Source organism: Magnolia sinica, chromosome 5 (assembly GCF_029962835.1).
Source record: "Magnolia sinica isolate HGM2019 chromosome 5, MsV1, whole genome shotgun sequence".
Taxonomy (NCBI): domain Eukaryota; kingdom Viridiplantae; phylum Streptophyta; class Magnoliopsida; order Magnoliales; family Magnoliaceae; genus Magnolia; species Magnolia sinica.
In genome coordinates, this window is record NC_080577.1 from 98,917,634 (window position 1) to 99,020,894 (window position 103,261).

Consider the following 103,261-nt stretch of genomic DNA (forward strand, 5'->3'; position numbering starts at 1 on the left):
GCAAATAGAGAGGGAGGAAACTATTTCATTTTGCCATGTCCCACCAAAATTTTGGATCAAGGCAAAAGTTGGGCCCTTATGGTTTCATCGGGTGCTGCATCACATGGATGGTTCTGATTTTAGGCTGGTGAGATGAGTTCTCAAAAAAGTTATCTGCACACCTTCGCTCACTAGTCTTGGGCACAAAATCTGATCGGTCCATGTGATGTGGCACCCCATGAGACCCAGGGACCAACTTTCAACTTGATTATAAAAAAAAAAAAAACTCTGGTGGGCTATAACAAACAGAAACAGTTTCCTCTCTTGATTTGCCTCTATCTTTGTTAAGGCCCTGCAAGTCAAAAGTTGCTCCATGAAGGTTTCAAGGGGTGCTGCATCACATGGACCTTTCAGATTTTGTACCCATGACCGTGCTACTTAACTGACCATATATATATATATATATATATATAGGCATGCTCACCTGGGCATTGGCACATGTGTCATGGTTGTCTAATCTGAACGGTCAATGTGATGCGGAATCCTATGAAGCCCTAAGAGAACAATTTTAACCGGATCTAAAACTCTAGTATGCCGTAGCAAAGAGAGATGCAAATCAAGGGAGAAAACTATTTTCTTTTTTCATGTCCCACCAAAGTTTTGGATTAAAGTAAAAATTGGGCCCTAGGGTTTTCATGGGGTGTTGCATCACATGGACCGTTTAGATTTTGGACTCACATCACGTATGATGAGTTCTCAAAAAGTTCGCAAGAGTTCCGTGCGAACTAGTGCGCAGCTTAGCATTTGGCTACATAGGTTGACCCATGGCAAGCTTCCCATGAGGTCGAGCTCTATGGGTCCACTATGATTAATATCGGACATCCACCCATCAATTAGATGCACCCTTTCATGGCGGGCCATGGGTTTAAAATTCATGCCAATCAATAACTTAGGTGGATCATATCATAAACAACAATTAAGAGTAGATACCTACCATTAAAATCTTCATGAATGTTTATAAGGCCCACAAAGATGTGGTTTAGACATCCAACTAGAGGTGGGCATCGAGTCGAGTCGAATCAGATTAGGTCCAACTCAACTCGATCCAATTTTTGCAAGTACCTGACCCCAACTCGATCTGATTCGGGATCGAGTCCAGCAGGGCTAACTCGATCCGAACTGATTCCTTGCTGGCCTGACCCGAACCAAGTCCGACTCGGTTAGGGAAACCGAGTTGGATCGAGTTGGCTACGGTTCGAATTGAGTCTTCTGTTTTTTTTTTTTTTTTTTGATATATATATATATATATATATATATAAATTCTAAAAAATTGTTTAAAAAAAGAAGAAATTAAGGGTAACTTTCCTAAGTTAATAAATAACTAATTTTACATATATTTAAAATATATTTGAGAGAAATAAAATTAATTAAACAATGAATTAAATAACCAGTGCTTGAATCTTTAACTTTCAACTTCCAAGAGAGAGAATGTAGGGGGGGGGGGGGGGGGGGGGAGATAGGTAGAGAGAGAGAGAGAGAGAGAGAGAGAGGACGAGACCCACCATGAAGTGCGGTCCACCAGCAAGCCAGGGCGTGACCCACCGTCGTGTTCAGCAGCTAATCCGCATTTGTCTCGATCGAGGGCGGGCCACGACCGATGTCCCGAGCCAGGGCTGGCCACCAGCGGCTTGCACGGCTACACTCGATGTCCCGAGCCAGGGCGGGAGCTCAAAAATACACTGAAAAAACATATAAATGGAACCTACCTGATCAATGGATGAGGATGAACTGTGAAGATGGGGTGCTGGGCTGCTGAGTGGCCTGGATTTTGATTGAGTTCGGTGCGGCGCCGGCTCGGGTAGGGTTAGGGTTCGGGTAAAAGTAAAAAAAAAAAAAAGTAAAATCTGACTTTATACTACCCTGGTCTAGATCGGATCGGATCGAGTTGCTACATGACCCGAACTCGACTCGGTTTGGCGTCAGATCTTAGTGGGTCTACTCGATCTGACCCGACCCGACCTTGGTTTTCGGTTTGGTTTGGGTTGGATCAGATCCGACCAGTTCGGTCGGATCCTACCCACCTCTACATCCAACCCAAGTCAGATCACACTAAGTTTCCATCGTATTAAAAACTTAGGCCTAACCAAGTAGTTTTAGAGTATTTTAAACACAATTTCACATGATTTTGAGACACCATGGTCCACTTGAGTTCCAAATGCAATTGATTTTTGAGACATCCCATAACTTAGAGGGGTCCCACCAAATGCATTATGTGGATGTATGATGTAAATCATGGTGGGCCCACATAGCTCAACTTCATGGGAAGCTCCCATAAATTCGGCGTCAATTACTCCATATTGAGGAATGTATATATGATGAAAAGAAAATAAAAATTGTTTGCGTTGTTCAAAGATTATAAAACATAGTTGAGAAACAATTATGTATGAATATAAAAGTAAAAAAGACCGAGGAATTAAGTACACATCAGAAATATTTTGGAAACTATTGTAAAGCATATAATATTATACATTAATCAACAATGAGTATATACCTTAATAAAATAAGTTAGTATAGAAAAGAAATATAACACCTCTAGATATACTTAGATAAATGGCAGCACACTCAACTTTAGAAATGTTTTATTGGAGTGGCTTTGTTTACAATTGCCTATGTGTTAATTAAAATCCCAAAATAAAGTTACAAATGCATGTTATATATGTTTATATCTAGCTTGACATAGCCCTTATCAATGAGTGAGAAGTCGCTACGTATCAACATACTTGTACCGAAACAAAAGAGCAAACATACTCAATATTGTTGGAAAATACCGCAAATACTTATATGCTGAGGACACGTATCCTACTAGGAAGGCTAGATGCTTAGAGATATACGTACGGCCAAAACTCTAAAAGGCATTCGTTTATCTTATGACACGTGACTAGCAAGCACAAAGCACGCTTGATTAACAACGGGTAGAGGAAGTTTTGCTAAAGACATGCCATTGTTGGACTCTTGCTTAACTAATCACTCCTCGATATGGCCTTTGCCAAAAAAATTGTCGTTCTAGGACTTTAATTCTGAGAGAGAAATACACCCGAATAACATATGAGACCCTTCTAGCTACAAAAATCAAATGTAAAGAGCTGGAAGCCATATGAAGATATATATATTTTTGCTCATAGTGACATAATGCCTGAATGAATCTTGAACTAAATAAAAAGCGTTACTAGAAAGGCTGTTATATAATTACGAAAGTTATGGAATCTTATGCATGGCCATCGTGTGCCTCTTCAAACCTATAAAAGTAGCACAGAAAGAAGAGCTCAGGGCCTCACGCTAATACAATCACATATAATCCTTTTTAACTCTACATTGCGTATCTTATCTTTCGTCCCTCATAGTACTAATTCCAATTACTTTTAAATCTAGTTTTCTTCACTTTTGTCGAGCACCATGTTGCATTAAGCTTAGATGTTTTAGCCTAGTTTGTTAGCTTAGTTTCCACTTCTATCCAACACACTGCTTTAATAAGTTGACTAATTAGTTTAAATATTCATGGCCTTGTCATCGGATCCCTCAAATTGCTGAGTTCTTAGTTGGTATATTTTTTGCACGACTTGTTATCCATACACCGCAACTGTTTGGTTTTTCCCATGACTGTCTCACGAGTCACGACTGTCCATGTCAGGAGTAATTTCAAGACCAGGTCTATTCTACCAGCGTAAACTGATGTTAGTAATTCTTCTACTTACTTTTCTTTTACTAATTATATGCATTCATATTTGAATTAATAAAATTAGCATCAATATATATATATATATATATATATATATATATATATATATATAAAGTTTTTATGCTTTTATTTATTATTTAGAAATACGACCAAAGCTATCACCACTGTAAGAAAAGTTTTTATTTCCAAGGTAAAAAGAAGCCATCAGGACTAACCCTCCCCTTTATAAACCGTCTGATTGTTTTAACAATCGGCGGTTAAATAGTTAGGCCAATCATCACAGATGTGGTCCTAGTCTGACTAATTTGGCACCTGGGGTTACAAAGCGATCAGTTTGATTTGAGTCAATCATGACTTTGGCATGCCTGACACTTAACATACTCAGACACGTTTAATCAAAATCGGGTGATTCGTTATTCGTGTGGCCGTGCATTCAGATTCAACAACAACAATATAAATAATATTCTAATAGAAAGCCATACCTTATTAAATATTTTTGTAAACAATGAGTTTTTGGTTTGAACTTTGCCAAATTCAAAAGGTTAGTTCGACTAGGAGAGATCTTCTAATATGACAATCCTCTATTCTTAGTGGGAATCATTAGCCCAAATATGGTTCCTTATTAGAATTGAGAAAATCTAAACATGATGAAGTCCATAAAATTTACCTATATTGGATCTGCAAAAAATTCCACACGATATAAATTTATCATACATTATAGTAATGTGAGTTTCAATGCACTATACTCGAAAACAAATATACTTGATTTCTAGAAGAAAAAATATATTAAAAGATTCATAAGAAACTATTAAAATGGTTTGCAATTGGAAAAGAGTAGGAAATAAATTTAATGAATATTTATTTGGAGAATATAATAGAAAAGCCTAGGCGAACAATCTGCGGACAATTTAAAGAGAGATGCCCTTCACATATTAAAGATAAGTAGATGGTTCAATTAAAATAAATTCACTAAAATATGATAATAAGTGAAAAATGCAATGGGAGAAAAAATAAAATTAATAATAAAAAATCAAGTATGTGAATTAGTAGAACTTTCAAAATATAGGAAGCTCATTAGATGTAAATAGATACTTAAAAGAATATAAAATCTATTTAATTAAAAAACATATATAAAGTCAAACTAGCCGCTAAGGGTTTTGCCATATAAAGGAGACCTTTGTAGAACTCATCTCATATTATGTGTGTACAAAATTTGAACCATCAACTAGATGAGTCACCTTCTTAAATCCCCAGGGCCTAAAATTAGCCTGATTTAAAAGTTAGGTGAGCCATAGCAAAGTGGAAGGGAATTCCCGCCCTTGATTTTTACCCATTTCAATTATAAAACAACATGATTTTTTACCAAACCCTTCATTTAAGCTAGATGAAAGACCTATATAGCCTAAATTGTATATACACATCATGTGAAATATGTGAAATGAGTTCTCACAGGTTCTCATGAGGACCGATTCCTAAGAGAAAACTTCTCTCTTTTTACGTGTGTAGGTGTGTAGATATTATATATGAAATTTTATATTAAAAAAATTACCTAATTAATATGAAATTTACATTCCAATACCTTTTAAAAAATGTTTTAAAAAAACTACCTTATCAGGCGATATAATTATCATTCCACTACCTTCCATCACGATCTCATGAGAGCAAATGGGCGGGTTGCTTAGGTGGGCCCCACCATGGTGTTTATGTAACATCTACCCCGACCAATAGGTGCATCACCCCATATTAGGTCAAGAGCCCAAAAATCAGCTCCATCCGTGATTCAGGTGGACCACATGATTCAAAATAGTGTACAGGGCAATGCTTGCTCTCTAAACTATTTCCATTAGTGTGGCCCGCATGAATCACAAATGGATATGATCTTTGAGATACAAGCTTAAATATTTGTATTGAATTTAATGATTGGAGTGGATTTCATATAATTATAATGGTGGGTCTTGTAAAAATCCTGGGTGGCATCTCTCTCCCAACTATTTCCTTTGGTGTGGCCCACCAAAGTCAAAGGACAACCTAGTTTTTCTCTGAAGGCCTATTGTACTAAATATGTAATGGTTGGAGTGGATCTTACATAAACATTACCATGAGCCCTATCAAAATTAAGAGTGTCATCCCATACCATTTTCTTTTTTCTCTCGTTACCCTCTCTATAGTAGAGAGAGGGATGCTAGGCTTTTTTGTTGGGCCCACCATGATTTCTACATAAGATCTACTCCAATAATTAGATGCGTAATCTCAGTTCAGGCCCCAAGCCAAAAAATCAAGCTGACTTGTGATTCAAGTGGGACACACCAAAGAAAATAGTTGGGAGAAACACATTCACCCTTGAATTTCGCAGAGCCTAGTAGGATGATTATATGACATCCACTCCAACCATTAGATGCCACCCAAAAATTTAGGCCCAGGGCCTTAAAATTCAGGCTCATCCGTGATTCAAGTGGGCCATACTAAGGGAAATATTTTGAAAGGTGAGTGCTTCTTGTAACAGTATTTCCATTCATGTGGTTCTCCTGAATCATGGATTAGGGATGATTTTTGGGCTCTTGGCTTAACATGAGGTGACCCACCACTGGTCAAGATAGTTGTTACATAAATATCATGGTGTGGCCCTTAAAGTAGCCGACTCATTTGCTCACATACCTATCCAACTGACTGTTAAAAATGTGTTACTTGAAGTCATGGATTGATAATAATATAGACTAATGAGGAAGTTATTTGAAAACCTTTTTGACTAAAATGTAAACTCCATATTAATTAGGTAGTTATTTGTATAATTCTCTATTATATCTCTTAATCTCTCTATGAACACATGCAGAGAGAGAGAGAGAGAGAGAGAGAGAGAGAGAGAGAGAGAGAGAGAGAGAGAGAGAGAGAGAGAGAGAGAGAGATTGGTTCTCTTCGGAATCAAATCTCATGAGACCTGGTAAGAACCTTTAAGAACTCATTTCATATGATGTGTATATGTAATCTAGGCCATATGGGCCCTTCATTTAGCATAAATATGAAGGGTTGGACAAAAATCACATTACTTTGCAACTTGGGTGGGCCCTGCCCAAAATCAAGGATAGGAATTCCCTCCACCTTGTTATGAATCACATGATTTTTGGATCAAGTTGACTTTTAGGCTTAGGAGATTCATTAGGTGACTCATCTAGTAGACGGTTTAGATTTTGTGCACATATCACATGATCAGATGAGTTATCAAAGCGTTTGTATGTGTGTTCTATGAGGTAGACCTGATGAGATGCTCCCATGAGATTGAGCTTTGTGGGCCTCACTGTGAGTGTGTTGGGCATCCATATTGTGTATTTGGTGGGACCTCTTTAGGTTATGGGATGTCCTAAAAATGAGACGTATCTGAAACTCAGGTGGGCCACACATTTTGAAAGTATGTAAAATCATACATAAAGCATCTAAAAGCAGTTGGTGGGGCCCACCTAAGTTTTGGGATGATATGAAATTTGATTTGACTCATCATCCAAGTGAGACACACATAATGCATGGGTTACATGTCGGTAAGTGATAATGTTTTAAACACACTAGTAAATTGTCAAACTTCATAGATAAAATATATGGTGTATGGAACTTCAGCTGATCACTTCAATATTCCAAGAGTAGAGCGTGACTCAACATCTCAATATTAGAAGGCTCATAAGAATTTTAAGAGAATAATCAACTGTATGCCAACCTATAGGTTAAGAAGACCTTAGGAAAGATCCTATGTTAAAGTATATCTTAGTGATTTTCTAAGTTGCAACTTATTTCATTTTTATATTAAAACTTAGGGGTTTTTAGCTAGCCCAACTCTATCTTTGGCCAGCCGAACCATCTCGAGTTAGTTTGAGATCAACCTAAGTCAAGTTTCCGGCAATGCATGATTTTAAATTCCAAGAATCTTAGGCCAACTCAACCTTGTCTAAGGCTAGCCGAAGGAATCTCAAGGTAATCGAATTCTATCTCGGCCTAGCCTAAGTTTGGTTTAAATCAAATCTCGCAAAATCTGCTAACCATTGAAATAGAATCGTGGAAATCCAGCTTGTCGAAGGGATTCTTCGGCTAACCAAAGCTCTTATCTTTTAGCTATAAGTGAGCTCATTTCTCATTATTTTAAGAAAAGAAAATAGATAGAAAAATACAAGGAAACAAAAATGAGAAATTTTTTTCTTAAAAAAAATAAATAAATACTATTTGTATTGTCTTTTCTATATTATTTTTAGCTTATTCAATTCTCTTCTTAAGTCTTATTAAATTCAAATAGAGAGTGACCGTACTCAACTTGAGAATAGATGATTGAATCTGCAACTTTTAAGATTTTGTTCTCTGAAAAATCATATATCCCTAGATCCTTTTTGGTTTTACATACATTAGTTCATCTTCATCTGAGAAAAGAATGGATCGCTGTATTCACTAAGATTTTATCTTCAAATGCTTGATCGATATCTTCCCTTCGACTCACGTCTTTAAGAAGATAAATTTTCATCTAGTAAATTACTTTTACTTTCAGTTGATTGATATTCTCCGGAAAAATCTCATCGAGTTGAGAAGTGATAAGCCCATAAAAATCACTTGAGGTTTGTTGCGATAAGCTTGTGAAAATCACAAATTATAATAGATTGTTGAGGTTAGCCTATGAAAACCTTGAATATAGTGGAAAGCCACAATTACGTGAATAAGTAATTTTGGGAGTGGATTAGGTGTGTTAAACATCGAACCACTATAACTCTGTTTGTCTTGTGGTGATTGATAATCTTTTCCTTATATTTATTATCATGAAATACTGAAATCAATGAAATCATGAAATAAAGTTGTCCTACCTAAGGATTATGTGAAAGTTGTGTTGCGACTCAATTAAAATCAATATTTCTATTCTAAATTTATTTTCTGAGATTGATTATATATATATATATATATTATATCCTATTCACCTCTCCTTGAGGACATTAATAGCTCAACTTACAATATCCGAGTTACATCTTCATGGGCTACCTAAGTCATGGATTGGGTTTAGGGTACCATGGAAGGGTGCATCTAAGTGATGGTGTGGATGTCTAACACACATTATAATGGGGTCCATTTGGCTCAACCTCATAGGGTCTCATGAGGTTGACCTCATAGAACCTTCACACACACATTTATTATTATTTTTGATACACATGCTCACACCCCACATACATCGTCATGGACACTTGAACCCATGATCTCAGTGTTGAAACTTAAGAGTCTACTACACACAAACACAAGAATAAATGCTCGCACGCAAATTGTTGTAATATTCAACTAATTGGCATGTGGGGCCTACCATAGTGTTTTCATGACATCACATGCAACATTGTCCCACCGAGAAAATAAGATGCCCTAAAATTCAGGTACATCCAACCATAAAAGTGTGATGCCTCAAGTGATTGTGGAGTTTTTTTTGTAGTGGTTGTTCATTAATACTATGTGGCATGTCTCACATGATTATTGGGGCATCCCATTTTCACGATGGGACAACCTTGCAAGATGGGGGAGATGTCATACAAACATCTTGGCTGTAGGAATGGTTGTCATCAATGTCTTTCAACCCTAAATATGTGGCCATTGGTGCTAGCGTATTTTGATATAGTTCTGGTGGTGATCTATCACACACATGGAACGATTATACAGTGATCAAGACCGTTGAAATTGTTGATCCAACTTTGAACTTTAGATTGAGAACAAAAAATCACATTGACCATATCATCATAACCATCTAATTTTTAAAATTGAATTTAGACCACTAACTATTTCACTTCTAACTAGTTGAGATGGTTATAGGATTGCTCAATCAAAGTGATTCTTGAGCCATGCTCTATCAACCATGGCCCCAACAAGTTTGAAGAATTATATGGACAGCCCTCCATCCATCCATCCACATGCAAGGAGGATGAGTCACCACCAATTTGAAGATGATGGGCGAACCACCATTGGTGTATTAGCAAAGAGGAATTATGGGATGGGAAATGAGGCGTGGGTAGTGTGGCCCACATCCTTACACATCATACATAGTTTTTCAATTGACAAGTAGCCCATGGTTCGGCAATCAACACCATTGGTCTATTATTTCCCACGAAAGATTAATTGATTATGACCCATAAATCTCATTGATATGACAATATTAACTTTTGATTTATGGCCCACATATAGAATGTTTAGAAGAGAAATACAAAAATGGTACACATTCAACTAAAAAAGTCCCAACAATGGTTGCTGGGATCTTCTAATCTAGGAGATTTTTGGAGCATTCCCCATCCATGGTGGGACTTAAAGAGACCAAAGGTCTGGATTATTGAACCAATATGGGTCCCATTAGCAAAATTACAAAACCTAATACAGTGTACAAAGATGTCGGCCACATGTTATGTAATTACTCCTTAATAAGTTATTATAAAATGCTAAGGTGCAATTTAGGTTTTCAGCTTATACAAGTGGGCCATGAATCCCACTTTGAATGGAACATTCACCAATAATTCCTGATACTAGAAGAATCCTAACCCTTCAATAGTGGTCAAGAAATAGACAGAAGAACGAACACGGCAACGATTCTCATCCAACAAGAAAATTGCCAAATATTAAACTGCTAGGATTTATGATGCATGGGCATTTGTGGGGTGGCCCATAGTATCAACAGCTTGGATCATTGAGGCATAGGTCCCACTTGCATGAACTGATGGCCAACTTGGCAGGTATTTTAATGAGGACCCTCCAAACTTGTAGTTGTTGGTTTGTGTTTGTAGAAGGATATATGATTGAAGCCAAAGGGAAGGAAATAAATGGTGTGTGGGGCATCCAAAATCTAAAAGGAATTGTTGTTGCTTGTTTACCTGTCATTTTGAAAATTCATTCAAGAGAATGTTATCAAGAACAGGAATAGAGAGAGAGAGAGAGAGAGAGAGAGAGAGAGAGAGAGAGAGACGATTGCATTTGCCAACGTGTTGCATGCGTGCATGATCCAATCTACTTATCAAGAGGGTCCCACCATGTAGATTCCCTTCATAAAAGTTCAGACTGCAGGTCCACTGATTTAGTGGTCCAAAAATGTAAATAGAATGTATAACTTCCCCAATTCCTTCTAACGGCCGTCTATTTATTTTTGTTCACATGTGGCCCACTTGATAGAAAGACAGTTGATTTTTAGGTCAACACATCTAAGTGATAGGGATAGACCCACTTGGCGAACAACTAGGATCTCACACATGTACCACCTCATTGGCACGTGTAAGTGATGACCACCATAAACTTGTATGTGTTAGGTACGAAAGGAGGGTGCAGGGAAAAAAACATTCTACAAGAAACAACAAACCCTAAAAATCTGAAAATGATGAACAGGGGTGGCAGCATTGCCAAGAAGGTTAGGACAAAATGGCATCCACTAGCTAGCAAGCACTAATAGTCTACTTTAATGAAGCTTGTCTAAATCAAGAAGGGTAGCTTTCGGTATTTAAGTGGGCCAAAACAGTGAACAATGTTGTAAAAAAGGTATGTATGTGTCCAAAATCACTAGACAAAGAAGCAACCCAAGGATTTTGAGTAGGTATTTGTGCAGGCCACCATGGTTACACTTCATTGACTCATTTCTTTATGTCAATCTAGTGGATTGTAATATCTCATCCAAGTATTCCATTTTTGTAATTACATTCTCAATATATACTTCATTAATACCACTAAAAAGAGGTTTGGTAGTCCCGTACGCATGTATAATACGGTCCATTTACGTGCCACCGCATGTGCCAACATGCTAAATAGATATGAGCGGATCGGTTGGAGTAGACGAGGAAAACTTATGATTTAGGACTAAAAAAATTTAGACATGGTTCTAACTAAGCATGACTCGACAATATTTGAATATTAGATATTATTGAAAACATTTAGTGTTGCAAAAATATTGATTTTAAATATATTTTAATATAATATATATATTATAAAAAAGTTTGAAAAATACCTTTTTGTGGGTTTTGGGAATAGTCCCACATTGGAAAAGGAGGAGAAGGAAAAGTACTTTATATGAGAGTGGTGGAGTATTATAATAGTTACCCACATGGTCCATAGGAGAATGGAACTTGTACGCATTAGAACACCTGCGCGCGCTCGGTCTCGGGATCGGTGTGAGGGCGTGGGCATGTGAGGCGCTAGTGGCGCACTTTGCACGAGCGAGTCGCAGTATGACTAAGTGGCTAAGGCGAATGAATGGATGAAAGGGAGACTAGAAGACTGAATGAGAGTCCTCCAGTATATATAGAGAGCTAAAAAAGAGCTGTTATAGCAGATCTGTAACAACCCTGCTATAAGTGCAGGGTCCAGCTGTAATGCATGACTAGCCCAACAGCTAGAAAACGGTTAGCTGCTGTCTCACAACATCAGCTTGCAGCAGCTTAATAGCCCATGCACAGTAGTCAGAAAACGCCCACAAAATGGCTAGTTTTCTCCAACAGATAGAAAATGGTAATGGGATTTATTTCCCTGGACCATAACCCCCAGCCACCATAGCCTATAAAAGGAGGGTCTGGATGTGTTTCCAAACCATCTCTCAATCCACTCCAACAGACCCATACAAACTGAGACAGCCAACCATTCCTCTCCTATACTCTAGTGATTCCAACAAGACAGCAAGGTTTAAACCCTTTACTTGAAGAACAGACCAGTAGTGTGGTCTAGAACGGTTCAATTGAACCAATAGCTGAAGAATAGACCAGTGCAGTGGTCTCATTTACATACATCTTCTTCTCTCCTTTTCTTTTTAGAAATTTTCTCTTTTATTGTATTTCTGCTAGACTGAGTGTAACAGAGTTCCATTTGGTGAGCCTTCGTGTTTGCTAAACGCAGACCCATACCAGGCTCGTCGTATCTTAGAAGTGGTTTGCTTATAACCTATCAACATACTTAATTCACTTGAGTAGGGGCAAATAACGCTTTAAGGACAGCGTCCCAGACGTGCTTCAACGTGTCCTTTTTCAAGCTAATTTTTATTTTCGGTTTCCACATTATACAGAAATAATGTAAATCTGTATAATTTTAAACAATCTTAAAGCGTTATTTAATGGAAGCCGACAGTGTTTCATCCATCAAGTTAATGAATTAGGACTTGATACGTCTTGATCAGTTCGATGGAACCAATTTTATGAGATGGCAAGATAAGCTGAAATTTTCTCTTACGGCGCTGAAGATCTACTACATATTAGATCCAAATCTGCAAGCACTACCTAAAGCATCCGACACAGACACACCTAAATAGGTGGCTGGCTGCACCAAACGAGCTGAAGATGAACTCTTGTGTCAAGGACACATACTGAACGTGCTTTCGACCGTTTGTACGATCTGTACTAACAAACGTCATCAGCAAAGGAGATCTGAGCCACTTTGGAGTTCAAATACAAGGCCGAAGAAGAAGGTACCAACAAGTTTCTCATCGCTAGGTATTTTGACTTTAACATGGTAGATAACAAACCGCTGCTGCCCTAAATCCAAGAGTTGCAGCTAATAATAAACAAAATTAAAGCCATAAAAATTGATCTTCCTGAATCATTCCAAGTCGGGGCTATAATTGCTAAATTGCCACCGATATGGAAAGACTATAGAAAGAAGTTACAATTCACTTGAGTAGGGGCAAATAACGCTTTAAGGACAGCATCCCAGACGTGCTTCAGCCTATCCTTATTCAAGCAAATTTTTATTTTCGATTTCCACATTATACAGAAATAATATAAATCTGTATAATTTTAAACATTTAGAAAACTCAAAGATAAATAAATAAAATAACTAAGTTATTTGTCTTAACTCAACTCAAGTTTTTCTTTATTTATTTATTTATTATATTATTTTTTTAAGACCACAGGCTTGAGATCCAAGCCGTTCCCTAGGTGGGTTGGAACCTTAGATGCCCTGGCCAAAAGAATAGGCTGGTCCATTTATTAAATGGCCCATAATTTACAAAACAAACTAGCTCGGACCAAAAAGCACTGTTGATAGGACAAGCCTGACTTTGGGGTGTTGAAGATTTATTGTGGGCATTTCTTAATTAATGGCCAAGATCATGAGTATGTGTGTTAGTCTATGTATACACTTGAACTAACCTGATTTGAACTAATGAGTGAGATGCCACCATATATCAGCACACATATATAAGCTAAAGAAGAAAGCTGCTCATAGTTGAAGAAAGGATTGTAAGAATCGCAAATATCTATCTATAGATTACATGTACCCTATCAGAAAGGCTAAGCTCTTAGGGATGTACTTACAACTAAAACCCTAAAGGCAATTGTCTACTTTATGACACATGACTAAGTAGATAGAAAGCACACAAACCTTGTTAGAGAGTTACCATTGTTGGACTCTTACGTTGAAATAGTTGTGCCTGGAGAGCATGCGTGACAATCCCAAAGACTATGAAACCAAGCTATCCAAAGTCTTTGGGATTGATGAAAGATCATCTGTAGAAGTTATGAAAATCTTATGCATGGTCACCACAAGTCCTTGTTTCCAAGGTAAAAAGAATTCATTTTCAACTGAACGATGCCTATCTTTCGTTCTTCTTGGATACCTATTTAAAATTAGCTTAGTTCAAACCTCTCAACTTTTGTCTAGCACTACATTGCAATAAGCAAATTCATATAGCTTAGTTTTAGCTTAGTTTAGTTTAGTTTTTATTATTTTTATTATTTTATTTTTATTTTATTTTTATTATTATTATTTTTTAATCCAGCACATCACTGTAGTAAGTCATTTTTGTTTTAGTTTAAACATCCTCGACTTAATTGTCAAATCCCTCAAATCCCTAAGTCCTCACTTGGTGATTCGAAAGCACACAAACCTTGTTAGAGAGTTACCATTGTTGGACTCTTACGTTGAAATAGTTGTGCCTGGAGAGCATGCGTGACAATCCCAAAGACTATGAAACCAAGCTATCCAAAGTCTTTGGGATTGATGAAAGATCATCTGTAGAAGTTATGAAAATCTTATGCATGGTCACCACAAGTCCTTGTTTCCAAGGTAAAAAGAATTCATTTGAAAGACTAATCCTCCCATTTGTAAATCGTTTGATCACCTTGTCAATCAATGGCTTAATAGAAGATCAATCTTCACAAATCTAGTCTTAATTGGTCTATCTTAGTGGTTAGGGTCACAAGGCGTTCGGTTTAATTTGAGTCGAATACGACTTTGAGATGCCCGACACTAATATACTTACATATACATGCATAACCGAAATCAGGCCATTCATTACACGTGTAGCCATGTGCCTGAATTGATTAGCAACACTATGCACATGCCCCAACAATCACATTTTTAATCCCTCCTAACATGAATCTTGAATCCATACCGATCCTCACGTGCACACAATGGTGCATGAAATATTGAAGAGGGGAGGAATTAGAGCTGGTAATGGACATCCATCTATCCATTTATCAGAGATGGCTGAGTCAAGAAAATTGGATTTAAACATGCAATATTGACCCAATTAATTTTTTGTTACCCGACTTTTAAGCAGGTATGCAGATGTGGTGTCCATATCTGCTTACCCAATTACTCGAAGGCATTTTTTTTGTTGTAATTTATCCAATTAATTATATTTTAGACTAATATACTAAATACATATGAAATATCAACTAACTTTCTACACTCCTCCCACGAATGCCCGTTCTGCAGTCTGTCAGCCCCCTAGCAGGGCCTCCCCCAGCCAAGCGAACTGCCCACTCCCTGGTGATCACTCCTCAATCCCGGGGCACGCCCATTTTACTCCTTCTATAGTTGTAAAATGGATGCGGCCTCCTCCTGGATGGGCTAAAATCAATGTTGACGGATCATCCTTAGGTAACCCTAGCCCATCCGGTGGGGGAGGAATTTGTAGAGACGAAAAAGGGGCTTTCCTATTTGCCTTCACTGAAAGTTATGGGGCTGGTTCTAATGTCCATGCGGAGCTCAAGGCCATCCATGACGGTATGCATCTGTGTTTTTCCAAGGGTCTGAAGAACATTATAGTTGAATCGGACTCTCAGCACCTCATAGATTTCTTAGTTGGGGCTGCCTCTCCAGGTTGGAAGTGAAAATGTTGGATTCCCAGAATTCGCCAAATGGCGGCTACGAGGCAAGTGAAGTTCGCCCATATTCTTAGGGAAGGCAACGCTCCTGTGGATGCAATGGCTAGGCTAGGTAGTAAAGAGCAAACCTCTAGTCTACTTATCTCTTACGGCTCCCTTCCCTCATTAGTTAGAGGCCTTCTTTTCCTGGACAAGGTCGGTCTACGATCCATCAGACCTTAGTTGGGTTTACGGCTCTTTCAGGGTTGTCTGGTGCTTTTAGGTTTTGTTTCCTTTCTGGGGTCCTTTTATGATAGGTTTTCGGGTCCTTTTTCACCTAGGAAACCCGAAGCATGTAAATTTTGCTGATATATATAGAAATTGTCTGCGTTTTGAAAAAAAAAAATTAAAAAAAAAAAAAAAAAACTTTCTACAGTTGCATCTGATTTTTTAAAGGTAGTTATGCTGATTTATTAGGTATTTAACTTATTATAGTTTTTAATTATGTGTTAGTTGAATATTTACCTACAATCAGTGGAATATCCAATTGTTGGATATGGATAGGGATTCGAATATTATCCAAAGAAAGCAGATTGAGATAACAAATAAGATATTGGATAAGGATATTGCGGTATCCAACCTCTTTCCAGCCCTAGGGGAGATGTCTCACACGTGGATAAATGGTATAGAATTGCATTATATAGAATTAATAGCATTATTACACAATGATTGCGTGTCTGAAAATACTATGGTATTTTAATTGTCCCATCTTAAGTTTGGGATCAAATTCATCATATGAGAAAAAGTCAGTATTAAGTGAAGCCTCTATTTGGTGGACCATGGAATTGTAATCAACGGACCAGATTTCACAACTGATGGCGGTGACATGTACACATATGCAACTTGAATGTCACATATAAAGGATGCATATGAAAGGAAGGCATAGATAAAACACATGCATCAACGTGGGGTCGTATGATCTGGTAGATTTTGAAATCTGCCAAAAATACTGCAGTATGTACTGTTGGCACTCGACCAAATGCAATTCCATACCACCCACCTAATACCATGCACCAAATTGGTGTTTTCGTAAGCATTTGTGGTTTTTGTGTGCTTGTGGCCCAACTCATGAGTTATTCAGCCTAATGAACGGCTGGAATTCTCCAATGCATGCAAAGTCTGGCTGAAGACATTGTCATGGAGAATTGCAAATTCTACCCTTGCTACCTACCTGCCAACAAAATAGGGAATATGTGCCACATCCAATTCGTTCATCGGGTGGGCCCGCCATATAGATGCTGGATCAAAATGGGACCGGTCCATTGTAGACATGGGCAAGCCAAGAGGGGAGTTGTATGATACTCTAGCAGAGTGTGATGCTTGGCATGCAGTCGCTTATAATTCTAGACATAGCACACACAAACTTAAATTAGGCAGACTAAATTGTGAAATGTACTATCCCTAAGTATTGTTGCCAAAGTAATATTGGTTGAGCAATTCTAACTTCTGATTTGTGGACACCTGTTTGTTGAAATTGGATCATTGAATATTTTTCATTTTTTAATTCTCCAATAATTTTCCATCAATTTGATGGTAAGATAATTAAATTATCCTTTTTTTAAATTATTATTTACCTATATCAATCCCATCTATCCGTCTATTCATCCAACCATCCCATTAATCCCATCAATCCATCAAAACATCCAACGTTCCATCCAAGCATCCATCAATATTTTAAAATATGATCAACATATGATATTTAGAAATCATTTATAACTGGAAAGGAAATGAAAGACCGTGGTGTCGATATCGCTCATACTGGGATAAATTATCGTCGACAAATAAATACGACATACAATCATGCACCCATAAAAAAATTTAAAATGATTTTTTTAATAAACAATTTTTTCGCGATATCAATACATCGACGATATTGTTGAAAGTATCACCAATACATGCAAAAGTAATTGTAATTTATACAGTCAAAATATTAGCAATACAAGCGACAGTGGGAATTTTCACAGTAAAAAATATTGGCAATGCATTGATACATCCTTGATACCTGAATTTTTTTTTTTTTTTTTTTTTGTGTTTACTACTAGTGTTATCAGTATCATAGAGTCCAGAATACAGAAAAGATGGAGCATGTTTCAATAATATTGGAGATTTTCCAAACAATGCCCCCAACTGATCCCAAAAAAATCTACATAAAGTGTCCAGATGCTAATGAAACTTACTATCCACCTCACCCAATTCCTTCTCCCTATATGTGCTACATGTGCACATGCCATGTCAAAAAGACATGTTTTCTTCTCTCCTATCTATGATCACCAATAGCCGTTGGATACGTGTCCACTGTGGAATTTGAATGTGTCCTGAAAATGCAACGATTGAGTGATCAAAGCTATCTTATTAAGGGCATGAAAAATGGACAGGAAGAGTGTGAATGAATTTTCTTTTCATTCCATAGCCCATTAATAAGAGATTTGTCATCACCTCAGGGCGATTTTATGGACATGTATAATCCATGTCAAGGTTTGAAGACTCAGACCAGTCCTATGCAACTCATCCAAGTCGACTCGGACTCAGTTGCACCCTAATCTTACTCAACACCATGGGTCAAAATTGGAAATAGTGGGCGAGTTTAGCCTACTTAGCCAAGTTGTGACTTGACTTAGGATGAAATGAGTCCATCAGAGTTGCCGAGTCTTAAAACCATGGTCCATGGTGGACCCCATATTGAATGGTCCACCATGATTATAGGTGGCCCACCTGGGTCACATAGAGGAATTCACCCTGGATCATTGCTCTAGATTTGCATCCTTCTTCTTTCATTAGAGAAACATCTCTGCAAAAAAGAAAAAAGGGAGAAAACTCTACCTCTTTTGGATTGATAAATTACAGTTACTAACACAAAAACAAACCAATAGGACAGATTGTTAGTGCATTAGTTATTAAGGAGAAATAATCAAGTAGGCTTAGTGTATGGAAATTTTCCTATGCATGAACATAGCTGTATTTGAACTTCTCAGCATCCACATCACCTACCTAGAACGTCCATTAGGTCCATTCCACTCTTCTTCCACAGCCGTCCGAAAATAAGAGCAATTGGCTGATCCTAACTTGGACTTCCCTTCTTATTGTGATCATATGTCCATCCATTTTTGCCTGTCACTGACTGGGCAGATTGGGCCATTCAATAAATACGATTTTTTTTTCAAGGCAGCCTATAAAGAGTGGACTGGATTTAATGGACAGTCCTGATATATTGTGTGGATGCTAAAAATTTCAAATGCAATTATGTGCATGAGGAAGGATCCCATGCACTTAACTATATCGTTTCTCTTAGTTAATTAGGCCATACAAAAGCAATGAAAACACTAAATGGGACGTCTCATCCTCTTAAAGACATAAATGTCTCTTAGCCTACGTTTTATTATGTTCGGAAGAATCTGATATTAAACTAATTAGCATTGAAAATTAAAAACCATAGGAAGATACATGAAATATAGTCCAAATAATCCTCTCTCTCTCTCTCTCTCTCTCTCTCTCTCTCTCTCTCTCTCTCTCTCTCTCTCTCTCTCTCTCTCTCTCTCTCTCCAAAGCATATTTCAATGATGTATTTTAGATGGGATGAAGAATTTATATTTTACTACTACCCTTTTGATAGATACACATTCTTTCTTTATAATTTGATAATATGTCATTAGAAAGTCGTATTTTGTATGAGAAATATTGCTCCAGTACTATCAAACCACTATTAAGTTATAGTGCTCCTAGTAGCAACGGGACATTTAATCTATTGATCTACTATCGTTTAGGTCCAGCGCACATTTCATGATGGGCTACCATGCAAACATCACAGTGATTTGATAATAACAATTTGATCAATGGTCTTTAACATTGACAGTGAAGATTATTAGGGCCCATCATGGATTACTTATGATTAGAGGTGGGGATCGAGTCGAGTTGGATGGAATATGGGGTAACCCGTCTTGATCTGGTTTTGAAATAGGCTTGACCCGAACTTGACCAGACTCGGTACCGAGTCCAACATGCCTGACCATATCTGAGTCCGGGTCTAGCTTGCTAAATCTAGACCAAGTCTGACCCAATCACAAGTACCAAGTCGGACCGAATCGGACCAAGTTGGACTGAGTCAGGTCGGGTGAAGCGGGTATCCATGAGCTGAAATCACAACTCAAAACTGAAATTTACTTGCTGGAATTGCAGCCTCTCCATTAGCTACACGACATCTCAGAAATGAAACGTCATATCTGAGTTTATACACACACACACGAGTCAAGTTTCAGATCAAGTAAGTCAGTGCCGAGTTGGATTTTGGGTCGATTCAAATTGAGTTACTGGGTGACTCGAACTCGACTCGGTTTGAGTTCGGATTGGACGAAGTCAACTCAATTCGGATCAACTCACCCACTCGGTTTGGATTGAGTCGGATCTAAACGAGCCGGACAAGTCGAGTCGTCCCGTACCTAGCTCTACTTATGATTTTAAAGAATCAATTTTGTTACGCAATCATAAACATCCGATCCATAGTTTGGAAAAAGATGATGGCTAGAGAAAATAAGGCGAGTCATTAATCGATTAGACCATCCCGTAAGTGTTATTGTTTCATTGTTGCCCCCATTAAATGTTTTCTGATGGACACTTCAGATCGATTGGACAGTCCTAGTGAGTCGATGCAACTAGAAGCACTGTAACTTACAGTACTCTGAAAGCACCGGAGCATTTCTCCTTTTGTATTAATTACTATAGTAGGAAAGGATACGTATTTATCACAGAGAATAGTTGTATATATATCCACAAAATATTATATTATCGATTGAATATTCTCCTTCTTTTTTCAATTGCTTTGTCAGCATCATGTCCGAAGACTTGAATTATCGTTTCCATAATATGTTATTTGCTTGGATCTATACATTACCATCATAGATTTTTCCGATGGGACATGATAGTGGAGGCATGTAACATCATTGAGAAAGTTCATGCTCTTCTACTTTTGTTGACACGTGATGTGGGTCATGTTCCACATATCTATGTAAATCTCAATGAAAAGTAGAACCCAAATCAATATGCATTTTATAAGCAATATTGTTTAATTTATTATTAAAATACATATTGATATTATTCATGCAATTTCATGGGTCACATAAGGCCTCATTAGGTAGGTTCTGTTCAGATAGGCTACTGTGGACACATTAGTCCAGCTAACGCCTGTTTCTATAGGCTTGTATGTATAGACTATTTCGATGTATTAGCTGGTATTTGTCAAACGCTATGGATAGGAATGGAAGGGCATGCATTCGTGACTCTTGTAAACATTTGACACATTAGCACATGTGGACATGAATGGTGATTGTATATTGCTATTGGCACGCCTGGGACACGTAGGTTGCTTGAAGATGCTCAGTTGTAGAAGTGGGGTGCTTTAAGATCTATAGTGGCACATGTCGCACATGTATATGTGGGTATTGTTATGTGTGACACATGTGGGATACTTGAAGGTAGGATTTGATACATGTGTATAGTTCTTTGGGTCCTTACTCATGCCTCGGCGGTAAACTCACAAGAGTTTCAACAGGAGGTCTTTGGCACCATGTTGTGAGCGTGTGTAAAAAAAAAAAAAACACATTGTTCTAAAACCCAGTGACTCAGCTGAAAGTTAGCCAAGTTGACTTGCATTGACTTAGCCAGACTCAAATTGGGTCTCTCTCATTTTGAAAAACTTTTAAAAACAAAAACTTTTCAACTTTAGAAAAGAAAAGATTTTTCGATTCCATTTAAGAAATACAAAGCCCTAATTTAACCCTTCCTCCTATTGAAAAAATACAAAACCCTAATTTATACATTCTCCCAATCTTCCCATCATCTCCACCCATCTAATCCATTCTTAGGAAAAAAACAACCACAGGCTTTTTCTAAGTTGGAAATCATCAATCATAAGGTGTATTTTTCCCTTTTTATTTATTTTTGTGATTTGAAAATCATCCCCTTTTTGTGATTATTTAATGTTTATTATTTTATTATAATCTGTTCATTGAATTTAGTAATTTCATAATGACTTTATATATATATATATATATATATATATATATTCCTTTCTATTTCCATTCTAGAGAGAAAATGTGTAGTTTTTAGTTATTATTATCATTATCATTCTATCTATTTTGGTAAAATGGGAAACGAGGTTATTTAGTGTTTGTTTGGTTGTGGGGGAATTCATTCCCTATTTTTTATATTTCATGTTAGGGTTTTAGAGACTACAGTTTGGAGTATGTAATGTGTGTATTTCATTGAAAATGATGAGAATATACATATATATATATAAAAGGTGGAAAACCTCTAGGGATCTAGACAAGATTTTAACAGACTCAATGAATCTATCAATGTAGCTCATAGTTCAAAATTTTGAAAACTCGACTCTATCTTTAGCTGGGTTAGATTAACTTGAAAACCTGATCAATTTTTTACTTGAATTGACTCAGTTTAATAATCATTTTAAATTATATAGTTTGATAGAAAAAATTATTAGTTTGAAAGGGTAAAATAAATAAAAAAGCAAAAAAACAAACCCCACACCTTCACATATTGGTATATTAGTAGTGGGTTTTGAGCCTCTTTAAAGAGGTTGCCACCCCTTCAACTCCAATCATGTGCAACTTTTTTCATTTTTATTTTTATATACAAATAAAAGTCGGTTGCCGACTGGGCAATTGCCTTACTCGAGTCATATCAAGTCGTGTCAAGTCACCCAAGTTTTTTAGTCAACTCGATGAGCCATGTCGAGTCGTATAATGGAGTCAGGCTTGTTAGCAAATTTCCAAGAGACTCGACTTGAAATCTCGCTAAGTTGTGTTGACTCAGCCATGTTTCAAATTGAGTCATTGATGTATCCTATGCTCTAATGTCGACAAATGTTAGAGTTGGCATAATATTTAATGGGGAATGATAAATTTTTATTTGGTTATGTAAACACCCCAAGCCACCAAACTGTGCACCTATCTAGAATCGAAGTAGATCCTATGAATTTGGAGCCCTTAGGAAGTGACGCAGGGATGAACGTGATGAGGTCGATCACCGTCTTCCTCAAGGATAACTACTCCGAATCCACGGAGCTTCTCTGGACTCCTCATAGAGACTTCTCGAATCCACGAGGAAAAAAAGAAGTAAAATAGAAATAAATTCTATAAAATTCATAATTTGATTGATGATTGAAATAAACGAGTTCAAAACCCTTTAAATAAGGATACTACAATGAGAGAAATTACAGAATCAAACTATAACTTAAACTCCTAGAATTCGCAACTAGTAGATGGTCATGATGTCTACTAGTGCGAAAGGTTTTCAGCCATAAATAGTTAGAGTCCTATTTGTCTTCACCACGCTGTTCTCCTAATTATTCTAAGCACTTTTCATGTTGGGCACAAATCCTAAAGCCCAGCGGATGAAGAGTTATAATCAAACTAAAACTTACTATTTATTGTAAAAATGGAATTAAAATAGGGAAACGACCATCAATCTGATGGTATTTCGCAAATCTGGCTTGCGCAAAATCATATATTTTACATCCGATAACTCATTCCGAATTGCAAGATACGCTCGATTTAAGGTTTGACGGTCCGGATCACTTATGTGGTCGACTGGGGCTTTTCTGATCCATCTTGGCTATGAAACTGTCCGCGACCCGCTCTACATTAGGAAGCCTACCCAACCAACCTAAAACCCAATTTACAATAAGGCCACAAGCCTCCCACTTAGCCATTAAAGCTTCATGAACAAGTTTGGAGAGCAAAACCCCACTCGGGTGGCGATAATAGCACCACCTTGTGCCATTTACAAGGACAATAACATACCATGGAATTGCAATGGGCACACAAGTGGTGACAATTAATGTCATTAGCCGGGCCCATGTCAACAAGCCCGTGCATTGGATAAGGCTCCCAAGTCACCAGGAGCAAAAGTGCAAAAACTATGTATTGGCAGCATCCCATTGCTGCCCCAATTTTTTTATGAATTCCAGCAGATTTCAGGATCTCTCCCAAGATCTTCTTAGATAGTGGTAGACAATCTGATTGCTACCTAAGGGTAGAACAAACCATTTTACCCCCCGCCACCCATGGGTAAAATTACTTATATTTTATCACTTATCAAAGTAAATTCATGATGGCATGTATTCTTCAACTGTTCAGATCATGCCACATGGTATGTTAGCCCTCCAAATTACTTTAAATTATTAGAAAATTAGGCCAACATAAATAAATAGGGACCCACCTCTCTTATTTTAGATAATTTAGATCCATCAAGATTCTAGAGCTAACAAAGGGAATAAGAGTGAGTCTATGGAGTGAAAGTAAGTGTAGAAAGTGAGAATAGAACAAGAGTTGCCTCATCTATTCAGGCCATCCAATCTAGCCTATACAAGCATCCAAGCCATCTTAACAATGCAAGGTCGACAGAGTATGGTCGAGATCCAAGATCCACGATTATCTCCTCTTAGGAAGAGTGTCCTAACTCTCATTTTCTTCTCATACATCTCCACGTGCATAAGAGACAATTTGACCATTCACTTTATTTCTTTTCTATTAACATTTTTGCATATTTCCTCTTCTCATTCCCTATTCAAGGTTTGAGTAACCCTTGATTATATGCTCTACACCTTGTTGATCTTTCAGATGCTGGTGAATCATAAGTCAAGTCTTGCTTGAACCTTTTACCTTTTTAATCATCAATATATTTTTACTTTTCTTTTCTAGTAGTTACTATCCTCTTAAACTCACCCTACATTGAGATATCATGATCTTCTTATTAGTGATTTAATTGTGTAGCAGCATATTAATTGTTAATATTACACAGACACACACATAGAGAGAAAGAAAGAAAGAGGCATTATTAAATCATTCACACACTACATTTTCCCTATCTTTCTTTCCTTTTTTATTTTATTTTATTTATTATTATTTTTTTATTTTTACAATTACTATCTTCTCTAAACCCATATAGGATTAGACATTGCGATGATCTTAGTGGTGATTTGAGAGACTAGTGGCTCACTATTCAGTTTCTGGCACCGTTAGTAACTAGCTAGTCAATTAGTACGAGGTCTTCTAGAATTTTAAAAATCTTTTAAAAAAATAATCCTAAATCCCATATAGTAGAGACCATATGTAAGTGAAGGCGGTTGATGGTGTGTAACCCTTTCCCTTACTGTCATAAGGGTCTTTACTTAGAATTTCTAGTCGCACAGTACACCTTATTCAGGAGTTATCAAAAGTTGGAGAGTCCTTGATTCTCTAACGTAAGATGATTCTACAAGTTTATTCGACCATTGATTCTAGGCCTCTATCGGCTAGTGGCAACTCAAAGTCTTTCAAATGCACTATTTTGAGCCCATGTAATATCCATCAAAAGCCAAGTTATAACAACACATAAGATGACATTTGGGTGCGCATACCCGACCACGTGGGAATGGTGTCCACATGTTACATTAGGCATCTTAAGGGGCTTGGAGTAAGTATAGCATTCTGATGTAGAGTGGGTCACAAACACTTTCATGTCCAAGATGGACCAGAGAAGGCCCAATTAGAGGTGGAAGTGAGGACCATCGGAACCCTAAAACAGGCATATATCGCAAATTGAAATAAGTTATTCGATGTACCATATATGATTTTGGGATAGGATAAGCTACTTTAGACAACCAACCCCACTATGTCGGGTTACCCATGCCGAATTTGCGAGATTTCATTAGATCAATGGTCAAACTCCATTTTAATTTCATATTTTACTATTTATAGTAAGTTTTATTTCGATCATATCTCTTGGTCATTTGAGCTTTAGGAGCCATGCCCTACGTCAGATTGCCCACGCCGAATTTGCTAGATTCTATCAAATCGACGGTCGAAACTCCATTTTAATTTCATTTTAACTATTTATAGTAAGTTTTAATTTGATCATAACTCTTAATCCTTTGAGCTTGAGGAGTCATGTCTAATATGAAAAGGGCTTCAAAAATTTAGGAGAATAACATGGTTAAGCCAAATTGGCCACTTGCTATTTTTAGCCAAAAACCATGAAGTCTAGTAGAAATCATGATCGTCTATAAATAATAAGTTAAGTCACAAATTTTAGGGAGTTTGAGTTGGAGTTTGATTTTGAGACTTCTTCCTAGGTTTGATATCACTATTTAAAGGATTGTAAATTTGTTTTTATAATCAATCAATCTATTTTGGAATTTATTAGAATTTATTTCTATTTTTCTATTTTTCCTCGTGGATTCGAGGAACTCTATGTGGAGTCCAGAGAAGCTCCATGGATTCAGAGTAGTTATCCTTAAGTAAGACGATTATCGACCTCAACACGTTCATCCCTACGTCAAATTCTCTTTTAATTCCTAAATTTTCCATTCCTTGACTAATAGTTGGGGCAAGTTTCTCAAGGAAAAGTTGGGATTAAAATATAAAAACAAATTAAGTAACTAACCATACATTATTATTATTATTATTATTCAAAATTTGGGAATTACTAAATTGATATATAAAACATTATCAACCAAACACTTCTTTATGATAGTGTAGATATATATGGATGGTTCAAATCATCATACCATAGTAGTATGTGGGCCCTAGTTGGCAACGACACACACATTGGATCCTATGTTAATATTGGCAAAATGAACTCTTAAGGGGCCATTTGATAAAATTTATTTGAGCATATATCACAAAATTTTAATATTTTCAATGATATTTATTGATTTAGATTGTTTAACAAATCCAACTTATTAAGTGCTTAAATTATTTTTCACCGAAAATATGGATATATATATATATATATATATATATATATATATATATATATATATATTAGCACTGCTACCTTTTCTTGATGCTGAAGGCAGAATATTGATAGAGGTGGTGCATTAAAATTTCTTTTCACTTTGACTAAAATATTTCTAAAATTATTTCAAAATTATAATTTAGCACTTTAAGTTTTCAACACTAAAATTAATTTTTAGAGCTTATTTTTCAATTTATCAAACAACACCTAAAACTAAAGGTGTGCAAATCTAGTGAGAGCTATGACAAGCGTGGTATCAATTTTATGCCTTTCTGTCTACAGATTCTACACACCTCCGTATGTGTTCAGGTGGCACACAAGTGCGAGATCCAAGTGGCCCATTCGGTAGGCATGATCTTGTATATAACATGCCCAAAAACTCAGGCATGATGCAGGAATGAATGTGATGAGATCGATCACCGTCTTCCTCAAGGATAACTACTCCGAATCCACAGAGCTTCTCTGGACTCCTCATAGAGACTTCTCGAATCCACAAGGAAAGAAAGCAAGAAAATAAAAATAAATTCTAATAAATGCGTAAATTGATTGATGAATGGAAAAAAAAAAAAAAAAAAACAAGTTCATAACCCTTTAAATAGGGATACCAACCAGTGGGAAAGAAATCAGAATCAAACTATGACTAAAACTACTAGAATTCACAACTTACTATTTATAAACGGTCGTGATGTCTACTAGTGCGCAGGGTTTTTGGCTGAAAATAGTAAGTGTCCTATTTGGCTTCACTAAGTTGTTCTCCTATTTATTTTAAGCACTTCTCACATTGGGCACAACTCCTAAAGCCCAACGGATGAAGAGTTATATAATCAAACTAAAACTTACTATTTAGAGTAAAAACAGAATTAAAATAGGAAAAGGACCATTGATCTGGTGGTATTTTACAAATCCAGCTTACCCCTAGCTAAAGTAGCTCGTTCTACCCCAAAATCATATATTTTATGCTCGATAACTCATTCCATTTTGCGAGATACGCCCGATTTAAGGTCCGACGGTCCGGATCACTTCTGTTGTCGACCGAGCCTTTTTTGATCCATCTTAACCATAAAACTGTCCGCGGCCCACTCTACATCACAAACCCACTAATCAGGTGGCCAAAATGTTTGAGGTTTTTTTAACCATCCATTTGTTTCACATATCTAATGATCAGTAAAATGTTTATTTTTGTACCTGGGCATCTACATGATAGGAATCACCTAATGAACGACTCAAATCTCGCACCCATGTGTGCTACTGGGCACATGCAGCCTCATAGATGCCTGTGGGCGTAGCAAGCCTCTCTCAGAGAGAGATTGTGATGGGTGAAATAGGTGATGTGCATGCACTCAGAGCAGCTTATGCACATGACATCCATTAACTCAAAACAAATTGTCGAAGTTGTGGACCCACAATAGATAATTCATCATCCAAAAATCAGATTGATTGAGCAATCTTAACCACTGATTTGGAGGCACTTGTTTGTTGAATTTGAACCATTGTCTATTTAGTAGCCACATGATTGTCATGATAGGCGGCTTTTATTATTTTGTAAAAAATCAGTAATTTTCTTATTTTTCTATTCTTCCATTATAATTCATTTTCCATTTTATACTTTCTAATATTTATTAATTACTAAAAACTGAGCTGAATCAAGGAAAGACTTGATCAAGTCTTCAAGTGGACTTGACTACAAGTCAGGTTTTGGAGTTTTTGAACTATGGTTTAAGATGGATGGTCTCACTTTAGGTACATTGGCACATGTGGCTCATGTGACACATGTTCAATGAATGTATCAATAGGGTGCTTTAGAGAGTAAAGGCTAAAAATCAACTTTTTATCCATATTTTTGTTATATAAAACATCGGCTACTTTGTTAGACAACCTTTTTTCTATTTTATTGGAATTAGTGTCCATGTTAGTTGACAAACCATAAATACGTGCCAATCTTAATAAAGTGGCAAATAAAACTTTTTGAGTAACCAAACAAACCCTAATAACATTCTTAAAGTGACCATACTTCCCATTTTCTATTACACAAGATGGGGGAGATAACGAGGGAGCTGACATGTAACTCATGGTTGAAAGGAGCTAAGAGATTGGTACTTGTCTTCTTCTCTCATTATTAGGAAAGAATAAATGGGATTAGATGCCCCAATCCTTTCACTAATGTGGGGTTAAGCACCATTTTAAAATAGCATAACGCTGTCGGCTCATGAAGTAATTTTTAAAGATATGTTTCATATCATTTGACTGTTTCGCATGACTAGGAAGGACCCATGCAAAGCTTTTTATTTGTGTCCGTATATACCTAGATTGAATTGACATGTAATTCATAAATGTGATTAGAGCTTATAGTACTGTGCATATCAAAGATGTATTATTATAGAATTTAGCATATACTTAAACTAGAATAAGGTGCTTTTCATGTGATTAAAATAATATCATGACTTGTATGCTCAATAAGCATTTCCATGCGGCTGATTCTATGCTCTAATCTTTTCTTAGTTTAATAATTTACTTGCTACTTACACAACACATTCAGTTTTCTAATTAAGGTTGCCTTAGAAATTAAAAATTCCAATGAGGAATCGTTTGTCGTCGACATGTTGTTTTTTAAAGGATCAATGGCCATATTCTCCCGGCTTGACTTAAAAACCCCATTCCGCATAATATGGAATCTCATTTGAGTGCAACATGTTTTTTCTGGAATTGCAATTTAGGTGCACTTCCAAACTGATGTAGAGTGGGTTGCGGACATTTTCATGGTCAAGATGGACCAAAGAAGGTCTGATCGGAGACGAAAATGTTTAGGACCATCAGATCCCTAAAGCAAGCTTGTCTTACAAACTGGAATGAATTATTCGATGTACAATATATGATTTTGGGGTAGGAGAAACTACTTTAGCCAACTAACCCGCTATTTCGCGTTGCCCACACCAGATTTGCAAGATTCCATCAGATCGACAGTTAAAAATCCATTTAAATATTGTTTTTACTAGTTATAGTAAGTTTTAATTTGATCATAACTTTTGATCCTTTGAGTTTTGGACGCTTACCATTTTTGGCTAAAAACTAAGAAGGCTAGTAGGAATCATGACCATCTATAAATAGTAAGTCACATTTTAAAGGAGTTTGAGTCTGAAACTTTTTCCTAGGTTTAATATTACTATTTAAAGGATTGTAAATTTGTTTTTATCATCAATTAATTTATTTTCAATTTTATCAAAATTTATTTCTTTTATTCCCTCTTGGATTTGAGGAATCTTTATGAAGAGTCCAAAGTAATTATTCCCCAAGGAAGACGATGATCGACCCCATTATGTCCATTCTTATGTTAGTTGGTATCAAAGCGAGGCTTTTTCTCCGAATGATGACATCTGACGAAGGTGCGGGTAACAATCCCATAGACAGTGCTCCAGGTAATTATCATTTAATAGCGGTAGCTTTTGAAGTGGCGCAGCGAGAGAATTGACAATTCATGCAAGAACTGCAGGCAACAATCAACCGTTTGATGAAAGTTGTATGATAGATCCATGTTCATAATAATAAATAATATGAGATCAGCAATGGAGGTTGCGGTCATTATGCTCGTGGTGTAACACTAGTAATGAATTGCAGGCCACCACTTGATGATGGTGAATTGCAAGCCACCACTTTGATCATGAGGAAGCTATTGTATGTACAAAAGGCAGAGATAAATTTACGGCGGCACAACATCTTTCAAACGAGGTGTGCTATAAGGCCAAAAGTTTGTAATATGATCATTGATGTCAGGAGCAGTGAGAATCTCGTGTCAAAAATAATGATAAAAAAATTACAATTGAAAATAGAAAAATGCTCATTTCCATACACGATTAGATGAAAGTAACCGGACGATATTGTATATAATTTTCCATTGGTAAATATTATAAGGACAAAACAATGTGTGACGTAATCGACATGGAAGGTTATCACATGTTACTTGGTCGACTATGGCAATATAATGTTGATGCAATGCTTATAGGTCGAGATAATGTATTTATATTTATTAAAGACGGTAGAAAAATTATCCTCGTCCCTCTAAGAATGGAGAACCACCCTAAGATTTTTAAAATGGAGGGACAGTCTCTCATAACTAAACATGCATTTCGTTAAACAATCTGAGGAGATGGGAGATGTAGATGCATTAGTTAAAAAAAGAAAATATATGGAGCCTGTGAACATCCCAAAGGATTTGAAACCAATGTTGCAGGAGTTCAATGCAATTATACTCGATGCACTCCCTGAGGAATTGCCTCCCATACAAGATAAACAAAACCGCATTAATCTTATCTCAGCGGTAAGTTTGTCTAATTTCCCACGTTATTAGAAAGAATGCAAGATCTTGCAAAAACAAGTTAAGGAGAGCATGAGTACATATATTATGTAAGCTCAAGAGCCTAATGCAAACTACAAGGAAAAGACTGATAAACATCGGCGCCAGAAAATATTTGAGTATCATGAGCGAGGTCCCTTGAGTAACTCGAGGAAGAGTTTTTTCTAAGTGGAGAGGTCTGATGTAGGACGTAGCACAAATACATCTCTAGCATGGTTTGACCAAAAGAAGGCGCATTGTAAATTGGCCATAACTTTTAATCTGGATATTGTTACGAGACACACAACCTATCAATCCTTACTATAACAGGCCACCCGAGGTGAACCGACCCACAATGTGGGTCGTGTTTGTCCATTTCGCCAGAAAATGTGTGTTTTCAGATCAAAAATGAAAATTTAAGAATAAAGTACTATTTTTAGTCTTTTCGATTTTTGTAATATTTTCTTATTTGTAGATATTTACATTTTCTTCTTTTTTAAAAGTAACTTGTAATCATGCAAAGACTCTTTTAGAAAAAGTTTATTTAAAATTTTTATTTTTAGAATTTAGGTTTTAGAAGAGTTTTATTAGAATTATGACTTTTATTAGAGTTAGAATTTTGCTATTTTTAGTAATTACAAATTTTAGTTTAGCTTTTTTTCTTTATTAATGATGTAATAGGGACACATACTGGGGAAACAATTATCAATCAATTTATTTTCAATTTTATTAAAATTTATTTCTTTTTGCATTTGATGAATTTCTATGAGGAGTACAAAGAGCTCCCTTGATTCGGAGTAATTATTCTATGAGGAAGGTGGTAATCCACCTCATCACGTACTTCCCTGCATCACAAACTTACCCTAACACATTAGTCTGAGTGACTGCAAAAGTTTTTCTAGCTTCCAAGGCATGGAATTTTAATTCTGTAGTGTTAAGAACTGTGATATGGTTTCTATAATAATTTTTAAAAATAGATTTCATGAGGAAAATCCATTTTCTTGTTTATTTCGAATTTATGTACTGATTCAACCAAAACCTACGGTCCAACCAATGGATAACTTCGAACTTTTCATGTGCTTGTGACATCCAACTCGTCCAACAGGTTGGCCCCATCATAAAGATCACCTTATGCAAAAATCAGACAAATCTACTCATTGAGTGGACAACACTTGTATTTTTCTATTGTTTTCTTTGGTGTAGCCTACTTGATGAGGAGATGGGGCTGTTTTTAGTGCTAGGTGATCCTCCCCGTGGGACCAAACATATTGAAATGGTTGGATGTTGCATGCACTTGATAGGCTCGAAGTTATCAGCTGGCTGGACTCTAAGTTGTGGTCCAACCAGTTGGACGTAGAGACCTCCTCATCATTGAGATTTTTTTTTTCATTTCTTCCATTCTCGTATCCACACGCGTGTGGATACCTGCCATATGACATGCAGGCACACGTGCCATTATGGAAAAAGAGTGTAAGATCTGAGCTTTTCATCAGGTGGGCTACTCTATTTAGATCTAGGCTAACATTCAGACCATTTCAAGCCTCGGGGTGGACCACAACATATGAAAAATACGTACAGCTAGATAATAGTGTTTTAACTGTTAGTCTAATTTGTATATTGTGGCCCACCTGAGAGTGAAGTAGCCTGATTTTTGAGGAGTGCAGGATCTAAGCATCATTTCCAACTAGATGAAAAGTCCAGATCTTGCACAAGTGTTCTACATTGGTAGGTGTGTGGCTGCATGTGGATGAGTAAAGATCCGTGTGGAATTAGCAAACCTGACCACATACATATTCATAATAATAGTGATGGACTGCACATGAGCCATCTTATTCCCTGCCGTTCGCCAACTTAGGGTCTTGATAAAGATGATAATGACATTGATGTGATAAAAAAAGATAGTGATATCGTATTTAATAGTAATATCATTATTATTAGTGTTTTGTTCACATGCACTCTAATGCACCTAAAGCTACGGTGAATTTCATCTGTGTGGGTCCCGATGTGATGTATATGTGGAATCCGTACCCTGCATCTTCTATGATCTTTCATGTTAGGCGTAGAATCCAAATTCCAGCTAGATCCATAACTCATTTGGGCCACACCAAAGGTAACAATGGAGGACATTGGGGAGGTTGATGCCTACGGTAGAAACTTCCAGATGGAATAAGGTGTCCATCATGTTTTGAATATACCATCCAAACCATTAATCAGGTGTGAACCACCAGGACGTAGACCCCCACTAAAATCCATACCATTAAAAAACTCAGATTGGCTACACCACGTGAATACATACATTTTACACGTGACTGTGCATTGCTCCTTGTGTATCCCACTTAAATTTTTGATCAGGATGATTATTGGTATGTACGGTGAACATGAGGTTTTACACCATATGCACGGCTTGGATTTCACATGAACATCACAGATGGGCCCCCCACACAGATAGAAAGCAAAGTAACTTAGCTTTCGGTACGCATGGGAACAAAACCCTTACTATTATCATCATTGAACTATTGTTACAATTATAAAATAAAATAAAAATAGATTATTAAGCCAAACTCCATTAAATGGATACATGTCTCATTAAGTAGTAGCTTTGCACAAGGACTCTCTCCCTCTTTCTCTCTCTCCTCACCATTATCATGGAGTAGAGCTTGTTAGTATCCAAAAGCCCAAGAGTCTCCCCCTAACATGGACACCACCCTCTATAGGCCTAAGCCATCCAACTTCTTCTACTCCAATCTACAATCTCAAGAAAGCTATCAAAGCTCCATCCAACCACAATCCAACGGTGCATCGGCGAGCTCATCGGAGGAGTCTAGCGACCCCAGTGCAACCGGGAAATGGGCCGCTAGGCTACTTCGAGAGTGCGCTAAGGCGGTGTCGGAAAAGGACTCAATTGGGATCCACCACCACTTGTGGATGTTGAATGAGCTCGCGTCGCCGTATGGCGATTGTGATCAGAAGCTGGCGGCCCACTTCTTGCAAGCGCTCTTCTGTAAGGTGACGGAGGCCGGGGAACGTTGCTACAAGACGATGATGGCGATCGCAGAGAAGAGCCATTCCTTTGAGTGTGCAAGGAAGGTAATACTTAAGTTCCAAGAAGTGAGCCCCTGGACAACATTCGGTCATGTAGCCTCAAATGGGGCCATCTTGGAAGCCTTAGAAGGAGAGACTAAATTACATATAGTTGATATTAGTAATACATATTGCACCCAATGGCCCACCTTGCTAGAAGCCTTGGCCACCAGGAACGACGACACACCGCAATTGAGATTAACGGTGGTGGTGATGGCAGGCATGGCAGGTTCTGTTGTGAGGGAGATAGGCCAAAGGATGGTGAAATTCGCGAGGTTGATGGGGGTGCCGTTTGAGTTTCATGTAGTGAGCGGGCTAGCACGGCTGGGTGATCTCACCAAGGAGGAGTTGGGGATACGCGATGATGAGGCGGTTGCGGTGAATTGCATTGGGGCCTTGCGACAGGTCAATGTTGAGGATCGTGGATCAGTGATCCGTATGATTCAGGCAATCGGGCCGCGGGTGGTGACTGTGGTGGAGGAGGAAGCTGATTTCACTAGCTCTGGGGGAGATTTCTTGATGTGCTTTGAGGAGTGCTTGAGGTTTTATAGTTTGTTCTTTGAAATGCTTCAGGAGAGCTTCGTGGCCACCAGCAATGAGAGGCTAATGTTGGAGAGAGAGTGTTCTAGGAGTATAGTTAGTGTGCTAGCATGTGATGGTGAAGGTAGTGGAGAGTGTGATGTGAAGGAGAAAGGGATACAATGGTGTGGGAGGCTCAAGGAAGCATTCTCGCCGGCCCAATACAGCGATGATGTAATCGATGACGTGAAGGCACTTCTTAAGAGGTATAGATCAGGGTGGTCCATTGGGCCAGCCCAAATGAATGGTGATCATGGGCTTTATTTGAAGTGGAAAGAGGAGGTTGTTGTGTGGGCTTCAGCTTGGAAACCCTAGGATTCACTCAGAATCAATAAGAGTTTCATGCCATGGAATGTCTCTGATGACACACCATGGTGCATGGGCTTATTATATACTTGAATATTTCATGTACTCATTTTCTTATGCTTGGCCTGGTTGTGTTTGTTGCTTCAAGCTCTCATTTCCTCCAATGATCATGGCCTCTCTCTCTCTCTCTCTCTCTCTCTCTCTCTCTCTCAAGATTGGATTTGTATCTTTTGTCACCTTTCCCTTTATATGTATGTGTATGTCAAGTACCCAAAGTGCATATTTATTCGTTTGAAATGAATCATAGACATTTATGTTTGGCTTGAAGCATATAAAGGAACATTTATTCATTAAAAGCAAGCTAAATAGGCTAGTTATTTTCAGTTTATTGGAGATATCATCACCATACTTTTAAAATGTGAAAAGCTTGACACGACTCACCTGGGTCGAGTGTCAAACGACTCGACCAGATTTCACCAAGACTAGAGAAAAAATTCTCCGGTCATGACTCAGTCAAAACTCTGAGAAAAACTTAAAGACTTGAATAACTCAGCAATACTCGATAAAACTCAATTTAACTCAGCACAAAACTTGACATTAGTTATTCTTTTCAATATTAATAATAACGGAAAAAACTCAGAAAAAAAACATACAAGTTTGAGAAACTTGATCAAGTTTTCGACTCGAGCCAACTCCATTGTGTTTCTAGTTGAGTTGATTTTTTGCGTGTTTAAACTAGTGATCGTCACTTATGTATTCCTATCTTTCATCATCATATATATATATACCATATATAATGTGTTTGGGACGTTTTCTCACCTCAAATAGCTGATGAATAGCTTATGAAGGGAGAAGAATTTTAAATATTTGAAGGGCACGGGAAGATAATTTAAATGAAATCTGGGATATTTGGGAACTGAAAAGTATGTATGCTTTCTAACATAGAGCTTAGATTTCACCTGCAATGGGCCTTCAGAATATTCGCTTAGATTTTACCGACAATAAGTAACTGATTCTTTCATGCAAGTGACCTACCCAAATAGTGCTAAGAGCTGTATAAATCTACTTTATACATCTGTTACGCCAACATATGTTGATATGCCAATCCAAAAATGAGATAGAAATCATCATTTGAGTGGGTCACAATACCCAATAAAAAGTGCAATGGGTAGCCCACCTAGGGCTGAAAGTCGAGCGGGTTTGGTCGTGTTGGTGCTCAACCCTAGCCCAACCCAAGGTTCCTATAGCCCAATCCAACCCAACCCAACCAACTTCAGGTTGGGAATTCTCAACCCACGCAGGCTCAGTCGGGTTAGTCGGGTGGATACATGCTAATATTTTCGTTATTACATTAGTATATTATATTTCAATACACGTTTTATTTTTTATATTTATGATTTTATTAATTATATATCTAATTATTTATCGTAAAAAACTTCATTTTTTCTTAACAAACAAGCTAAAATATAGGACAACTGCTTCTTTAAAAGTCATGTTGTGTAGCACGCAATCTATTTGGTACAAAGAAATTCAACGTATATTGTTAGCTTGAGTCATGACGTGGACTAATGAGACCCAACAACATTGGAATTTCCTATGCCTTCAACAGAGACGATCCACACTCAATTATAATTTATAAGTAACTTATATATTAATAGGGTTCGGGTTGGATCGGGCAACCCGATACCTCAACTAGAGCTCAACCCAAGTTTAATTGGTTTGGTGTTTGTATAGCCCAAGCCTAAGACCGAACCCGATGCATCCTGCCGGAGCCCAACCCAATGTCGAGTCGGTCACAGGTCAGTCGGGTTGAACCCGCCCGAATTTCAGCCCTAATTCAGAGACCGTTCGATACCCAAAATATGCTTGTTGTCCAATGTATATTTTAAATTTCATATGCAATAAGTCTTTAAATTGCTTAAATTTTACCTATAAAAATTAACTGACTCTTTCATTCAAGTAGCCTATCTCAACAGTACTAAGAGATATGTAACAAAAATTATGTGGGGCCTACCGTAACAACTGTATAAATTCACTTTGTATATTTATTACACCAACTTATGCTCAGATGCCAAATTGAGATAGAAATCATTAAAATCATTCGAGAAGGGTAGCCCATCATTGAAAATATGTACCCTATAGGGTGCAAACACACACACACATGCAAGCCATCATATATATATATATATATATATATATATATATATATATATATATATATATATATATATATTTCACACACCACCACACACTCACGCCATGGTGGGATTTCACCACCTATGGGTACTCGAACCCTCAACCAGGTGTTGAAACTCTCGAGTCTACCACTGGAGTAAGAGCAAGGACCCATGCAAGCCATCATATGTACTAATACATAAGCATGAGATCCAAGCCGTTAACCAAGTAGGTCACATTGTTTTGATACCTCATCACAAAAACTGGGATAGTCAAATCAACAGTGTTACCATATACAAATCAATTAAACAGATGAAAAAACTTTGGGTAATTTTTTTCTAAGCTACTTGCATTGCAGACCATTTGACTCAATATTTCCCAAAAGTGGAAATATATGTAGGATCCATGTAATGGAAAACTCATATCTCATGCCCTTATGTCATGCTGCCACATATGGTGGTGAAGAATTTTAAATATTTAAATGGTATAAGAAGATATTTTAAATGAAAACGGGAATATTTTAGTAACTGAAAAACATATTTGCTTTTCAACGTAGAGTTTAGATTTCACTTGCAACGGGCCTTTAAATCACTTAGATTTTACTATAAAAAGTAACGGAGACTTTCCTACAAGTAACTTGCCTCAGTATTACTAAGATTCATATAACAAAGGTTATGTGGGGCTCAAACGGTATAAACCACTTTATACATTTATTATGCCAACTCATGCTAAGATGCTAATAATAAATTTTAAAAAAATAAAAAATGAGATGGAAATCATTCGAGTGTGTCATGGCAAAGCATAATAATAATAATAATAATAAGTAGAATGAGTAGGCCACCATTGAAAATATTTTCCTCTCTATGTAGGATGCATGGCTCTCTCTCTCTCTCTCTCTCTCTCTCTCTCTCTCTCTCTCTCTCTCTCTCCTTTTTGATCTCTACCCTTAGTGTACACCTAGATGCCATATGTACTAATGGTGGCATATGAGCATGAGATCCAAGCTGTTGACTAAGTGGGTCACATTGTTTTGATAGCCCATCACAAAAACTGAGATAGTCAGATCAATAGGATTGTTACCATATACAAAACAAATAAACGGATGAAAAAACTTTGGGTAATTCTTTCTAAGCCATCCTACTACTTCTAGCACTGTGGACCACCAGACTAGAGAACTGGCCTGATTTCCGGGATAGTGGATATATATTGTAGGACCCATGTCATGGACGGCTCAGATCTCGTGCTAGCACATGTGGTTGTGCGTCCTTGAACTGCAGGAGGCAAACCTCACCAAGTAATATTGCATTAAACAATGGCTCTATTTATTATTGAGATTTTTTTTATTAATCAGCACCTCACTGATTGGGCATCTGTATTGCAGTACCTCCTTCAACTGACTTTGTGATGAGGTAACTTGATAATGTTTTATTTATATATCTATTTCTTGGCTTGGTACCTTTGTCAATTTTCTCTATTGTTCCTTAGTTTAAATGGTCGTTGTTTTTTAGTAAATGACAAAATTGACCTTGTGTATAAAATGACAACAATCATAACCGTCCATTAGATATTAATTAATTAGCTAGCTAGTTAGAGCACCATTCCAAAAATGGCTGTTGTTTTCATAAACCATCTAAAGTGGGTCCTGCTGCCTAAAAGGTAGAATTTGAGCCATAGATTGAAACCTATAAGGTTTTTGTTGCATGCATAGCGTCCATCACACTCTGCTAACATTTTCTATTAGACCTTTGATGTAAGGATTTTAATCTTTCCACAACTTAAACTAATTTTCTACATTTTCCACAATTGCTTAATTTTAGTCCTCTGATGAAAGAGTTAGGGTCTTTCAATTCCCATCCACTATAGACCCTATAGGATCAACGGTCTGGATAACCAAACCATGTGGGTCCTATGTGCAAAATCCCGCCATGCCCTTTAACAAACTAGGCACTTACTATATGGTTCATGAGCTGAGGAATTCCCTCTTTAAGTCCTCTTATCAATCCCTGGCTTTAGGGGCATATTCATCATTTACGAAAAAAAAAAAAAAACCCTCTTTAAACAAATAACTGCTAGAGATTTTATTTTTACTTTTTAAGTTATTGAGATGTAAAGAAACTTTAAGTATTGAGGTATTATTGTTTTTTATTTTTATTTTTTTATAAAAGATATCGTGATGTGAAGAAACTTTAATTATTGAGGTACCTTGTTGCAAATTCAATTAAAAAAGGCATCACCTTGATGCATAGCTCAAGTGGTAGACTGAGTAAAACATACCACGTTTCAACACTCAGGTCTTGGGCATAGAATCGATTCCCTAGTGGGGTGCTAACACTGAAGTGTGAACTGTCAATGGGGTGTACTAAGAAGCTAACAAAAAATAAAAAATAAAAAAGGCATCGGAAAAAATCACAATTAGTAGATACTAACGTATAAAAAAACTCTTTCAACTATATATATATATATATATATATATATATAGAGAGAGAGAGAGAGAGAGAGAGAGAGAGAGAGAGAGAGAGAGAGAGAGAGAGGAATGCTGACCTGCCTACCTAATGTGAGTACCTGTGCACACCCTTGCACATATGTCATGGGCATAGAATTTGAATGGTTCAAGTGATGCGGCACCACTTTAAACCTCACTAGCCCAATACAAAACTCTAGTGAGCCATGGAAAAAGGAAACAATTTCCTCTCTTAATTTGCATTTCTCTTTGCTATGGCCTACTAGAGTTTTAGATCATGCTAAAAATTGGATGTATAGAGTTTAAAAGAGTGCCGCATCACGTGTACATGATTATGTGTCCATGATACGTGTACAAAGGTGCACATGGGTACTCACATAAATAGGTAAGTAGGTTTTATATATATATATATATATATATAAGCAGCTCCCAATACAGCAACGCCTCTCTCTCTCACTTAGTGCGGAGCTGGACGGTGGATAAAGTTGTAAGGGTGAGCTTGAAAATTAAAATTTTGAAGGATAAGAAAAAAAGTTGTAGGTAATCACTCCTTATCTTACTAATTTTGCCGTTTTACGAGGAACAATCACATACAACCCTTGCATGAAGCTTAACATACAATACCATCTTTCTTTCCTACATGTCATGTGTGTAGGATTTCAGTGGTGTAAAAGGTGGTCCACACCATCAGGATCACTTCACCGGAGGTGCCACCAGGGAACGCAGATTGCATACTAACTAGGGCTGAAAGTCGGGCGGGTTCAACCCGATCGACCCGTGACCGACCCAACATTGGGTTGGGCGCAAGCAGGATGTGTTAGGTTTGGTCTCGAGCTTGGGCTATATAAACACCAACCCGATAAAGGTTGGGTTGGGCTTGGGTTGAAGTCTCGAGTTGCCCGACCCAATCTAAACCCGATCGTTATATAAGTTATAAATGATAATTAAGTGTGGATCATCTGTGTTGAAGGCAATATGAAATTCCAGTGCTGTCGGGTCTTATTGGTCTATGCCATTTCCGATGACTCAAGCTAACAAGATATGCTAGATTTCTCTCTCAAATAGATTGCGTACTACACCACAGGACTTTTAAATGAGTAGTCATATATTTTAGCTTGTTTGTTTAGAAAAAATGAAGCTCTCTATCATAGATAACTACATATATAATTAATAAAATCATAGGTAAAAAAAATAAAACATGTATTGAAATATAATATACTAATGTAATAACGAAAATATTATCATGTATTCACTTGACCAACCCTATCAACCTGACCGAACCCACTTGGGTTGCGCTTGGTTTGAGAATTCCCAACCCGAAGTTGGGTTGGGTTGGGTTAGGATTGAGGTATAAGAATCTTGGGTTGGGCTAGGGTTGAACATCAACCTGACCCAACCCGCCCGACTTTCAGCCCTAATACTAACACTACTAGATGGTCCTATCATGATGTATGTGTTTTATCCACACCGTTCATCCATTTTTCCAGATCGTTTTAGGGCAGGAGCCCAAAAATGAGGCAGTTCCAAGTGTCAGGTGGACCACACCACAGGAAAACAGTGGTGATTGAACGCCCACCATTGAAAAATTTCCAGAGCCCACAGTAATGTTTATTTATCATCCAACCTGTTGATTCAGTTACATAGACCTGGATGAAGGGAAAATACAATTATCAAGTTAATCCAAAAGCTTTGTGGCCCCCGAAAAGTTTTCAATGGTGGGCTTTCAATCACCAATTTTTCCTGTGGTGTGGTCCACCTGAGATTTGGATTTTCCTCATTTTTTAGTTCATGCCCTAAAATAATCTGGAAAAAAAATGGACGGCATGGATAAGTCACAAACATCATGGTGGGGTCCACAGAGCACTGTCCAGTAGCCAGTATGGTCTAATTCCACATACAATTTTAGCCCACTTAATAAGCGGATCAGCCTGGTTTTGATGCCAGGTCATCTTCATGGTGGGGCCACCTTTTACACGGCTCGAATTTTCAATGCCAAGATTATGGTTTTGCCGAAAGGTTTTTGAATTTCCACGTCCACATTTGATATTTCCACACCCGTGAAGAATCGGAATATGGTATAAGCATATATTATCTCCACATAAGATGCGGCAGGGTCACACATTAACCGTCTACCCATGGCTTGTATTTCCAAAATCAAACCTATTACACGATCAAACATGAACCATTCATGTTGGGTCCAATTGTTGCTGGTGTTTTGCCCAGAAATGGTCCGAAAATAAGTCGTCCGACCAAAGCTCCTGTGGCGCCCACCGTGATGTATTTGTTTATCCACGCTGTCCTTCTATTTTCTCATATCATTGTAAGGTATGAGCCCAAAAATGAAACAGATCCATTGTTCAAGTACGTTAAATGTCTTACTTAATTTTTGATATTTTGTTTTAACTAATAAAAAAGTTTTATCAAACCATCTAAAGGTTAAAATATTGTAATGTCACAGGAAGTTGAGAGATTTGATCAATTTATATGCATGAATAGGAGTTGTAAACTTTTGGATTTACACGAACCGAGTTAGCTCGGTTAGCTTGCTCGACTCAATTCGAAAAACTAAGTTCGAAACTGAGTTCAAACTGAGTCAAGCTGATTTTTTGAGCTCGAAAAAATTTTGAACCGAGTTCAAACTTGCCCAAGCTTGACTCGACTCGAATTGAACCCCAACTCGAATCAAACTCGGATCGAACCAATTCGATGACTCGATTATTTTGATATTGATGTTGCTCACCAAGTGTTTGATGAAATGACTCAACGAAGTGTCAGCTAGTGGCGAGGAATGTATTGATATGAAATAAATATCCTTGTATCTTGATTTAAATGTTGCGTACCGAGTGTTTGATGAAATACTTGTAAACTGTTGCTGCTGTTTTACATACTGTGAGAAATTAAAGGTGCTCTCCATGTGTTTGAGAAAATGCCGCATAGGGCTCGATCTTGGCTCGAATTCGGCTTGAACTGGCCCGAGCTGCTGACCAAATTGAGCCGAGCTGGCCAGTCAGGATCGAGGACCAAATCGAGCTGAGTTTGAGCTGGAGTCAGCTAGTGGCCAAGCCAACTCGAGCTGTACCAAGCTGAACTCAGTTCAACTCGTGCATAGCTCCACTTTCGATGATGCAAAGTATACTAACGTTTATAAGTGTGAAGAGTACCATATGAATGCATCCCTCTAAAACTCTACTCCTTTTACATAGTATGAGAGGCCTTGGATGCCACCCCTCTTCCTTGGACTAAAAAGGAAAGGAGAAGAAGAGAGTATAGACCTACACACACATACATATATACACTCTCCTTCATCAATAACCGGTGAAAACGTTGGGGTCCACTATGTGGATGACATTTTAGGCTCATACATCCAATCCTATAGTTGGTGTGTGTAATGCTCTATACTTTCCATCTCTTATTAGGATAGATTGGGGAGAGATCTCTTATATTGCCGAAACTTCTTCAATAATCATCTATGGGGTTAGATTCAAGGTAATATTCTAACCTTGTGTTTGTGTTTTTCGATGGTTATGATTGTATTTATGCAATGATCAACTGAAAAGAAAATTAAATACATAATCTAAAAGGTTTTAAATTTTATGCTATGGTGTTTTTAAAAAATTGCTGATAGTAGTACTATGGAGCGATGGCTCTACCCAAGTGATAGAAACACTATAAGGGGAATGATCTTTGCTCGGGAAGGCATGCGCACTCCCAATGCATGTAAGATGCTCCAAAACATTGAAACGATTGGCCTCCACCCAACTTAGAAGCAGTTAATTGAGTTCTAAATCAATGATCGCTTTTGGTAACGGCTAAATCTATAAAACAAAAGCTTTGCGACAGGTCGACTTGATAGGAGAAGCTGATGCAAGCTTTTTCTTTCAATGGCCACCACATCCATCTACTCTACCTCAATTTGTTGTCTGGATGGGAAAAACTAAAAAAGTCGATAGCGACAAATCACTCAAAATCATGAATTATTGTGTGATTAGAATACTTTACTTGATTCATCTCCGTGTGCTTCCGTGGTTCCCATCTGATCCATGAAAACCGATTTCATTTTTAGGTTTTCAATGTTCCCCAATACCTCCTTAACCATTTAAATAGTTAAGAGGTATCTGATTTTGATTTATATTAAGATAAAAATAACTTATATTTCTTAAAAGGTTTACCCCTCACTGTGCTATGTATCCTAAAGTCAATTAGAAATTGAATTATACGACCTCGAATCAAATTAGAACTAATTGAATTATCCAACTGCGACTCCAATTAATTGCTGTCGAATTGGTGGGCCACTAAATGTACAGTTAAAATGATAAATGATTCACAAGCTAGATCCAACAAATAAATGTTCATTATTGAAAGGTTAGGATTTCTCAATCAATTCATCAATCTAAATATGTGGCCTTGATTGGATGGTTTTGAGTTGTGAAATGTTTGTGTGATTCTGTCAGATCCGAGGAGCCTATTGAACTTGACAAGTTATGCTCGAGACGTGAAGACCGTTGATCTGATCAGCGTATTGTTGATGGAAATACCAGCCATATGACCTTCTCTCGTTGTATTGCTTTTCTTGCCCGTCTATTTGTAGGTCTCAAGTTGAAATGGTTTGAATTGCTGGCCCACCGTGATGTGTATGTTTTATCTATGCCGTCCATCCATTTTGACAGATCATTTTAGTGCATGTGCTCAAAAAGCAGGTTGATTGAAGTCTCAAGTGGACCACACCAAAGGAAGCAGTGGGGATTGAATTCCTAAATGTTGAAAAGTTCCTAGTTCCTAAGGCCCATCTTGATGTTTATTTGCCATCCAAGCTGTTCAAAAGGTCACATACACCTCTACGAATGGAAAACATCGATATCAGCTTCATGCAAAGCTGAAGTTTTGGACAGTGCTTCCTGTGGTGTGGTCCATTTTAACCTTTCCGCCTCCTTTTTGGGCTCGTGCCCTAAAATTTTCTTTCAAAATGAATGGACCCATGACAGTGGGCCTCATAGAGCCTCTGATAGGACTGTCCATCTCTAAAATGGGGCCTGGTGCATTCACAGATGGCCCCATCAGAGCAATGGTCTAGATCATTGAACTAAGGACCCCACTTCCACTTCCACAAACTTAAAATCCAAGCTTACCACAGACTGAGCTAGCTCAGTTAACTCGCTCAACTCAGCACGAATAAGCTCAATTTGGCTCCGCTTGAAAAGCTAGGTTCAGACCAAGCCAAGCTCTTCAATTGAGCTCGAAAAAATTTCGAGCCGAGCTCAACTTAACTTGGCTCAAAGCTCGGCCCCAACTAGACTCGGTTCAGCTCAACTGAAATCGATTTATATACCTTTTTATAAATATAATTAATTTGAAAGCTCAGCTTCAACTCAAGCTCAGCCCGCCCCGCTGACCAAACTGATCCAAGCTGGCCAATACGACTCTAAGACCATGCCGAGCCGATTTGAGCCAAGGTAAGCTGCGGGCCTAATCCAGCCCCAGTAGAATTCTTCTTCCAGCTCAAGTGAAGTTACTCCACATTGGGCCTTGTATATGCCTTCTTTGCATTCTCATCTGGCACTGTCTATAAGTGGGGCCCGCTAAAGTTATTTTTGGACCCAGTCCATAAGCCGGGCCCCACCGGATCAATGTTCTCAATCACAAAATCCTGACGACAATCACATGAGGAATTTGGTATTGAGGACATAGGATTTTGAACCTTTTTTTTTTTTAGTTTAAAGAAGTAGGTCCCATATTTAGGTGGCCCAGAAATGCCAATTTTTCATGTGCAGCCCATATGATTAACCACAGTTATAACTTGAATGTGTGGGCTAGCTTGATGAGTATCCTCATCTGAATTTCGCTCCAGGACCCATCCTGTATATAATAAGCCAGGTTGGATTAGATCAGAGCCGTTCTTTGATAGCAGTAGACCATTCATTTGATGGTTCGATTACCTGATGAGTGGACTGACCGGAGTTTTGGGCCGTTCGTGTGCAAAATGGACATGGAAAGACCACCACCGACAGCCCACGTTCAGTTCGGAAAGGTCCATTTTCTAGATGGTTAAAGACAGTCCTACTAAAGCATTTTTATTAGTGGCCAGGTAATAGCAGAGCCCGCCCGCAGGCAGTATGACTGGTTCAGATCATTATACACATACGACTTGCATTGTACACAACAGAAAGCATGAAAAAGCATCGCCTCACCAGCCATTGTCTCATCTTCTACCCCCCACAAAGCAGGTTCTTGAAACAAAAGGTACAAACATCATCTGAGAAAAAGATTGTGCACAAGGTTGGTTCCTCTACCAACCACCTCTACAACTGCCTGCGTGTGGGGCCCACCGTGGCTTGGGCTTGGCATCTAAACCTTCCAGCAGGATGACCGTGCCACGAAAATGAGACAACCCAAAAATCAGGCTGATGCAATCATCAGGTGGGCACGTGAACATGGCCCTCCTCATGACTGGATCATCCTGCTTTTCGAGGGAATGGCATTTTCACGATGGGGCGATCCTGCCGGATGGGTTCAATGCCACACACACACCCTTCATGATGGGCCCCACAAGCAAGTGCATACAAAAAATGAATGTGCCAATTAACAAACATGAGATCTCCGGTCCACCGATTACATGCAGGCAGTGTTCAAAGAATCATTATCGTTATATTGACCAAGAATACGTAAAGTCGATGCTCGGAAAAATATCAAGGGAAACATTGGGAAATGTTAGGAAAAAGGTAGAAATTTTCAGTGAAACTTTAAGAGAGATGTTAAAACACACTTATTACATGTCCCAATCAAAATATTGCAAGGAAAAAAAAAAAAAAAAACAACTATACATTATGAGTTTCCATTTTTTTTAAAGGCCTAACCATTTGTTGTAGAAAAAATAAGTATAAAATAAAATATATAAATTTTTGGCCAATCTAGCCCAACACATTAATATATAAAATTACCACATTAATTAATAGTGAAAAACACATTTTCTATTATAAAAATGAAAAAAATTAGGATTTTAACATTTTCCCCCCATTTTTCACTTAAATATTACTTTTTTTTTCCTAACAAATCCATGTTAATGCATGAAAATCGTGCATAAACATGGATTTCTATAGCAATACATGGTAATACTATTTGGGGGGGGAAAAAAGAGGTAATTTCTACAGTGGTTTTGTGTCACCTCTGAGTTTCAATCCATCTTTATTTCAAGTCGAGATTTCTCCCCAAATCCAAACTTGATTAAATAAAACCAACAATGATCAAAACCAACTAAAGAACGAAAAAAATAAAAATAAATAAAAAGTGGGGAATTTTTTGGTTTTCGGATTTTTTTCCCCAATTTTCTAACAATTTCATTATTTACAAATGTTTCCTTGGTATCAGGGATATTATCGATGGTATTGCCAATTCCAAGGAATTTTGTAAGGTATTCTTCTCAAAACATCGATGATATTGATAATGTCAATAAATATTGCCGATATTAACAAAAACATCAGCAATATTTGATTTTTTTTTCCCCTACTTCCAGCAGTTTCGGTGTCACTAACCTGGCGATATTGGTAATATTGCCGATGTATGGAACACACTGCGCACAGGTATACCGATGCACATTTCCCACACTTTCTCAAAGGCCAGTGTGGAAACAATAACTAGGGAAAAAATCCCTGGCCACTACCAATGGACATTGGAAGGAGTTTTTGGTAGAAAACCATCATATGTACTCCATTCAAAGAAGCAAGTCTACTCAAACAGCCTATGTAAATCCTTCTGATATCTCTATATCTTCAACAAAAAGGTCACAAAAGGTAATTTTTTGTAATCAATTAGGAAGCAAAGAGCTCTTTTTAGAATGATAAAATGAATGAAAGAAGGAGAGAAGTGGAAATTAGATTATATTTTCATCTAGAAATGGACCTGGTTAATTCAATCAACGGCTTAGATTCCATGTGTGGGGGTTGCCAAACTGGAGAGATGGAAACCTCACATGCAGCGGTTTGCAGGCTCAGGATTTGTAGGCAAGGTTGTCCTGGGGAGAATGGAGTTGGCTAGCTCTTCGTTCACCTTCACTGGGAGTGGCGGCATCTGCTTCATTACCCCGCTCGTGTCCTTCAAGCTGCAATGGGTGTGTCCATGTAAATTAGATATGGGCATGTGGGTCAATGCTAGAGATGGTTATTGTGAGGTTTAAAACCCCACAGTGCTCATCGGTCCATACGTCGTAAAGAGGAAATTTATAGGTGGGGGTCATCTTGCTGTGATTCAGGTCTTCCATCGGGTGAGTTCCAACCCACCTTGGATCACCAGACAATCCACATATGCAATGGGAGAGCCTCAATTGATGGAAGCAATCCTTGTGGTCCAGCACCCATTCACAATGGCGTCTGCCAGATGAACAATCTGGATCGCTAATGATGGCCCCCACCCACTCATACAAAATACCGACCCAAAAGAAAATGCCCATTAATACAGGCAAAGCGTTGTATCATATCCCTATGGTACAATATACATATTAGCCCAAGTTCAAAACATATAAAACATGAAAAATGCTGAGGAGACTCACATGAGAGCATATTGAAGGGGATATTCTTTGCACATGCCAGTGTGACGAACCTGTGCCAGATCCAGGCCATTCATCAGGTAGGCCCCTCCATGAACACTCCCCTGGCCTAAAATCAGTCCGGTCCACTAATTGGGTGAGCAACATGTACATGTATGTGTAGATCAGAACATGGATGCTGGTAAGTTCCTTTTTGTCAATATTTTCCATGGTGTCCCCGCCTGGTGAGCAAATCAGCCTGAGTTTTGAGCCAGGGCACGTTCAGCCCCACCAGGTGAGTGGACCAGCCTGAGTTTTGGGCCAGGCATGTTCGGCCCACCTGGTGAGTGGACCAGCCTGATTTTTGGGCCAGGGCATGTCCTCAGTGACCCCACCTGGTCAGTGGCATGGATCTTGCAGATGTGGAGCACCATTGGCATGTTTTCTGTGAATTACTTCAAATCTGCCTTCATGCAAATTTCGTTAGGATTTCTCACAAAATCGAGGTGTGTTTGGATGCGCAATTAAATTGCATTATGGTTTCCTTCATTAGCATTCATAATGAGGAAGGCAACTTCAACTTGAGGACTACTTCCCCTTTATGAATGCTAGAAAACAACATTTATTTTTGTTACTTACTTTTGGAGATTATATATATATAAGCAGCTGTAGTATTATATGATACTATAGTTCAAGCCTGGGTGTGTGACATACTCATTCATGATTGTGAGGATATTGTCCCGAGTCTGGCAGAGGAGATTGATGTTTTCCTGTATCTGCAATAAAAACTAATTAGCATATGCTGTCTGCAAGCAAAAGAGCTCGCTGTTGGCGCATTTATACCCAAGGTTTTATAAGGTGATGAGATGGAAGTCTTCTTCGGTTAAGGACTGTACCAAGTTCATTGGGGGAAAGTTGCTTGGAACATTACATTCCGGAGGAATTTTGAGGAAGATGAGACTGAGGAGCTTGGCATATTGGGGGAGGTTGTTTATTGTCAAAGGTACAAAGTATCAGTATCTCACTATTTATTGCACTCTTGGGATATGGGAATATATGGGAAATATAACATGTATCACAGTCTGTGCGAAACAATGAGGAAACTTTAGGAAATGGTGGAATTTCTTTAGTAAAACTTCAAGAGATGTTAAAAGACACATGATTACACACTCAAAACTCAAAAATGCTACCAAAAATATATATGCATAATAGTTTTCAATTGTTCAGGGGCCAACTATGCACTATTGGCCATGAGTGACGCCAAAAAAAAAAAAAAATGTTGCAGTTATATTCAAAATCAGTTCATATCATTCAAATGTCATACACATCAATATATATTTTTCCTTCACATTGCGACGTTGAAGGGAGAAAAATGGAATAAATTTGGATTTCAAATGCTTATATACCCGACTCAGAAAAAAAAAAAAAAAAAAAAGAAGAAGAAGAAGAAGAAGAAGAAGAAGAAAAGATGAAAAGATAAAAATTTATAATCAACCAGACATTACGTAATGCTCACACAAAATAAGTGCCAATAATGGCCCATTACATATAGAACATTCTCTTGGACATTTGTCCTGAAACTTTCGCCCTGTTTGGTATAATGCCTAAAAATATATCTTGACCACTAATCCATAATGATTTCCAGTAATAATTACTGTTAACTAAAATGAAATGAACTCATTTTTAGGGGAGTACCAAACAGGGCCATTGTGTTATCACTTTTACAGAAATATTCAGACCTTTCATAAATCAACTTAGTTTCAAGATCTCTATTTTATTTTGTCAATCGGATTTATTTGGATTGAGATCTGAGCTATCTGAATTGGATTCTTACAACGTGCTATAGCTAGAATGTGTCCAAGCCCATTACCAAAAACAAAAAACTAGAGACAATTAGCGTGAGAGATGCTCCAATGCTCTCAAAGCACTATAAGTCGTAGTCGTCCTAGTTACATTGGGACACTTAAGTCATCAATCCAATGTTCTAACCGTCCATCAGGTTCAAACCTATTGTCATGGGCTCCATGCAGACATCATGCCAACATCGCAATCTTAACCATCTGATCAAAACGGATGGTCAATATCGTTTACACAAAAATAGGCCCAATTGACAATCTGATCCATGTATTTGTTAGGACCCGTCATGGATTGCTTAATATTGTAAAGGATCACTTTTGTTAGGCAATCCTAACTATCCCATCCATGGCATAGAAAAGGGATGGCTACGAAAAATAAGAACAAATCAAGGATGCACATCCGATCGATCTAATTTCATGTATCGCCCATGAAATGTATTCTGGACTTAATGTTCAGTCCAGATCGATTGATTGAACTGGTCAATTAATAATGTGCTCTGACAGCACTAGAGCATTTCTCAATTAACAAGTCATACCGATACACCATTCTATATAAAATTCTAAATTTTGAATTAGAGTCAAATGACAGCTAACCACCCCTATTCTATCACATGTTTGGAGCTTAATTGCTTGACGGGATAAATCAGTTTCTATTATCCAGCAACAGATGAAGGAAACTGATATTATCAGTTGCTGTTACCTTAAGAGCTGCAAGATTCACAGATATTTGATCGAACATCTGGGCATTTTGCTCCAGCAGCTTCCCTGTTGCACCTCCTATCGCTGCAGATGTTGGAAATGACGCACATCAGTAACTAACATGAAGACTATAGCCACTGGACAGCTCAAAACAGGAGAGCTGCAAAACTCAAAAGAATTACAATATGAAAGAAAAACTAATCCCATCATTCTTTAATTATAATCTCATGTGAACTCAAAACTCAACTTGGACTTGATGAGCGCTCAAAGAAGAGTCGACTGAAAAATTGGCCACTTAAAAGATAGGGTTTTTCAAATCTTAAAAGGTAGATCACGTATACTTCTGAGTTTAAGAATACCAGTCGAGATTTTCAAGCACTTGCTGCACTTCATCAATATTTTTTACCTGTTAAAGTACTACTTAATCAGGCATTTTTATTTTTGTTTTTTTATTTTTATTTTTTTTGTTTTTTTTTTCTTTTTGGTAATAAAGGAAATTCTATTAACTGGAAAGAGAACGAGCAAATGTAATGGAGGAAACATTGATTAATCATCAATGGGAGACTTGTTATTTTCAGGTAGGGAGTGTTCTAAGAGAGATGAGAACAAAATGACATTTGCTGCAGCTGCCAGGTCATAGTTGATAAAGTACCAACCAAAGACAGGAAACACCTTATCACTAGAGGTTTCCAGTACAAGAGATGAAATGCGTGTGTACAACACTACAAAATATATATATATATATATATATATATATATATATATATATAGAGAGAGAGAGAGAGAGAGAGGACACGCCCATAGAAGAGCGTTGACGTGTTGGATCTGGCACATGTCCTGTTGGATCTGGCACATATCAGTGTTGTAACATTAATCCTTCATGCGATTGGATGCATAATGTTTGTTTTTAGTTTGGCACTCATGTGATGTATCACTAACTTTATATGTCGGTGTGTGCATTTATGTTATGATGCTCCCACAGGACACTTGTTCTTTCTTATATTTAGTGTTTTCTTGATAAAATGCAATGAGAGAGAGAGAGAGAGAGAGAGAGAGAGAGAGAGAGAGAGAGAGAGAGCACTAGATCTTCCTATTCTTTCCTTCTATTTTTTTCCCCTCCTTTATTTATCTTTAGGATAGAACCCTACCCACATGGTATTCAAAAATGGTTATGTAACGGCCTATGTAACAATAACAGTAGGACCCCTTACATGATACCGGGTGGCAACAGCCATTATAGACCCGTAAGAGTCCAATACGGAATAAATACAGTTTCTTCCTCTAAAAAAAGTTTTTTGACAGTTACAAGGGCTTAACAGCCATTATGGCCTGTATCATAACAGCCATAAGGCTGGCTGTTACAGCCACCGTTACAGTTAATGAATACATTGCTTACCCACCTTTTCCTCCAGTCACACCATAACATGAATGCACACATCCACATATAAAAGACATTATATATCAGATAAGCACCAAACTATCAAACAAACAAAAATATGTTAGGAGCTTTCCTTCTCAAATAAAAATAAAAAATAAAAAAAAAAGTAAGGAATTTTTGAAAGACAACAAAAGCATTACTTCTTAAAAACCAGATTTTAAACATGATTGTGGATCTCCATCTAAATGTAATCAAATATATAAACCAAAGTCTAGCCCGACGTTTTGCCTGAAAGTCTCTCTATACCAAATAAGACCTTTCCAGATGCAGGATATTGAAGGGGTGGGTTGGTCAATACTTTCAATCAGAAAAGGAAGATTGAGCAAGGCAAGGGAGAAAGAAGTTGTCCCCTCTTCTCTGGTAACCCGCCGCCGATCATATAGAGCGCAGGACAGCCTTTGACAACCATTTCACCCCTACTAATCAAAGGCTTCCCCCTCGTCTAACAAGGAGAATATACTCGCGGGGAAGGAAAAACGAGCAGTTTACGCTTTAGTAGCTACCGTTTCACTAGCTCTAGTATCCACTGGCTTTCAAGGAATGGAATATTACCAAACACCCTCCACTATTTCGCCATATATATATATATATATATATATATGAGTCATGCTCACCTGCGCACCTACGCACGTGTGCACCTTTGCACACGTGTCATGGGTGTCTAATCTGAACGGTCCATGTGATGCGGAATCCCATGAAACCCTGTGTGACAGATTTTCACCCTGATATAAAATTTTGGTGGGCCATAGCAAAGAGAAATGCAAATCAAGGGAGGAAACTATTTTCATTTTTCATGGCCCATCAAAGTTTTAGATCAAAGTAAAACTTGGGACCGGGAGGTTTCACGAGGTGTTGCTTCACATGAACGGTTCAGATTTTGGATCCACATCACGTATGATGGGTTCTCAAAAAAGTTCGCACCAGTTCCGTGCGAACTGGTGCGTAGGTGAGCATTTCCCTATATATATATATATGAAAGGTGACTATAATTTTATTAACGGAAAACAAAACAAAGATAGGAGAAGCTGAGAGAGCCTGCTGAGAGGGCAAACCCCACTAAGCTCCTAGGAAACTAAAATTGTAATCCTATAACAAAGGGACATTAACCGCCCATTCTATGATAAAACCTTTAGCCTTAGCTATTATCGATTCCACTGAGTTCGAGGCATTTGCAAAGCATCTCGCGTTTCTTTCCACCCAAACGGACCACCAGATTGCAAGGATGGACATTCTCCATATACACGTTCTCTTTTTTTTCCAATCTAACCCCGTGCCACGTTGAGAGCAATCTTTCCGCCAAGCCAACAATACACCAAGAGATGCTGAAATGCGCACAGATCTCTACCCAGATTTTAGAAATAAATGGATAGTGAACAAGCAATCGTTTCTTCGTCCTTCATACAACATAGACAAATGTTAACAATCTACATTCCCCTTTTTTTCAGATTGTCCAAAGTGAGAATTCTCTTTTTTCTAGCCAACCAACCGAAACATGCTATCTTGGGGGCAGCCGAGTATCTCCAAAAGTAGTGGGTCCCCTAATCTTCCTCAGAGACAAAATAGTTTTGAGAGTGGATATAGAGAGATTTGACAGAAAATTTGCTTGATTTATCTAGTCTCCATACCAGAGAGTCTGCATTCAGATGATTAGGCGATGATCAGTAAATGCATTGGAGAAGATCCACATACTCGGTTATCTCCCAATCTTGGAGATTCCTTTTACAAGCCACATTCCAAACAATCTTGCCAGAGGATATCGAGAAACAGTTGCGACAGAAACTAATTTGTTGGGAGCAAGCCTGAAAGTGTTCGGGAAGCGATATTTCAAGGGCTCTTCTCCCTCCCAAAGATCTTCCCAAAATCTAATATTTTTGCCGTGGCCAACCTCAAATCCAATTCCTCTTAGAACTTCATTTTTCGTATTTTGGATGTCCCTCCAAGGATGTGACACCCTGTAGAGTGACGAATCTTTAGTCCACCAGCCGCCCTCAGATGTGCCGTATTTACTTTTTATAATGATGTTCCAAAGATTGTCACCCTCAGTCCCCAGTCTCCATATCCATTTCCCTAGGAGAGTCCGATTCATTTTCTTAAGGTCTTTAACCCCAGCGCCTCCTTGGAATGGCTTGCACACCTCTTTCCATTCCATGAGATGGAATTTCTTCTTGCCTTCCTTACTGCTCCAAAGAAAATTTCGTCTGAGTTTATCTATAGAGGACGAGACTGTCGATAGACATCTATCTATGGACATGAAGTAAAGAGGCAAATTGGAGAGGGCCACCTTGATAAGAGTTAGACAACCTCCCAAGGAGAGGTAGCGACACTTCCACCTAGCAAGGTATTTCTCAAACCTGGCAATAATCTTGTCCCATAAAAACTTGGGAGGTTTACTGATACGTAAGGGAAGACAAACAAATGAGGACGAGAGAGAGGCTGGAGCACAGTGGAGGGATTCCGCATATGAGTAGATCTCGCCATCTTCCATGTTTACCCCTATCATCTTGGATTTTGCCAGATTCACCCTCAGTCCTGACACAGCCTCAAAACACCTGATTGTTGTACGCGGGTTTTCAATCTTGTCTAGGGAAGCTTTAGAAAAGATGAGGGTATCGTCATCGAACTGAATATGGGAGATCGTACTTGGCATACCTGCTATGCTAATACCACGGAGAATACCTTCGGCTTGACCTTTATGAAGCATTCTTGAAAGGGCCTCTCCCACTATGAGGAAAAGAAACGGAGATAATGGATCGCCTTGCCACAGGCCTCTTGTGCTTTTAAAGAATCCTTTTGGTGACCTGTTGAGAAGAATTGAGAAATGGGCCGATTCGATACATTCACCCATCCTTCTTAACATATACTGGAGGTCTGGAGGAAACCTCAATCCACGTGGTCGTAGGCCTTCTCGATGTCCAGCTTGCAGAAAATACTCTTCAAACCCGATTTGTGACAAGAGTCGAGACACTCGTTGGCAATGAGCGAGCAATCGATAATCTGCCTACCTGAAATGAAGGCATTTTGGTTAGCTGAAATGATTTTCCCAATCAGTAACTTTAAACGGGAGGCTAATACTTTGGCTAGAATTTTATACGGGCCCCCGATCAGGCTGATGGGTTTGAATTCTTTGAAGGTGGCCGCACCCGCTACTTTGGGAATAAGAGCGATGAAAGAGGCACCTAGGCCAGTGGAAAGTCTGCCTCTATCGTGGAATTCATGGAAAAAAGCCATGATATCAGGGTGAATAACGTCCCAAAGGCTATGGAAGAATGAAATAGGAAAGCCATCTGGGCCAAGGGACTTATCTCCACTCAGCGTTTCAACTGCCTTCCTCACTTCTTCCACTGTGAAGGGGGATTCAAGGAATCTAGAATCTGCTTCAGTAATGTTGTCCATTTCAAGGAGGTCCAACCGGGGTCTGTCCCAATCTTCAGCCAAGAGGAGAGATCTGAAATATTGGATGGCTTGCTCTGCTATTTGACTTTCTTCTTCAATACGAACCTCGTCAACAATGATACTGCTGATCTTGTTGGATCTTGCCCAGATACTAGCAATGTTGTGGAAGCAACTCGTGTTTTTGTCGCCCTCCCTGATCCATTTGTCTCTGGATTTTTGTTTCCAGGAGATTTCCCTTTCCAAGACCATTGCTGAGATGGATTGGATCGGCTCGATTCTACTATTCTGCGTTGCGATAGACATAAGAGTTTGTTCAGAGGAAGTATCAATCTTTTGAAGATCTGAAAGCATGACTTCCAGTTCAGAATCTCTTTTATGAAGCTCTGACGTCTTCCACTGCTTTAGCTTTTCTTTGAGGAGTTCGAGTTTGGATAGAAGTCTATGGCCTGCATACCCTTCCACCTGAAAATCGGACCACCAATCAGAGATAAACTTTATAAAACCATCTATCTTAAGCCAAGAAGAGTCAAACCAAAAGGGTTTAGGACCCTAATTGTCATCTTCTACCGATAGAAGGATCGGACAATGGTATGAGGTTCTTCTCAGAAGAGCAGACTGATGAATCAAGGGAAAGGCTTCCATCCAATCTGAGGAAACTAAGAATCTGTCTAGTCTGGATAGAATTGGGTTGGCTCTCCCATTAGTCCAAGTGAAACTGGCCCCTAACAGTGGCAAATCCACGAGCTCTTGGTCTTCAATCCATTCTGAAAAAACTTTCATAGCTGGGGAAACCTTTCTATTTCTCGAATGTTCATCAGTGAATCTGCACATGTTAAAATCCCCCACTATATAGCAAGGGCCTAAGAAAGACTGTTTAGAACTCGTCAATTCCTCCCAAAATTCTGCTCTATAGGAATCTTGAGTGGGGCCATACACAGAGATAATGAGACATCGATATTTATTCGATTTATCCTGCAGAATTACTGACACAGAAAATCGGCCTACACATGAATTCTAAAGATCCCATAGAGCTGATCGCCAAGCCACCAAAATACCTCCAGCTCGAGAATGATCCATTTTGCGTCTGTTGCCTTCCATAGAGTGGCCATCAGCCCATCTTTAAACTGGGATATTTTAGTTTCCTGAAAGCATATGACATATGGGTTCTTTCTACTCACAGAGTCTTTGATGAGTCTTCTTTTCTGCTTGGACCCCACCCCTCTGACGTTCCATGAGATGATCTTCATTGGGGAACCGAACTACCCCGAGTTTCTTACCTGACTGGAATCTCGATACTGATATACAATGAAAAGCGCTATATATTGGGAGTTGACACCAACCGACGTAACTCCCTGTTACTGATTGATCTGGGAATCTGCTTTGAGGGAGATCTGGATATTGGAAGAGGTCTTCCTCTGTTCTCGATACATTGGAAAAGTGCTATATAGTCCTCCGGACAATCTCCAAACAACAGCCTTAATGATCTCTCGACGTGACCAACCGCATCTTTGATCCATTTCTTCCTTTAGATGGTTTGAATGAGGTTAGATCTGATAGAGTCTTCATCTCGATTCTTATCTTGGGACTGGGGAAAATCAGCTGCATCTACAGGGGTTCTACCTCTATGATTTCTTCTTCAGAGCCTTCTTAGAAGAGCGTAATGGGGCCTAGCCGGGTCCAGTCGCGAGGGGAGGAGGCGTGGGATGAAATGGGGGAGTCGAGGGGAGATTGAAGGTCCACCGAGGAGACATACTCTGAATCCTCTATCTCAGAGTTTCGATCAGCAAGGTTTAGCCGGTGGTCGATGTCGATCGCTAAACTAAGCGGAACCGGAACTCCCTGCTGCTTGGAGTGAACGGATGAAGGAATCCGCCAGACCATCTTGGGAGTTTTTGGATTTTGCAAAGGTTCAGGAATGAGAGGGTTGATGTGGGTTACCGGGATTAGTTCTCGCTCGGGTTGGCTATCGGGTGTTAAGGGGATTGTAAGGTTAAGATCGAGAGAGATTGTCGGGCCCGGATCCAGGTCCAGACATAATGCAGATCCAAACCCGAAGGGTGGCTTCGGTATTAACGACGAGGCCACGTGTCTGCCCGCAGTGCTTCCACCGCTATCCATTAATATCGTATCTGACTACCTAGTGATCAGTGTCATAAGATGATGACCTGGCTCCATCTGAACCCCATTTAGAATGATTTCTGTGTCTCAAGGGGTGTTGCTTTCGAGGTACAGTATATGGGATTCTGTTGGGGCGACGCGTGTCCTTTGATAGGACTGATGAGGCAGGGGAACAGCTAGAGCATGGGCAGGAAGAAACCGTGTTCTACTAGAGCACCGGTTTCGTACTCTTACTCTCTTGACACTGTTGGAGGATGAAGGGCTGGAAGAGGATCCCTGATTCTCCAGATGTTGCCCCATCTAGGAATGAGGTCGTCCTTCGCCTCTCTTTGCACCGAAAGGAGGATTTGTCTGTTGTTTGCTAGGATCTATATGTGGGGTGGCAGAGGGTCCCCTTTCTTCCTTCTAACACAGACTCTGATGGCTGCTAGTTCCTCGCCAATCTTCGTTTTGGGATCCAGCTCTATGAAAGAGCCCAAAAGATTTGCCGTGGAAATGAAGAACTCATACCATTGTTCCATGGGGATTCCCCAAATGAGGATCCAAACATCCTCCATGCCGAATATGGAGAATTCGTCCCAACTAAGGATCTTGGATACCAGACCATCTGAATGAATAGAACCCGCCACTATCAATAAGTCCAAATTTAGACCTGGACAGACCTCAACCATAGTTTGTTGAAACCAATAGGTTTAATATTGTATTTTTCAGGTTTAATTCCGCAATACTCATCAATCCATTTCCTAACTTGCGAAATGGAGACCCCTTCTTTAGAAATCACCACAACCGAGTCCCGCAACTCCATTCTTTGACGATTCAGCCTTTCTTGCTCGATTCTAAGAACGCAGTTCCTTGATTTGTCATCTGGATCTTCATTACTTGTCCCTTGCTTCTTATTTGTATCCGTGGTGGAACTAAGAGATTCGTCATTTTTCAGTTTCGACTTCGCTGGTCGCTTGGAGTTCAGGAGGGTGTCTCTAAAAGAGAAACCATCTGGATGATCTAGATGCTTTATTTGGTAATTAGCCTGGGGCTCCTTTGGGGATAATTAACCATTTGCTCATCCCTTAATCTCATAGCCCAGGCCCCACATCCCATGGGTTAGGACCTCAGCCGAACCCCCCTCATGAGCCCCACATCACATGGGTACCGCCTCACACGAGCCACCCGCCTAACACAGGCCACCCTCCCCAAATGTGCCCTTGCATCCCATAGGCCACCCCACTCGAGCCTAGTGTGAAAATGCTCTGGCATTAATCACCCTCGATGAGGAGTCTCAAACAAGAGACCTCCCACTCTGATACCACTTTGATGCAGGACAATTAACCATTTGCTCTAAAAGCTTGAGCTGATAAAGCATGACAAATTAATCCCTTTATCTCATAAACTAGGCCCCACATCCCATGGGTTAGGACCTCCCCACCTCGTGATGATGCCCAAAGGATAGGAATGTTGGAGGCTCATTCTCTACTCCCTCTAGCATAGGATCTATTTATGAATGAGAAATTAGGGTTTCAAGGAGAGATACCAATTATGGAGCTCCACCATCCTAGAGACATTGATATGGCATACAACATCTAAAGTCTAGAGTCCTATCTATCCATGTATCCAAATTGACTAAATCCTTCCACTCACCTTGGCCACCATCCTTGGCCAAATATCGCATGCGGGTCCAATGGGTGTATCAACGAATCTCAACCATTGGCTGTCCGTCAAGAATGATCTAAAACAAATCAACAGTCAAAATTGAAAAGCAATGGTCAAAAGCTTTTAGCTAACCATTAGAAAACATTTTGATTATGTTAGTCAGCTAGAGAAACACTAGATACATGGTCCAAACCACAAGATCAGTCCACCAATCATATCCTGAGTAACTAAGTGAATCCTTTGTAGGATCATGTGAGCTTCAATTGCACCATGATGCACGCACCCAGCCACAACCACATGTCGGTCACCAACGTAATCACCAAGTGAGCCAAAGCATATTACATCAAGACTTTGAACTCCCCACACGTCCTCCGGTAGGGATTAGTCAAAGCTAGTACATACACAAGTCGATCTAATCAAGCCATTGTGGCCTCCTGACCTAGAGACTTGGAAGTGATCCACCAATGTAAGTGTTCATAAGGCCTAATGACAAGATCCCATAGACATAATACTGTGTGAGGTAGTGCAAAGGCACCAACTCATCCTTGAGCCTGATGATGGAGACCTATCCTAACTCGTCATCGGTCCTCTCACATAGGAAGACCATATCAAGAATAACAACAGGTTCGTCGTAAAACTTGTCATGTGGTGATGGTCAAACAGGGCACCGAGATCCATTGCCCACAATTCTCCTTTGGACTGTGGTCATTGTGTCCAATCTCAAGTTCCCATGGACAATCAGAGGAATCCCTCTCTTCAACCTATATAGATTTCACCAGTTATTAAAGTCCCACACATAATAACAAATGAATGAACCATGTCGTAATGAAAGCAAGGCCAAGGTATTCCATAACAGTAACGATGGCCGTCATGGCCACCGCTGTTACCGTTGCGATACAGGCCGCACTGGTCATTATGGTGCTTTTCTTACGGGGCAATTATGCCCGTCTAGGGACTGTTATGGGCCATTTTTTTGTAAAGGCCGTCACGGCCCTGAAAGTTACATGTAATGCTTATCGCCGTTACCCTTATGTAATGACCATTACTTAATCGTTTTGGAATACCATTTCTGAGACAAAAACATTGGTTTTCCAGTGTACAACACTAACAAAATACACAATCACTAATGGTGTATATTAAGTTGTGTGTTGAAGTGTTGTTCATAAGTCCCTCATTGTCAGCCATGCTTGGTGATCAAGGTTACAGTCTGACACTCTAGTTATTGTCTCATAAGGTGTAGGAGATAGGCGTCCATATCTGTTGTCCAATGAATATTAGCCATCAGATTCAATAAGGAATAATGCTCTGCATGATTATGAATGAAGGGAAGTTATTTTTAGATAGAATAACAAGAAGATGGCATGACACAAGAGTTTGACAACTCTATTAAATAGGTGTTTCACGTCTCTAGGGAAACAATCATTATTCATCATTATAGGGGTGAAACAACTCTACTGAAATGGTCATTACGAAAACCCCTACAAAATGTTCACCATATTAGATGGCCATTGACAAAACCCTAAGAAACCTTCATCTCTATGATTTAACAAAACGCCAATGACACTGTCATCATAGTTCCAAGGCCATTAAGAAAACCCCAACAAAACTGTCATCCCAGTGAAATGGCCATTAACAAAACCCCAACAAAATTGTCATCATAGTGAAATGGCCATTAATAGAACCCCACGAAACTTTCATCATAGTGAAACGACCATTACTAAATGGGATTCACATATAAGTGGCCATTAAACTCACCAAATCCCCAAAGATTACAAGTAAAAAAAATTAAGGAAAAGATTGACATCATGCATGCTCAACCCTCTCAAGATTATGACCAAGGTATTCCATAACAGTTACATAATGGCCGTTACGTAACAGTAACGGTGGTAACCATTATGCGTTACAGAAAAATGGTCCATAACAGCCGTAGCAGCCCAGTAACTGTCCATCATATGGCTGAAACATTTTTTAAGGCCAGAGTGACCGTTACAACCCGTATTGTAAGCATGGTTTTGAATTTCGGTATCAATAGGCGTATCGCCCAGACAAAGAATGATACAATATCACGTCGTGTATCAGTATTGGGCCTATATTGGTTAGAATTTTTTAAGCAAAAAAAAAAAACAAATATATTAGAAAAATAGGAAATTTTGAGATATCCAAGAATCTATCATTTCTTTTTGTGTGTTTTGACTATGTAGTCAATGGTGTATCAAACCATTCTTTAGTATGAATGTTGTCCCGACAGGTTGACTTAATGTAAGGTGTGGTGTTGATTTTTTGAGTATAAATTATTGATATATGTTAGAAATTGATAGCATATATTGCTAATATGATTATCTATCAAGTATTGTACCAGTAACTATCATGTATCAACTATGAAAGTATGAATCAAATCATTATAATGAAAGTGTAAAACACATATAAGACATTAAGACTACAAGGATATAATATATTATGGATAATTTGATATACATCATCAGCGGTATCAATTCTCATGTATTACTGATGGGGACATCTCGCGCACATGCACCCCCCCTTTACGCACGTACGCAAGAAGGAGGAGGGCCCCACCATCGATTTGGATCGATGACGACGTCCAGGGAGGGCCTCCTGGTTAGAAGACTGAGTTTTGGTTCGTTGGAGTGGGCCCGGTAGTCAAGTAAAGCCCATTATGGGATCTCATGATCGTGGCCCGCTAGTTTAATTAATCTCATATTTTAGGTTTTGCTTATTAATGTTATTTAGAATATCATGGACTATTTAGATTTCTTTGATTAGTTTTTATTTTGGTTTACTTCATCGCCAAGTAATATGTTGCGCACATGGCGCGAGTTTGGGGTATAGGGTTTTCTTATAAATAAGCACCCCTTGTAGGCTTTTTTCCTCAATGAAGATTAATAAAAATTCCAGCATTTTCCTACTCCTCTGAGTTCTCGAGTTGTGGAAATCCAATTGGGTGCGAAGCCCTCCCTTCATCGAAGGGCTAACTTCTGTGGTGCGAAGCCACATCTATCCCGATTCGCCACCATCTTCTACCATCCCCTCTTCTCATCTCCTACCATCAATATCCACAATCTCCTACAACCAACCCATCATCAAATCCATCATCCTTTCGCAGCGATTCCCCCCTACAGCAGAATTTCGAAATCTATCCCTATAAGAGGGCTGAAACTTCGGCGAAGCACCGTGATCAAACCAATCATCTGTTTGGCCTGAAACTTGGAGGGAAGGTGGCCCACCCTAACCGACCAGGGCTAAGCTGGCCTTTTTTTTTTATTTGTGGGCCCCACACACGTGCGGGCCACCACCAGCGAACATGCGTCAGGAGGGTTAGCTGTCTGCACGTGCGGAATTGGTTCCAGGTTTTCTCCTCTTTTTCACTCTTCTCTCACCTGATTTCTCTAAACCTAACCCTAGATTGTCCTAAATCCCTATTTCCATGCCCTTTTTAACCCTAGGGTTCCCCAAATTGAAATCCGTGAATCCTTTAGATTGGGAAAATATTTCTGTGCATGTGGATGAATTTACTCTCCTTTGAGTATTGTTTGGTCTATAATTTTTTATTGATCTAGCCCTAACATGTGTAGGCCTGGACCCGCATAGATTCCCCTTGATTGAGTGCTTGAACTTTTGTGTGGAATGTGGAAATTTTGTGTAATTGTTTCTGAATTATTTTGATCTAAAGCCTGAGATCTTACATATCATAGTTAATTTTCATGTCCTGCATCAATTACTCATCTATTGAAGATTAAGTCCAAGTAATTTTTACCTTGTCAATACCAAAAGGGCTATCAATGCCAAGTGATTGGTAAATTTATGTTCAAAACAAAAAGATTTACCTAGATTAGATCTATCATTCATATCATTTCCTTCAAATTATTTTTGAAAAAATAAGAAAATGCCCAAAAATTAACCTGAAAATAGACAAGTAGATCTATATATTTAAAACATTAATCATACATCAATAGTTCATTACAGGTTGCATTTGAAAGAAAAAAAAAAAAAAACCAATGTTTGTACCGAAAAAAATAATAATAATCCCCAAATCGACACCAAACAAACATGAATCGATCGATTGATGTGTATAATGATGTGTTGCCTTGATTCCAAGAACAATAAACAAACAACAAAAAGATTCTTTTTTCCATTTTCCCCAAATCGGGTCCCCAAGCTTCAACTCTTCGATTTCATTCAAAATCCCCAAATCAATCCTCATATCTAGCATAGATCTGATCTAGTGCATCACTTTTAGTTGCGTTTGAAAAAAGTTTTAAAAAAACATCTTTAAAATCCAGAAAATTCCACCGAAAATACCTTTTAAAAAAATCCCCAAATCAAGCATGATTCGATTAATCAAGATTTACAATGTTGAATTGAGTTGATTCCAAGGGCAATAAAAAATAGATTTTTTACCATTTTTTTTCAATTTTCCCCAAATCAAGTCACCAGGGCTTCGATTCTTCTTTTTCATTCAAAATCCCCTCATGCATCAATTTTTGTCGCCTTTGAAAAAAGCTATATATAATGATAATAATAATAATCCAAACATTCCAGCATAAATGCCCCCTTTAAAAAAAAAAAAAAATCCCCAAATCAATCTAGGTTTACAATGTTATTTCTAGTTGATTCCAAGACTGATAAACAAAAAATATACTTTTTTTACCTTTAAAAAAAAAAAAAAAAAAAAAATCATAACTAGATCCCTGGGCTTCAATTCTTCGAACCACTCAAAATACGTTGTTTCGATCCAAAAAATGCATGTAGATCTTGCCAAAAATCACTCTAAAAAGCTTTTGATTGCAATTTTGGAGAAATTTCGAAAAAAAAAAATTCCAACAAAGTAAAGTGGACTTGTTGAAATCACCTTACGATGTACAAGGAAGATTTTTTTTCTCAAAAAAAAAAAAAAAATAATAATAATAATAATTTTTGTGAATTTTTGAGGATTTTCCAGACAAAACAGCACCAGTTTCCTTGTATCCCTCTCGATATCGATATATCGCACAATACATTAAGAATTTATAAAGGGGGAGTGTAGATATCACACGATATCACAATATCGTGTGATATATTACACAATACCATGAAAAATGGATATTAAAGCTAGGTTTCGTATCACACGGCTGGCTAACTGATATACTGTGGGATATATTGGTGATATCGCAAGATACTAAAAATGCTGGTAACATTAAAAGCGTAATGCAACACTAGGGAACATAGGGTGAATGAAAAGGTCTCGTGACAGACAAGAAATTGGAAAGTGCGGGAGTGTATACAAGTGATAAAAGGCAATAACAATTTGCACAAGGACAGATTGAAGAGGTGACTTGTGGCACATGCACCAATGTGTTACAAAATGTGAGAGAGAAGGACCATAAATCAGGTTGAGGCCACTGTGAACATGCCTCTGTAGCAGTGTTTTAAATATCGACGATATCAGTCGATATATCCCACGATCTTGCATCCCACCTGTGCGATACGAAACGCATAGCTAGTGCCGATATATCCCACCTATTCGATCCAGTGAGCTTTTTTTTTTTTTTCCGATCCATGTTTTTGCTGTAAATCATGTTAAACCAGTGTCAAATGAATTACAAATCTATGAATCTTCATGTTTTCCATGAAAAATCATGGATTTGGAACTTCGATTTCAAGATTTGGGAAGATGGGTCAAGTTGCGGAAAATTCAAAAAAATCGAAATTTCTTAATTTCTCACAAATCAGTTGCAATCTTTGTATCCAAACACAAAACTAAACGTGTATGTAACCTGATCTATGATTCCTCTTTTGCTTTTCAATGTATTGCTTGTGTTTCCATAAATGTCTTCTTACATTTATAAATTACATAAATAGACTTTGAATATACTTGCATCAGTTCAGTTGGAAAGCACATATATTAGGACCCCATACAAAGGAAACCCCTATTATGTGCCCTTTTATTTGTAATGTTTTGATTTCTAAGTGTGTATTGATGTCTTTTTCAACAATCTCAGAAGTTTCATTGAAAAATTCGACCAATTTCACAATGTTCCAATGTTTCCCAACAACAATGATACATTACGCAATACAACCGATATATCCCATGCGACAACCAATATGTGTCCATATCCCAAGGGTGCGATACACTACGCGATAACGATATTAAAACATTGCTTTACAAAAGAAATGATGCAGGACATGAAATTAACCATGGAATGCAAGAAATCAAGTTTGTGATTATGCCAATAGTAAACAATCACAAAATTCCACATCCTACATACTATCAAACATTCAAGAAGAGGAATCTATGGGGGTCCAAGCCTACACAACCATTAGGGATAGATCGAAAAAATTTATAAGCCAAATAACCATAGAAGGGTTGGCCTTGGCACCAGAATCATGGGACTCAAACCGCCTTCCCACAGGTACCTTGAGGTATTGCTCGACCTCCAACACCACTTGATACATCTGTTCAAGGGTGTCTATGTCTTTGGCGAGCAACTCTCTCCTGATGTCAGAACGGAGGCCCGTCTTAAATCGAGCAAGAGTGAGCAGGGGATCCTCTTCAACCTCACACCGGGTCAAGTACTCTTCGAACTTCTCAACGTATTCAGCCACACTCATGGAACCCTGTTGAAGAGACTGCCAATCTTCAAACAACCTTAAGTGATAAGAGAAAGGGAGGTACTTCTCCTTTAGAATTTCTTTCATTTCTCCCTAATGGATTATTAGGAACTCCCTCAACCTTTCTTTCTTTCGCCTTACAGTAGCCCAAAACCTCTTTGCTTGGCCCACAAGATTCATCTTCGCAAATCGGACTCGGCGAACATCCTACATATCGTACCACTCAAAATAGTGGTCCATGTCCGCCAACCAGTCTAAAAAAGCTTTAGGGTCCAAGTGACCATTAAACATAGGGGCCTCCACCCTAACTCCCTTGAGGAGTTAAGCATCTGGGTCATAATGATCACGATGCCCCTCGAAGGGTGGGTGCATGGGTGCACGCCCATGACCATTTCTTTGGCCACTCCCATTCTCTTGTCTTTCCTCCTGACCACTTGCCTGAGATTGGGCATCTTCCCCAATGGCAGGGTTTGCCCGAGTGGAGGTCTCAACTTGATGGACACGTGCATCTAATTGGTCCAAGCGACTATTAACCTGCTGCGAAGATGTCTTGATGCTTGCATCCATGGCGTCCAACTTTTGGGTTATTTTCTTGAGAGACTCGGTAAGCTGCTCGGTGTTCATGATGGGGTGCAAACCAAAGCTGCATCCAACACGTGTGGGCATGCACTATACAACTCAAGGGGTCCTAAGGGGGTGTTTGGCGCATGGTATTGGGAACGATTAGGTGGGATGGGATTCAAAAAATGTAATTATTATATATGACAGGGATTGTCCCCTGTTACCATGGGATAAGCCTAATTCCATGCTATGTTTGTAATACGGTGGGATTCCCTCTTTGGTTTGTTATACACTGAATATATGTACCCACCATCAGTTGAAAATATGGAGAATAACACATGTAATATCCAAACTGTTCATCTGTTTTGTAACCTCATTTTATGGCATGGGCCTAAAAATGAGGCAGATCCAAAACTTATTTGGCCCCCAAGAAGTCTTCAATGGTAGGTGTTCAATCCCCGCTGCTTTCTGTGGCGGGGTCCAATTGAGCTTCAGATCTACTTGAATTTTTGGCCCATGCTCTAAATTGATCTCGAAAAATGCGTGGACGGTGTGGATATAGCCCACGCATCATGGTGGGACCTACACAACTTGATAACATTGAGTGGAATTGGCACAAGACCAAATGCAATTCCATCTAATCTAATCCCAAGCTTTTCCATTCTTCCCAAACATTGAGTGGAATTGGCACAGGACCAAATGCAATTCCATCCCACCTAATCCCATCTAATACCATGCGCCAAATGCTCCCTAAGATGCAACTATATGCACCTAGACTCCACTATATGCACCCTAATGACATTAGATGAACCTATAGGACGTTATATGAATGAAATTATGCAACTCTACAAAAATCCAGCAATATAGTTGTCAAAATAAATGGACAACAGAAAATTTAGCAATGTGACTTGCTAACTTTCTGATAATAGAAATTTCAATAGCCTATATCATGAATTATGGATCTCTAAACAGCCCTAAATGAATGGGTGTGGTGCATAGTAAAAAAATATGAACTAACACCTAATCATGCAATGTATTCCTGTATGACAAACCTGGCTTTGATACCAAAATTTGATGCAGGACATGAAATTAACCATAGAATGCAAGAAATCAAGTTTGTCATTATGCCAATATTAAACAATCACAAAATTCCACATCCTATAGTATTATCAAACATTCAAGAAGGGGAATCTATGGGGGTCCAAGCCTACACAACCATTAGGGCTAGATCAAATAAAATTATAAGCCAAACAAGCCCAAAGGAGCGTAAGAATCACCCGTTCTTGCATAGGACTATTCCCGATTGAAGAGATTCACTAAGTTTCAATTTGGGGGAAAATCTAGGGTTTGAAAATTGGGGAAAATTGAGATTTGGGACCCTTTTAGGTTATGGATTTCGGATTATGAGGTTTTCTAGATGACGGTTAGGGATCAGTCAATGTATTAGATGCACGCGTCCATCAAGTTGAGACCTCCACCCGGGCAAACTCTGCCATTGGGGAAGATGCCCAATCTCAGGCAGGTGGTCAGGAGGAAAGACAAGAGAATGGAAGTGGCCAAGGAAATGGTCATGGGCGCGCACCCGTGCACCCACCCTGTGAGGGGCATCGTGATCATTATGACCCAGATGCGCAACTCCTCGAGGGAGTTAGGGTAGAGGCCCCTACGTTTAATGGTCACTTGGACCCTAAAGCTTTTTTAAACTGGTTGGCGGATATGGACCACTATTTTGAGTGGTACGATATGTAGGATGCTCGCCGAGTCCGATTTGCTAAGATGAATCTTGTGGGCCAAGCAAAGAGGTTTTGAGTTACTGTAGGGCGAAAGAAAGAAAGGTTGAGGGAGTTCCCAATAGTCCATTCGGGAGAAATGAAAGAAATTCTAAAGGAGAAGTATCTCCCTTTCTCTTATCACTTGAGGCTGTTTGAAGATTGGCAGTCTCTTCAACAGGGTTCCATGAGTGTGGCTGAATACATTGAGAAGTTCGAAGAGTACTTGACCCGGTGTGAGGTTGAAGAGGATCCCGTGCTCACTCTTGCTCGATTTAAGACGGGCCTCCATTCTAACATTAGGATAGAGTTGCTTGCCAAAGACAGAGACACCTTCGAACAGATGTATCAAGTGGTGTTGGAGGTTGAGCAATACCTCAAGATACTTGTGGGAAGGCAGTTTGAGTCCCGTGATTCTAGCGCTAAGGCCAACCCTTCTGGGGCTAAGTCTGGCACTGGCTATCAATACAAGCCTTCCAGGAGTTCTCAGTCTAGGCCCAAGGATGATAAGGGTAAAGGAGTTGTTGGGTTTAGCTCGCGGAGAGGCGATGCGACTAGGTGTTTTAGATGTCAGGGGTTTGGTCACGTTGCCCACTAGTATGGCACGAAAGAGGACACCAAGGTGTTCTTTATTGATGGGCACGTAGAAGTAGTGTCTCCAGAAAATGACGATGATGAGGAAGAATATGAGCCAATGGAGAGCCATAGTGATTTGGAAGAGAGAGCGCAAGAGACTGCGACACTTACAGTTGTTTGTTGCACCTTTGCGCAAGGGTACCGACGATTGACGCTGCAACACGATATTCTATACCTATGCAAAATGTGGTGATAAGAGTTGTAAGATGATCGTGGATAGTGGTAGTTGTGCCAATGTGGCCTTAACTGGCACTGTGAGTCATTTGGGCTTGAAGGTTGAAGTCCATCCTCAACCCTATAGAGTGTCTTGGGTTGATGAGACTTTCATTCCAGTCTCGCACCGTTGTTTTGTTCCTATTCAGTTTGGATCATATAAAGACACTTTGGTGTGATGTTGTTCCCATAGATGTTGGCCACATCATTTTGGGTAGGCCCGGTCTCTATAATAGGGATGTCACCACATTTGATCATTCAAATGTGTGTATATTCTAGTTTGAGGGCAAGAAAGTCAAGTTAAATCCTCTCCCACACAAGAACACGACTAGAAAGGAATCCACCACAGAGTGGTGTGAGCAGCTCAAAGGAATTGAAGGAATCAAAGTCCAAGTCTAAGCCTCTCCATATTCTAAATGCCAAAGACTTTGAGCGAGAGATTGAGTCGGACTCGATGGTATACGCCCTTGTAAGTGTTGTGATATATAAAGCATATTTATTTGTCAAATTTCGATGGACAAAAAAACTTATGATGTGGTGACTCAAAAGATAGAAAGTTCACCTTCAAGTGAATCAAGATGGAAAGTTCACCTTCAAGTTCAAGTCATGAAGTTGGAAAGTGCAAGTTCAAGACATGAAAAGTCCTAAGTACTCAAGCTCTACTTCTCTTCTAGTTCAAGATCAAGCTACGTTTACAAGATTACTTCAAGTAGAAGATCGAATGAACGCAACTGAAGATTCAAGAACAAGCTACAAAGTATACACTTCAATGTTCAATGTTTTCAGGTATATTTGACCCTAGAAAGACCTTAGACTTAGGTTCTTTCGAATGCCAAACATAATTGGTTTTGTATACTTTAAATAGGCTTAAGTTCGACTAGTCTAAACCTTAGTTCAACTAGTCTAGGCTTTGATTCGACCAGTTTAGGAATAACTTCGACCAATCTAAGCTTTCGATTGAAAATCGGATAAAATTTGTTGGTTCCTCGACCAGTCCAGAAAAGGGCTCGACCAGTCAAAGGTGGCTTGACTCAAAGTCCAGCAATGCATTTTGGGCATCCTCGACCAGTCGAAGGCATTGCTCGACCAGTCGAGAAGGCCACTCAACCAGTCGAACAAGCCACTCGACCAGTCGAAGGACGGTTTGATCCGATCCCGCCTGAAAGTAGAAATTTGGTTGCTTCTTAGACCAGTCGAAGGAGAACCTAGACTAGTCGAAGCAACAATTTTTCAGCCTATAAATAGAGGTCTTTTCTCACTCCGAATCACATCATTCAAGCCATAAAAAGTCTTCACTTTGAGAGAGAAAAGTCCCCATCTTCTTCAAGCTATAGAACGGTATTTTAAATTCTTTTTAATAGCTTATTGCTTTGTAATTTCTAGATCACTTTTTATGAATCATATGTTTTAAAGGGAGTTCTTGTTTTTCCTATTGAGATCTAAGAAATTCAAACAAGTAGCCCAGGTTTGAATTAAATTAAAATCTATTTAGAACCTAGAACCCTTCATTTTGGTTATTGGACATTGAACATTGAACATTCGTCATCAACCGATGCGGTTCTACGGGCTACATCATTCAGCGTCTTTTGAAGAAGATAAGTATTTACTTTTTGTTATTGGTTTAATTGAGATATCCAGGAAAATCTCATGTATTGGTCTGAGATGGCCAGAAAATCTCAGTGTGTGGGGTTTTGATTGTGATAGCCCTTCTAAAATCACAATTGTATAGGTTTTAAGGTGAAGCTGAGAAAACCTTGATTTTTAGTAAACGCCAATATCACGTGGGTTGTGATTATTGGGAGTGGAGTAGGTGTGGTTGTTTGAGGACAGTTGGTGTACACACCGAACCACTATAATTCCTGGTGTTTATGTGGTGAATGATTTTTGAGATGTACATGTGGTGAATGTTTGTAAATCTTTATGTACGTGTGGTGAATGCTTGTAATAGATAGTTGCATTTATTTCTCATCTTGTTCTAGTTTGCAATCTTGATCCTTACTAGTTCATGAAATCAAGTCGTCCTACCTAAAACCTCGATTTTTGGTGTAAGGTTGTCCTATGAACACAGTTTGAATCAATTTCTCAATACTATTGCAATTGAGATCTCTGATTAAGTTCTGATTTATTTAACCCCCCCCCCCCCCCCCCAAAGAGCTCGCCTCTTTCAGCCCTTGCGGCTAGGGAGAGTGCACCAGAGGCTAGTGTAGAGTTACCCACTGAGGCCATTTCGCTAGTGGATGAGTTTCGTGATGTCTTTCCTAATGATCTATCGAATGAGCTTCCCCATATGAGGGATATACAACACGTCATTGATTTAATCCCTAGGGCGACTCTACCAAACCTCCTTCATTACAAAATGAACCCAAAGGAGCATGCAAAGTTGAAGAGGCAGGTTAATGAGCTCCTAGAAAAGGGTTTCATTCGAGAGAGCATGAACCTGTGTCGTGCCCGGCGATATTATCGAAATATCGTCGATAATATCGGTGTCGCCAGTGCAGCGACACCGAAACCCCAATATTTCGTGTCGCTTCCAGGTATCGCCGAAATCTCGCTGATATTATCGGTAGTTTCGATATCACGCCGATATGTCACTGTTCTCACCAACCACGGGTGGGAACTGTAGCCAACAACCCACTTTTATCGATAAAAGGGGTGGTTGTCGACGAGAAAATCACAAAAAAGATAAGAAATACCCGTTTTTGCACCCGGATTTGGAGGAAGACGCGAATTCAGCTGCTGTTGAGTGCAGATCGGCATTTCCGGTAAGATCAACCCTGAAAATTTCTTCTTTTTTTTTTTGTCCAAAAATCTTCTGCAGCTTCTTGATTCCACTAGCAAGCGGAGATCTTGTTCGAAATTAGAGGGTTCTTTTGATTTGGGATGAGGGACAAGGATTTTTGGGCTGAAAATCCGGAGAAAACGGTGGGAACGAGATAAAATTTTGAAAATTTTCGAACGGGAGAGGGATTTTGGGGTTTTTTAGCGCAAATTGGGGATCGGGGCGTGAATGGGGATTGCGTACTTGGTTACCCAGTAGGGACTTATTGTACCGAGTACACTCTGTTGGGCCCACAGAGAATGTATTTGGTATATCCATGCGGTCCATCCGTTTTTTCATATTATTTTAGGGGTTGAGACCAAAATTTAAGTGTACTAAAAGATCAAGTGGACCACACCGTTGGAAACAGTTTGAATAATGACTTCCACCATTAAAACTTTTCTAGGGCCCACAGTGATGTTTATTTCTCATCCAACCTGTTCAGAAGATCACACAGACATGGATGAAGGGAAAAAACAAATAGAAGGTTGATCTAAAACTTCTGTGGCCTCCGAGATATTTTCAACGGTAAATGTTCAATTCATACTGTTTCCTATCGTGTGGTCTACTTGAGGTTTCGGATATACTTGGTTTCTAAGCTCAAGATCTAAAATTATCTGTTAAAATGGATGGATGGAGTGGATAAAAAACATAAATCACGGTGGACCCCACAAGTGAACCTCGACGGTGCAGACGGTCTTTAAAAGACACCCCACCACGGCTCTGAGGGTGCAGGTTGGTGCTCCGTGGCCCACCATGATGTATCTGTTGTATCCATGCTATCCATTAATTTTGAAATATTATTTTAGAGCTTTATCCAAAAAATGAGTTAGATCTAAAACTCAGGTGGACCACACCACGGGAAAACAGTAGTGATTGGATATCCACCATTTAAATCCTCCTAAGGCCCACTGTACTGTTTATTTGACATCCAATCTGTTAATTAGCTCATAAAGACTCAGATGAAGGGAAAAAACAAAGATCAGGTTTTTCCAAAACCTGTATGGCCCCCAGAAAGTTTTTAATGGTCAAAGTTCATTCAACACTGTTTCTTGTAATGTGGTCCAATTGAGATTGGGATATATCTCTCTCTTTTTTTCATATTATAAAAATATCTACAAAAATAGATGGACGGCATGGATGAAACACATACCTCGTGGTGGGGCCCACAGAGCACGGCAGGGGAGTGGCCAAATCCGTTTTCGCCGCGCATGGATCAGGGACGCGGATTTCCTACGGAAGCCTTTCCTCCTGTTCCAGCGCTGCAAGCTCAGGTGGGGCCCACTTGATGGTTGTGAGGATTTCATTTTAGGACTAGTTTTTAAAAATGAACAGTATCCAAAGCTCAAGTGAGCCGTACTAAAGGAAAATGTATTTTGAGAAATTCCTACCGTTGAAACCTTCCTGGGTTCAACAGTGATGTTTAGATGCCATCCATACCGTTAATAACGTCATTACTATTGGGATGAACTGAAAACAAATATATTGGCATGAATCAAAACTTCTGTGCCCCACGAATATTTCAACTGTGGATGTTTAATTATCAAGTTTGAGGCTCACTTGAGCTTTAGATACGGTTCATTTTTGGCATCATATCCTAAAATGAACTCACAAAATGGATGGACGGGCAGGATTTTTCACAAACATCATAGTGGGCCCCAGCAGTGGGGACAATGATCCACCGTTCAAAACTTCTTAGGGGCACAGAAGTTCCCGATCAAGCTTATATTTTTGTTTTCATGTCATCTATCTCTATGTTAACTTATGAAGAGGCTGGATCTAAAAAATACATAATGGTGGGCCTTATATATGTTTCAACGATGGGTGTGACTGATCCCACAGTTTTCTGCGGTGGGTCCACTTGAACTTTAGATCTATCCACTCCGTATAATGGTGGGCCAATTGTAAAAGGAGCGACGGACAAGATCATCAATAATGTTAACGGTTCGCTTGGATACACCATTTGGACTGCTAGGATCATTCCATTAATGTTATTTTGGGATTAGGGTCGTTACCACCGTGGATGAATCAACCCCAATTTAGAGAATGTGGTGAACTACCACCATACTCTTGCCGAATTGATATTTGAATAGGTCCTGGCATTTTTCCAATGGTAATGGGTCATCCACATTCCAATATACACGTTGCATAGATTTACTGTCCCAATGGTGGTCCCCATTGTTGATCGACCATGGACTGAAATAAGACTACGTTTGATCTTAACCATCTGATTTTGCTGATTGAATATCTGACTGATAACAGATGCATTTTTGAACTGTCACTCTATGTGGGGATGAAACATGGCCAGAAATGTGTATTTTTTTCAATTCATTTACTTTTGCATGTCTTAATTGTTGTAAGCTTGCATTTGTATTATATAAACTAATTTTGGTTACTATTTGAGTGATTTCTTACGACAACGCATACTTTTTGACCCCCATTAAATGGAAACTTCTAATTTAATGCATTCTTTTTGCAAAATTTTCATTCCTAAATATGTAAATATGTGTATTTAGGCATGTCCTGAAGTTTCACTGAAAAATTCCACCATTTTCCCCATATTTTCTCCCTTTTCCCTACATTTCCCGTTATCGGCGATATTATCAGCGATAATGATATTATATCTTTATCTCCGGTCAGCGAAACTTGTAGCGATACCGACAACTCGAACACTGCTTACACCTAAGAAGGATGGCACATGGATGATGTGTTGATAGTAGGGCCATCAACAAAATCACAATCAAGTATCGATTTCCCATACCGCGTCTTGATGACATGTTGGATATGATGGCCAACACTACTATCTTCTCGAAAATTGACCTCAAAAGTGGTTATCACCAAATCCGTATACGCCCTGGCGATGAGTGGAAGACGGCCTTCAAGACGAAGGATGGGCTATACGAGTGGCTAGTCATGCCTTTTGGGATGACTAATGCCTCAAGTACCTTCATGCTTATGATCACCCAGGTGTTGAGGCCCTTCATTGGGAAGTTCCTGGTCATCCACTTTGATGGTATTCTGATTTATGGCATGACCAAGGAACAACACCTCAACCACTGGAGGCAGGTTTGTGGGATCCTTAGATCCAAAAAATTGCACGCCAACCTAAAGAAGTGTGCGTTTATGTCTAGCAGTGTTTTCTTAGGTTTTATTGTGTCATCTGAGGGTGTGTCGATGGATTCTGAGAAGGTCAAGGTCATTATCAATTAGCCTGAACCACGCAATATTCAAGAGGTGCGCGGCTTTCACGGCTTGGCCACCTTCTATAGGCAGTTCATTCGAGGCTTCAATTCCATTATGGCTCTCGTCACAGATTGCATAAAAAAAATTTAAAGCGAGAGAGAGAGAGAGAGAGAGAGAGAGAGAGAGAGAGAGAGTTTCAATGGATGAAGGCAGCCTCAAAGGCCTTCAAGAAGATAAAGGCCAAGATGACCGAGGCTTCAGTTACGCGACTTCCGGATTTTTCGAAAGCTTTTGAGGTAGCATGCGACACGTCAGGAGTTGGCATATGAGTACTTAGTCAGGAAGGGCACTCTGTCGCCTTTTTCAATGAGAAACTGAGTGAGGCGAAGCAAAAATACTTTGCCTATGACAGAATTCTATGCGGTAGTGCAATCGTTGTGCCACTTGCGTCATTATCTAATGCCGCAAGAACTCGTCTTGTTATCAAATCATGAGGCCTTGAGATATCTGAACTCTCAGAAGAAATTAAACCCTAGGCATGCCAAGTAGGTCCAGTTCCTTCAAGAGTACACTTTTGTGCTTAAGCACAAGGCCGGTGTAGAGAATAAGCCTGTCGACACATTGAGTCGTCGAGTCCCATTACTCAATTTCATGAGTGTCGACGTCACGGGCTCGAGCATGTCAGAGAGGATTGCGTGTTAAAGAGGATTATTCCAAGTGCTCAGATTTTGGAGTTGTGTACGCATCGTTGTTAAAGAGTCTGTCAGGAGCTACAGTGAGTATTTGATAGGACGGATATTTTTTTAGGAGTGACCGTTTGTGCACACCTCACACCTCCCTCCGCGATTTTCTTGTCTGGGAGTTACATTCAGGAGGGGTCGCAGGTCATTTTGGTCGAGACAAGACCATTACCCTTGTGGAGGATAGATTCTATTAGCCAAGCAGCAAGCGAGACGTGGCCAAAATTATAAGGCAGTGTCGTACTTGTCAACTGGTAAAGCAAAAAAAGCAAAACACGAGGCTATACATACCTTTGCCAGTTCCATTCGCCCCTTGACTAGACAACAGTATGGACTTTGTGCTTAGGCTCCCCAAGACTATTCCAAAACACGACTCCATATTTGTTGTCGTGGACCGTTTTTCTAAAATAGCCCACTTCATCCATTGTTCGAAGACCTCTAACACATCCCATGTTGTCAAATTGTTCTTTAGTGAGGTTACCAACCTTCATGGGTTACCCAAAACCATAGTGTCTGACCGTGACGTGCGATTCATGAGTTATTTTTGGAAGACATTATGGCATATGATGAGTACTAGGCTCTAATTTTCTTCTACCTACCACCCTCAGACTGATGATCAGACTAAGGTGGTCAATAGGAGCCTAGAAAATTTGCTCACGTGTTTAGTAGGGGAGCACACCAGGACGTGGGACACTGCACTACCTATCGCCGAATTTGCATATAATAGTTCTGTCGATAGATCCACAGGTTTAAGTCATTTTGCAGTCATTACTGGTTATAAACCTAGGAAGCCTATTGATCTTGTCCCTATGTCCTTGTCCCATAGGCCATCAGAGTCTGCAGTGTCCTTTGCACATCATATTCATTCATTGTATCAAGAAATCAGGCGAAGGATCAATGTTAGTAATGAACAATACAAATTTTCTGCAGACCAACATAAACGATTCAAGGAATTCATTGTAGGGGACTCTGTGATGGTCCGCATCATGCCAAAGTGGTATCCTCAGGGAACCGTTCAGAAATTACACGCGCGTAGCGCTGGACCATTCAAAATTATAAAACGAAACTGTCCCAATGCGTATGTAATAGATCTTCCACCTTTCATAGGAATTAGTACCACATTCAATGTGAAGGATCTAATTGCATTTCAAGGGACCACTGACACATTGTCCAGCCTTTCACCTAACCATCCCAGTTCCCCAGACCTTTTCCTTGACCCATGGCCTCTTCCTAACCCATCATCCCAGCCTCTACCTCCTACACTTACCCTTCCCACATCTAAAGAGGAGATAATATTCTAGACCATCAAATTGTATCGACGCTAGACGGCGGTTTTCAAAAGTTCCTTGTCAAGTGGAAGTCACGGCCAGCTTCAGAAAGTACGTGGCTCACTGAGGAGCTTCAGAGACTTGATCCAAACATCTTGGAGCTGTTCAGGAGCTTTGTTTCACCAGTGGCGAGACCTTTGCAGCTGGAGAGAGTTGATGGGGACATCATGCACACGCCCCCTCTACGCACGTATTCAAGACGGTGGGCGTCACTTTCGATTTGGATCAACGACGACATCTTTGGAGGACCCCATAATTAGGGGGCTTCGTTATGGAGCATTGGAGTGGACCCGATCATCACATAGATCCTATCATCGGATCTCTTTAGATGATTTAGGATTTTGAGTTTTGATTATTTTTATTATTGAAAACATCATGAACGGCTTTGATTGCTTAGATTGGTTATTTTATTTATTTTAGTTTTGGTATTAGTGCGCGCACATGGCGCAAGGGTAGTTGTCTTTTTGCATTTAGGGTTTTTTTATAAATAAAGCAATCTCATGTGTGGACTCTCATGATATTATGAATAAAAAAAATCCTGTGTTTCTTCCTCTCTCACATTGAGTTGAAGGATCAAATTGGGTGCGAAGCCCTCCCTTCCACGAAGGGTTAACTACCGTGGTGCGAAGCCACATCCGCTCTAAATCATCACCATCTCCTTTCGCATCTCATCCATCATCCTCAACAGCCCATCCACCATCAGATTCACCAACTTTCACATCAAAATCCTCTCCTACAGCGGTGCACAAGAAGGTTTTCAGATTCTGGTGCATCTACTGGCTAAAACTTCGATGGAGTACTACGCGCAAACCATGTGCCAGATCGAAGTGATTTTTGGTATGTAAACCACCCACCCCTGGCCAATCCTAGCCTAAGAGTCCTTTCCCGATTTTGTGGGCCCCACACAAGTATGGACGTCCAGTCACACACATGCATCTAGGCCAACCTGTTGTCCAACATGCGTGGCCCATCCCAGGTTCTCTTCCCCTCTGTTTCTTTCCTTTTTGGCTTAAAACCTCCCCATAGGATCCCCCCATTAATCCTCTACGTAAACCCCCTTAGATCTACCCCTAATATTCACTCCTAAACATGATCAACATGTGGTACAACGGAATTGTTTAATCTGGAAATTGCTAAATCAGTCCCTGTACCCTCGAATACCTTGACCGATTCCTAACCGGTATCTAGAAAACCTCATAATCCGAAATTCAAAACCCAAAAGGGTCCCAAATCTCAATTTTCCCCAATTTTCAAACCCTAGATTTTCCCCCAAATTGAAACTTTGTAAATCTCCAGAGTCAAGAACAATCCTATGCAAGAATGGGTGATTCTTATGCTCCTTTGGGCTTGTTTGGCTTTTAATTTTATTTGATCCAGCCCTAATGGTTATGTAGGCTTGGACCCCAATAGATTCCCCTTCTTGAACGTTTGATAGTATGTAGGATGTGGAATTTTGTGACTGTTTAATATTGGCATAATCACAAACTTGATTTCTTGCACTCCATGGTTAATTTCATGTCCTGCATCATATCGCCTTTTTAAGACAACATACTTTATTTTCCTCTTCCTTTCAAGTAAAGCAAGGAGAAGAAAGCATATAAATTTCATCAGTCAAATCACCATTTAAGAAGGCGTTCTTAACATTAAGCTGGTGCAACGGCCAATTCATTAGCAGCAAGGGAAATGACAACATGAACTAAGTTCATCTTTAGCAACAAGAGCAAAGGATTCAGAATAATCCTCACTATATGCCCGTGTTAAACCCTTTAGCAACTAGACGGGCTTTATATATGGCTATACTGCCATCAGGGTAGTATTTAAGAACATATGCCCAGCAACAACCCACCTGAGTCTTCCCACAATCAGGCCGCAATTCATATTCTACTCTCTTTGTCAGGTCTACAAATCAACTCGCTAATATCTTCACTAAGGCCCTCTTAATTGAAGTGGGAAGACATATTCAAGGCAAGCTGGGCATTATCGACATCTATGCCTCCGCTTGAGGGGGAATGTTATAGCATATAGGGGCTGTTGTGGGCCCTTGCACCTATTAGTTTTATGTTATTTCTTAAGTTTTTTCCTGTTTCCTAATTTTCCCTTTTACTTGGGGGTATTATATTTAATTTGACATATTTTGTTTTATAAATACAATAGGATTTCGATGTCCAACCCTACTAGTCTTTCCCTTCTTTCAAAGTTGTTCTTCTTTACAATATCAATAACAGAAACTGGTCTACAGAGGAGAGAGAGCACTACATAATTCACCACAATGAAAAACTTAAGGAATTCCACCATCACCCACTTTGGAAGAGATAGGGTTTGTTAGTGTTTCTTTCATCACCGAGAAATATGTCCCTCATGTTTTATTTTGAAGCAAGCAAAATTATTGACTCTCAAAATAGAACGCATGCAGTACTACCCAATGAGCAAAACAGACACTTCAACTAACATAATCCTACAACATCGAAGATTTTTTATCCAAAGACAAAAGACTAAAGAAAACTAAACTACCAATCATTTCAAAAATGGAAACATAAGCAATGGAATTAAAATTGGAATATGCACCAACCTTCAAATGAAATGCCATCATTGTTGTCCATAGGGAGCATTGGTAATGAATATGGAGCAACATTGGGCCGTGATGCCAAGTGAGTTGATGGTCTAGCAGAAGGATCCATCATTTTTTCCTGGGAACCAGAAAAATCGCTGTCAAACTTCTAAATGAAGTGAATTCAAGATAATGGGACTTCCAAAAGGAAATCAAGAGCTACTAACACAAGAAGATTACACATTATTTTTACACCAGTTGTAGAACAAAAGATGAAATTTTTCTTCAATATCTCAAGTCAGCAACCTTATTTCTTATATATATATATATAAGCAATGGAATTAAAATTGGAATATGCACCAACCTTCAAATGAAATGCCATCATTGTTGTCCATAGGGAGCATTGGTAATGAATATGGAGCAACATTGGGCCGTGATGCCAAGTGAGTTGATGGTCTAGCAGAAGGATCCATCATTTTTTCCTGGGAACCAGAAAAATCGCTGTCAAACTTCTAAATGAAGTGAATTCAAGATAATGGGACTTCCAAAAGGAAATCAAGAGCTACTAACACAAGAAGATTACACATTATTTTTACACCAGTTGTAGAACAAAAGATGAAATTTTTCTTCAATATCTCAAGTCAGCAACCTTATTTCTTATTTTATATATATATATATATATATATATATATATATATATATATATATATATATATATATAAGTATTAATACAATGATGTTAAATAACAACAGGAGGCATCTGTTTATCAACTATATTGTAGAAATCATAACCGAAACAGACAACCTGTGTATAAGAGCTTTACTAAGTCCATAAAGACCTCTCCAGATGGCCACACAAGCAAACTTGGCATGTAAGACCCAAATTGTGCATCAGGTAGGGCCGACTACACGGATGAAACAAACCAAATATCAATCCAGTGAGCCGGTCAACCCCATCAGGTGCATCACATGTACAAAAAAATGGATTGTTTAAGAAACGTTGCCAAAATTCCAAGCCTTTTGCCATGTGTGCCCATCTGATGAGTGGACTCGCCTAATTTTTGCATGAACCGCCTGATGCACGGCTTCTATGTCCCACAAATGAGCCATCATTGCAGGTGTGGCATGTGAGGTGCCTGTAGAGTGGTGCATGTCGGCTTAGCAAAACTCAATATATAAAGACAAATGAGACCTCTTTGAGGCAAGGCTCAGATCATCTCGCCCAACACAGCCCCAATGCAGTCTGGACTGTTTCAGCAGATTTAGGGGTTTGGAGGTGGAGAAGCGAATTAGAAGAAAATTGAGAGATTGGATGGAGACCAGCATAATCTTAAGAGATTGAAGAAAAGATAGATGACCTATGGTTAGGAGTGAGTTGGTTCAAGTTGAAGATTCTAAAAAGGGCAAGGGGAAGGCCCAAGAGGACGTGGGTGGAGGTAGCAGGAGAAGATAGACAGGAATGCTCTCTGGTTTAATTGAGGATATGGTCCTTGAACAGAGTAGAATGGCCGAACAGGATTCTTGTAGCTGATCCCCATTAGTTGTTAAACTCAAGAGACTACATTTTGGAAGACCTGGAGAGGAGGAAAACAGAGGAGAAGAAAATATTTTCTTCACTTCTCTCTCCTTGTTCCTATTTATAGACCACTTGTTACAAAAGGTAAGCTCAAAATCAAATTTAGAAGATACACCATTATCTCCAAAGATATGGTGCACCACAGGACAAGTGAATATGTGTACTCTCACACTCAAGTGCACTGCAATGCACATACACCGAAGACTGTGTACTTTAACAGTTGTGATAGGGCTTAGATGGAAGAAATACAAGCGATCAAGAAGAGTGTGAAGATTGGGTAGAGAAGATACAGGTAGGTTTTAAGGGGAAGAAAGGTGAGGAAAGGAGAGTGAGACATTGAGTAGCTGAGGTGAAGCTACCTTTATGGTCTGATTTTGCGTTGGCAGGGAAATATTCGAAACTAATAAAGACACCTGCTGAGAGAGAGAGAGAGAGAGAGAGAGAGAGAGAGAGAGAGAGAGAGAGAGAACAACATCTTACCTTTCTATCTTTGTTTTTCCTTGTCAGATCATCTTTCCTTCTCTTGCCAATTTCCTTTTTCTGGACCAAAAAAATGAAAGAGTGAGGCAATTTGAAAACAAAAAAAAAAACAAAACAAAACAAAACAAAAACAAAACTTTAGCTGAGAGAAAAGAAGAAAAGACGGATAAAAAAATGAAATAAAGCAAAAAGAAAATAGCTCAAAATCCAATCAAGTAAATGGATAAGAATGTCACGCATAAACAAGGATTGCATACACCTTCACTAGCAAAGGAGCTTTTCTGCTAAACATCACACTTACAAAAGATGCCAATTCTCATTATCAGAGATCAAATGTGCATAAGAACTGTCGGAATAATTTTATGGATACTCGAACCCAATAGCAACAACCATCCCTGTTTCGATGGCAAGGTGGACTCCATACTCAATGACACTACCTTTGATGAGAGTACCCAAGATATGTTGATATTCCAGAGATTCTATAGCAAAGGGAGCCACAGTCCTAAATATTGTTTGAAATCAACTCAGCCGAATTGTCTCCATTTTGGACAGTAACAAAATGAGGAATCAGAATGAAATGGACCAAAATGAAATGAGTTTGGGTGAGTCATACCAGTTATGGTCTCAAGGACAGTCACATTCTGAAACCACTATTTAGAACCATGAAGGAAGCCTTAGAAGAGATCAAATGTTTGTTTCTAAGCCAGGGATCAGATGATTCATTTCATGTCAAGATATGAAGTTGGAGGATTGGCATGATGTTTTAAATGGTGAATAGAGTGTAGCATCGTGTTCACCCCTCTGAAGCATGAGGTGTAACGTACAAAGCAAATTCATGATATTCTGCACCAAACTAGACTGATTAATAATGAAATTTAACAAATTTTCATGATAGTTGGTACCGGTGTTTTAAATATCGACGATATCAGTCGACATATCCCACGATATATCTTGTATCCCACCTATGCGATACGAAACGCACAGGTAATGCCGACATATCCCACCTATTCGATCTAATGAGCATTTTCTATCTTTGATACATATTTTTGTTGTAAATCGCATTAAACTAGTGTCAAATGGTTTTTTTAAAAAAAAAAAAATAGGATTCTTCATATTTTCCATGAAAAATCATGGATTTGGAACTTTGATTTCGAGATTTGGAGGAGATAGGTCAAGTTGCGGAAAATTAAGAAAAATCAAAATTTATAAATTTGTCGCAAATCGGTTTTAATCTTTGTATCCAAAGACAAAATTAAACATATATGTAACATGATCTAGTGATTCTTCTTTTGCTTTTAAATGTATTGCTTCTGTTTCCATACATGTCTTCTTACGTTTATAAATTATATGAATAGACTTCGAATATACTTGCATCAGTTCAGTTGGAAAAGCGTATATATTAGGACCCCATACAAAGGAAACTCTTATTATGTGCACTTTTTTTTTTTTTTGTAATGTTCCGATTCCTGTGTAATGATGTCTTTTTCAACAGTCCCTAAAGTTTCATTAAAAAATTCAACAAATTTTCCAATGTTCCCACGTTTCCCAACAAAATCAATACATTACGCGATACAACCGATATATCCCACGCAATAACCGATATGGATCCGTATCCCAAGGGTGCGATACATTATGCGAAAATGATATTTAAAACATTGGTTGGTGCAATCAAACACAACTAAAGTAATAGGAAAGGGCAATCATTAAGTATAAAGGTAAAGAAGGAGCAACAAAACTGATTTATACTGTTACTAGTATTATTTTACTAAAAGCATTGAAATGTTTAACTATTTTTTAATTGAAAATAAGAAAATGTAACAAATCATTGAAAACATTAATTGATTTTAATGTTGTAGTGGAAAATAACTTGTAATGTGAGCCACATAGAGCGTAGCCTATGTAGTAGGTAGCATTTTATCATGTAGTGTAGGCTACACACAACTTATGCTATTTTCATGAGCTATATAGCGTAGCTATTTAAAACACTGGGCATTATACACAAGGAACCGCTTTTTTAGATGATGAAGATGTTTAGGAGCCCTCTTGACCTTCTATCTGGTACCAATTGAATCAATTAACTGAGTATCCTAGAATACTCCTATATTACACCAGCTAATATCTATAATATGATTTATTTAATGGTTTGTGCTATCACTAGTCATAGCACTTCTAGAGGTGGACACAAACCGAGCTACCTCAATTAACTCGCTTGACTCAGCTCGAGCCAACTCAACTTGGCTCAGATTGAAAGTTGGGTTCGGGACGAGTCAACCTTTTTTTTTAGTTTGAAAAAATTTCAAGTCAAGCTCGAGTTGGTCCGAGCTCAATTTGAATTTGACTCAGTTCAATTCGACTCGACTCGACCTATATACATTTAAAAACAAATATAAATAAAATATGTATAATATCGAGCAATATAATATATATATATATATATATATATATATATATAATATCGAGCAATCAAGCTCGCCCTAAATCCCCTTTCTATTTTCTCGCCCTAGTCGACTGACTGCCCTCCCTCCCTCTCAAATACCCTTTCTTGTTTTCACCCTAACCGACCCGACTAGCCCTCCCTCCCTCTCAAATCCCCTTTCCTTTTTTTTCTCCCTAGCCGACCCGACCGGCCCTCCCTCCCTCTCAAATCCCCTTTCCTTTGTTTTCACCCTATCCAACCCGACCGACCCTCTCTCTCTCTCTCTCTCTCTCTCTCTCTCTATTTGGGCATTTGGTTGGCTGTTGTCCATGGCAACCCTCCCTCTCAAATCGAACTCGGCTTGAGCTGGCCAATCAGGCTCGAGGACCGAGCCGAGCCAAACTCGAGCTGAGTTAGGGTGTTGGCCGAACCGAGCCGAGCTGTGCCACGCTCAACCTGTTCGACTCGGTGTCCAGCTCTAAGCACTTGTACTGTTGTGGATTGATAGATTTGAATTACATTTATACAGTTACAAGTTTATGATGGTCAATAACCCGTGTTTCTTACTTTCACATAAATACATGTGATTATGCACTTTACTGATTTAAAAACTACTAAATAAACTCAAAAAATAAAGTAAATATTGTTACTGAAAGGTCAAAACTAGCATTAACAACTAGACAGATTTGCTATGACATGCTATACCACAAACGGGATAGATGAATGCTTAAAAACATTCCAAAAACTCACAGTTGTTAGTATGACAATAGTACACACCAATATGTCGATTTTTTGGCCGATTGATATGGTTACTGATACTGATACTTTTAACCACGGGTGCAGCAATAGGAAAGAAGCCAATGGTAAATGGAAAACCCACCTCTTAATGTATGGAAACTAAATTATTTTGATGAAAGCTCACTTCGTAATATGGTACCCATAGATATGAATATCGGTATCGAATCGGCCGATACGGCCATATCGTATCCATATCAGCACGAGACGAAACACGATATAGGTTCGTATCAACCTAATACGAAAAAAAAAAAACTGACCCATATCGGCCTGTATCAACCAATATGGGGCATATCGGCACCGATACGGGGCCGATACATTCATAAATGCCCAATTTGATTTATTATTTTTCAAAATTTCACTCATGTCTTCTTTTTTTCATTTAAACTATGGAAGAAGCTTAAAAACTCATTTTAGGCTAGATTTAAACCTATTTTTGAATCAAAACAAACAATTTGAATGGGATTCAACAAATCGAAGCAAAGTGGACCATTGTAGGAGAAATCGGAAAGGGGGTAAACTTTCACTTTCTTGTGATATTTTCATCTTCTTTTTGTTGTATTTCAAAGTAACGGGCCCTAGTTCACCAAATCATGCTTGATTTGTGTTCAATTAGGGTCCATTTAGTTGACCTTCAACAAATCAAACCGACAGATAACATTCTCATCAAAGAATGGTCCGATACACCATCATATGCATGTCCAAAATACAAACCCAAATATATATATATATATATTCATTCTTGAATATCTTAATATTCTCTTTTTTCCTGATATTTTCCTTAATTCTTTGGCTTAAAATAAAATAAAATAATTTGACGGATGCTAGCCAATATGGTCCGATACGGACAAATATCGATACATGACACCCACATCGTATTGTTTTTTAGTTGAACCGATATGCTCCCCGATACCAATATTCAGAACCATGATTAAGTCATAAATATCTACCTCATCCTACTTCTTAGGTATGGAAATGATAAAGGTCGTATCCCAAGCCCTCGTTGAAAACCCCTCAATCTAAAAACTCCAAGAATTTCTCCATAAGATCCATGTGGATACCTTCTTAAAGCATTTCCCATAAGATCCAATCTAATACCTCCCAAAAATCTTGAAAGAATGGCAAAATGAAGACCATCTGAATACGATGATCTTTCTCACACGTGCTTCTTTCTTTTCAACACCCTTTCCACCACCAACCTACCTAGGATAGATGGATGATAAAACAAAAGGCACCATCCACCCCAGGTCTCAAGACTGTAGAGACTTCTAAAACAATTAACAATAAAATTCTCCTAATCCCCAGGGCCCACCAAAAGGACATCATTCCTCAACACCTTATTAATATGATTCCCTTCCCGCCTAGCATTTGCAACACCGAGGAAGAAAATATTCTTCCTCTTCTTCAAAACACGTATTTCAATTTTCAATCTCCAACTAACTTCCTCAACTATCATAACATTTTTTATATCCATTTCTTTTAGGCATCCACTTGGTTTCCCTCTAGGTTTAACTTGAGCATTTGCAATGTTCACGGTCCAAAAATGTGTGGACTTCATCAGTTAGACAAATGGGGGTCCAAAAAACAAAGTGAGGATTAAAAACAATTAAATTAAAAATACAAATAACTCAAATTGAATTTCAACACGTCTCACACATGCACGTGAGAATGAGCTCAGACTCAGGGCAAGCAATTTAAAACCCAAACCCTCGTGAGTTGGTGAGACTCTCTTGAAAAGGGTACAAATCTCCAAGATCCTATCAAACCCCCTTTTCCTATATGGTGATTGGAACTCTCCTCTTACATGATATGTGGCTAAAAGAAACATCCCCACTAGTAAAACTAAGAGGCCTTCTGAAAATTTGTTTTTTTCCTAGCCAAAAAAAAAAAAACCAAGACTTTATTCTAAAACAAAATCATGGCTCTTCAGTTCCCACAACCAAAAAGACCAACAAGCACCACCATTTGGTGAACTAGAATCTATTTCATCACTAAATCACGCTCAGCTTAGCCATCAGGCTATCCTAGCTTGAACTCGGCTCGGCTCGGTCCTCGAGCCTGACTAGCTAGCTCGATTCGACTCGGTCGGCAACTTGGGCTAGCTCGAACTGAGTTCAATCTGAGCTTGAGCTTGATCTTTCGAGCCGAGTTCAAGTTCGACCTTACAAGCTGAGTTCGAGTTTAGGTTTTAGGGTTTATATATATACACAAAAAATAATTATATTAAGTGAACCCGATCTTAGTCAAATCGATTCGAACAAAGTCAAGTTCGAGTCAAGTTCCGAGCCGAGTCAAGTCAAGCTCAGTCTAGCTCGGACTAGGCTCGAAATTTTTCCTAGCTCAAAAAATCAGCTTGACTCGACTCAAACCCAATTTCGAGCCGAGTCGAGTCAAGAGAGTTAACCAAGCTAACTTGGTTCGTGTACAATTCTAATTGCATACAACCATGAGCACATAAAAAAATTGAAATAGATTTTATTTTTTTAAATAATCATATTTTTGGCAATATCAATACATCAACGATATTATCAAAATATCGCCGATACACTGGCAAGACGAGTGACACCTGGAATTTTCTATAGTCAAAATTATTAGCGATACAAGTGACACTTGGAATGTACAAAGTCGAAAATATTGGTGATACATTGGCGATATTAATACATTGGTGATACTTAGCGATGCATCGCCAATACCTCAAATTTATGATTCTACTGGTGTTATCGATATCGCTACTAGTGTTATCGTTACCGTTGTGCTGGAGATGGAGATAATATCGGGGATATTTCGATAATATCAGAAATTCTTCGAACAATTGTTGCAACTGATCTTTTCCTTTTGAAAAGATTCAAGCCATCCTTAACTCCACCCATGTCTCCATCACCAGATCTAACAACAATACCTCACAGATGCAGGATCCGATAACCTTGAAGGCCTCGGGAAACATAGCCCCAAAGGAACACTCCACAGCTTCGGTTAGTGAAACCTGGTAGATCTCCACTATCGGCCGAAGAGATCCAAAATTCTAACTGAGATAGATGCTTAATAAAAAAGGCACCTTGCTCCACTCAGATATCAAAGCAACACCCTTTTACCTCTTCCAGAGTGGTGCTAACCCTAGTCTCCGCCACAAGGCTCCATTCAGGCTTCTCCCGAGCATTGTCTAACACCCATGGGTTCACAAGAATCGTCAGCCTGGCCCTGTGCAAACCCCTCCACATCCACCTTGACTCTAGCAACCCCCCCCCCCCCCAAAAAAAAAAAAAAACCACTATATCTCTTAAGATCATTTCCACTGCCCAACTCCTCCCTAAAGACAAAACTCCCTTCCACCCTCACCTACTTCCCCTAGCCGAGTACTATCCTGAGCTTCTCCACCTTCTTCGAGATCTGGTGGTTCATCGACTCAAGCTCGTACCTTACTCTTTAAACCAACAACATCTTTCCTTCGAAGCTCCTCCGATGGAGTTTAGACATTACAGAGGAGGCGTCCTTCCATAGCTTCCCAATTCCTCTCCTTGGAAATGATCACCTCCTTCACCTCTCCTACCAACCTAAAGACCCATCGAAAATTGTGGTCTGTCCACCCCTCTGAAAAATTTTCAACAAATAGGGTAGTGAACACCAAATGCAACCCGGAGTTTCCACCAACAGCACTCGCACCCACATCCACCTTCTAAGGTTTCTACACCTAACCCAATCTCCTTGAGCACCCCCTTCCTCTCATCCCTCATCTATTGTTTATGGCAGAACCCCAGTCCCCCAGACTCCATCCCGACATCTCTGCCCACCACAATCATCTCCTTCCACTTCCCATTATCAAGCTTCTTTCTCCATCCCAACCATCCTTGCTAGTTGCTACCCTCTACCCCATCAGTGAACCTAACCAGTACTTCCCTAGCCAGTTACTCTCCCTTTTTTAACTACGAGCCTCTTGCTTGCTCTGCGCTTTTGGTGGTGCCGCCGCACCTCTCTCACCATTGTTGAGGTAGATAGTCTCCCCCACCTCTCGTCTTCGAACCCAACTCCTCCTTACACCCTACTCCAAAGCTTTTGCAGACTTTTTACCTTGTAGTTTTGCTTCGTCCCAGCCTACCAATTTTCCTCTTGAAGCCCCCCGTAAGACTCCCCTATGTTTACTCCTCAATATGCCCGTTAAGCGCCTCAATCTCTTGAGAAGTATGCAAGATCTCTCTCTCTCTCTCTCTCTCTCTCTCTCTCTCTCTCTCTCTCTCTCTCAATCTAAAGATGAAACAGATTCGTAAAGGACGTGAACATGATGGGTTGTACTATCTTAATTGTGAAGTTGTTGGCGCAACATCACAAAAGAATCTCTCCTTATTAGCGCCATTGCTATCTCAATCACTCATCATTGAAGAGTTTCGAAGGCGTTATTCATTCCTCATTGTTTGTGTTAGTTTTAGAGTGTGAAGTGTGTGAGCTTAGCAAATGCCATCATGTTCCTTTTCTACCACGTGTGGGAAAGTGTAGTTCAGTTCCTTTTTCCTTAGTCCATTTAGATGCTTGATGGCCAATTAAAATTTTCAGTTGGTCAGGGTATAAATATTTTGCTACATTTGTTTATGATTCTTCGCAAATGACTTGGATCTATTTAGGGAAAGATAGATATGAATTATTCTATTTTAAGACCTTTCACACGGAAGTATAAAACCAATTTAACTCAGAAGTGTCTGTGTTTCTTTCTGATATTGTCGAGGCATATATGTCCCAATTTTTTAGTTTATATTTTTCTTATCAAGTATATTGCATTAAACATCGTGTATCCACAACCCATTACAAAATGGTGTTGTAGAACAAAGTTGACTCGTGCTTATTAATTCATATGAATGTTCCCAAAAGTTGGAGTGATGCATAACTTATGGTGTGTTTTTTAATAAGTTGAATGCCTTCGACTGTTTTAATAGGTAAATTCTCTTATGAAGTTTTACTCACATATACTCCATTGTTTTCTTTACTTCCCAAACTTTTTGGATGTGTATGCTTTATTCATCAATTGGAGTCAGGCTATGATAAATTAGGTTTAGAGCCATTAAAATATATTTTTATGTACTCTTGAACATAGAGGTTGTTACAGTCCTTCTCTTCGAAGATTGTTTGTAGATATTACATTTTTTTAGTCCACTCTGTTCTTCTCAAAAGATAGTAATTCTATTGATGTGGAAGTTGCGCCGATATCTGTTGGGGTTGAAGAAGACAATCTAATCTCCTCCCTCTACTGACTCTATTCCCACTATGCCCCAACTGAAAGTCTACTCACCACAAAAATGGATAGATAGTGTGACCAATAATGATTTGCCATCCGCCATATCCTCTTTCGAGCCTCATGATCCAGTGACTTATCCAGATAAGTCTGATGTCCCTATTGCTTTGAGAAAAGGTAAGTGTATGTGTACTAACTACCCTATCTCTAAATGTGTCCTTTCAATGATTATTTCCCACTTTTCGTATATTTTCCCTATCATTGTCCTCACATTTTATTTTCAAGTCATATTAGGAGGCATTGTTACACAAGGGGTGGAAGCAAGCAATGGAAGATGAAATGGTTGCTCTTTATCATAATAGTGCTTAGAACTCACCAATCTACCTGCCGGTAAAGGTGATGTTGGTTGTAGCATTGCAAGTGAGGGTACACCATTAAGTTTCACCTTGATGGTATGGTTAAATGTTTGAAGGCTTGTTTGGTTGCAAAGGTAAGGTATATACTTGGACCCTTGTGTTGATTATATCGAAAAATTTCCTTTTGCCAAGTTGAACTCTATTCGTGTTATCCTTTCTGTAGTCTGTAATCATTGCTGGCCTTTCTTACAATTGAACGTTAAAAAAAATAATTATTATAATTATAATAATAATAAAAAAGTCTTTCTTCATGGTTATCTCATAGTCATAGAGGAGGTCTATGTGGAGCAACCATCTAGGTTTGTTGCCCAAGGGGAGTTTGACAAGGTGTGGAAATTGAATTGGGTGATTTATTGGTTGAAGCAATCACCACATGCATGGTTTGACAAATTCACTAAGGATTTGTTGAATTGTGGCTTTATTTGAAGTCATGTTGATCATTTTGTCTTCGTACGGAAAGACACCTTAGGTGGTATTATGTTAGTGGTGTATATTGATGATATTATTGTTATAGGAAATGATAATAAGGGGATTGACGAGCTTAAGAAGTATATCTCTAAAGACATTTTCTTATAAAATATCATAGTCATCTTTGATACTTTCTTGATATAGATCTAAGGAATCAATTTGTCTCAATGAAAATATGTTCTGGATCTGCTCACGGAGATGGGTCTTCTTGGTACTAAGCTACTTCATATACTAATGGATCTAAATCACAAACTGGTTAGTGATTAAGGAGATTTAGAAACCTAGGGAGATGGAAGATTGGTTGGGAAACTCATCTATTTACTCGTCATTCAGTCGGACATATATTTTGTTATGAATGTGGGGTGAGTCGGTTTATGGACTCTCTAATGGTTCCTCACATAGATGTGGTTATTCGAATTCTGTAGTTTCTTAAAGGAGCACCAAGATACGAAATTCTGTACAGATGAAAGAATTATCTTCATGTCATAGGATACTATGATGCTAACTGGGCGAGTTCTTTAATAGATAAGTGGCTTACTATTGCGTATTGTACGTTTGTGGGAGGATATCTAGTCAAGTGGAAGAGTAAGAAACAGTGTGTTGTGGCCTGATAAAGCGTTTAAGCAGCATATAGAGATATGGCTCATACTACTTGTGAGTTAGTCTGGATCAAGAAGTTATTGCAGGAAATGGGGTTTGCAAGTGAATCTACATATGTAGTTGTTTTGTGAAAATCAGGCGGCATCCCTCATTGCAAACAATCTAGTCTATTATAAGAGAACTGAATATATTAAGGTTGACTCTCACTTCATATGTGAGGTCTCTATTGGAGAAATCTCTACACCATATTTCCATTCTCAGGATCAACTTGCTAATGTGTTCACCAAGGCTCTTAATCACAATCAATTTACACGCATATACTCCAAGATTGGCATCAACAACTAGTGTTCGAGGTATCGGTATCGTTACAAGTTTCGCTAGCCGACGATACAGAAACAATATCAATATTGTTGATAACTAGAAATGTGGGGAACATGGGAAATACAGTGAAATTTTTCAGTGAAGCTTCAGGTGATTCTAAAATACATATATTTGCATATTTACGAGTAAAAAATTTGCAAAGAAGAATGCATACATAATAAGTTTCCATTTAGTAGGGGGCTTAAAGCATGTGTCGTTGTAAAAAATCAGTCCAACATTCCATCCAAACATCCATCAGTATTTTGAAACATTGGCAGCAACCATTGTTGCCAAATGCGATCACATATGCACATATGCGATTGCATATGCGCATACTGTTGATCAAATCGCATATGCCATGATGGCATATGCGATCCTGGCAAGTATGCCATGGCATACTTTTATATGCGACCAATATGCGATCGCATATTTCCCAATAGCCAAGAGTGGAAGAATTTTTTATTTTTATTTTTTTTTCAAATCGGAGAACTTTTGCCTATAAATAGGCAGTCATATCCCCTCCATTTTCACTATTCTTTACTCCAAAGCTCTAAATCTCTTACTCTTTCTCTCTTACATCTCTTTCTCTCTTACTCTAATCTCTCTACAATTATTTCAATTATGTTTATTTTTTGTATTTTATAAGTTGTGCTTACTTTTTGTAAATTAAGTTGTTAGTTATAACTTGTAAGTTGTTTCAAGTTATCCATTTATCATTAAAATTTCTTTGTTCGAAGTTTATAATAATTAGTTATCTTTTAATGTAGCTTGTTGATTGTTTTGCTAATGAGTAATTAAATATATCACTTAATGAAACACTCAAACTATAATGAAATAAGTAAAATAACCCGATCCAATCGTGTGTACTATTTAGAAAAGTTTTTCCTCTTTTTTTAGATTTTTTTCAATTTTTTTCCTTTTTCTTTCAAATTTTTATTATTCAAAAAAAAATGTCATTGCATATGCAATTGTGCAATCGCATATGTTGATCGCATGCGATCGCATATGCGATTTGATAACATTGGGCAGCACACGATATTTCACCAAGAAATCGTTGATAACTGGAAAGGAAACAAAAGAATGTGGTCTCAATATCACCCATGTTGCGTTAATGATAATATTGTCAACAATTCAATCATTGCATACAACCATGCAACCATTAAAAAAATTAAAAAAAATAAAAGAAGTTGAAATGGAATTTTTTTTTAATAAATAGATTTTTGGCAACATCGATACATTGGCGATATTATTGAAATATCGCCAATAAACTAGCGATACAAGCGACACTTGGAATTTACATAGTTGAAAATATTGGCGATACATTTGAGATATCGATACATTGGCGATACTCATACAAGCGACACCTAGAATTTACATAGTCGAAAATATTGGTGATACATTGGTGATATTTAACGATACATCACCGACACTTGGAATTTATAATACCATCGGTGCTATCGGTATCGCTACCAGTGTAATGGGTATCATCGAGCTAGAGATAGAGATAATATTGGAGATATTTTGATAATATTGGAGATACTCCGAACAATGGTTGCATGCATGTCAAACTATCAGCATGTCAACAACTCAAAAAATAGCAAAGTGAATAAGAATATGATGCAAGCTTCAATGGACATGAAACAGATAGCTAAGGAACTTACAGTCATCCATCTGCACCGCAGGGCCACATCCCGAACTGTCTTTTCATGTAACTGCAGTGCAATTTTCGCATAGCGAACTATGTTTGAGTCTGAGGCATATCTGCAGCCCATTAGGTAATCAAATCAGCCCATGTGCTTTGGTTTAGATAGGAAGGGGAAAAACAAGACCCCTCATAACCACATGTGCAGATGAGAAATGGATAATGACCTCATGTCCCATCAAACTATCAAGTAGAAATGAAACACAAGAATGAATGAATATATATATATATATATATATATATATATATATATATATATATATATATATATATATAGATATATATATATTTCATAGTGAGCTATTTCAGAAAAGAAACCATGCAGCCATAATTTACAGCATTTACAGCAATTAGTAAGTTAACCTATCCACGATTCACCAAGATTGTGGAAAAAGGAGCTTTGCTATGCCCACACTCTGTACAAGGCTGCTACTACACACGCCACCACATGTGCTAGCATTGCTGACAGGTGCAATATCTAAGCATCCTATTAGATGGTTCTGACCATGTACATGTTCCCTCCCAACAATAAATCTAGTCCATTCATAAGGTGGGCCCCAATCTCAGAAACAATTGGACAGTCATTAAAAAAAAAAAAATAGCATAGTATTTTTCAGCTGTAAATTTGTTTTGTAAATTGCAGCCCACCAGACGATTGGAATGACTTGATTCTTGGGCAAAAGCATGCAAACGGTGGTAGACATTTGATGAATGGAATATATCTGGTACAATGTGCCAGGCTGGCACATATGTTGACGTGTGCAATAGAAGCCATGTACACACGTGTGGGCTTTGCAGAACTCATGAAAAAGTACTCAAAATTTTTAAAAAATAAATAAATAAATAAAGGAACCAAATGAATGCTCTGAAGTTCATGGCACTAAGTTGCTTGAAACAATGGAGTAAACATGATCAAATTCGAAAGCAAACTGAACGAAATCCCAGGCTTCTTGAATTCCAGAAGCAGATCCGTGAAGAGTTTATGCATACTAAATTAAAAAGATGGTGAGAAGATGAGACTGTTTACAGTAGAGTTAGAGCTGGGTACATGAAGTGGATTGTGCCTCTAGAGTTTTGTGCAATCGCTTGAGTGTTGGGTAGTTAGAAGGCAACATGAAAATATGATGAGTGTTGAAAAGATGAGGATGTTCTGATGGCTGTGTGGGAGGGCTAAAAAAGATAGACAAGATTGAGGTCATCTGAAGCAGGTCCCAGTAAGATAAAACGATGGAGAGAACTAGTAGGGCTGGATATTTGATTAGGGTTGAAGGGCCTGACAAGAGGATGACAGGAGAACACAAAAAGACTTGGATTGAAGTGGTGAAAAGGAACAGAAAGGCTTGTTCTCTTACTGTGATAAAGGTCCTGAAAAGAGGATGAAAGGAGGACACTAAAAGACTTGGATTGAAGTGGTGAAAAGGAATGGGAAGGCTGTTCTCTTACTGAGACAGAGCATTAGATAGGATGATTGCTGAAACCATACTCATAAAGGCAGCCCCATATGGAGGGTACAAGGCTATGACGAATTGGTGACTCTCTTTTTTTTTCTTTCTTTTTGAGAGAGAGAGAGAGAGAGAGAGAGAGAGAGCGAGAATTGGTGATGATGTGATGATGTGATGATGATTATGATATAACTCGTAGACCGTAATCAACTTGTTGATCGTAATCAACCTATGTAATAGACTATCAGATAGCACTTGCTTGTAATCAACCGATGTGTGAGTTTTGTGCTCTCATTGCCGGTTCCCAAACTGGATAGAGGAGGAAGTTGTGTCAAGTTGGAAGCCAGCGTCAAACTTATGCCATGACTTTCATCGTGGAAAAAAAAATTAAAAAATTAAAAAGGCCAACCCCAATTAATTGGTACAAGGCTTAGACGGTGATGATGATGATGATATGTTGCAATAAAGAATCAAATGTCTAGATATTTTGCAGCCCAATAATCACTGTAAACCCACATTTCTTCCACAAATTCAGTAACAGCAAGTTAGAGACAGAATGTGAGATAAAAGACGAGGTCCAAAATACAAAAAAGAAGCTGCAAAAGTAAGTTACCACATGTTCAGTGACAAAGGATAATGGATGAAGCATAGCGTGAAACAACACTAATTGGATGACACCAACCATCCAATTTTTCCCATTGAATTTGGAATATTGACTACTTTTGTTTTTTTTAATTATCAATTTGATGGCCAATAATCAACAAGATTAAAGAAACATCATGTGGCCGTTGTAAAAATAATAGTAGATCTGCACCATTTTATGTTACAATTAACAGTGCTGTACAGGGCATTATATAACAGCTTGGCAACCTTTTTAAATATAACAGCATTACATAGCGAAATATAGAGTTGTTTTGTGCTAAGTAATAAATAAAATTTTAAAATCCAAGTTTAACTTTCCTTGGCCCCAAAGACTATTCCTATATACGGTGAGACCAACAATGCAGACAGTCATGAGTAACTAGTATGCATGCCATGCGTACGGTGGATGTCAAGAAGAGTATGATATCCCATACCATATAATTCCTCTTTCCAAACAAATAATCAAAGGAAACCCACAACGCAACCAACAGATCCAGCTACAAAAACTCAAAATCAACATAGGCAAATACAAAAACGGAAATACATTAAAAGAATCCAAATTTCTTAAAAGAGCATAGCCACTACTTGGTAACAGACCAAAATGACAAACCAACAGACCCTTAAGATTAAAGGAGGAAAAAAGACCTGACAATCAACTCACAAACATAGAATAGAAAAGGGATAGAATGTTCTAGGCAAAGTATTGCAAGTCATGCACACGCCCAATCACACAATATACTTCTGGCATATTGTCCAAATCCAATTGTCAAAATTGCAGGTCCCACTACAAATGGCCATGGCCCAAAAAATTAGATCGATTGGACAATCCCAACCATTTGGTCATTTGGTGTTTGCTTGTTGAAATCAGAATGTTGGCTGTTTCTACTTGCATGCCACTTGCGTGCTTACCATCTGTTGTACTCTACCAGAGAACAGTTACAACAACAACAACAACAACAACAACAACAACAACAAAAAAAAAAAAACAAATAAGACCCATTTAAAAAATAAAAATAAAAAAAAATTATTTAAAAAATTAAAACAAAACAAAACAAAACAAACAAACAAACAAAAATCAAATTCCACAATCCAACAACAAATTGGAAGAAAATAATCAGAGAAAGAAGACAATTCTACCATATGCCAGCAGTAACAAGCACAAAACAAGTGTCAAGCATCCGAAGGAGAAAATAGATAAAAGCCACATATTCCAAAAGGTACTTACAAAAGATCCAGCAATCAAAAGAAGAAGCTACCAGAAATGGATAGATTCCAAACAGCTAATAACAGAAAACCCAAGATACATGCAAAAATCAAGAAACAAGAAGAGAGAGAGAGAGAGAGAGAGAGAGAGAGAGAGAGAGAACCAAACAGATACCAATTAAAAACAGATAAAAATGGCCCACAAAAATCATATATCAGATTTCAAACATATAATCAACAAAAATCTACAATTCAACCCCTTGCAATAACAAACCAATAAAAAATAATAAGAGCATATAAACCCACATTCAAAGAACCTCCCATCAATCCCATCTCTTAAAAAAAAAAAAAAAAAACTCACTTGGTAAGCCCTTCTTCCAAGATCGACTGCTCCTCTGATGACCACTTCGCCGCAATACCCGGGTTGTGCTTCAACGCCTGCTCCGGCCTCGAATTCTCCACAGCACACGCCCCCGAATTGCTATTACTAGGATTCCCGGCTGCACCGACACCATTGGAAGCCAAAGCACCGTGGCTCCCTTCTTGATTCCCAGATGGATTTGTACTAGCAGCCATCAAGGAACAAAACCCACTTCCCAGAATCTCAGAATCTGCCGTCTGTTCCCTCCAATTCGGCTATTCCCGCCATAAAAGATTCAAAACAAAAGCCCAGTGAAGTTGGAATAACAGAGGCTTCTTTTTGGAATTTGAATGAGACTGAAGGGAGCTCTCTCTTCTCTCTCTCTCTCTCACTATGAGATTCAATCATTGAAGGAAACAGAAAGCCTTGAAATCGGAAGTTCTCTTCTGCAATTTTATTCTTTGTAAGAGAAAGGGAAAGAGTTCTCAAGTGAGGGAGATCCTCCATCCAGAAGGTCTCGAACCCCTGGGAATGTGAAATTACCAAATGGTCCCTCTATTGGGAGTTGCTGGGCCCACCTTCGTATTTAGTGGGCCTTAATCCATGCCCGGCCGTACCTGGTCCAAGTTTCAAAATTTTGTTTCAGTGTTACCGTATAGTTCACCACCGAAACTGATAAGAATCGGTCGTATCGGCCGATTCAGGCCGACAGGTTGATACACCCGAACTCGGCCCTGCATCTTCTAAATTGGATGGATAGGATTCTCTTATCATTGTAATATTAGGAAGCGTTTGGTATCTTTACAAATAAGAGTTTATGGGCTATTTCTACAAAAATAAACTTTTAGCCGGTCCTATCAAATTCTAATAATAGTGTTTATTTATTTAAAAGTTAATAATAAACTTCAATTTTTATAAGTTAGGGAGGATTATTTTTTCAAACCTAGCTTATTTAGCTTAAGCAGTGAAGATTTTGGACTAATCTTTTGATAAATTTGCTCGTAAAGTTTTCAAATAAATTCTATCTAACCCTCTTATTTTCTCTCTACGATTTCTTCGAAGTAAGCTCACATGATGAATGATCCATATTAAAGGTAGGCCTTACATGATGAATGGTACATATCAAAGGTGGGCCGCATGATGCATGATCACATAAAAGGTGAGCCCTAGCCCCACATGATGGACGATCCACATCAAGCGGGTCCTTTTGATGGATAGTCCACGTCAAAGGTGGGACCCATACAATGGATGGTGGACATTGAATGTGGGACCACGTGATGGACGTTGACATTAGAGGTGGGCCCACATGATGGATGGTGGACATCAAAGGTGAGTCGCACATGACGGACTATCCACATCAAGTGGACCCCACATAATAAATGGTTCACAACAAAGGTGAGACCCACGTGATGGATTGTGGATATCAAAGGTGGGCTCCTCATGATAAACAACCCACATCAAGGTAGGCCCACATAATGAACCGTTCACATCAAAAAGTAGGCCCAACATGATATATGACATGCATCAAAGTGTGGCCTAACATGACAAAACATACACATCAAGTGGGTCTCATTTGATGGACAATTCACATTAAAGGTAGGACCCACATAATGGTTGGTTGACATCAAAGGTGTGCCCATATGATAAACAACTCATATTGAAGGTGAGGTCCGCACTGTGAATGGTCTACATCAAGGTGGGCCCACATAATGGACGAAACGGATGGCCCACATCAAAGTGTGGTCCCTCATAATGGACAATCCACATTAAGTGAGCCCTACCTAATGGATGGTCCAAATCTTAAGGTCTCGCATGATGGATGACCCATATCCAAAGCAAACCACATAATGGATGATCCACGTAGAATGTGTGTCCTACACGATGAATAGTGGATATCAAAAGTGAGCCTCATATGATGGACAATCCACTTCGAAGGCAGGCCCACATTATAGAAGCATCAAATATGGACTCCATGTGATGGGTGATGGTTAGTGGACATTGAGAGGCTGCACATAAAGGACAATTAGCATAAATGGTGGGCCCCTAATGATGGAAGGTCCACATCCAATACAAGCCTCTTATGATAAACAGCCTACTTTGAAGGTTTTGGCTAACACAATGGACGGTCTACCTTTGAGGTAGACCTCACAGGATGATTGATCCACGTCTAATGTCTGACACAATGGATGACCCAAATACCTGAAAATATAAGGATATTAGTTATTCATTTTTTTTTGTCATTTGGGGTATGGTTCATTTACGGTGAAATTCACCAAAACAATAATTATAATTACTCATACAATAGTTATTATAATATTCAAAAATAACTTCAACTAACCTTAAAGTTCTTATTTGAAAGTTTTATCCAACATACTTATTTTAAATAAGAGTTTCTTTTGAACTTTAAAAATAATTTTACCAAACCAACTTAAATTAAGAGTTGGAGCAAAAGGAAATTATTGAAGTAGCTATCATTGACTTTGAGTACAAATGCCAAACGAGGCCTAATAAATATGCTTCATCTAATGTATGCTTCACAAATTGATTGATTTGGATGGTTGAACGTGAGTGACATGTGAGAAGGATAAGCTCATGCATTTAATGGTTGTGGTTCAACATACAAGGAGGGAGGAATGAGTGGTTAGGATTGCTCAACCAATCTGATCTCGGGACTTCAGTTTAATTCCAGTTCATGGATGCCACTGTATAACTTTCTAAGTGCCAACGTATCAGGAGCCTTAGCAGACTTTGATACTCGCCTGATACTCCACTCTGGCAATGGGGGAGCGGATTAGGTGCGGCTCTTACATCGGGCCCACCTTGATATATTTATTCTATATCCATGCCATTCATCCGTTTTTGCAGATCATTTTAAGGCAAGAGACCGAAAATGAAGAAGATCCAATTCTAAGGTGGACTATACCATAGGAAATAATGATGATTGACCATTAATGGGCCACAAAAGTTTTCGATCAAGCTGATATTTATTTCGTCCGTTCATTCAGGTTTTTGTGACCCTATCAACAGGTTGTATGGAAGAAAAAAAAACAAAACATGACGGTGGACCTTAGAAAGTTTTTTAATGGTAAGGCAACTATCTCTGTTTCCTATGGTACGATCGACCTGAGAATTGGTTCTTTTTCATTTTTAGTCTCATGCATTAGAATGATCTGAAAAACAGATGGACAACATAGATATAGAATACATGCATTAAGGTCGGCCCCATGGTGAGGGCCACACCGTGTTGGGTGAGGCCGGCAGCACCTAATCTTCTCCAGGTAATTTTATTTCGTTAGGCCTGGGCCCGATACAAACCATCAGGACGCATCGGAGCCAACCTGATACGGGCCTTGATCAGGCATTTGATGGAAAGAAAGAAAGGTTTTCTAACTTAAAGCCTTTATTTACCAAGTTGTAACATGAGGTATTATACAATGCCTTAAGTTTAAAATTTTGTATTTTGTGTTAAGCTTGTGATTTGGTGATCCAAACCATTGATGACATGGATTCATTATGAATGGTCAATGCACTAAAACTTTCAAAGATGAAAATCCAAACCTTTCAATTGATGGTCCATAAATAAACTAAGAAAAGGTTAAAACTTTCAATGTCTAGATGATCAACAAGGGGATATTTGGTGGTTGGGCAATCCATGATGAGAGGAACCCGTATCGATGGACGGTCGGGATATAATAAGCGGTGGGCCACACTTCTCACAAAAAATACTGAGTTTATTATACAAACACTCAAGCTGAACATGGTATAATAATTGTGTTTGGAACAGGTGAAGGACCAACATGGAGCAACATAGAATTTAAGAAAGCGAATGGAGAAGAATCCAGCTATCTTACAAAGAGTACGGCATTGGTTATGAAAAGACTTTTGACTTACTTTTAATATTAGGGCAGGAAGGATGTACTCATTCCCATCATTGAAAATAGGAAATTTCTTATTTTGTGTCTAATCCATGAGTGTGGGTCATTATTGATTTATCCAAGCCATTGATTAGCCATGACATAAAATTCTGCCAAATTGGAATATCCTAACCATTAAATATTTTCTCCTTGAATGTGGATTTGACTTACTTTTAATATTAGGGAAGGAAGGACGTCCTGATTCCTATCAATGAAAATAGGGAATTTCTTATATTTGTGTCTAATCCATGAGTATGGGTCATTATTGATTTATCCAAGCCATTGATTAGCCATGACATAAAATTCTCCCAAATTGGAAGATCCTAACCATTAAATCTTTTCTCCATTGATTATGGACCGTTGGAGAATTTATTTTTAACCATAAACAAAGAAAATGTTATGATTGCAATCAAATGAAGAGATGTTCATTCATGATGGGGATCTATGATCCATCAATGCTGTCCATCCGTTTTGTAAGCTCATTTTAAGCATATTTCCAAAAAATGAGGCAGATCCGAAATCTTAGGTGGGTCGCACCAAAGGAAAATAGTGGTGATTGAATGCCCACCATTAAAAACTTCCTAGGACCTACTGTGTTGATTATTTGCCATCCAACCTGTCCAAAAGGTCATACATGTATGAACGAAAAAACAAATATCAGCTTGATCCAAAACATTTGTAGCTCCTAGAAGTTTTGAATGGTCAGATTTTAATCCTACCGTGTGGTCCACCTCAGATTTGGATCTGCCTCATTTTAGTACCATGCCCTAAAATGATCTAGAAAAGTGGACATCCAGTATGGATAATTGGATATACAACATATACATCAAGGTGGTCAGCGCCTCACCAACTAAACTGTTATGCTGCCTCTACCTGACCCACGTCCCATTCCAGTCGTTTGGATTTTGAGCCGTCAATTGATGTTAATCATCGTTGGGAGAGAAGGGATTACCAGCTCTGTTAGTCAACAACATGGGGTTTATGTAAAATCCACCCGAACAGCAGGCATGTCATCGCATGCCAGACCGAGGGATTAAAATTAAGGCCCATCCGTATTTCAAGTGAACCACACGACACGATTGAAAACATTATATATGGCAATGCTCCCCTCCAACCTGTTTCCCTTTGTTTGGCCCATCTGAATAACAAATAGGGATGATCTTTGGGCTTGAGGCATAAGTTTTGATGTGGTATAATGGTTGGAGTGGATATGATATTATCATCATGGTGAGGCTGCCCTGTATGTAAATATCAAGGGTGGATGTCTCTCTCCCAACTGTTTCCTTTGGTGTGGCACACCAGAATTACAGTTCAGCCTGATTTTTAGATGTGGACCAAAAATAAGAATACACATCTAATGGTCATCAAGGTGCGCCTAAAAAAATAAGGGTGGCATCCCACTGAATTGTTTTACTTAATTATCTCAGGCATCATAGGAAGAGTAATTTCTCCCAATTTGGAAAAAGGGGTGGCATAAAATCCATCCCGTCCATCAGGTGTGTCAAGTCATGTCTATGGCCTAAAAATCAGCCTCATCTCTAATTCAGGTGGGTCATACGGTTGGAAACAGTATACTGGGTAAGGCTTACCCAACTAATGGTTTCCCTGGGTGCAGCCCACATGAATCATGAGTAGGCTTGATTTTTGGCCCGATTATGCCTAAATATTGGTGTCGCAGGCTTGATTTTTTGGCCCAATTATGCCTAAATATTGGTGTGGCAACTAATGGTTGGAGTCAATATTATATAATCATCATGGTGAGCCCTGTAATAATCAAGGGTGGATGTTTCTCTTATAACTGTTTCCTTCGGTGTGGCCCACCTGAATCAAAGATAAGCCTAATTTTTTCACCCATAACCTACCATTGGATTAGGCATCTAATGGTCGGAGTAGATCTCACATACACATTACAGGCGCATATAGCACATGTGTACTTACCTTTTTAACCCCAAAAATAAGTGTTTCCCCACATTATTTAGATTGTGGGCTATAAAAGTGAGCATGTTTTTTTTTTTTTGTTTTTTTATTTTAAATATTATTATTTGAGGCAAATGGCAACAC

The 103,261-nt window shown here is 38.7% G+C and overlaps 2 protein-coding genes across 2 annotated transcripts; one reads left to right on the forward strand and one right to left on the reverse strand.

The window, feature by feature from the left end:
• Positions 1 to 33,525: 33,525 nt before the first annotated feature.
• Positions 33,526 to 35,151, forward strand: LOC131246406 (protein SHORT-ROOT-like). Its single transcript, XM_058246513.1, has one exon. The coding sequence runs from the start codon at positions 33,632 to 33,634 to the stop codon at positions 34,910 to 34,912; it is 1,281 nt and encodes a 426-aa protein (XP_058102496.1). The 5' UTR covers positions 33,526 to 33,631; the 3' UTR covers positions 34,913 to 35,151.
• Positions 35,152 to 47,155: 12,004 nt separating this feature from the next.
• Positions 47,156 to 97,795, reverse strand: LOC131246407 (uncharacterized). The gene is made up of 7 exons (XM_058246514.1): positions 97,287 to 97,795; positions 93,598 to 93,697; positions 81,664 to 81,723; positions 79,972 to 80,089; positions 50,611 to 50,693; positions 48,769 to 48,830; positions 47,156 to 47,631 (listed from the first exon to the last, which is right to left on the reverse strand). Exons 1-7 carry the CDS (start codon positions 97,499 to 97,501, stop codon positions 47,499 to 47,501), a joined length of 771 nt encoding a protein of 256 aa, XP_058102497.1. The 5' UTR covers positions 97,502 to 97,795; the 3' UTR covers positions 47,156 to 47,498.
• Positions 97,796 to 103,261: the final 5,466 nt, after the last annotated feature.

What these genes read in the sequence shown, in the direction of transcription:
- LOC131246406 (XM_058246513.1), top strand. Translation starts at nt 33,632, where the DNA reads ATGGACACCACCCTCTATAGGCCTAAGCCATCCAACTTCTTCTACTCC.
- LOC131246407 (XM_058246514.1), bottom strand. Translation starts at nt 97,501, where the DNA reads ATGGCTGCTAGTACAAATCCATCTGGGAATCAAGAAGGGAGCCACGGT. An exon ending in TGCGGTGCAGATGGATGACT is followed by an intron (nt 81,724 to 93,597) that starts GTAAGTTCCTTA and finishes TTTTTGGTCCAG; the next exon opens with AAAAAGGAAATTGGCAAGAG. An exon ending in ATCCTCACAATCATGAATGA is followed by an intron (nt 47,632 to 48,768) that starts GTATGTCACACA and finishes CACCCATTGCAG; the next exon opens with CTTGAAGGACACGAGCGGGG.